This window comes from Strix uralensis, chromosome 4 (genome assembly GCF_047716275.1).
Source record: "Strix uralensis isolate ZFMK-TIS-50842 chromosome 4, bStrUra1, whole genome shotgun sequence".
Taxonomy (NCBI): Eukaryota; Metazoa; Chordata; class Aves; order Strigiformes; family Strigidae; genus Strix; species Strix uralensis.
In genome coordinates, this window is record NC_133975.1 from 126,625,299 (window position 1) to 126,769,477 (window position 144,179).

The 144,179-nt window shown below is 43.6% G+C and overlaps 1 protein-coding gene across 1 annotated transcript; it reads left to right on the forward strand.

Annotated features, from left to right (window-relative positions):
* The first annotated feature begins 39,807 nt into the window (after positions 1-39,807).
* On the forward strand, positions 39,808-111,788 carry JAG2 (jagged canonical Notch ligand 2). The gene is made up of 26 exons (XM_074869056.1): positions 39,808-40,143; positions 40,393-40,716; positions 66,602-66,656; positions 73,511-73,765; positions 74,800-74,860; positions 85,799-85,929; positions 86,313-86,432; positions 88,742-88,855; positions 89,686-89,799; positions 90,371-90,484; positions 91,036-91,082; positions 91,354-91,527; positions 93,810-93,960; positions 94,260-94,424; positions 95,006-95,119; positions 96,493-96,606; positions 96,989-97,102; positions 97,988-98,104; positions 99,068-99,095; positions 100,174-100,259; positions 102,507-102,620; positions 102,804-102,919; positions 104,577-104,822; positions 105,263-105,394; positions 106,404-106,560; positions 109,494-111,788. Exons 1-26 carry the CDS (start codon positions 39,808-39,810, stop codon positions 109,964-109,966), a joined length of 3,972 nt encoding a protein of 1,323 aa, XP_074725157.1. The 3' UTR covers positions 109,967-111,788.
* The last annotated feature ends 32,391 nt before the right edge of the window (positions 111,789-144,179 follow it).

A 144,179-nucleotide genomic window follows, 5' to 3' on the forward strand; every position in this document is an offset into this window, starting at 1 on the left:
TACATAGCAACGTTGTTTTCTCGTGAAACATGTGGTTTGGTAAGGTCCTGTTTCTGGAAAAGATCAGAGAGGGTCTCGCGGGTCGGAGCTGAGCAGGGCAGTTCAGCTTTGCAGGACAGGTGCTTGCAGGGCTGGTTTTGCCTCACTGGCTTCGTAAAGCACATCCAGAATGTGCATATAGAAGTGCAGAATTAACACAGAGCACTTACTCGTGATATAAAAATGAAGAACTTTTTTTTCCCTCAGGTACCATATTTAGATCTTTTATGTGGAATAAGAATTTTGGGGGTTTGGGGTTTGTTTTCAAGGAAAGTAGAGACTCTGTGCTGACTCCCTGGAAGAAGGTGTGGGAGGGGAGTCTGGAGCCAGGCAGGACCACTCTGCTCGCTTCGGAGGGCTCAGGACCCACCTCTGGCTGAGACTGCCACAGCACAAGGAAGCCCTCAGTGCTTGGGAAGGGGCCACGAGGCTGTAGGGACAGTAGTCTGGGGTCTCATGCAACATGCCCTACCACTACAGCAGTTTTCCAGATGCAAATATCCATCCTATACATTGCTCAAAACAAGAGCAAAGTGTTTGCCTGCAGGAAAGCAATCAAATGCAGCTTGGGTAATTTCTCAGCTCCTCTCATTTTGCCAGCAAAGATTACACCAGGCTGGGCTACAGGGATGAAACAGGGGAGTCGATGGGAGCCATCCGTGTTCCAGCACTCACTTTTTGAATGTGCTCACCTCCTCTTTACCAAATTAAAACATTTAGCTGTTGCTGTTTGGTGTACCAGTGTATTCACATATTCACAAAGATCGTGCATCGCAGCTCATAATACTGTCTTAGCTTACAATACTTCATCATTCACATTTAAAGAAATGTAAATGCCAAACAATAAAAATATTAGATAATTCTTCTAAGTCTGTGTGTGCAATAATATTCCTATTAGGCCACAGAATGCATTATCAAGCACAGAAGGACTATTGCACTAATGCCCCTTATAAAACCAGCCTGAGTTTGAGTACTCATAAAGCTGCTTATCTGTTCCTTTAGAAGCATAAGAAGACTCAAATGCCTTTCAATTATTAAAAAGGCTGAATTCTGTCTCAGTCTAAACTTGGAAGTCAGAGAAGCCACAGACCTCTCCGAGACCTCTGAAGGAAGTAAAGTCCTTTAAACCCAAGCTCAGCTTTTCAGAAAGAGCATGCGACTTCGGCAGAGATCCCTCATTTATTTGTTAGTTTGTTTGTTTGTTTGTTTATTTTCAACCAAACTTATTCCCAAGCAATTTGCATTAACATACTTTACAGGCTTGGGCTTTCCAGTGCTTCAAGGAAAGTTCCAGCCTCAAGGTCCTGGGGGATAACAGATGGACATGAAGGGAGGGACTCAACGCTCAGCCCTGTGTATGCAGGTCAGTCTGACCCCCTCCCAACATCAGGCCACCAAACAGACTTTTATAAGAGATGTTGTTTCCACCTGAAAATTTGGAGACTGGGATGCTCAGTCTCTTTATTTAGTACAACCTAACGCAGCACTGTAATCCTGAGAGGTCTCTGCATCAAAGGCAAAAATTTCACTTGTAAGCTGCTAAATCTTTGTAAATGGAGTATTTCTTTGCAGAACACCAGCCCTGGGTAAAAGCCAAGGTCCTGAAGGTTAAAGGATGGTAGGGAAATACATCAGATCTACGAGGACACTGGATATATTTTCTATTTGCAGATTTATACGTCTGTCCTGGCATGTGTTTTTTGTCACGCATACACCATGAGTGCTGTATTTGACACTTCAAATCAAGGAACAAAGGACTAAAACAGTAGAGAGGACTAAATTGAATTGAATTAATTTGTTTATCCTGCAAATCAACATCTGCTCAGACCTATTTCTTTCAACTCTGAAGTTGTCATAACGGAATAGTTTGCCTTCTGCTCAGTCTAATTATAGACACACAAGCCAAAAGCCCTTAATTTTACTCACAGCCATCAGCGGGAGCTTTGCTGCTGCACTAAGACCGGGCAGAGTTAAACCAAGCTTTGTTTAAAAGGCTCTTTTTCAGGAAGGTGTTTTCTCCAGTAAGTTACGTGTTGGTACCTATCTGAGGGGATGTTTTTACCCTGAATTCATTATATAGATGCTTTTCAGCACTGATGAAAATCAGCGCAAAAGAAGACACAGGATCCCAAAGGATTGGGTCTGCTCAAGCAGGGATGGGAGGAAAGCGTTTGGTGTCACACAGTGCTCTGTCATCATCACCCTGCAGTGGCCAAGAGGAGATGGACTTGTGCCACAGCAGAAATGAAGCACCCACCACCACCGAGGGTCTCAGAAAGGATCATAACTCCATAAAAAAACACCATGAAAGCCTTTCCTCCATCGTCATGTGGAAATGTGGCTCCTGCAGGATGGAGGTGCCCAGGCTGGGGCAACCATGGGGCTGGTGGCTCCACCAAGCTCAGCACAGACGTGCCTGCAGGTTCAGTGGCATCAGCTCGGGGAGCCTGAGCCTGGTGCAGGCTTGTCCACACACCTTCAACTGCAGCATGTATATGACCTTAGCAACCATGGTTGCATTTCTGATCATCTCAAATTACATCCTTTTCCTGCCACCCCCATGAGAAGCCCAGGTGTCCCATGCTAAAATGATAAAGGACTGTGGCTTAATCCTTTCAGGTTTCATCATTTTTTCTTGGAAATATGAAGCATCTTTGGTTCAAGAGGTCTCTGAAAGCAGAGGGAAACTTTCAGCTGCTCGCTGTCATGATGGAAATGATATAGCTTTATTTGCAACCTCAGGGCCAAACCAGGTTGGATGCAAGTAAATACAGCTCCATTGCTGTCAGAGAAGGGTCTGTGTTGACTTACACCACACAGGAAGATAGCATGACTTTTCTTTGCCTTGATTGTTTTGGCACAGCTCCTGAAGCGACGTGTCCAGCTTACAAGGAACTGTCAACACTGAACTCCAGATCTGCTGTTGAGGAAAAGGAGCACTCACAGGGTTTCCAGGACATCTGACCACAGAGCTGACCAGAAAAAGGACATGGGGATGGAAACATGCAGAGAAATTGCTCTTCCTTCCCTCCAGAGCTATACCTGTCTCTGAGCTCCCCCCTGGACATTTTTCTGGTCAGGAAAGTGTCTCCAGCATCTGTCAGTGACTGCCCCTGGTGAGGCCCTGCCCTGCGGCTCCTCAAGATATTGTCTGCCTGCCTTACCACCCTACTGCTGCTTCTGCTTATCAGCAGCCCTGGCTTGAGGCTACCCCAGTAATTCTCAGTTTCAATGCATGGCCATTATTTCCTCTGTAGAGTTGCAAAGCTGGGTAAAACAACAAGCTTTTCCCAACGTTTGATATTCACAGCTGTGGGTTGCAAACTAATTAACTCCCCTATCTAAAGTCATCTACAGCACACCAACTGGGTCTTCTTTAAGTAAGGCTTTTTTTAAAAAGAGCATCTTGTTAGTAGTATTGGGCCTCATACATTTAGGTTTTTTTCAGAGAGTCCTGGGGAGATGAAGAGTTTTTGCCTTTAAGTCACAGTCTTCAGATTTGCGTGCTTTTCTCTCCATTAGATATATACCCTGGAAAACGCAGGGTATATTACTCACTGAAAGCAATCCCTGTGCACGGGTCTGCATTAGCATACACACAGGAGGGGTCAGGATGGTTGTTTTAACTTCTCTCCATGTACCTACAGCACCTTCCTCACCTGCTGTCTCTGGATCCTCTGTCAGAGTGGTTGCCTCAAACATCCCGTGGATCTCGGCCACGGATGTGACATATTGGACCAGAGCTTACGGCAGAAGTTTAATATTGCCATTTAAATATAAAGACAACATTAAAAAAAAGCTCCTCTGAAAATTAGCCCCTCCATTCACACCAGGTAGCTCAGTTGCAGGTTCATCCTCCAGAATCCCTGGAGAGACAAAAGTCCCACAGTGAGGGCAAATGCAGGAGTGGTCCAGAGGTTCCCTGTAAAATGTGGAATAAACAGCTGGAGGGAAGTTAGTGCTGTGGTTAGTTACTGAGATGCTGCCTAGCAAATGGGCACAAAAGACCCAGGGCAAAGGGACATGGTAACCATCCTTGTTTCTCCAAACACTGGAAAATGTCTGCATTTCTCCAAGTGGTGCCTGGCTGGGCTCTTCAGTCATTTTAGGTTCTAACGAACAATGAAAAAGGGTATGAAGTAGAGCAGGAATATGCCTGGTGAAACCCTGGCCTGTGCAAGTCAATCCACTGTTTTTGATAGGGCCAGGATTTGACTCTCTGTCAGCGCACTTGTGTCTGTAATCCTGTGTAAGGAGCGTGGCAGTGGCTGGATGTAACTGCTGTGTCCCAAACATCTTCAGGACCTTCTCTGCAAGTGGCACAGGCTTTCTCCAAGCTGAAAGGTTTAGAAAATGAAGGTAACGCTTAAGCAGTATCCTCTCCCAGAGACTGAACAGGAATTTGGAGCACTTGAATAGTCCATCCCCAAAGAATCTCTTCCAGGTCTGACCCTGATCCTGGTGCATGTTGAGACAGGACTATGTGAATTCGTAATCAGTGCTGTAGACATGATTTAAGACCCTATAGTATGTATCTCACTATCACATCACAGTGCTTTGCATCAAGGAGCTCCAAGTATTGTATTTTCATGCATATAGCCTGCATCTCAGATAACTCACACCACTGTAAAAGAACTGTCCTTTGCAAATAAGCACTGAGCTAATCAGCATCCTCAGATAACCCAGGGGTCATCTCAGAGTATCAGTTATGTATGTGTAACCATGGGTGTAGCGTGGCAAGCAGCCGTCCCCTTCTTCCTCTAAGCCTCCACCATCCGTTCCTGCTCCCACCTCCTTCCCACAAGGAGACAAGTTCCCTTCTCCCTCCCTGTGTGCAGCAGATGTGAGATGGGACAACAGAGCCAACGGTGTCTCATGCTGCTCACACCTACCCTCCGGTTCAGTTTTGTTTCTACATGTAACTCCTGGTGCTGGCACTGAACGTGGACCTCTCCACGGGCTCCAAGGGACAGTCGGTGTGGTGGCAGCCTGCAGCTGCCAGGAGCTGATGTGAGGAGGGTGGAAAGATGGGGGAAAGTCACTGGTTTGGCCCTAAAACTGTGCTGAAAAACAAAATAACTAATTCTGTCTCTATTGCACACGTTGCCCTCCCAGAGGTAGCTCTAGCCAGATGATCTTTCTTGTCTTCTGATTCCCAACTCGGAGTGCAGACAGTAAAACCTCCCTGATGCAAATTTCCACTCCAGCCTACAGAAGCTTGGCAGAGGAGCTGAGCATTTACAGGGATGCTTGCTGCAGCCAAGAGACTAAAATTAGACTTTTAATGCCACAGCCAGCACCCAAGTGGTGACCTGATTTCCAGAAGTGGGGGGAAATTTCAAACCCTGGCCCATGTATGGCTTGATACTCCATAGAAGCAGCTGAGTCTGCAGCAGCTCCGAATCAGCTGCTTAAACCCTGTTTTACACCAGTCGGGCAGGTCTGCAACACAGAAGGACGCCATGCTCGTAAAATCCAACTGCCCCCTCATTAGGGGACTTACCTGCACAGTTGTTTCATCTGTGGCAAATTTATTCAACCACCTTGCCTCCTCCAAACTCTTCTCACTCACAAAAATGTCTGATCATCCCTTTCAACTTCTGCAGTTGAGCAACTTTGTACATGCATTTATTCAGCTGATGATATAACGGCATAATATATTTGCAAGCATCAGTTCATGGGCACAGAAATTTGCCAGGCTACAGGGTTTATTTAAAAGCATAAATATATTTCATGGTTTCCAAATGAGCCAGAGAAATAACTAGTTTCCCAGCCAGCAGCAGCAATGCTGCTGGGTGTACATAAGGCCAGCCAGCTTCAGCAAGACAGTGACACATAAAACCTTTTTTATAACAAAACCTGAGTGTATTAACCCCTTTGCACCTGCTGCACCTAGGGGACTGTGTTTGGTTTTGTCCAGGGTCATCAAACGAATTATATCCTCATTGCAGGATTTGTTAGAAAGGTCTTTGAAAGCAGATGGGATTGGGAAACACTCTTTTACTACACCTAATGCATTGCAAATAACAGTGAAAAAACTGACAGCAGGCTGGAATGCTGAGAAAATTGCTTTGATAAACTAAAGTGTTTAAAATAAACTTTAATGCTATTGATTTTAACCCATGTCGGGAAGCTGAAGCAAGAAGCATTCTTTCTAGAGTAAATGAGTTCAGCTGCAAGTCTCTGTAAAATTGAAAAAACAACACAGGGAGCAAGAATTAATCTGTGAAAAATTAGAGGTGAGCGAGACATCTCAGAAGAAAATAAACACAGGCTGGGCATCCCTTAAAACTTGCTCTGGTTTTATTATTTTCTTTCACAGAGGAATATGAGCATCCTAGCTAGTGCTGTGTGCTCTAGCTTGGTACGGTGTTGGATGGAGGATGCAGACAGTCGAAGCACACTGTCCCTGACAGCGCTGTCCTTTGGACAGGGGAGAGCTCATGTAACACCTGTGCCAGGCAGCACCAAAGGGCCATCACCTGTGCTGGGGATGAGCTGGGACCCTTCCAGGCAATGTGTTTTAGAAGACATCTCATTTGATTTCCATTACAAAGCCACCTCCATGTCTTTGGTAGCACCTGTATTGCCACACAGAGACAGCATCCCATGGTTCAGTCTCTGAAACTGAGCTGACACAAGCATGTTCACCACCAGGCAAAGGCAGTGGAGAAGGGCGAGACACTGTGATCACATCAAATTGTCTATTAAAGCTGTGAAACTAGAAATCAGCACTCACTGGAGCAATGTCCACAGAGAGCCACTAAGTCTCTGGCCCCCATCTCATCCCAGGCTTGGGGATATGGGATTTGTCTTTGCACTGCTACAGACTGGAAGGAACAACAGTGACAATCTCCTACGGGCAAATGTCCCCAGAGTCATCAAAATACATAGAATCATAGAATCATGGAATATCTGGAGTTGGGAGGGACCCATAAGGATCACTGAGTCCAACTCCCTGCTCCTCACAGGACCATCTAACACTAAACCATATGACTAACAGCATCGTCCAGATGCTCCTTGAACTCTGATGGGCTTGTTGCCATGACCACTTCCCTGGGGAGCCTGTTCCAGTGACCAGCTACCCCCACAGTGAAGAACCTTTTCCTAATGTCCAGTCTGAACTTCCCCTGACGCAACTTCATTCCATTCCCTCCCCTTCTGTCCTACCACTTGCATTTCTTCTGTCCATAGAGACAGGGGAGTGTTTGCAGCCCAAGGGACTAGGCACTGCCCTCCCATACCTCCTCCAGCAGAGACATCTGCTCCAGGGAAGTGGCAGCACACAGGGCAGCTGCTCCATGGATACGTGGCTGATGGATGTGCTGCACTGGCATGAACTAGTATGCCCAGAGGGTTGGGCCCATTGCACACCAGTCCTACCAAGCAGGCTGGTGGGGCAGCCAGCCCCATCCCTGGGCACTGGGATATCCCCTGTGCCAGTGGCCTGTGTCCTCTGGATCATTCCCCCTGCCCCAGAGGTTGACATGATGGAAGCTGCCAGGGCTTCTCCAACCGTTGCTGTTTCTTATCAAAGCAGCTGGTCACTTGCCTTCAGAGATGAGACCAGAACATGTTACTCTCTCCCAGGAGCTTTTCTGCTTCTCCCTCCTCCTCTGATCCCATCCCTCCTTTCTGACTGTGCAGGTCTCATTTCTGCTCAGGGATTGTGTTGGGTCCATCCATCTATGTTCGATGGTAGTCCAAGAAGAAGACACAATCTTTAAACACCCAGAGAAACACCATCAACAGCCCAGGAGAGCTGGGAAATGCTACCTTCTACCAGGCCATGTCACAGAGCTGGGCTGCGACTGGGGTCTCTGAACTGATCCTGGATTTGAGGCTTTAACGCCCCATTCTGCCCCATGTCCAAATTTCCTTGCACAGGCCCTGAACTGAGCAGAGGGTCGGATTTGTAAAGGCTGCTTGCTTCTTTTTTCTGGAAATCTCCCAGCCAGCTGCTGCCGTGGCCTCGTCTTGTTTGGCTCATGAGGTCTGATAGGCTCACGGCCTGAGATAGTACAACCTCAGGCCAAAACAACTGGTGTCATCTGCTCCCTCAGCTGTAGGAATGAACCCCCGAGGACCCGATGGTGACAGGTCTGTAGGCCCCTCTTTGGGGTCCTCCTGTCTGCAGCATCCCTTTCTGCAGAGAGGATGTTGCTGATACATGTTCTAGGTCCCTCCTTTCAAAAACGCACAAAATAAACCTGCATTTGTCTCCAGGCTTTGATAAATATTGTTATGTAAAGCAGCTGCTTAATCCCTGAGGGCTCTGTGCTCTCCCTTTGGATCAGACTCTCAGGAAGTGGAAGCAAAATAAAAACAAAATCTCCTGATGAAACATCTCAGCAGGACTCAGGGACTGGGGATCCATGATGGGAGCGCAGGACCCCCAGCTCCAGCCCCACCTTGCCATGGGCAGCTCAGTGATGTCATCCCTTTTTGTGACATGATCTGTCTCTGCTATAACTCACTCCACTTTCCTACCACACCTGAGGCTTTGCTGCTTTGCCTTTTGCGCACACCAACACAGCACCTCTGGGTATTAAATCCTAACTCAGGTCCAAGTATTTAAAAATATATATCAATATATACCATTTCTGAAAGTCAGGAATAGGCAAAGACCCTGGTGTTGGATTACAGAGATATCTGAGGTGCAAATAATAATAATAATAAAAATAAAAATAAAAATAAAAATAATAATAATAATAATAATAAAATAACCTGTTTAGGCTAATGACTGTTCCTTGGGTGGTCACTGTAGGCAGGGCCCCACGTGACAACGTTCCCCTGTCCTGCCCCGTCCCAGTGTATGCTGGTGGCCGTAGGACTACTTACATTTGGAACTGAGGAGCCAATTGTGGGCCAGAAATGGCAGAGCATGGCATAAAAAAGAGGGTGTGATTTGGCCCTGCAGATGTATTTTTAGACTTTCTATTTTGGACTACTCATCTCTAGCATAACATCTGTTGGATCATTTTATAGCTGTGATTGTTTACTGGTGACCGGCTGACACTGACACTGCAGGGATTTGATAATAGTATTTATTCTGTGTGTCTGTAGATACATGTTACTGGAAGGCAGTGTGGATGGGTGAAAGAGCTCTATTTAAACACCACGGCAAAGGGAATACATTTTTAAATCAATCATTTTCTTGCTACTTGTAGGATTGTCTAGTCTGTAAAAGACAAAAGAAGCAAACTCTAGGCTAATGTTTGCTATTCAGAGATTACCTTGAATTTGACCCTTCTGCTCAATTTACTCTGTGGAAGCTGCTGAAATGGTCATGTCCAAATGCTACAGAGTCCATTAATCCGGACTTTGCAGTTGCAACTCTGTCCAGGGACTCCATGGCTTCTGCACTGTCAGTTCCTGTGAGAGCCTTATCTGCAGGGCACATCAGACAAAGGAGAGTGAGGGGTTTTTAAATTATAAAATTGTGGTTTATTCCAACAAAAAAGGAGGAAGAGGGAGGGAGAGAGGCAGAGAGGACAAGCGGTTTCCATGAGAGGAGAATCAATCCGGGCAGAATTTCCAGCAATGCACATTTAGAGGCGGTGCGTAATGGAGATTACATTGATTTTCCTCCATTTACTGTAAGGTAACTGCGAGTGAAACTGTAACAGGAAACTTAGAAATGCTCTTCACAGAAGCTATATTTAGGCAGACACACTGACATGATACCACTGAATAAAATAAACATGCAGGAGACAACCAGTCCTGAGAGACTTTCAGCTCCATCCGCATGACATGCAGCAAGGGGAGTGTGTTATTCCCAAGCCATCTATGCGACCTTTACTGTAGAAACCTATAGAAAGCCAGCAGGCTGCTGGGCAACAACCTGGGTAAACTGGGGGCATCTCACTTAAACGCAAGGGTTTTCCCTTCCCTGCTAAACAAAACGCCTGCTAGCTGGCCGGTGCACAGCTTCTCGGGCTGCTGTTCCCTTTTATATAACAGGATAATTTATGGCTTGTTGTCAACAGAAAGAGCAACAATTTGTTTGCTGTGCAGGCTGGAAGAGATGAGATTTCTCAGAAGTCCGGGTCATTTCTCGAGTTAGGGGCCAGCTGCTTCTTTAAAGCCTCTGGCATCATCTCCCACGTGAAATTAAGCCATGCACTGGGTCCAGCCGCCTGGTCTTGGTGATGCCATCACAGTGTATGTGAGGGCCTGATTTTCCATGGGACACCCAAAGGTTTATCCAGTTGCCAGTGCTGAATTCCCTATTGCTCCTTTCCCACTGGCACGGGACACCTTTCCCAAAAGGGCAGCTCCCAAAGCCCCAGAGAAAGAGAGCAGCCCTCTGCCCTGGGGCTCTGCTGGCTTTTAGGTCCTGCTAGGGTCTTTCTAGAGCAGCCCTGGACAAGTCACTTAACTCCCCTGTAAGTGGGAGCGGTGATGCTTTCCCTCCTCATAGTCTGCACGTGACACATGCTATGTAAATATTTAGTATTTGAGCCAACTAATGCTTGCCGGAGCGGCACAAGTGAATATCAGATCTGCAAACATTACGTCCAGGAATGCAGCAGAGAACACTGTTTATTTTTATGAGCTAAGTGCACACCTTCTCCTCTTGGCTGCAAAGGCTGCTCTGTGATGGGAGAGGAAAGCAAAAATCTGAACACTGTCCTGAATATCATCTTATCCCTCCTTGCACAGCATCCACGTTGAAGTTAGCCTTGCAGGCATTAAGGATGAGATGTGAAATGACCTTCCCACTAGGCTGGAAGGCCTCAGGGTGCCACCACCATTCCCAAATAGTGAGAGAAGACAGGGAGTTTTGGCAGATAGCAGTGAAACTTTCTACCCACACTCTGAAGGAATTGGTGTTGAGGCCAAATACCCTCAGAGATGAGAACGCAAAATGAGAGGATTTTGTGGGGCTGGCAGAGTCTGCGAAGGAGAGGAGACACAGGGATCTACGCCAGCTGGTCTTTGCCATGATCTATGCTTGAGGATTCCCCCTGAGCAGCTGAGGAATAAAGATAATCCATGCAGGCAGAGGGTATATTTCAGCCCAAGAAGGTGACCCATGTAATCTACTCTTCGTTATCAAGCAAGCCTATTGTTTCCCATCTTCTGGTTTATACCAAGTGCCAAAATGATGGATTCATTTGTGGGAATCAGCCACGTGAAATCAAGCCTTTGTTTTTGCATACTTGGGGTTAAGTCACTTCTCTGTGTATTAAAGCAGGTTTTATCTATCTGCCCACCAGAAAATAAATTCACGACTCTTGACCCAGATTGATTGCCAGGTTGGGGGGGGGGGGGGGGGGCGGGGGTTGCATGAGCAACGCCTTGCTCCATTTCATGCACACACTTAACATTTGGTTACATTAATCCCACAAAACTGATTGCTAGGCCATTTTGTCTGCCAGGCAGAGGCAAAAACCCCTTATTCTGTGGTTACAGACTGCAGAACATGCTCAGTGCTGAACCCACAAGCTAAGATAAATAAGTTGCGTAGATATTTCAAACATTTGTAATGGCTCGAAATCCAACTGTTTTCAGGACAAGTTTCTGTATGAGTTTCACTTGTTACAGACAAGTGTCTGTAAGGCATCTCCGAGGCTTTTATCCTGTACATGCTCCATCTTTCAGATGACTACTGTGGTAAATCAGCACAAGACATCTACTGTAAAAATCTGCCGCACGACAATTAGATGTGTTTGCTGGTGCCACTCATGCTCGTTATATTTAGCAACAGGAGCACCAGGTGGGCCAGCCAGGGCTGACCCGCTGCAAGTGAGAGTGTGGATGATCTCACTCCCCTGCAGCCCAACAGTGTGGGAGGGGAGGAGGAGGCGGCAGGGGAGGCCAAGGCGAACAAAGGATATATGTCATTTTTCAGTTATTCTGCTGTCTTTTTTATCGTTTGGTATAGGTCACAGGGAGGCCACTGGCCAAGGCAAAGAGACATCTCTGCCACCTCTTTGGGGAACGTTTCTCCACAGCAACAGTAGCTTGATCCAAGTGGTACCCGCTCATGAGGAGCCCACATCCACTGGTGGCAGCTGGATATCTTGAGACAGGAGAAAGAGCATGGTCCAGCAGTTGGACTCCCAAGAGATGATGTGATGGGGTACAATGTTGGCGGAGGGAACTGAAGCCCAGAGAAGGGTGAAACATGCGTGAGGAGTTGCGGACACAACACAAGCCGTCGAGTGCCATCTGCTGCTATCTGGAGATCATGTTAGCTCTGCGAAGGGCACGACACTTAGGGGTCTGCCTAATATGGAAGGAAAAGCAGGAATGAGCTCAGTGGTGCTGCATCTGCTCTCCCAGGCTAAGGACGAGCAAGGAAGGGGTCTGGAGATTGTATAGATCCACTGGCTGGCTCAGCACAGCCCTGATGCCGAGCACAGCCGTGCCCCTGCATTGGGGAGGAAAGTCTTTCCCAGTGATGTTTTTCTTGCCGCCAAACATTAATAACGTGGTGTGAGGTCCTTGCAGACAGGCAACTGCTGCCCTTTCTCCTCCCGCTGCAGAGCTTTCTGAGGTGACGTTTGTCGCTTCTGCAAGGACGGCTGGTTTTCATAGAGCCCTCACTAACACCATGCAGGGCCTCCAGCAGCAGAGAGGGCAGAGCAAGGCTGGCAAATGTCTTGCAGGAGCAAAGGAGCAGCTGTAGCTCCCAAAATAGTTGGGTTGTGCTGTTTTGGTCCCAGTGGACCAAATCCAGCACCCGTGCTTGCACAACCTTTCCTTGTCTTCTCCATAAGGACAGAGCTGCTGCACCAGGATGTGACCTAGGGGCCACCAAGGGAACTTCACCACAAAGAGGGTGTGTGACACATGGTTGCCTGCTCTCCTCTCCCATAGCCCACAGCACCCCAAATCATGCCTTAACCATGGCAGGGCCTTGCCAGAAGACAGAGGACACACCTTGCAGCAGCACCACAGCCAAAATCCTCTTGCCGAAGCCTGACTTGAGGAAATGCAACCCCTTCCCTTGACTTCCTCTTTGACCTCTCCCTAAATGCAAAGCGAGGCCCAACTCTGGTGTCCATTCATTGTATCAGTGCATGGTGAGCTGTACACACAGGGCTGAGGCTGTCAAATTACTTTACTCTCAGGCAATGCAAGATCTGCAATTTTCGAACAAGTGCTCCAGTGATTATTTCATTACAGCATCATATGAGTTTGGCCCCTCCTGTCATTCCCTTAAGAAAGACTGACTTGGTTAGGAGGGCAGGTTCATTTGTCAGTGGTGTAACAGCTGCAGTTAAATCCAGTTCTCATCCCTGCCATGCAGCTGACCAATTTATTCACAGGCCTACCCTGATCGACTGGCCATGATACCATAACCTGCTCCATGCAGTGCTCAGCACTGAAACCAGTGATTTCTTTAGAAATATGGATGCATCACAGAAATTATGAGACAGTTTCAGGGTGGAAAATGCTTTGTTTTCTGATGCCAGGCTCCCCCTGTGCAGTGCAAAACCCTTTCTTCCTCATTGAGAGGTAAAGCAAACAGTAAAATTGCTTTTTTTTCACCTAGATGGGTCTTTGGATGTTGTGAGCTACTTCACAGCATCTTTTCTCTGACACAATCAGTAGCAGGACAGGTCTGGGCAGAATCTGTCCATGGCACTGGGGACAGGGGATGCCGGGGGAGCCGTGCTGGGGCTCAGTACAGAGGCGGGGGGGGAAAAAACCAGCACACGCTGTCTCTGCCAACAGCACCTGCTCGCGTGTGAGTCAACTGCAGGGCAGGAGGCTCTTGAGAAAACATAAGAAGAAAAGCAGATATTTAAGAAATTAGTCACAAACATAATGGCTTAATCAAGAGCCTGTTGGAGGCAGTTGGGCTCCGTTTCACCAGAGGCTGCTCTGACCACCTGGGCTGAGATGCAGGGGTGAGGGGTCTCGTTCAAGAGCATGGCTGACTCTTGGCATCCCTGCATCTCTCCCTGCCTCGACCCTTGCCAGTGCCAGGCAAACCCTCCCACTACGTACCTGCTCTGTGGCATCTCCACGAGCCAGCCCAGGAAACTGATTCAGCTGGAAAATAACACAGGGAAGGAGAAAAAATAAAATCACATTTCCCCCACAGCCAGATCTGATCTCTGCTGCTGTCCTCACCAGACCCCAGTACCCTCCCTCAAGCACAGCCAAGAGGATGGAGAAGAGCAGGAGCAAGTCACTGGGAAAGAGGAGTGGGAAGGGTTGCTTTGGCTGAAACTCAGCAGGGCTGGAGCTGATGAGCCCAGAGATGGGTCACTGGCCTGGGTTGGTGCATCCGGGCAGGGTGTCACACCACCCCATACAACACTGGTACCTGGCCCACCACACTGAGTCACGCAGACATCACCTTCAAGCCTTCAAAGTCTCCAAAAGAGACGATGCGGTGATGGCTTCCCCTCCCTCACACTGCCTGATGCTCCTTTAGCTGTTGCTGTTTATTATAACAGCAGGTCATATATGTATTTATAATGACAACTTGGGTATCACTACAGTACACACCAAGGGAACAGAGGGGTGAGATGCTGAAAAGTGTTTGTATGTTTATGTTGTTCACACTTGGCAACTGGTTAGGTCTTCAGTGCAAAATGGACACTGAAGGTAAAGTAAGTGCATGTCCCAAACAGGAAAATAAAGATTATTCCATGAACAAAGAAAATTCAGACTGAATCATCAGAACATATGAATTCAGAGGCTGCAAGTACCTTGTATTAATAGCTGCCTATTTAATGTCAAGTACTGACTGGAATATATCCTACTAATAGACAGGAACAGAGGGCACACTGCTATTAGTAAATTTAGTTGAAAGATTTCTGCTGAAACATTTTTCCTAGCAGAAACACTCATTTTTAAATAATTCCATAAAAGAAATCTAGGTATTCCTGAGGAAAACCAAAATGCTTCAATGCAGCTAAAACTTAATTTTGTCAAAAAATATCTCAGTTGGAAAAGGGGAGGAAGAGATAAGAAGAGGATTTTCCTAGTCCAGTCTAGCCATTAGCCACTTTGTTGCTCGATATCTTGATTTCATGACCTCTAATAAAAAGTTAAGCTACAGGACAGGGAAGAGTCCCTGCATAATAAAGTTATTTTTTCTGTCTCTACAAAATGCCTCAGTAAATGTTTGGCACGATGTAAGAAGTTCTGATAAGAGATATTGCCAATAAATTCCCAGATGCATTAGGATGTAAACATAAAAGACAAGCATTACCAAAAAAAAAAAAAAAAAAAGAGTAACAATTTATGTTAAGAGCATTCAGGATGGAAAAAGCAGTTGCTATAAACAAAGCTAGAGGATTGAATTAGATTTTTCTTTTGGTTAGCCCACCTACTTCAATCTGGTTCAGGAACTGAAGGCAGAATCTGTTTTTTTCAGTGTACATCTACCATTTGCATATCAGGTCTATGAAAATATGCTATCAAGCTTAAACTGTTACTTGTCTCTTGCCTGAACACAAACCCTTTGCACAAAGAAGTAAGACTATATGGCCACATTTTCCTTACAGTAAAACAAATGAGAGCAAGGAGGGAATAAAAGCCACCAGCAAAACCCACTCCTTCTGTTTAAAATTATAGATGTAAGCAAAGAGCCCAGGGAGCAGCCCATATTAGGCAAAGTGCACTCTTTTCTTGTAAAAAGTTTGAAGAATTGAAGGTCTGCTGTCCGCACTTACAATCGTCAGCACACTTGTGTACTGCAAATGAAAACAACAGAAGATGCGAGGATACCGGAGCTAAAGGAGGGGCTTTAAACTCCTTGCTGTAGGAACTGAGGGGTGGATGGGGTGATGAGATGTGCTAGATGGAAATCATGGGGTCGCCCCGGTTTTAGCTTGGTACCCACGGCCGGGCTGGGGTTAGCACCGCTGCTGCACCCGCTCTGCAACCAAGAGGGGACCTTTCAGACGGGCTCCCCCTGAGAAAGGGCAGCTGCGGGGAGAGCCACATCCCAGGGGCTTGTCCAGGCTGCCCAGCTCCGTGCTGCAGGTCGCAGTGTTGGCCCACGCTCAGCCCCACGGCCGATGGCGCTTGGCTTGGCAGCCCCGCAAAGAGCACCCCACGCTCCTGAAGCGCTGTCAGACAGGCTGTGTGCACCCAAGACACAACACTCTGCCTGTGATGACAAAATCAAAGCTTGTTTTAGCTCTGAGAGCCTCACCGTGCGTGACAGTGCTGGGTAACCTAGTGAGGACATCACAAGTAATCAAACCTGTTCGAAGCACGATGTAATGCTATACCTGGGTCAGGATCCCAGGTATGATTTCTGCCAGCTCTGCAGCTGAAAATGTGCTTTCTGGTATCTGGTCTCTCTCAAGCTTCAGGGATCAGATTGGTTTATGAACCTGCTTATATTAAGAGCAAACAATTTATCACTGCAGATTTTCCGTGGAGTCGCCTCGCTGTTGTTCCTCTGGTTTCACAGCTACCTGCCCGCGAGAGCTCAAACCTCAACCCACTGCTTCTGGGAGCTGTGCAGCCTGTGGTGACTCCGTGGGTACCTCTCCCTACTTCTGCCCCCAAGGCACACCTCAAGTCTGGCATTTTTAACCTTTCTTTTTATTTTTCCTGTAATTCTTCCTGCAAGGTGTCTTCAATCACAAACATTGCATAAAGGGCGCTGGTACATAACATAAGCGAGAACGGTACACTCTCTAACCTTTACATACAGTTTTCTTCTCTACGTGCCATGGCTTTTGGGTTGGTTGCACCTCAATCAATAAGGTGTGTTTTTTTCCAGATAGACTCCACATACCATACAGTATGTTTAAAATTGCTGCATCAACAAATCAAAGTAAACAACCTTCTTTCCTCTGTGAGATGATGAAAAACATAAATTATGTAATCTTTAAACAAATGGTAAAGAGTTTCCTTATTAGGCTTCAGGGTCCTGTGTGTGTATATGCCCCTTGTAAAATCCTTGTCATTCCTGGGTCTGTAGGTCTGTATAATGTTCATCACAGGTTCAACTGAGTGGTCAGCATACCATGCTTGGGCTGGGGGATTTGTCATAGACACACACACACACATCCATGCATATATATATATATATATATATATATATATTTATAAACCACAGTGAAAAAGTTAAAATTTGCTGATTCTTTTGTAGAAATTTTCTTGAGGGTGAAATCTTGCCTTGCTTTCGGTAGAAGATTTCCCCTTCCATTTCCCTTCTGTAGCATTTTCTCTGTCTCTTGGCTTGCAATGTCTCCTACATTCAGCCTCTTGCTTTACCAGCTAAGAAAGGTGCAGGCTGCGTACACGACCTTGTCTTTCCCAGCCATGTGAGCTCTAGTCCACCTCCATATCCCCCAAATGATGGACCCAGACACATCCTCACCCACTGCCCTTCCCTGCTCACCACCTTCTCCTGACAACAGCCACCAAGGCACCTGAAAACCAGGGAAGGTCTTGGTTGAAAACTGAAAAAAGACATTGAAAACACTGAATAAAAATGTATCGGCAGCTTTGCTCAGTCTCTCTGTGGCAACCTGGGCTGTAGCAGCTCTGGGTGAGCTTCCTGGGGGCAGTGGGTGGGAAGAGCCACGAGGTGCTGTGCTCGCTGCCCCAGGCTGGCAGGGCTGCCCGTAGGCAGGGGACCGGCGCAGCTCACCGCAGCCCTGTGGGAAATAACTGCCTTGAAACTGGACATCGCTGCGACCATCGGCTACCCAAGGGTGCCTCTGAGTACGAGAGTCACAGTACCGGCCTTCCCTACATACATAATTTTGCTTAAACAAATAGCATCTAGTTCATTGTACTTGTTATGGGAAATATCTCGAATAAGGCAAATAGTGAGGTTATCAGGGAGATATGTCTTATCTAAGGCAAATGGCAATTTTTAGGGGGGTCATCACTGTTGACTGATTAAACATAATCCTGATGGGATGTCTGGCATGTACTTATCCATAGAAATGCCTCACTTTTTCTGGGTAGCCTTTGAGAGCAAAAGCCTGTCCTGGTCTCTTGCCCAACTTCTATTTCCCATGCAATTACCTGTTATCTCAAAGCAAATGTACAACAAAGGAGGAGAACCAACAAGAACTTTGCAAAATGGGGTGCTGAACCACAGCTAGGCCTCCAAGGATTACAGCAACACAATAAGAAGTGTGTGTAGCCAAACGTATTCAATATCTCACCATTCTGGCAACTCTCCGTCTCCTTTCTACAGCAGCTTTTCACCCCACCATGTTGCTGTGTCTCATTTGAGATGTAACTCACATTAAAGGTAGAAAATCTTTCAAGTTACTTTAACCGAGTCAGTGAAAACCATTGAAGGATCAAGGCATGAAACTGAAATCTCTGAGGATGATCTTTTTTTCCCTCTTATTTCTCATGGACTGGTAAGGAACTGTTCACCTCTTTGAAACTATAAATGGGACTAGAAAACTAAGACTTCTTTCTCCATTGCTAACAATTGGTCTTTTCAGTAGCTGAGCAGTTTGCCAGCATGGAGGAGTCTACCAGCATGACTTCCTGAGAGACCTGGTGGCAATACCTCTTTCTGAAAGCTGGAAAAGGGAGAAACTATGAGATTAAGATCAAAATTGCCACCTTCCCAATTACTAGGAGTGCTCAGCTTGAGATTTTTCTGAATGCTCCATGTTTTATAGCATCAAGCAGACTTTGTGGATTGAACATGAAGACTTTGCACTGGCTGTGAGCAGTCAGACATCTGGAAATCTGAAGTCAAGTATTAATCCAGTGCTTGTGCCCTCCCTTCTGCAGCACAGCCAAATCAATGGATATCTCCCACCTCTCTCCTCTCTTCCCTCCCCCAGTGCCCGCATACATGCATGTTCAGCAGACCCGTGAAGGGACAGGAGAGACAAGAGAGCAGGTAATGAAATGATCATTGATGTCCAGGGACTTCACCTTGGCTCTCCACTTCACTCAGGTGCTATAAAGCATGATGGCAGTGTATCACAGTAAAATAAATGAGTGTCTCATGCTGGGCACATAGAAAATGAGGAATACACTAAAAAATTGCATCTACGTAATTTGCCACATACTTGGTACATCTTGTGTGATGGGAGGTGCAGGGGAAGAAATGCTTTATCCAGTCTGGTGTTCAAACACCTTCCTCAGACAGTCTCTTCCCCCTCATCTAACTCACCACCTGCTTTCTTCAGCAGACACTGAAAAAGCCCCCCAGAGCCCTGTGTGCTCCCAGCGAGCCCCCAGCCCCTTCTGGAGCACCAGGACTGAGAGGGTGGAGGGAGGTGGCACGCAGCATGGGGAGCAAGAGTTTCCCACCTTGTCTCACAATCAACTGAGCCTCCAGCTGGCTGAATTCACCTCATGTCCAGTAGCAAAAGAGAAGGAAATCACCTCTGTCACTGCCACTGGGCAGGGTTTTCCCCTTGTGCCCCACTTGTCTGCCCATCCCCAGGCTGTGAGAGAAACCAGGGACATGGACACCAGGTTGTTCACCATGCCATAGGAATACTGGCCACGTGGGAGATATCCCAGCTGCATGCTGAATAAAACATTGGCCAGATGGTAAGGGGTCTTGACTGAAACCAGTCTCTGAGTTTAGTTATGGAGATTGTTTTCAATTAAATGGACATTTTCTAAGGTGATGAGTAATTTGAAGGTGATTTTTGGCTTTGATGTCTTAGCACATACTGCAGTTGGCTCTTTAGATCACTGCATTTTAAAACCCCTGAGGTAAGACTATCCAAAGTTTATTCTCTGCTTACAGCACTATCAGTCTTTCATGGTGTCACATTATTTTTCTCTGATTACTCCTAATTTTACTTGTCCCTCCTGGTGAGAATCCCCTGGAGTAGCAGCCCTCTCATCTTCACCCTTGGCTTTGAAGCAGAAAGGTTCATGATCTGGAAAAGTGGGTTCTTACTGGGAGAAAAAAAGCAGCTCATGCAAGGAAAGCTAGAGATAAGCATTTAAAAAATCTTAAATACCTGCCATTTTACCTGAGTTGAGATTTTCTGCCACAGGTAATTCAACAAAGTTTAACGTAATATTAGGGACCTGCCTCTTGTTTTCACTGAAAAACCAGAATAAATCCATTCTATTCAGAGGAACTAAACCATTTTAAAAGGGATTGGAGGTCACCAGTAGGCGTATGAAATCTAGGCAAATTTACATGATGTAGGAGTCCCCAGCTTTTCAGCCACAGTGTAGCTATTAAGTGAACGATCAGCGGTTCATTATATTAGTGTTGGCACGCAGTACAAGGTAGCAGATGACTGGGTAACACATTTCAAACGATTGCTGTGAATCAGATTTAGCTCACGCTTTCATTGAGGGCTGCTCACCATTATCTCCTGCAGAGATCTTTTCAGGCGTCAGCTTCAGGGGAACGTGCACTGGAATGCCCTCTCCTTATAGATCGACAGGTGTGGAGAGAGATGGAGCAGGAGGTCAATGATCTGCACACCTATGCCCAGCAGCACCAGGCTGGGCACTGCAGAAAGCAGCCCCTGTGTGGACCAGCAAAGCTTCAAAGCCTCATGGCAGCATCTCCTACCCAGGGTGGAAACCTCTGCCTATCCCTGCACTCCCAGGACAGTTTGTGCTGGGGCAGGACCAATAAAAAGATGCTGTTTACATCTTCACTTCCCCACTTTAAATGTCAGGAGGCTTATGGAGTATATTTTGCTTTCATGCACAGTGTTCATGAGGTTCATCCCACATTTCCTGTTCTTGGTTTTGCCTGTGCATGCACTGATTGTGTGGATACTGCCTTATCTTTATCCTAGCTAAGCTTTTTTATCTGGACTCTGCTGTTTATTGCTTAATACATCCCCATATAGTGATTTGGCAGCTGAACACATGCCTTCTGAAAGGAAGGAAAGAAGTGGAAGGGCACTTACAGTAGATCTAGGGACATATTACAGTAACCAGCAGTTCGTGCCAGACACTATACAGCCAAAGCATTGAATAGGACTTTAAAACCTACCAAAATACAGAGATTTTAGGCTGATTTTTCTGTTATTTCTCTATCCCTCATTACTGGCTCAAAATGACACCTTTCAGTATTCAGTGCTGCTTTTCCACATGGGTAAAAGAAAGACCCCAAGCACAAGCACACAGGTCTCCCGTGGAGATAAAAATTTGCAGGTCTGTGCCTCCAAGCAACTCCCCGGCGGTGGTGGTGGCTGGACAAAGCGCTCTCCTGATCGCTCAGGGAGGAGGAGCAGTGCCCATGACCCAGCAGTCTGCCATGGAGAAGAACTGCTAATGGCATTTCTTATCACTTGGCAAAAGCTGTTGGTGATCGCAATTTCCATTTCCACTCATTCCCACCTCCCATTAGACCAATTTGTCTCCTGCAGCAAAGTAGAAGAATAAAATATTTGCAGCGCTGGTACACGCCATCACCTCAGTGGCTGGCAAAACCAGTTGTGCAATGCAACTTATTTAGAAAGTCATTGCCATGATTTAGAGACGTTTTGGTGTTTCCTTTGTTTTTTCCTCACTCTTCCTTCTTCATCCCTCTGTTTTTTGCCACCAGAACTGCTGTCTTCATTTCTGGCTTCCACCACAGACAGAGACACCCTCAGTTACCAGCTCTGCCTGAGCCGATACTTGCACGGCTCCTGGAGCAAGAACGCGCCCCATCTGGGTGACTGACTGGGTCACAGTTCTCCCTCCACATCCATGGGAGGACTTGGAAATAGCATAAATGTTGCTGCGTCCAGTGTGGAGGTCCAGGAACAGGGCTTACAATCCCAAACCAGGCACCTGACCTCTCCCAACTGCCTTCTGACCTGTCCCAGTTTACAGACCCTCCCTTCCCAGGAGGTGCCCTGGAGAGAAACTGAGGCCTGCTGGCAAGAAGTTTGCATTGCTTACGTGACAGATCTACATTGATGTTGTTGGGTGGTGAAGTCAGTTGTATCAGCTCAATGGATGGGATGGGATGGGATGGGATGGGATGGGATGGGATGGGATGGGATGGGATGGGATGGGATGGGATGGGATGGGATGGGATGGGATGGGGAGAATGTGGGAGCATCAGGAAAGCCTCTGAGGTCACAAGGAGTCTTATGGTGACACTGTTGTCACTTCTACTGCACTGGATGAGCCCCAGCTGTGGATCTGACCATGTACCGTGTTTTCTTTATCTCCCAAAAGCTGGGTGCAGAAGACAGCTCTCCTCATGCAGCAGCACGGCTCCTTAATTTTTTTTCACGAAGGGAGGTCAGGCAGCCAAGGATTGGGTGAGCCTGAGGTGAGCCACACTGCAGAGCTGGGGCTTGGAGCCCCTGAAAGGGCAGCAGTGTTTGGATGTGGGAGCTTCATTCAGTCTGTGGTGAAGACAGAGCCTGTTTGCAAATCTAGACTTCAGCAGGGCTCAAAAATCCCAAAGTAAAGACATCCGGTGATTTAACTAAGGCATGTCTTACTTAAGTGTTCACTAGGGAAAGAGGTTAGCTCTTAATCCTTCCTTCTCGAGCCAGAAGGGAAGAATCAGTACCCTCTGCTTTCCTTCTATTGTATAGCACCCTCTGAAAGATCGTTAGACCTTTAGTGATGTTTAGATATAACAGTGACGGGCACATCATGAGCTCCTTAGAAAAATAAATTTGCTTTGACTGTTGTAAGTTAATTGGGGATTTATTTTCTTTAAAGCCCGAAGCCCCACCTCTTTGGTGTCTGCATTGGTTTGAATAGGACTCGGAGGCCCAACGTTCAACCTGGGCTTTGAATAGGATCCCACAAAGCATTTGCTTCATTCAGACCCCAAATGCGATGGCGAGTGCCCAACGAGTGAGTCAGTGAGGTTCTGTGAATCTGTTTATCAGAGAGCAACAATCATTTGTGGAAATGTCTTTTGTAGCAACAGAAGAGTCTATTTGATGGTAGCACTGACTAATGTAAATGAGGATTAATTAATGTTTTCCTGCAGTGATGTTGGCACTGATAGCGCCTTATTCATGTAATTTAATTTCTATTGACAGGCTGCTAATGGAAATGGATAGCAATGGGTGTCTCTTCCATCAGGCACACTCTGCCACAAAAATAATTCTCCGAACTGGCAGTTGGACTCATTCGTTGCTGGAAACGTGAGGCAGTAAAAGAGGATGAGTCAGAAATGGGAAACAAAGGGACTTATTGTCTAATTCGTAGCAGTCATGTCCCAGGTATTTGAACCAGGATAAATCTGGGGGTTCGGGTCTTGTTTGGGCTCAGCTGCCCCTGAAGCCCAGTTTCAATTCAGCCCCAAATCATGGATGTGAAGCTTCACAGTGGGAAGGACAATATTAAAAGTGGGCAGGGGGATGTGCAGGCATTCCCGTAGCTCAGGACCTGGGAGGGGAGAGGCTCAGCTCCTGACCTCTGCCTCCCTTGCAGGCCAGCACTGCGGCCAGGGTAGGTATGGCAGGGTCAGGTCCTTCCCTCTCCACAGGGAAATCCTGCAGGTACAGCTGCAGAGCAGTCCCTGCTTTGAACAGGTCCCCAGGAAAGTCACTCATGTTATTCTAAAGCAGTAACCAGAAACAACTGCTGGTGTTCAGGGATGGTTTGAGTCCAGCAAAAGACTCAGGTTGGGACACCCTTATGAACTGAGAAAAATGGGCCAGTTTTCTTTTAGCGTTCAACTCCACACTGTCCACAACTACCCTCCTTATGTTTTGAAGCACAGTTGGGGAACTGCAGTTCATCAGAAATCAAGGAAGTAGGAAAGCAGAAAGAAATAATATCAGGTGAAAAAAACATACTCACTCTTACCTAGCTAATTCACGAAATCCACATACAAATTTTTTTTCTGTTTAATGTAATTAATTTTGCACATTGCTTAATTCTTGAGCAAAGATACACTTTCTAAGTGTTCTTTTGTCCATGGGAACTCATGGTGAATTTCCAAGGGACCATGATTTTATCCTGTACTGAAGAAGCCCCACAAAAGGCTGACTGAAAGGTCCTATGGGTGAGTGGGGAATTACCTCCCCATTAGAGCCCAACAGGTGCCATCACCCCTCTCCTTGCAGAACTGAATGGCAGGAAACCATCTTTCAACACCTCTGTATCTTCAAGCCCTACCAAATGTCTGACACTTGAAGAAATTTTAGCTGTTGAAGGTCTTTCATACGATCACCCTGAAATATTCAAGGCCACGTTGTAGGTCACACCCCAGCTTGTATGACAGTCAGTAAAAAAATACTTTGAAATGTGAAATCTGCCTGGTTATAATAAGTGGCAAGGCTGGAACAAGAGCAACATACCAACCTGCCATGACCAACCTGGAAACAAGAAGCAGCAGCACCTCTCTGAGAGGCAGGAACAGCCAAAGCAAGAGCCCCGTTGCCAGTAGCTGCCCCACAATTTGCTTGTCCACACATGTAAGGGCCTGCAGCTCTCCCTCTAATCTGATCACCCATTTACATGCCCACCATTAGCATTTGCTTAATCCTCATACCTTCACTGAACTCAGTTCTTGTCCTTTCAAAGGGAGAGCAATAACCTCTCCCCTCCGGGTATGCTGCTGCTGCTATCCTCATTCTCTAACCAAACTGGAGGCTCTAATTTGATGCTTCTACTGTGCTCTGCCCTGACTGTAGCAAGAGCAAGGAGAGTCTGGCACCTTGGAAAATGAAATCTTTGTCATCTAAAGTCAAGCACCCAGAACCAGAGGATACTGAAGTTGTGAGAGGCTGTGATGTCCGAGTGACTCACAGTGCTACCCCATACATCAAGGTGTGGGTTTGGGTGAGATCAGCCGTACTCAGAGCTGCGCCCTGAGTGGTGGCGGCAAAGCTGTGGTGGCCCAGCCTGCAGAAGCCTTCCCAAGATCCTGGTAGCTGAAACCATTGCTGCAGTAGCAATTTATTCCCTGCTGCCTTCTGGAGTATTTCCTTGCTGCTGTGAACAGAGAGGAGCCCAGCTGTGGGGAACACACCCCCTTGTTCCCACCATGGGCACATTCAGATGAGGAGCCAAATCCACTGGAAGTCCCCCAGGAGGGCACACACACCTGACTGGGATACAGCAGCATTCTCCATCCCTCCTCCCACTGATGCTGACACAAAAATAACTGATGATCTCGTTATCCAGGAGATGAGGAGTGGAAACAGCTCCCCAGTCTCATGCTCAGGGCACCCCTAAGGAAAGCACTCTGCATTTAAAATTAAACAGATGCTGAAAGAGTTGGGGGATCAGGAACAAGAGCACAGGACCTTCCTTTCCCTGCCATTAGGCAAGGCCGGGGTTGTATGGAGATATAATGACTCTCATCAGAGAAGCTCACATGGTTAGAGAAAACAGGCAGGTTTCCAGGTCTAAAAGCCCTTCTCTGGGTTTGAAATAGAAGCAGCAGTTCCAGTCTAGGGATATCTGAGAACAATTTTTTGAGTTTAATTTTGTTAATTAAGGTAAGTGAAAAGCAGGGTTAGCACCTGCACAGAAGAGAAGACTATTAGCAAAGTGATCAGGTTAGGAAAAAAAAGAGCAAGAATTACTGCCTAAGGAAGGGAGAGAGGTTACTTCAAGGTAAGACCTGAGAAAAATTGTTAATAAAAGCTTGTGGAGTCCTGGGCTTTTTGCAGTCAGCGGAGCTATGGAGGCTGGTTTCCAGGCTCACCTTTTCATGGAGGTATTTCTGCCCTCTTCCCTCCCTTCCTACAAGCACCTGCCTGCACAAAATCCTAAGCATCCCATCTGTGGCCAGACAGCTATTGTGCTCCCCTAAAAGGTGGTGTGGATGGGGCTTGGACCTGTCCCTTTTACAAAAATGCTCTAATTAGGTGATGGTATGCAAAGTGACTCCAGCCCACCTCCCTTCCCTGCCCTGCCTAGGGTAGGGACCTGAGCAGCAGCCCTGGCCCCTTTTAATGGGGATGCCAGGTGGGGGTTATGCAGCATGGCTTCTCTCCCCTTTTTCAGCATCTCACAGCCATGTGCTGCCTGGATTGAGCCCCTCACTGCCAACAACATCCTAAACCTGAGAGGGGCTCAGGCAAGCAGGAATTCCCACCCAGATCGCAGCTTGTAGGGGACATGTGGGAGAGTGGGCACCGCATTTGGGCGCTGGATAGAAACTGCAGCTGTGTGCCATGGGATGCTGGATTCTCTATGCTCCCAGTTTGTGCTACGGCCACGCCTGCACATGCCTCTTCTCTGGAGATTTGGCCATGCTGGGGACTCATTAGCTGATTTTATAGGGCTGCCCCAAGGCTTTGCTGCCAGGGTGCATGTGCCTGGGCAGTTTGCACCCAACGTGCAGCACCCATGGGATACCACAGCTTGGAGAGCTGGTGCTGAGGCTGAGCATCGACCTGCTCCTGCCCGAGCAGTGGTGGGTGCCCAGCAGAGGCACTGCTAAAGAGGTTGGGCAGCTCTGGGGTGGGCAGAAGAGGTTTGACCTTGGGTGCTTCCTCCTGTTTTTACCACCTATATCCTTTGTTGAACACAGTTTACAGCAGCCCCACACCAGGTTACGGCCCACTGGAAGCATGGGGTGGCACAGCAGCTGGCAGATGCCACACTGCTGGAACTGAAACAGTTGCACAGATGATGGGAGGTGTTTGGTGAAAATCACTTTTGCACTATTATGGGATTCTGCATTTTGGGCATTGACAAACATCTTAAAAACCACCTCCATACATTTGATCCTTGGGAGGCTGAGCCCTTCTATCTGCATGCTTGCTTATTTTCTGCAGGGGTACCAATAATTTCGGGTTTTTTTTTTTTTTTAGCCCCATGCATTTACTGTTGGCTAAGCTCATGAACTGATCTCCGTGAACATGGTCACTTAGATCATCTGTTGAGGAGATGTGATCGGCAGGACTCACTTTCTGCTGGATCCATCAAGACCACCTAGCAGCATCTGACGAGCATGCTTATGGATCTTCCGATAATAATACCATGTCACCCTACATCTCCAACACTCCTACCCCACGCAGGCTTTCCGTATCTGTTTCATTTACAGAACACAGTAATTATCTGTTTTACACATGAAGATACTAGCAGCAGCCCAGCATTGTTCAGCTTGCAGTGTTTCACCACAGGTTGTAGTCTACTCTTGCAGCCTGAGAGGTAAACAAACAGCCTATTTAATAAGTACCAAATTCTGTCAATGCTGGTAGTTGCTATGGTGAGAATTCCCGGCGCGGCGCTGCAGCCCTTGGTCACTCCAGGCAGACAAACGTGGGCGTTTCGGATCACAACACTCTGTTTACTGAGGTAAGTCTGAAATGCATCGGAGGGCAGGGGCGGAGGTTGCTGGAACGGGGAGCCTGCTAAGGAAACTGCCAGAAACAAACACTCACGGATGGGAAGATTGAGGAATAATCAGAAAACCAGCTCAGGTCAGCAGCACCGGATTCAGCGCTGGCTGAGAGCTGTTTGGCTTCTGTTGCGTTGGTATTTTTCAGGGCAACCCAGAGCGTGCAGGGATCCAGAGCACAAAATCCCTCAGCACAGCAGCCAGCAAAGGCACCAACGAGCAGCTGCAGATGGAGAAATATCTGCTCTTTCAGCCCTCGGGGAAGGCTGTGCAGAAGAGATGAGAAGGCTGATAGCACGTTGCTTGATCTGCCTGCTGCATCCTCGCTGCGCGAGGAAGATTGCAGGCTCCAGGGCTGTCAAACCGTCAACTTTCACTCCGTTTGACAACAAACTCACTTCACATATATGGTTACAGTTAAAGAAAATAAGAGGAGGAAAAAAAGAAAGCTGTTGGAGCAAGTAATGTCCACAGATGCTTCCTAGAAGTAGAACGTTATTTTGCGATCTGGCACCAACATTTTAGCAGCCTATAAAAGGTAAAGTTGGTACTACAGCCAGCCATTTGTACTGTACAAATAAGAGCTGTGAATATATTCTGGAAGTAATGTCAAAGAGGACCAGATGGGAAATGAGCAGCATTCATTCTAATTTAACAAAGACAGCTAACCCAGAATATGCATTAACATGTAGCATTTTTCATCTGCCTCCATTCAGAACAGATTCTCGGTATCATTTCCAAGCAAAGGAAATTGAAGGAATACTTACTCCTTGGTGAATTAGTGTTCTCTCATAATTGGAAAAGTTTGGCATCCGAAGCTAGGTGTAATATGTTTTGCCTGGAAATGTATGCAAGGACACAATACACCCACAAAACCCTGCGTTTGGGCGAGCAGCCAGCTCCGTGTGTTTTGGTCCATGCTGGATGGATCCAGGGTTTCAGAGGCCCCGGGCACGTTGCTGGCCTGCGGAGGGAGATTTCATACGGCACGGCAGGGAGGGGAGGCTGCGCCAGCCGTACAGTGGGTCTGACACAGGAGCTGGGGGGTCTCTCTCCAGACAGGGGTCAGTTTGCACATTAAAGTAACAGCAGGTCTGATTCCCTGTATGCTTGGCATACATACATCACAGGTTGTGTGCAACATAGGCTTTGGACACACGCTTTGAGGGCTAAACCCAAATTTGGAGGCTACCAACTCCTAGATGTACATTTTTAAAGTGCAAACTTATTTTTGGCTTTTCCAGGACTGCGAGTAGGGTGAGACTGTTTGAGGGGAGGGATCCCACGGTACAACAAACTGTGGGATCTCTTCATGTGAACCTCTGATCCTGTTTTTAAACAAAGCACCATTTCCACTCCCTCTCTTTTTTTCTTTCTTAAATATTTAGAAGGGATTAACTATCAAAAAAAAAAGCCACATCCTGAACATTTTTTTGTAGCATGAATTCAATCTTTTTATTCAAAATGTTTCATTACTGGAACCCCTCTCAACTTCCAAGCTCCTTTGTGTAACATTTCTCTTTTTGAAGTCCAGAACTGCCTCAGTTCCCCCAAACCCCCCATCCCGCCACATTACAAAGCCAAAATTTTATAACATTCTGCTCAGTGGAGCTCTGCATTTAAAACATACCATTAATTTATGATAGCAGTGCAACTTCAACACATGGTTAACGAACAGCTATCAGCTTCATTCCAGAGCACTCTTCCTTTGTCCAGGAGAAATGCACAGACACAACCTGTGCCAGGTCCTGGAGCTTTTTCTCTGCTGCTCAGCAGTGTTTTCTCAGTTTGACAGGCAGCCCCCGGGACAAATCCTGCCCAGTGAGTGGCCCTTCCTGAACTGAACACGGGGAGTCCTGCTGCAGAGCCTCTCTTTTAATAACAGCAGAGTGAAAGCCTGAAAACCAGTTGAGGTCAGACCAGTTCACCATCAAGTTTCTGCCTGACCTTGAAAATCTGATCAAAATGCACAGCTCGGACTGTGAATTGACACTGTACACAAAATGCTTTTTGTATGACTGAAGCATCTGGTTTAATGGATCCCTTTGGTCCCATAGCTTTTTCTACGCAGAACCACATTTGGAGCAGCTACGTGTAACTCCTGGCCAGTGATCTGTGTCTGCAGGGCACAAACCCTCTTTCCATCTCTCTCAATAATACCCTCAATACCTCCAGTTGGTATGTGAAGAAGCCCCTTTTGGAAGAGAACGGGATGTCCAGCTTTCCAGGCGAAGGCTCTGCCCTTGATCTCAGGGACAGCTGTGTGGGATACCCGGCGCACTGGGGGCAGAGCAAATCCGGCAGCAGTCCCTGGCTACGGTCTGCAGCTCTGTCCCATCAGACTCACCCAAACCCCCACTCCCCCTAGCTCTGGGATTCTGCCCTGTGGGTCCCTGCACTGCTTCCTATGGGGTCACTGCACTAACACGTATGTGCTGTGTAATTCGCCATGAATGAGATACGATGGAGCCTGCTGAAAGCAGTGGCAGCCGGTTTCACTACCTGCTTCATCACTGCTTCGTGTGCTAAGCAGGTGCAAAACTGGCTATGGGCAAGTGAAGAGAAGCACACGCTTTGAGGCTTGCTCCTTCATGGCTTTGAGAGTTTATAAAGAAATACTGCACAATGTGAGACTGCTGCTGTGTGAGTATGCTAAGGATCATCATGGCCAGGAACAAAAACGCAGGCTGGAAAAAATCTTAACCTGCAATTATGTGCAGCACAGTGCACCAAATTCTCTATGCCCCACAACCTTTTTTTCCCATGCTTTCAGCCTCTGCAAAGTAAAGGTGCAGGTTGTGTCCTATTCATTAGGGCTGGAGTAATGACTTACAATGGCTCCTGAAATCACTACCCTTGCTGGCTAGGGCAAAGAAAGCAGCATGAATCTTTATAGGCAAGAAAGACTAATAATCTCTCTCCCTTCTCCCTTCCTCTAAAATCCTCCCTCACCCCTCCTCTCCCGGAACAAACACACTTTTTAAAAGGCTTTTAAATAATCTCATGTTCCTTAACAAAATTACAGCAGCAGTTTCCTCCTTTAATAGCACTCTTCTTCTTAGTAATCTTGTTTTAGCTACAGTTTTTGATGGTGAGCGCTGGTAGATGAATCATCTGTCGCCCCTCTTGGTTCTTTTGCCTGGCTCCGGGAAGAAGGAATTCTGTTTCAGAGCAACGTCTCTTGTTCAGAAGAGGAAGCTCTCATTTATGTCTGCTTTTAACTAGGAGTGATAAAAATTTTATTTGAATGGTTAATCAGGGAATAAACAGTGGAATTGTGAATGTGACTCTGATCCAGCACAATGGATGGCATGGTCCTGGCTCTGAGTCACTTATCTCAAATGAATTGAGCTGTCTTCTGCAAGCCAGAGGTCTGCTCCTGCACATCGCCTTCTTGCAGAAAGCACTGGAAGGCACTGGCTGAAGGAAGGGTCAAAGACTGATCAAGAACCGAATGTTAACAGAGACAAAGGGCACAAGTGTTTTAGTTCAAGAGCTCTGATGTGGATGATCACTCCTCTGACAACCTCAGCTATACAGAAGCCCAGAGACAGAATTTTTTTGAAAGAAATACGACTTTATCAAAATAAAAGGGGCTGGAGGTGTCAGCAAGGGAGAAGAAAGATTGCATGAACATGCACATCAGATCAAATTATGCATCAAGCAATTCAAATAAATGTATTAGTAACTGGAAAAAATCTATAGGAATGCCATAGCTATTGGTCATCTTTTTTTTTTTTTTTTTTAAATAAAAATCAGTGTCACTGTGTAAGCACATTACTCAGCCTTTGTGCTGGTAGAGCTTGTCTTGCACATCTGCGCTGCTGAGGCTGGACTGTTACACTGGGACATCCCCGGTGTGGTGTTCAGCAGTGCCATGTACAGATCTGCATTTCCTTAGGTCTGACTGTTTTAGTTTCAAGCACATTGTGCAACAGTGGTCTCTGCGTGGCAGAGGATCCTAATAAAAATCAATCCTTCCTCCTCCAGCATTGAGTAGGTTTTTCAGGTTACCAGAATTAGTGGACAGTATCAGCTGAGGATGCTGCTGTGCAATAGCCTAATATCAGTGAGGGATGCATGATCCCTACTCCACTGATGGTGAATAGGATGCTTTCAAACAAAGATGGAATAATAGCTTTAAACACCTCGTATTTTTATTTTCTGTGATCTACCATACTATCCACCTTACTCACATTTAAGTTTAACAAGCTGTGAGCTGGTCAAGGCCAACCACATGGCTAATGTTGTGAAAGGAATAAAGAGGAATGTACTGTTATGGGGACAGACATTTTAGTAGGGCCTGTACTGATAGGACAAGAGGTAAAGGTTTTAAACTAAAGAGCGTAGATTCAGACTAGATATAAAGAAGAAATTTTTTACGATGAGGGTGGTGAAACACTGGCACAGGTTGCCCAGAGAGGTTGTAGGTAACCCCACCCTGGAAACATTCAAGGTCAGGTTGGATGGAGCTCTGAGAAACCTGCTAGTTGAAGATGTCCCTGATCATTGCAGGGGGGTTGGACTAGATGACCTTGAAAGGTCCCTTCCAACCCAAACCATTCAATGATTCTATGATTATATCTACGTACATCTGATACCTCAATCTGTTGCACCTTAACAATTCATTGCATAGATACGTGTCTGTTTTCCTCTCTACTCACTATGTTCTTTCCACAGAAGTGGATATTTTATTGCATTTTCCTGAAATCTGCCACCTCCTCTTGGCAGGACAACAGTACTTTCTGGTCAGCAACAGCTCCTGCCTGCCAAGTTGTCCACACGCAGGAGAGGGATGTCAGACCTCCCTCCTCTGACAGCAGATTATCCAAGATATCAGTGTCTTAGTCTGAATCTGGATTGGGTTTCAATTAAATAAACTTCTAACTGCATCTTGGATAATTTCCCTATGAATTTTCCATGGGAATTAGAGATCTGACATGTTGGCAGTTGGCTACATCCAGGCTGAGTTTTCTTAGCATTGGTCAGACCAGTTCATGTATGAAAGGAGGAAGAAAAAATTCCTTTCATGAATAAAGCACTAGCTATTTCAGTCAGGAGTGGCATCAGCTAGTTAAAACCCTTTTCCTGGAAATAAATGCATGGCTATGCAGGTGGTATCACCAGGAAGGTTTTGACTTGCTTGACCCTGGATGGATATTCCAAGAAAAAGAACTGTTGATCAGAGCTAGCATTCAACTCACAAAGGAGGGAGAGTATCTCTGTGCCCTGACCTGCTGAATTAATGCAACTAAGATCCGCAAAGACCGTTTCCAAAAGTGAACAGGTAAATACAAGCATCAAGTACTTGGGCAGAGGTGTATGAACTAGGGGAAATACCATTACTCGTAAGAAAATCATTGGAGGGATGCTGAAGGAGATAGTGGATCATCTGGGGAAATAATGCAAACAGCATAAGGAATAAAGAAGAAGAGATTAAAACTTGGATACATAATCAAAATAAGAACTGAATTTGTCTCTAACCAAAGCAAAGGAACCTCTTATAACATGCAAGAGGAATGCAGCTTGGGTGAGAACGGCCATGAAACAACAGAGTTCACAAGTCATAGGAAAGGAAGGAAGGAGAACAGCAAAATAAATACAATGGACTTCCAGAAACCATATTTCAAAAACCTCATAGAACTGATAATCATGAGAAACAAGTCTCAGAGAAAAGAGAATTCAGGAAAGTTGGCAGCACCTTAAAGAAACAATGGTAAGGACATCAATTCAAACAATCCCAGCAGAGAAGGGAAAGCAACTGTCGTAAGAGACGGATGATTTGCTTAAATCGTGCCCACTTCATTGACCTCTAATGCAAGAAAGAGTGCATTCAGAAAATGGAAGAGATCCACTTGCATGTGAATGTAAATGCACAGGCTGAAGTTGTAGGGAGCAAAGTTAAGATGTAAAAAGAAATACAACCAACAGAATCAACAGGACATCAAGAAAACATAAAATACATTAGCAGGGACATGAAGGCCATAAAACTACCCAACGGGGACGGACAGCTAGCAATGCATGATGTGAAGACAGTAGAAATACTTGCTTTTTCACTTCAGCTTTCAGTAAAAAGACCACTTGCATCCAAATGGTTAACACAGTTAGTGCCGTGGATGAGGGAGAAAGATCTCAGTCTAGTAAGAAGAAAGAATAACTGAAGAATACTTAGCTGGATTAAATATTCTGTGTTTAGACTGCCTGTTGAAGCAACCTCATGGCTGTTAGCACCAATCTGGGATCCAACGGAGAACCAGCAAGGTGTCAGAAGACTAGAGAAGAGAGACATAACGCCTTTTTGGAAAAGGAAGGAGATGAAGAATAAAGCACAAGCCAACCTCATTTGAATTCCCAGAGAGAACTGGAACAAATAAAGAAATGTTCTATAAACATCTGGAAGATAACAAGGAAGTGAGTAACAGCTAACACAAGTTTGTTAAATCACCCAGATATTTTTCCTATCACTAGGGCAGCAGATACGCAAGAACTAGTAAATGCAAAAAACCTTTTATTAGGGATTTTGACACTTGCATCACATTCTCATAACTAGAAAGCATGATCTAAAGCTCCAAGGATAAAAAGCTACTCAGTGGAGGGCAAACCAAACTGAAGTCAACAACATCATGCTGTTGCAAGAAAAAACAAACAAACAAAAAAAAAGAACATTAAAGCAAGCATCATGCTCTTGTGCATAGCCAGGAGTGACTTCTACCTGGTTTGTGATGTATTCCTCCCACCTCATCCAGGGTTGTTAAGGTCTTACTGGGACTCTGTGTCCAATCTGGGGTACTGGATTTTAAGAAAATTGATGGACAAGGGCAGAGAGACTACAGTAGGACCGCAAGAATGATCAAGGGCCTAGAAAATATTGTCTACAATCATATAAGACCAGAATTTTTTTTTTTTCCATTATCAAGAAGAAACATCAGAGGGAGGCACAACCATAGTCTTCAAATACATAAAGGGTAGCAGCAGAAAGGAAGGGAATATGCTGTGCTCCATGTCTGTTGCAAATAGGTCAAGAAGTGGGATCAAAGCACAGCCATAGAGCAGCATGATGGTTAACCACCAGAACAGGTTATCACAGCTATGAAATTTGTAGCTGGGGATGTTTTTAAGAAGAGGTCGGATACCTATCTGTTAAGCAAGGCACCATTTGTCCTTCCTTGTGGAACAGGATAAACTAGATAATCTCTGGATATCTCTTCTGACCTTATTTTCTATGATTCATGCACCAGGAAAATCATAGGCAGAGATTTCTTGAGGATGACTGCAATAAACCTTAAGAGCAAAGGCCAGCTATGGATAGTGGATACAGCATGGTTCAGTTAGTTTTGAGAGGCCTTCTCAGATGGGCTGTTTTCTGAAAATCCACAAAGAAGATAAGCCACCTGGAGAGCAAGAACTTCACTTTTAAGGGAGCAGATTGAGTCTCAGAAGCCAGATTATCTGAGTTGGTTTTGTAAATTATTTTTTTTTTCCAAGTGACCTGTGAACGCCTCCACCCTCACCCCAAGTTTTAACATTTTAGGCAGGGCTTTGAAACATCGGAGGTGATCAGCTAGGAGGAACTCTCAAAGCCTGTGTTCAGTAAGCTCCCTCATTTTATTAATAGTGCTGGTCTTTAGTACCAAGCTGTACAAACTGAGCCCAGCTGACTTCTTGGGCCAGACTGAGCATATGCTTCTGCTGGCAGAAGACCAGGCCCCAAAAGCAGAAAGCATGCCAGGCAGCAAAGCTGAAACGATAGGAAACCACCTTCTTTCTGCTCCGGAGCCCACAGAGACCAGCGCCAGCTCAAAGCTGGGCAACCACTGAAATAGGAAAGGGTGTGCCAAGATCTCAGCTTCTTTCCTGGCACAATTTCCATCAAGCATAACTTCACTTTCCTAGTAGTAATTGGGAAGGAAGACAGATATAAGCACTGCCTTATGCCTTCTCTACTTGATCTTCTCTTGGGCTGTAGTAGCAGCTCAATCCTAAGAGAAACCACTCCCAAGACTTATACTGGAAGATATTTAAAAACAACATCCTTGCACTTCAAGTCTGCTGTGCTTCCACGAAGAGCATGCACATGCATGTACACAGTCGTTAAAGACCTTACATGAGCCATACAAATCCAACAGGACTCTTCAGTCAAAGTCAAGGGAGAAGACACATCTTTACCCTGCCAAGTCCACAGCAAAGCTCAAAATACCTTTCTCCAGCCAAGTTCCACAAAGAAGAGAGAAAGAAAAATCCTTCTCCTCTAGTTACCCTTCTAGCTCTCTTCCTGAGCAGTGTTCTCCATTCATCTGTTAGCCCCAGCCCACAAGGCTTCTCACGGAGGAGGAAAGAGAGAAATTAATTCTTCACAGCTGGTTCTGTCCTGCAATGCCTTGCTCTCAGGACAGGCAGCTGTAGCCTTTCTGGCCAGAAAGGGAGGGTTAACTCCTACCCTGCCAAGTTTCAGATGGACAACATCCAAAATGATCTTCTTGCCTTTAACTCTCCCAAGCGGACACAATCTGGCCTGGGTAAATGAGATATATGTCCATATCCATATGCATACTGAAAAATGACATCCCTATACCTCTGCCATCTCTAAGGCAAATGGATAAACCCTGCCCTTTCCTCGCTGCTATGATCCTCCAGGGAAACTTTATGCAAATGATTTAATTAGCATACTCGCAGAGGATTTGCATACAGGCATAAACTTAGCACAAGCACACAGCCAGAGCACAAAAGCAAAAATCCTGGCCCAGAGGGCTGGGAATGAGGAGGTGCGGGATGCCGGCACTCCACCCTGCCTGAGACGGGCGGTATGCGCATCCCTCCCCTGCCAGAGGGACCGATGTTCTCTAGCCACGTCCCTTGTGCAGGATGAGTAACTCTGACTGCAACCTCAAACCCTGGTTAAAGACAAGCATGAGTTTTCTCATCCCTGTTTCCACCCCTTTTTCACGCACAGCCCCCAGTTCCCACTTGCTACCCTCAGCAGGGGTTGCTGGAGAAAGGAGAATGAGCAGCAGTCGGAGGAAGTGAGGGAGTAGCAATGGGAGGATATTTATGGGGTTTTTTTAATCTGGATCTTGACAGCTCTTGTTTGGGTGGGCAGGGGGTGAAAGAAGAGCACCTCAAAGCTTGTGCTCAGCATAGGGAAATATGTATCGGTTTCCCCTGAGCAGCAGGCAGGTGCCTGCCTGCATGGGACCACACAGACAGCCCCGCAACTCCACTCAAAGGCACAGGGACCCTTCTTGGGGGAAGGTGAGGGGAGGAGGACCCCGCAGCAGGGAAAGAAAGGTCCAGCCTCACCCACTGGGGAAAGGACGGCTGCCGGCGCAGCGTGCAGCCAGATGCAGGACGGCCGGGAAAGGCGGCGGGTTGGGTGACAGCAGGCTGGGCTGCAGGTGTGGGTGTAAGAGGAGACACGTTACACTTGGCAGCCGGGACCTCGAGCAGGCCTTGAAAAGCGCAGCTGATTGGGAATGACTTATGGAGTCAGCCGCCTCCAGCGTGCTTGCTCAGAGCGAGGGAAGCCCAGTCCTGCAGGCTGTCCTGTGGCAGGGGTCTGGAGCCTGGGAAATGCTGGAGCAAGAGGGGGGAAAACCCTGCCACTGCACCCCTGGACCCAGAAGAGTTCGGTGGCCTGTTGGAAGTGGCTGAGGCTCCCCAAGGGCTTCTCAGGACCTTTTGCTTCATCTCCCTGAACTTCACCTCCCAGAAAATGCTAGCAGGAGGCAGACCTTGTGGGAAGGAGTGACTGTGCCAGAGGCTGGACTGTCCTGCTTCAGGGCTGGTCCCACAGGGACGGTCTGATGTAGGTTGTCCAAGCTGTGAGGGATGGCTCCTCTTAGCCTTGCTCAGCATTCACCTCCAGATCTGGCTGCCGGGCTTTTTTAAAAGCTCAAAGTTCATATGTTAAGAAATATTTTTGCTACGTTTCCTGAAAACTGTCACTATCTGTGCATAACTATAATGAAAGAACTTTTCATACCTGAAGAAGAATAGAGTGAAAGTCCATGGCACATGCGAAATAATAACCACGGCGAGAACTAAGGAGTTCAGGCTGAAAACGGGGTTGCAGCACCAAGAAGAACAAAATGAAAATTTCCCTGAGCAGAGAGAATGCCTGGAAATAGCTGCACCTCTCCTCTCTGCTCCTGTGAAGTCAGGTTACAGTGAGAAAAGGCCTTTTAAAACGGCACCAGAGTTTCTGAGTACTGTAGAATATTTACAAAGGCGAAACCAAAGCACAAAAAGAGCATGCAGCGTGCTCAAGGTAACAAAGAAATTCTGTGATACAGCAGGTAACCGAGCTTGGCTCTGTAGAGACTGAGCATATGCTGTAACTACTGGATCATCTTTCTTCTGTATTACATTTGCTTAGCTTGGTGATAAAAATATATGTCTTCCTCCACAGGCATATTGACCGCATAATGCTGAATGTAGATTATGAAGTTTTATGTTTGTTTATGATGATACATGCAAACAAAATACCTGTCTTGCAAAATATTTTGGCTGCCATCCACAGCAAAATAATCGTTAGGCAGAAAGCTCGTCTAGGAAAATCCTTCCCTTCGGCCACCAGAAAAAGTAATTAAAAACTAAAATGCATTTGCCTGTCCATTTGGAAGCCAGCAAGCAGTGCAGCTGGGCAAGGGTAGGGGCCCAGCAGAGTTTCTGATTAGCAAAACGTAGCAACTTTAAAATACCTCAAACCAACATACTGGCCCTCCCTCAGCTCCCCCTGCTTTCCCTTTGCCGCCTTCTAAAGGTGATTATACCAGAGGTTATCTTAACCAAAAAAATGCTTGAATGCAGTTATGTTGGGAGGCACAGTTTCAAAGAGAGGACACATAAAATAATTAAAAGCAATATTCACCGCTCCACTTCAGAGAGCTCCTGTTTGAGCTCAGGCGGGATGAGAGGGAAAGCAGGGGATGCTTCCTGGAGAGCAAGTAAGGTGAATCAGGACAGCAGAGGGGTAGGTTCAGGACAGGGGGGAGATAGGAAACCGGAGCAGATTGTGGCGAGTGGGAGACGTGGGTGGGGAAGGAGAAGCAGGTCTGTAGGTGGGGAAGAAGGAAGGCAAGGGGAGCAGGGCGGACAAGAGGATTTTGGAGAGCGGCTAGCCAGCTGGCACACATATAGCAGCTGCTGCTGTGTCAGCCTAGGAGAGTAGCTGCAGCTGCACACTGGCCATGAATAGCAGAGGAGCAGCGTGCCGGCTGGCTGCTGGAGGGACGGGGGGCAGCCGGGGCGCTGAAAAGGCAGGGGGAGACTCTGTGAAAGGTTTTCTGCACAGGGGAACATGACAGCCCTTTGATTTTCTGAGCTGTTTGTTCTCCAATTGTCCACTCCGGTGGATGATCAGTACTAAAGAGTTAAAATGGGGAGAGGGGGGAGGGAGAGAAACAGAAGGAAAACTTTGGTCCTAAATGCGGATCCGGGCTTTGATAGCATATCCATACCATGCAGTTGTCTAGATGTATAGCTTTCATAGTTGTCAGCAGGGATCAAAATCACAGGGTGCTTAAACTAAAGGAGAAATCTCTGCTCGGTTACTCTCATAGTTGCTTGAGCCACCACTGGAGGATGACATGATCCCACCACTCGGCCATCTGCTCTGTGTACCACACATGTCACTGAGAGCACTCCATAGGCGATCCTGGGTGAGCTCCTACGTGGCTGTGCAAACCCTTTGTGCTTCTACGGGAGCGTGGGAGCACGCACCCCGTGCGCTCCTCCACACCAGTGGGTGCTCCCACCCTCTGTGTTTCTCTACAACCATGGGTGCACCCGCTCCATACACTCCTCCACAGCTGTGGGGATGTGCACCATGCGTGCTCTTCCACCGCTGTGGGTGATCCCACCCTGTGTTCTCCTCCACAGCTATATTTGCATGCACCGTGTGTGCTCCTACATGGCTGTGAGCACACCCGACCAGCACAATCCTCCATCACTGTTGAGTGCATACATGGTGTGTATTCCTCCACAACTGTGGGGGACCCGACCCTGTGCACTTCACAGCTGTGGGGGATCTCACCCCGAGCACTCCCCCCTCCACAGCTGTGGGGGATCTCACCCCGAGCACTCCCCCCTCCACAGCTGTGGGGGATCTCACCCCGAGCACTCCCCCCTCCACAGCTGTGGGTGCATGAACTATACATGCTCCTACATTGTTGGGGTGCTCCCACCTAAGCACTTCTCCGTGACTGTGTGTACCTGCACCATACGTGCTCTTGCACACCTGTACACACACACACCCCTCCCCCGCAGTTCTCCACGGGCGTGGGTGCATGTCCCCCACCCGCTCCTTCACGGCCAGGAGGGCACCCACCCTGCGCGCTCCTCCGGGGCAGCGCCTGCACACACACACAGGCGCGCGCGCACACCCCCCCCCAAACTTACACGCGGCTGTGGGGGCTCCCACCCCACTCGTGCTTCCCCCCGGGGCTGGCGGAACCCCCACTGCTGGCGGGGTAGAGTAAGGCAGGGCGGGTGCTACTACCCGCCGCCCTTTAAGAGCAGCGGCGGGAGCGGCGCTGGCCCCACCCGCCGGCCGCGGGGCCGGGCCGTCCCCCTCATTAATATGAAGGCAGCGGCCGCGGCGGCGAATGGGTAATGAAGCTGTCACTCCGGCACCTACTTGTTGGGTGTCCGCGGAGCCGAGGCGCACAGAGGGCGAGCGGAGCCCGCGGGAGGGGAGCGGCGGCAGCGGAGCGCTCCGGGCGGCCCCACCGGCAGCCCATGCCCTGCGCCCCCCGGCGCGCTGCGGGCGGCTCCCCCGCCGCCCATGCCGGGAGCGGCCGCCGGTCCGTGGCCGGTGGGCTCGGCGGGCTCCTCTGAGGCGGCGGCGCGGAGCAGCAGGCATGAGGGGCGCCGGGCGGCGGAGCCGGGCCCCCCGCGCCGCCGCGCTCGGCCTGGCGCTGCTCCTCGCCTCCTGCGTGCAGGTAGGGGGGCGCGGGGGGCTCCGCTCCCGGCCGCGCGTCTCCCTTCTCCCCGCTCCGTTGCCACCTTGCGCGTATCCTATTTATATATATATATATATATATATATATATATGCCGCCGCGGCGGGGTTAAGCCCGCACCCGGCGAAAGTTGGAGGGGGGGGACCGGGGAGCGCCCCGCCGCAGCCCCGCGCTGCCCCCCCCGGCCGCGGTAGTAACGAGGCTGTCTCCCCTTTGATTTTTATTTTTAGGTGTCCCGGTCCACGGGCTATTTCGAGCTGCAGCTTAACTCGGTGCGGAATGTAAACGGCGAGTTGTTCAATGGGGAATGCTGCGATGGCATGAAAAGCCCCCAGAACCTGGACTGTACCCGGGACGAGTGCGACACTTACGTGAAAGTCTGCCTCAAGGAATATCAGGCCAAGATCACTCCGGTCGGACCCTGCAACTACGGATTCGGATCTACCCCCGTTCTCGGTGGAAATATTTTCTATTTGAACAGCAACAAATACTCCCATCAAGGCAGAACCCCCGAGACGGGCAGGATTGTTATTCCCTTTCAGTTTGCGTGGCCGGTAGGTTGATGATCGTGCTGTTGTTATCGCTCTGGTTTTGTTGTTTTCCCCCCCCGCTCCCGCCGCCTCCTCCCGTCGGTTCTGCCGCGGCTGCCCGCTCCCCCGTTAGACAGCCGGGCTTGCTGCCGGTGCTGCCCGGGCGGGGCCGGCCGCCTCCCGGGGCTGCGGGGCACGGCCGGGGAAAGGGGGTGCGGGGGGTGGGCGCAGCCCTGGCGCTGCGGGGGCCGCGGCAGCCTCGCCGGGGGCTGCCGGTGGGGACGGCCCGGGGGGTGCCGGCGCCGGGGAGCGGCTGGGGGCTGACCGCGTGACGGGCTCCCGTGCAGGCTGGAGGCGCGGCTCGCGGCGGCTTGTGGGCGAAAAATTATTTTTTTTAAAAAAAAGATAAATAATAATGGAACCCCACACACACACACACACACCCTGCAAACCGAAGCCCGACGGCGGGCGCAGCGCGCCCCGGGGCCGCGGAGCCCCCGCGGTTCGACGCAGCGCGGGGCTGCCCCCGGCAGGGGGCGCTGCCGGGCGGCGCGGGCGCAGGTGGGGGGGGCGCGGCGCGGGGCGCGTGCCGCGGCTCGCGAAGGGCGCGAGCTGCCGCCCCGCCTGGGGCGCGGGCGGGGCCGCTCGGCGGCGGCGGCGCGCGCGGGGCGGGGGGGGGGGGAGCGGAGGGGCGGGAGGAGCCGCCGCCGGTGGGCGTGAGGGCGGGGGCCGCGGCGGGGCCTCCCGGGTCCCGGGCGCAGCCTGGCTCCACACCTGCGCAGGGGGAGCGCGGCGCTCGCCGCCTCCCGGGTGGCGGCGGGAGTCTGGAGCTGTGACCCACCCCACACCGCCCCACAGCCCCCCGCTCCCAGGCGCACGGGTCGGGAGGGAGCGGAGCGCCCGAAGCGGAGCCGCGCTCCGACCCTGTCAGAAACCGGCTCCGCGCCTCGGCTGTGCGGCGGCGGGAGCTGTGGGCGTGCGAGACCCTGGCGCTGCCCCCCTCCCTTTCTGCCCTTCCCGCCGGATCTCGGGGGTCTCCGTGACTCGCCCCCAGTCCGTCACCTCAGCCCCCACCTCCCGAGGGGGCACAGCCAGGGGGGCTGCGGGCCGGCGCTCGTCCCCGTCCTTGGGCTTGGGGTGCTGGGTGCGGAGAGGGGCCGGGACTGGGGAGCGGCGGGCGGGAGGAGAGGCCGGGCTCGCTGCCCGGCTGCAGGCAGGTAGGATCCTGCAGCGACTTTCACAGCTGTTGCTCTCGGCCCTTCCAAGTGGGCCACGGGGTGGAAGCGGGCGAGTTGCGAGGCGCTGAGGAATGGGGATGGTGCCGTGCCCGAGCTGGGCAGGGAGATGAGTATCGGAAGCCCCGGTACCTGCGGGTCGCGTTTGGCACCGGGCGTCAATCAGACGAAATGGCCCTTACCGACCTCCCCAGACACGTAGCTTGCAGGATCTTTGTTACTTAGAAAGCTGCTGCTGGGAATGGTCAGGGACAAAACTGCTCGCTTGAATTTTGTGCTAAAGGAAACCAGTTCGCATAAATCTCTTTAACTTTCTGTGCTGCCAGGGGCCTCCCAACCTGATGTTCATGTACTTAAAATTTAAGAACTGACTCCTATTTGAATGTAGGGGTTTTTCAGGAGTTAGAGTGCTAAAAAAATGGTACAACCGATAAATTTCTCTGCGCAGAGGCATTTACATTCTGGTTGCCAAGTTAGGGTGTTTTGCCTTTATTGGTCCTGTGGCCTGTTGAACGGAGAAGGGTTCCTATTAACAGGTATACCAATACCATAAAAACGGGGTGGTTGGAACCCTTCTCTTAAGCTATAAGATCAAAGGGAAAATTAAGGTTCCTTCTCTTCTTTATTGACCATTTAATGAAATCATAAACTCTTCAGCAGGAGATTTCAGTAACATTAGCACCTCAAACTTTATATGTTATCTGCACGAGGAAGTAAAGGTAACTTAACTCACACTTTTATTTTGCCAGTTTCTAGTATTGCTACTTGAAACAAGAGGAGAGTTTGATAATCCTTACAATGCAGGTCCCTAAGCCCAGCCTTCTTTGGTTTTTCTCTGTTGGAATAAGCACATTCTTACCTTGCAGCTGCCGGATATTGTTCTATGCTCATCCAGTACTAAGAAAGGCTTGTTTGACCTACCTCTTGCAGGTAAATTACCACAGTGTCTCTAGCATACAGCCCTGCTGCTGTTTCTTGTATCATTGCCTCCAGCATTTTAAAGGACTTGAAATATTTGGTCTTTCTTTCCGCTGTTTTTTGCAGCTGTTGCAAAGCAGCCTGTAATTTATTTAAATGGTGCCACTGCAGTTTAGTGGGTGGCTGGCTGATTTTTTGAAGGTTTACCCAATCTTCTCCCTGCCCACCCTTGATTCTAAAAATAAGCTGTGTGGAGTAGTTGTACTTTTAAAAACAGTCCCTGTATTGCAGTCCGTGGATGCACTTACGGAAAGAAGTCCCTCCTGTATGTTACATCTTGAGCTCTGGACGTTCAGTCTCTTGATGGGGAATGCAGCATCTTTGTCACGTCTATACATAAGCTGTGTAGACTCTGCAAGGAGAGGCTTAATTGTAATGCTAGTTTAACGCAAGGGGCGTTTTTTGAAGTAGATTGAGTTCCTGGGTTAGGTTTCAACTCCCTGGTGTAATTTCAAAATTATTCTCAAATAATATTCTCTCCCTACTCAAGTTTGGAAATGAGAAACAACAGTGTGGACATAGTCTTTTCATATGACTTTTTTTTTTTTGCTATGCAACAGTAATGAAATTAATGTTCCTTCATTGAATATTCTGGGAAGGGACAAGACTAAAGAGAATCAGAAATTGCGTCCTTCACTTATGAAACAAATTTGCCTTGGTGCTGGCAATGAGTGAAGGACTTATTTCAGTAGTTCTAGATTGGTTTTTTTGAAGACTGAGGAATCAAACCCTAATGAAAACCAGCATTGGTATATGTGGACTTCTTACTGAACCTCATCTGAATGACAACTCCCTCACTTAAGGAGACTAACGTATTAATGTATAAATTGCTCGAGGGAGGTTTTCTTGAGCTAGCAGTAGCTGTAAGGCAAGTAGTATCTTGAAAGGTGTGGTTTTGCCTTGGTTTTGTTACGCTGATTTTTAGTTTGATTTTTTTTAAGTTTTACTTGGTAAAACTTTACTCTAAAATTTGGACAAGCGTCTCTTCTGTAAAGCTGCAGTACCAGAGTTCAGTGGCTTCCACTGTTCGATACAGTGTCAGTTATCCAGTTTATTCCTATTTCCTGTCTTTTTTTGAATATCGTTGGTGTGATCTCTGATTTGCAAGAGGAGCTTGGGATATTTCCAGAAAGTTCTTAAAATTGCTACCTTGGGATACATCATCCACAGCAATCTGGCAGTGGGAGAGGCTGAGGAACAGCTAGAACAATACAGCTGTCTTCTTCACCCACCTACCTCACATTTTTTCTTTGCCTCCTGCTGTAAAACTTGAAGCTTAATGCTCATTTGAAATTGTTAACAAACAAATGATGCAATTAAAATTAATGTGCAACTTTAAAACAAAAAAGATGGATGAATTCAAGTAGCTTTGAAGAATCTATTCTGATCACTTACATGAGCATTTTTTTTTCTAGCACAAAGCTGTTTGTTCAGACACTGAAGCTTCAGAACTACTTTGCACAGCAGTATTTATTGATAACAGTTTGGTTATTGGCAGAATTTTAGATTTGGGTTTAATTGAAGGCTGCTTCTGAAGATGATGTTTTAAAGTTACAGGCATTCTGCTGAATGGGCTATGTGGAACCATTTTTCATACTCCTTTGAAAGATGGCATGAAATGGAGTTGTGTGTGTGTGTGGTTTTTCCCTCCACCCTGTTCCTTCCCTCAGGGAATTCACAGCTTTTCCTGCACCATAAATATTGGTATGGCATCCATTACTTCAGTTAATTAGTCATATAGAGGAATTGTTCTGACTAGTTGTGGATGTTGAAATCATGTATTACAGTATGCATTGTTATCTCCCCTCAGCCCCTCTGGTTTTGAGCTTCTAGTGTGACTGACAGTCAGTGCACTATATGTATAAGTACAGTATACTCTGAACTCCACAGGTGAACTTCAGAGTTCAGGGCCTTGGAGATAAGTAGCACATACAAGCGATTTCACTTCTCTTTTTCCTTGGTGCTTGGCTAGGATTGTGGGTACCTATGTGAAGAAGAGGTAGTAGAGGTTCAGGCAGCCCTCACAACTTACTTGGGTAAAGGGTGCCTTCACCACTAGAATATGGGCAACTAATTTATTGTTTTTATAAGCACTGATCTTAAGTTTTTTCCTATTTAGAGTGTGATTGTAGCACCTCTCGATTTCTGAAGTACTGTTAACTTTCAGGTAGATAAAAATGTGTGAAAGTATATAAATCTAATATTGAGGCTCTGTGTGAGTTTCATCCATATGCAGTCCACATGTGAGTCTCATCCAAATGCCTGGAAGGGTTCAGTCTTGATTTAAAACATACACAGGAGTATGAACCATCAAATATATAAAGCTGTTGAGAGGATAACTTGGCTGCAGCAGTAAATGTTGAATTTCTTAGAAAGCAACCTCTCCCATCCCCTGCCAAAGCCTGAGCAGGAATACTTGACCTTATAGCTTTTATTACTTAATGGGTACAGTGTTCTGTTTGGCACTTTCAGATGTTGTCTACTTCATTATAGGATCCTGCATCAAGCTGTCTCAATCGTTCTAATTTGAAAAAAAGAAGGTGGTTAGGCCCTGGAAGGCATCTAGCCTTGAAGTGCATTATCTGGGATCCTTGGTGCCTGTAGGGAACTAGATAGCCTGACTGTAGGAAATGTTCTTGTCTATTTTTGTTTGGCTGGTAGATCTACAATTGGTCTACCTTCTGTCTTAACACAGCCATCACTACTCTCTGATCAGGATCTTGAGGCTTTGTAATGAAAACATCCTGGATTAGATTACTCCGTGCTCCCTGATAGACTAAACATGCATCCTGTCAGCTTGAATGACAACCCATCGTGGCAGATAAGCAGGTTAAAGTTAGGCCATTTAGCACTGGAAAAGGTTCTTGTACACAGCTGTACCCAAGGAAGAGTATGTACGCTCTTCTCATGAGAAGATCAGAGTTTCACAAATGAAGCATCCTCAAGTGATACACAGCAAGCTTTACCTCTAAATAGTTGTTCTTTGCTCCATCGAAACTCCCTTTAAAAAAAAAATGCATGCAAACACGCAGCCCCAAGCAAGACCTGAGGGCAAGGAATAAGAAGTGAAAGCAGGACCTTGTGCCAAAATGTAAAATTCACTTGGTATAGTTATGGGTTATAATGTACACACCTTGTTAGCAGAGGAAGTCAGCATGGAAAAAGTATTGTAGCTGATAGCCATATATTGATGACCTACATAAATGTTTGATGTCTTACTTGCCAGCAGCCTAACTTTCTTTCCCAGGTGGAAGGCTCTGCTGATAGCACAAAGCTTCCTTTTTAATACTTGACCAGTTTTCCTTCCCTGCCCTGAGCTTGCTGCTTGCTTACTAACTCTGCTTGATTGGCTTGTCAGTAGACTCCAGGGATGCTGGGGTAACTGGCATGCCGAACTGTTTCTTATTTTGACAAAACACCTGCAGTCCTTGTACTCACAAAGCCTTTCCCTGCCTGTTGCAATTCGTGGACAGATTTACTGTGCATCAGAACACATGGATCCACGTTTCCTCAGTCTTGGGGAAGGAGATGAGGGAATCGTATGCTTTCACCTGCTCAGTACTGTATTTGTCTTCAAACTTTTTTGATCAGAAGTGAAAGGTTGAGGTTGGGGAATGGTTTATTATATAAATGATATCCCTTCAGTTTCAAGTTACACAGATGCAAAGAGTAGCTTTCAGGTTTTGTTATACTGTTTCCTAAAAGAAGATAATCTGTTGATGTTTTAGAGACTGACTTTAGCAATGCTGGGTAGTGACAACTCCAGTTGATTTCAATAGCAGCTGCAGGTGTCACCTCTAAAAAAGAATCAAGGCCTTAATGGTGAGCACTTCAGAACCACTCTTTGAAAAAGGGATTTATTACTGGCATGCTGTGTGTGCCAGCAACTATTTGCAGCTTGCCCAGAATAGAAAGCCTAAAGACTTAAGTTTCATGTAACTATAGAAAATCCATCTTCTAATTTTAAGCAGAAATTTTCTTTGGACTCTTAATCTTTCATACCTTGATGTCACTAAGTCTAGAATTTCTTATGTTTTTGAAATAAACATGCCTCAGAGGACAGTATTCTGCTAACTATTTAAGCTTTTATACCTTAAAGTTCTGGGGGGTTTTTGAATGTCACAGAGATGGTCAGATAGTAAAGAACACTTCTATTTATACTCCTTGAAAGCTTCCTTAAATAAACACTTGCTTATTTATTAGAAACACTGAGGCTGAACTCAAAACTTGCAGACAAATAACCTTACCTCCCAGACACTGAGAGTGGTATGCTTAGACACCTCTTGTCAGCTTTCTAATCTTTATTCCAGAAGGTACTCCAGCCAGCCTATCAGTGAAATGCTACACTCCCAGCCACACAGCTGGTGCAGGCATTAAATCTTTGACTGAAAATGGAATAGGTATTAAAGTAGTCAGGATTACTCTTACACTAGAGGATGTGAGCTGAAGAAGAGGGTGAGGTAGAAACAGAGCGTGTTCGTTTCACCACAGTGTGATGGAGGCTTCGTAGTGCTGTCTTTGTGCTGTTTGAAGATGTTTCAAACACTTGTTTTCTCAAAAAAAAAAGTCTGCATATGAAAGGTCTGCTAAAGACATGACTACTCGTAGCTTTAATCTTAAACAATCAGGTTTGTCTTTAGCATAGTTGGTTGGGGTAAAACCATAATTGGTTGTGTTTATATCAGACTTGTGATGTTTGGCCTAATTGGGCCGTGTTCCCACTGGATTGTAGACTTTGAGCGATCCTCTGAAGTTCAAGGAAATCTGTTGGTGTAGCTGTTGAGAAGCTTTGTGTTGTAAAAGCTACCTTCTGTGTTTGATGCTACTGCTTGTATTCCTTGCGCAAGCCCAGCTCGCTTTGAGTTACTATGAGTTCACTGTTTGTCAGCACAAAAGCTGCAAAAAATTAAGCTTCTGTCAGACCATAAATGATGTGAAACAACTGCATTTTCTGGATGTAAAAAACGCCAGAAATGGCTTAGTACATTTTTAATCTGTTTGTCATTAATCAGTTGCCACAAAGTTTTTCTTGTATGAGAAGGATTGTATTTGAGACAGATGTGCAAGGTAAATGATGATTTATTTATTTTTGTAACTTTTAAAATTACTTTTGTGCTATCCCTGTGGGCCAGTGGCTGGCTGGCCCTTCTTATGAGCAACGCCATCAAGTCACTGTGTCAGTTAGATGAGTGGAATTCATCCTTTCTGTGTAGTCTGACTCCTTCAGTTGTTTTTCCTGTAGGTGTTGCTTTGTGCGAGTGTTGGCTCTGAAATACATGCTATGAACATACTTTAGAAACGACTTTATTAAGTTCATAAAACAGCTATGATTGCATTGTATACTTAGTCATCTGCAGAAGCTTTAAATTACTGTGTGCCTGAAAGCTTCCCTCCCTCTTCTGAAAACAAGGCCGATGTTTTGTCAACTCTGTGTGGGTCCTATTTGCATTGCTCTAGTTCAGAGCTGCTCAGCCTGCTGAAGAGACTAAAAAGCAAGGGTCGCTTTCCTGCTAGCACATAATTTTCTTCACCATTAGTCCTCTCCCATGCTAGCTGGTAGTAATCCTCTGATCTGGAAGAAGCTTGGGAGCAGCAATTTGGAAGGAGAGAGGCTACTTCAAGAAGCGAGGAATAAGGGTATACTGGCATTGCTTCTGGCTCCTTAATGCTTGGCCAGATGCATACCCAAAGGATAGTTGTTATTGTTCCTTGGCAGTAACTCCACCATCCTCTTCCTCATCAGCACTCTGATAGGCCTTTGGGCTTCCTGCTAGAAAGCTTCTCTGGCTTCTGGTTAGTGCGTGTCTAAAATCGGTGGGGTTTTGGCCAGAGACAACCACTGACAGTACTGTTGGTGGCTTTTGAGCTGCATGTCCAGCTGTCACGTGAGCAGGAGGTGGATGTGTAGCCTGACTGCTTTCCCCTGCCCCCAGGGCTGGGGAATGAACCACTATGGATGGCGAAGACCATCTGTGCTAGGTCGTGTTGGGCACCTGCTGAACTTCTGCCTCCTGTGGGGCGGTGGGACCCTTTTAGAGCTGCTGCCTTCTCTGCTGTACACCCAGGGAGACCTGTTGGGAGGGAGGCAGCTGCAGAGAGCTGTGTGACATCTCTTGTGTAGATCATCTTGAGTTGGGGAGGAGTGGCCATCTCTGATTTAACTATAGACTTTCGGTGCCTTTGTGTACTGTATGGGGAAAAATACTCTATAAAATTTAATCTTTAAGACTGCTGTCTTAAGTGGAGACTATCATATTGATATTATAGATGAGCAATGAAGCTAGACTAGGACTGAACAGATGAGTTTATTTTTCAATTAATCAGATTCCTTTGGCTTTTTTTGGACTGATGGCCAGAGTTTTGATGAAAGATACTTGCTTTTAGAAATCCAACCATAGTAGGTATGTTTCAGCATCACCAAACATTTAAATACTATCCATCTCTGACATAAATGCTTGCTATTTTCCCTGAAGTGTCTCTACTGCTGCTTTTGTTAAGCATTTTTCTTGCAATTATATCTGGAAAATGTTTTACTGTTGTAAAATCTTGTTAAGAGTTGGGCTGTAACCTATGCTCATTTATTAAACTTTATTCCCAACATCATTTTTTAAGAGTTGTAGTTAGCCTTTATTTTGTATAAGAAGGAAGAAATTTAAAGATTTATTAATTGCTGTTTCAGATACTAAAGTATAAAAAGCATATTTGATGTGAAGATCTTCTGATAGCAAGTGCTAAGAGACAACTCTCAGCTGAAACATGTAGTAAGCATGGATTTTTATCTGTGATTGAAATGACTGTTCCTCAATAGCAGTTAGAATGCTATATTAGATGTAAGGGGCAAGGCATTTCAAGGCTAAATGACAATCTTAGTCTTACTTGATTAGAGCTTGCAGAGGTTGCTAAGAAACAGCCTAATAGTCCTTGAGTAACCAATTATATGCCCCTTGGACAGATGCACAGGTGCTCATTCTCTGAAGTGTTTTTTTTTTTTAAATCTGAGATAAGACTGAAGTATTAGTACATAAACTGCAATCTGTTTACATCCTGCTTCGGGCTTGACAGTCCTGATTATCTATATATATATATCTATCTTGTTCCCAGCAGGATGTGTTCTGATGTTTTTTGTTCAGTACATTACTGTTTGGTTATTATTAAATTGTTCCTGCAGTGCCTCTTCTGCTTCCAGATAGTCCAGTAGGTCTCTAGTCTCTCCTATGCTTTCTAGTACTCTGAACTTATCAGCTTAAGTAATTTTAAGCATCTAACATTCAAAATGGGTAAATTTTACATTTCTGGACTTTCAGTGAGTAGTCAATATTGATGCCATATCCTGCAATTGGTCGAAAATGCTAGTTTCAGGTAGAGCTAGCTTTCCTTACTCCTTCTGAAGCAGTTCTGTACATGCAAAGTGTAGTGAAATATTGTATGAGCTGGCAGTTAACCTAAAACATCAAATAGGATTCTTTCAGTCTTCTCCCCCCCGCCCCCCCCCCCCCCAATATGTATAATTCTGTTTATAGCATTGTAAAGTTGAAATGTCTACCTTAAAACACAATCGACACTTTTAATGTTAAAGGTCTGGGGTTCCAGCTGGAGAACTTAAGTTCTAATTAGGGAGCATGTTCATACTTGGAAGGCTTGACTGACATGTGCTTTAAGCAGTAAGTTGAGAAACACGTAAATAGCTTAATTATTGATCTACTCTAGTCAAGACTGAGGTAGAATTTTTTTGGGGTGTGCAATTTTTGGTACCGTTTACTATTCTTCCTGTTGATTAAGGACAACTTTAGTAGCACTGGTCTGGTAACCTGTGCTGCTGCTTAATGGATTCTAGTGGCAGTTCCTTTCTTTTACACTGTAAAACTTTTTTTTGGAGTGCTTTTGGTAGTTCTAATTCTCTTTTATGTTACAATAACATGATTTTCCTTATGTCACAGCATGGAGTTTTTACTGTAATTGACTGCATGTAATCAGCAAAGTCTAGAAGTCAGACCATGTTTACTTGGACTATTAAGAGCAAGTATAACCATCTGCTGCCCCTTGCTAATGACTTTTTTGTACACAACAATGAGCTGATAGCACCTCCTGTGTTGGTTATAAACTGTTGTTTATGTATAGGCCCGAAATGTTTTATTGTTGTATTTGGCTGTTGGAGAACTTTGTAGAACAGAGTATTGTTTCCATGATTCATCCACACAGACCAGTGCTTTATTCTGTCAGAAAGTGAGGAAGGGAAGGAAGTAGAGAAACTGAAATATTTAGACTTGCATACGCACTTAAGATGTTGGTTGTCAAATACTTAGTGCTCCTGCAGTGCCTTCTGATGCTTGCTGTTACACAACCCTGAAGCTATCACAGTTCGGTTTATGGCTTGTAGTCACTTCACATCTCCTCCTCTTTAAGAGGTGAAGGCTAAAATTGTTGCTCAAATCTAGGTGGTGGCAATTCCTTAGACGTTACTTTCCAGAATTCAGATCCCCTTTTTCTAACGCCGCGTGTCCTGGACTTAAACTGTGGACTGTCAGAATGTAATTGTCACAGGGCTTAGACAGAAGAACAAACTTTGCGTATCAACAGATCTTCTCAAGCGGTTCATATCTACTCCTAGATCACCACAAATGTAAGGTAAATAAAATGAGCTCTAGCTGGCAGGATAACATAGTCTTGAGTTGTGGCAGCTTGCTATCAGTGATAATTTGTCCCTAAGCCCTTAGGATGGATTTTCAAGATTCGGTAGTCTGTAACACTTCAGCTTGCTAAGGAATCTGGAGAAGACAGAACAGAAGAGTCAGTGGCAAATGAAGTACTAAAGAACTGGAAAAGTATTCAGCAGTACACATTCCTGGGTTATGAGTCTAGCTTTGGACTAGCAAAATTAGTCTCCAGGTTTTTTTAATGTTAGCTTAGTTTCCGTGGCTTCATTCTGTTCTCCATTGATACTCATCCTCATGAGGAGAGCTGTAACATTGGTAGGCACCAGAGATGTAACTAGGGGTCTATGACGAAACAAAATTAAAGACTTGCTGAGATAGTCTTCCTTTCATAGCTTCCAGATCAATGTCAATGGGAGGAGAAAGGAAAAAAAAAATAGAGAAGCACTATTAATTCACTTGCTTAGAGTAAATTTACAGGGCAAGTGCCTGCTTTCAGAGGTAGTTCCATGTACTTTGCTACACTTGTTACAAAGTTTTCCTTCCAAAGATGTGCTTTGTGGGTTTTGCCTGATTTGTAATAATATAAAGCTATTTCAGATCCCCTCCAGTTTACATTCATCTGAAAGATATTATTTGATATTAAAGTTCTGCGGCTCCTTTGTTATGGTGGGATTGATCAAGTCTTGGTTGTCATATATTCAAATAGGTTCCTTGGAATTGTAGGCTACATATACTGTTGTATGCTGTGTTTGTTTACTTGCTGCTGTAAGCACTTCATTTTTAATAGTAATTAAATATGGTGTAATGGCTGGTGCTGCAAACATGTGATAAAGTTTTGCTGTAGTCACTAAGTACTGTTCAGAAGATTTAGTCCTGCTGCTGGAATATGATACAAGCGTTTATTTCAGGAACATCTTTATAAACTTAGCTTTTTCACAATTAAACACTGGTACTGCCATGTATATTTAACTAAGTGTGCATGTCTGTGTGTAGAATCCCTGTTTAATCCTTTATTCAAGTTCTTTGCATGTGTTGATGTACATGAAAGAACTTGCACCATCTCCTTAGAGTGGTGACTCTTATTTTTCTGCTCGACTTATTTCTGTAAATTTATGGAGAACAGCAAGACGTGGATATAGCTTTGGTTGTCTGCAGTGTCCTGGTTCAGAGAGCTGAGGAAGTTGTAAGGGGAATGTGAGCAGTTATCTAGGAAGTTGAAATACGGTGTTTTCTTTCTGTTTGTTTCTCTGCCAGCCTCTCTAGCATGTGCAGAAATTCAAAACTGAGCTGGTGTTCAGTTTGGGGCTGAAATGAAGGATAGTTTAAGTGATTTATACACCTTTTCTGTATTAATGACATTTCTGTTACTAGCCATGAGGAAATCTATAATCTACTTGATAAATCAGTTTGAACTTCATGTTTGCCCAAGAGACTGAAATTGTCATGCAACTCATGTAGCAATAAAACCTAGCCATTTGTGTTCGTTACAGTGGAAGGGTCTGTGATGATACCTGTGCTCAGAGCCAACGGCGTTGGAGGAAAATGATGCATCTTGTTTGGAGCTATACAAATGTTTGACCAGTGAGCTGCTGCTGTCACTGTGGGCCAGCGAAGCCTTTGCCTCGTGTGTCCTCTTTCAATTGTGACTGATGCTGCCCAACCAGCTCTAGAGTTGCTTCTGGGTAGGACTGAGAGAGTTGAAAAGGATTTAGAAAAGCAGTTCCCTAATCTCTGTGCTCCCTTAGGAACAGTGGCTGAGTATGGGCCTCTCCTCTTCCTAGGGTAAGACATCTAGGCTCATTAGCTTGAATTGGTTTTGTGGGCATTTGCTTTTTCAAAAACAAAGGGAAAGACTGCAGTGCTATCAACAGCTAACATTATTTAAAAGGGTTAAGATTAAAACCCTACACGCTATTCCTGGGACTTTTGCATACGTAGAACTTGGGGGCATATCTATTTTTTTTTTTCTGTATTTGGCTACCTTCTTAGTATGCATATTTCCAATACAAAAGAGAGTGCATGCAGGTGTTCTGTGTTTAGAACAATAATTAAAGTATGCTATTACATAGTTAGCTTAATTCCCTCTTGACTTCAAGTTGAAATTATAATGATGCATGGCTTGAAGTGCCCAGAGGACACTAATATCCATGCCACATGGAGTGTGGAGGGGAGGGGAAGAGCAGTATTAATTACTAGTTCATCTTTGAATTCTAAATATTAGCATAAAAGAAGTCTTGCACTAACCATTAATGGGTCTTCATGGTTGTTACATGCACTTCAAAAGAGACAATCTAGCTACACTTTCATTAATGCAACAAGAAAGTGTATGTATAATGGACTTAATTTATCTTGGCCTTCTTCCAAAACTTTAAGAAAAGAATAGGAGGTGGATACTTGGTTAATATCAAGTTTGTCTGAAACAGTTCAAAGGTGGTAACGAGCCTGAAAGCTTCTGCTTAAATCTAATAAAATGATGTTAAGATGGTACCCAACTGTCTGCATGGTATTGTACTTGTACATGTCTCTTCCTAAAAGGCTTTTTTTCTCTGTTCTCTAATTTCATCAATACTTTCTTCTGTTCTTTGCTATTGGATTAACTCAGTGGGTTCCTGGAAGCTGCTAGTGCTAGCTCCAGCTGTGGCAGAGAGGACTGTATCTTAATAGCTGTGAAGTCATGAAAGTATCTAAATATGTAAATAGCTTGTTTATTTCCTTTTATGTAATGATGAAGCAAAATGTCTATTGAAACTTAATCCTCTGACCCTCCATCTAAAGCAGTGTTTTCTGGCAGGTTTCTGACTCTTTTCCTTTCCACTGAAGTTGGATACTAGCAGAGAAACATCTGCTGTAATGGCTACATTTTTCTCTTGTATAGAACTTGTGATTGAATCTCAACATCTAATCTCAATTAAATATCAACACCTTGTGTTCTCCCTTCATAGGATGGAAGGGAAGGCTGCTATCTGAGGTTCTAGCAGGTTTGCAGGGTTGATGCATGTGGGGTTAACTTCATTTTCCTTCCTGCTGCTTCTGCTCTAGAGCTGTCAGAAAGAGAAATGAAACCTGGGGAGGTTATACCAGGTTCTCCTGTTTGAGAGACGGGTACAATACAAACTGTGGCACTTGTTTGACTACCCTTAGGTAAACTAGTAGGATGTTGTCTCCTCTTCTTGTGTGGTTGTAGTATAGCATACCAAATTCTATTGCTTTGGTAGCTGTTATATTTAGAATAGCTTTGTTTTGATAATTGGCTTGCTCTTCTACTACCTGATTTCTTCTGAGGTATAGAAGGAGAGCTTGCTGATGCTATTTTATATCCCAATTTGCTTTTCAAAAAACCTAATTGGAACAGCCACATAAATACCTATATCAAAGGGTATTTAAAGATCGGTTAACTTTTAATCAGGTTGTGTAAAGGTGTAGTGTATATAATGTTAGGTAAATTAACTAGCAGAGGGGAGCTGTGGCAGTAGGAAGGATGATTAATGCTTCTTCCGAGCACTGGTATTTGCTGGGTGCATTAGCTCTTTCATGTTCTGCACTCATGAGTTCCGACCAGCTATTTGAAACAAAGCTAAGTGACCAGCAGGATGTTTTCAGGTGGATTTTACTTTGTGTACATATCATCCTTCTTTATAGTGTTGGTTCTTCCACAGTGGTCATGTATGAACAGAGCGTTGCAGGGCTCAGGCAACTGTGGAAGAGCCGGTGGCTGGGAGAAGCTGTCCTTTGAGGCCTGTTTTCCACAGCCTAAGGCTTTCTGTGGGATGTGAGGCCTCTGTCCAGCAGAGCTAAGGATCACCTCTAAGATGCAGGCAAAAATCTACCATGCTTTTTGCAGATTGGAATGTGTGTGGTGGGATGGGCTTCCTTTACGTAGAAGAAAAGCAGTTTTACTGAGCTGTTGAGGGTGTCGAGTTTCTGGAAATCTTTTCCCATGACTTGCTAGAGACCTGGAGGAGAAGGTCTTCTGTGGGTACTGACCAAAATGTTTAAGGCATTTTTTCCCTACTCAACAGTGTGCAAAAGTTCAAATCAAAAAGTTTACCTGAGATAGCTTTACCTCTATAAGTATGGCTCCAGAAGGCCTGTCATGTCTTAATTCCTGCTTCCACACCCCTTTCCCTTCTGGTCTAAAATGTGTTTCCTGATGTCACTGAGAAGTCTGATCTCTGCTCAAATTCTGAATCTGTGTTGTCTGAGCCCTGGGCTGAGCCTGTAGCAACTGCCAGGTACATAGCTACTGAGGGAGATCCAAAGGGCTCAGCGGATGTATCTGTTTCCCTTTATCAGGAGTACTCTAGGTATCCATGCAGAGTATCTAGGAGCATCTTCTGGAAATCTAGGCAACTAATCTGGCTTGCTCTGAACAGACTTGGTTTTCTTTCTGCAGTTTGTCTGGGATCTTCAGTAATGATGGGTATTCCTTACAATATTGAAGGTGGGTTTTATGGATAGCAGTGTTGCATTTGAGGTGGTTCAGTCATTAGGGAAACTTCTGCAATAAGTCTGCAAATTTTTTTATTCCCTTCCAGCTTTAAAGTTCTAACACTTCTTTCTTGTTAGCTGGTATTTCCAGACTGTCACAGATGCTCTTGCCTTCCCAGCTTTTGTGCCAGTCATGTTAACCAAAGCTTCACCCTTTCTATTCTACTCTTCCCCTAATTTGTCCTGGAGAGTATAGGAGATGTTTTGAAAGCTGTTTTGTTCCTTCTTAGAGAGACTGGTTCCTGAGTGACTGAGAGGTCCAGCTTTTAATGGGGGAGGCATTTCTTGCTTGCTCTTCAGCTAGTGTGGAAGAACATGTCTGTCTGGCACTCTGATACTTGGCTCAGCAACATATATAGACAGTGCAGAATCACTTTCTTAGTGGAGTAAGAGTAACTAGGAATAGCACCAGCCTTCATCTATGTTACATAGAAGCCAGTAAGGATTGGTTTTGACTACTGGAAATAGAATAGCTAAAGTCTGGAGAGGAATTGCCTTGTTATTTCAGACTCCTTTCTGTGTAAACCTCAGTTTAGTCTTCCCCAAGACACATACTGGTTTTCTTATAGTTAAACCAGGATTTTTATCACAAATATGCCGACAAATTTTTGTGTGAAAAATTGCTGTAAAATCAGTAAGCTTAGTATTTCACTTGACACTTGTCAATCTTCAGCTAGTTAATAAATGATAAAAACTTGCACTATATTTGCATTTCTCTTATCTTGCCTTGGATGATAGTGTGTTCTGCTTTGTGTCACCTGACTTAATCACTCTTAAAAGACTGTCTGGATTACCTTTTCCTCAGGGGAAGTTTCAGAAGCCTACAGTCCTCTAAACCTTTATTCCAAATAGTAAGATCTCTCAGGTAATGGCTCTAGCTCAGCTTGTCTTTTTCTAATTAGCATTTGTTGCATCTACTGTAGTAGGTATGCAGCTTGCTATGCATGTATTGCGTACATGGTTTGGTGGGTTTTGCAATTATTTTATTTCATGTGACATTTCAGTATTGGAGAAAGCAAAATCTTGATTAGATTTTTCAATTATGACTTCTGTCATGGCTTTCAAAGAGGAGTTCTGAGGTATAATTATAAATCTAATTTAGAATTGTTTTTTGTTCCTTCTGGCTTCCCTCTTTTTCTCCTCCAACATTTCCTTGGTCACAATTTTGATTACCCCAGGATAGACACTAATGGTTTAGGCAGGTAGGCAAGATTCTAAAGTGTAATTTATTTTTTTTTGTACTTTCTTGTTTTAATGTCAGCCATCAGAAAAAGTGGAATACTTGCTTCAGAACAGCACCCATACTGAAACCAGAGTTCAGGGAACATAAGAAAATGTTCATGGAAGGCTAAGGGCAAGAATATAGGAAATTTCTTTTTCTTCTCCCAAGCTTTGTTTTCAACCTGGGAACTTCCTGAACTAGTTGTGATTGGTCTCTCTCCTAAGTATTTCTGCCAGTCTGCCCTTGGACCCACAAAGCACTTAAAACCACTTCGCCCTTAGGCAACCTGTATAACATTTTGCCGAGCTTTGCATGAAGTGCCATCTTATCTTACTACTTTTCTTTTGTATGTGGTTCCTGTTAGCTTAATTTGATGCCCTTTAGTTTTTGTCAAGAACAAGAAAATGGATGATTTATTCCTAACCATCCCTAGGGCCTTTTGTAGCATTGCAGACTTCTGTTGCATACTCCTGTTGTCTGTCTTCCAGGCTGAAGAGTTTTGACCAACACTTTCACTCCTTTCATGGAAGTAACTTGATTCTTTGTTCCTTCTTGTTGCTTTTCTCTGGACCTTTGATTTCTAACATCCCTCTATTGCGAGATGCTACTCTTCCTGTCTCTTGGGAGAGGGAGAACAGGAGAACCACACTACTTCCCTCCACCTTCAGTTATAGAATCACACAGTGGCATAACACTGAATGTCTCTTCCTCTGATTTTCCCCCTGTCCTCTAAGCTCCCCTTCTAGCCACTGTGCACTTTCCAACTGACTTCTGAATATTCAGTAGTCAAGACATGGATGAGAGTGTGAAGCAGATCTCTTACTGTGATCTGATCAAAGAGCTTCTGTTAAGCTTGTGAAGGGCACTCGCTTGACTAGAAACAAGATGGCTTCGGTGGATTGAAGGAGTAGCTGTTTATGGAACTGCCAAGTCACAAGACACATTTTGTGAAACCTTGTTTATCAATAAAAATTGGCGCAGAAGAATAAAGTCACAGGTGTCATTAACTCAGGGTTATAGGAGGCTCCCTGAAAACTAGCTTACATTCAGCAAGGTTGGAAGTTTAAATGACAAGACTTGAAATACTGTACGCCCATTATGACAATTGGTACAAACAATTCTTAGAAGATACTGTGGAAAGAGAAAGAAATCGTTGATAAGATTAAGCTGTATATATGTTAGCCTAAGAACTGGTTTAAAGGCCTCCTAGAATGCCAGTCTTCTAGTCACTAGAATAAAATTGTAGTTACAGATCATTAATCATAATGATTAAATTTTTTTCATGAGCATTATGCTTCCTCGTCCAGTTGCCAAAAAAAATTAAATCTATGTCACCCTTGATGTATTGATTATTTTTATAAACCCATACTTTTGTTGAGACCTGTGGTACACAGAGGTGCCCAGAGATGGCACAGGCAGAAGACATTTGCAGTAAAAGAGCAGTGTTTCAACAAAACCGGTAAATGTGGTAGCCAATAGCATGGATTGGTATTAAACATCAATATTTTAATTTCTTGCTGGAAAATCTCAAAGGTAAGTTATCACAGGAGCCCTTGTACCTGAGTAGCTAAGTCTTCACTGATGCATTTTTTTGGGTTTAGTTCTGGAAGTATAAGGGAAATAAATGATTTGGAAGTCAATCCTGTGGTGTTTGTTTAAATTTAAGTGACCACAGTTGGCAGCTTGGCTTTCAGATTTGGAACTTAATCTCCCTGAGTACAGCAGAGATGTGTGTGTGCTGGAATTGGGGGAGGGGGGATAGAATAGGTTGGGGATGAATAGCAGATAGCTATAAAAAGCGGAGGCAGGAATTACTTCTGTTCCACAGGACTAGCATTGCTGCTATGTGTGTAATGGTGAAAGGCACTGCTTTAAAATGGGGATGGGCTCTTCTAGAACCATTAGTGTCCTGTGAGCTGAGAGTAGCTAGCAGATCAGCTTTTCTTCAGATGAAGTCCTGAGATGACGACTGCCTGGTCAGATGTCCTGCAGCTTTTCTAGGTAAGAAGCTAATGCCTTGCTTCTGGCACTGTGAAAACGGTGAGGTGCATGTTTCCAATTTCTTCAAGGATGCTGCTCCTCTGTCTGCAGCAGCTGCCTGACAGGGTGCTATCAAAGGTCAGGGGCAGTACTGAGGTATTGCAAACAAATACTGTCTCTCAAAACTTGTCATTTGTCACAAGGTTGAATTGGATGAGATTTGCTTTGAGTTTCTATCTAGGTTGCTAAGTTATGAGAAGCTTGTGGAGTCTTTCTTCCAACGGTTTAGCCTCTCATATGTAGATGGATCTCCAGAGGGCTTTCTCTTTGCTTTGTATGTGGTCTGAGGTGACAGCGTTAATATTCTTCCTTGAGGAGCTTTAGTTGGAGACATGGCATTTTGGCCTCCTGTGAGCTACCTGAAAATGGTTCATTGATTCTACAGGCATTAGCTAAAGCTAGTTTGTGACTTCAGATGATTTTTAGAACTCCACAGCTAAAATGGGACATGTTGTCCCATGATATATCAAGACCCCCTCATAGCAAGAAGCTGCTGTTGCAGTCTGCCATTGCAGCAGGATCGGAGTATCTTCAACCTTCAAGATCTTTCTACAGATATATTCTCTGGTAAGGTATGTCATGATCTAGTAGTTTGATCACCTTGGAGAGAAACACATTATACTCCTGTTTCACAAAGCACTAGGCACTGCCAAGTAGATGTTGTAATACTCCTTTGAGTTCCTCCTTGAAGTTGTTTTATCTTTTAGATGCGTGCAGCTGGTTGTTGGTAGGATTCTTCCACCTAGTTGCTGGGTAATTTTCTTTAACTGAAGATGAGTCTCTACCTGGGTGTTAAATTTGATATATTAACTCCAAGACTGACTCTACCTGTTGTTTTTATTTGTGCTCCTTTTGCAATGAAATGAGTCTTAATAGTCTAGACATCTAGATTTCCCCCTGCCACCCCCATATGTGGACACACATACACACCCCTCCAGTTTTGACTTTGCTTAGTTTGGGGGAGGAGTGGAATGAAGTGTTCAAACTCATGTAGGCGGAGATACCAGCCTGTTGGCTATTAACCATGGCAAAAAATACCCCCTCTCTCCCCTGGTTTTGCAGACTTCCTAAAGATTTTTCAGGTGGGGCTAATTCATAAAGAGTTCCTGTCACACAACAGTAGGACTCCAAAGTTTGTAAACATCATCCTGCTTTTGTGACTGGGCCAAGAGGAGTATAACTGCTGTAATTGCTCCCAAATAGAAAGCTTCAGCTTGCTCAACAGCTTTCTGCTATCTGCTGCCGATGTTTGCAGTACTCTAACCTGGCCATCCACAGCACTCCTAACAAAATGGGATTGTTTGGCCCTGGTTTCCAAAGGGAAGGCTTTTGTTTGGGACTTGCCAGTGGTGCTTACTTCTGAAATGAAAAATGAGGGTTTAGAGGATGGGCATCTTTATGATTTTGAGTGGTGGAATGGCCTCTACGTTCAGCAGACAAGTTCTTGCATGCGAGTGTGGCCAAAATATCCTTCAAGTTTCAAAAAACAGTGCCCCCCGACCCCTGAAATGGGGAACGTTATTCCTTCAGTTAAGGTCACCATTACAGCTTTGTAATGTCTGCTTCTAAAAGATGAACTTGCAGGCTTGTTCCATCTGTCTGCCCTTAAACCTGTGTTGAAGATGACTCTTGTACCTTCTCAGAATCTTTCTTCATTTCTTCCTTACTCCCTTTGCACTTCTGAGTTATTCATGAGGAAGTTGTAAGAACTTGCTGCAGAGCTCCTGGGGAAGGAAATGGAATATGTGTGCCTTGAAGTCAGCTTTTTCCATGGCAAGCAGGCTGCTTGGGGGAGGGGGAGAGGTGCTGAAAGGAGGAGGGGGGGGAGCCCTCAGACCTGTGCTTGCCTCGCTTGTCTAGAAGTTTCTTAGGAAAGCAAGGATGAGAGTTAACTGTGCTGATCAAGACTTAATGGACTTGGTTGCAAGAAATATTGGTGATGACTTATTATGGAAGCTATAAAAATTAGATTAGTAATAGGAATAGTGATATGTCGCTGTTGTTTGACCTGTTTTAACAGTTGAAATGTTCAAATACAAATATTGCCTGACCTTGATTGACGTTTGAAAGGAAACTACTGACTGGTGATGAGACCCTGCGTTAACTGTGTGACTGGAACAGGAAGATAAGGTGGGCTCTGGATTTATTTAGGAGCCACAATTTTTTTTATTTCATAGCTGATTCCTGATTTCTCACAAGGTTTTTCCCTGTGGAAACTCCAGTCCTTTTATCCACACAAAAATGATAATTCTTTGTTAGAATAAAAGTGTTTTAATACACAATAGCATGTTATTGATGCAGAAAATGTCAAGTATCGATTTCAGCTCAACCTTCACTTTTTGCATTTTTCAGACTTTGAGTTGGAGAATGTAAGTTCTATACCTGACTGAAAGTGCTGTCAGCAGATTGATCATCTTTCTTGGGATGAAAAGTCTGACATGTCTGGTTTGCCAAAAAAACCCCACCTTTTGAATGTTGATTTGCAAATATCAAGGTAATAGTAATAGTTCATGAAAAGTCAATGCCAAACCAATATTACAGGTCTTGTTTCCCCCCTCCCCAGAAAGGAGGTCGCTGGGATAGTATGGGGAGTGTTTTGTTTACTGTAAACAGGGGAATAATGCTTTGAAGTTGCTTTTGTCAACATGAATCGTAAGAAAAAACACGACTGAAGCAGCATCACCAGGATAAACAGGCTTAATTTGTATCTTTCCAAACTGCTTGGCATATCTATTTGGTTAACTCCCACGAAATGGTTCTTTCGTAAAGCTGAGCTCTTCTGCAGAAGTGTGCTCATGCCTTCCTTAACATCTTCTGGGTTTTGATTTGATGAGCACAAATGCCTTGTGTTTAATTCTTTCAGGAAGATAAACCTAGACACCAAAGTCAGTAGAATCCAGGGTATTTTCAGTGCTGTATGTTCACCCCCATCCCCTCTGCCTCCAATCTGTGCCACGGTCACTTTTAAAATATTTTCTAAATAGTTTGCTAGTACTAGTTGAAGTGAACAACAGATACTAGTTTTTCTTACACATAAAGAACAGACTGGAATGTGCATGTCCTGCTGTTGTGAGGTGCTAGTCATATCAGCCTACAGCAAGAGTTGTGTGTCAGAAAAGAAGCGGGTGTGGTGGTGTGTGTATATGCATAAAAGACTCATGAATTTGGAGCATTCTTAGGATACTTGTTAGAAAACTATAGAATTTTATTGTTAAATTTATGCAGGAACTTGAACATATATATATATCGGTAGTCTCTGTGGAGAACTTCTTACCTTAAATAGCTTTTAAGCTAGTGTATTCTTATTAAAGATAAATAAAAGAGCAAATACACTGCTGGATGATTTGAGGGGTTTAAAGATTTTTTTTGGTGTGGGTAGACCTTAGAGTCTGGACAAGAGCTAAATTAATGCAAGTTTTGTAATTGTTTTCTGTAAGCACAATTTAGGAAAGATGTTGTCTGGTGTAAGTATCTGTGCTACAGAAGAGTTACTTGCAGCTGGTGCTAGCAGAATGTGCTGGGTAGTCTGTGTTAAGACTTTCTGTCGAGGGGTACAGACATGACTAATGCAAGCCAGTGGTAGAGCTTTTATAAAATGAGTATGTCCATTATGTAAGCTAAAAATATTACTGAGAATTTATATCCATTAGTGTTTTTCAGCCTACAGCTTTTACTCTGGTTATTGGGCAGGGTTACAGTATGGGTGAGTGTATGGATATTAAAAGTTCCATTTAATAATAAATATTTTTCATAGTCAAACATGTTTCGGATAGTTGAGCAATAACTGGAAAGCTTTCAGTGCAGCATACCATGGACGTATTCAGTAACATGGATGCTTCTTTGTAAGTTTTCAGCTATTGTTTTAGTAATGTGCAAAATCAAAAAGAATTTAAGCAGATCTAGTGCAAGACTGGATACTTGTTGTGGTGGGGGAGAGGGTTTTTTTTGAACCAGTAGACTAATGATCCGTTTCCTGTTTTGAGGTTTAGTAATTTTAACATGATCCATCGCGTAGAGGAATTCCTCTTTAAAGTTACTGACTAGCTGGAGGTGAGGAGGAGATGACAAGTTGGGTTGGTAACCTTAACTGTCTTCCCTAGAGGTAGAATAGCCACAAAAATCAGTTTCTCTTCTGGTTACGTTTTTACTGTGTCTGTTAGGGGTTTTTGAAGGCTGACTGTGTAACCGTCAGTAGAAAGCAGGAAGTTGCACAACTGAGAACTGTCCCAGCTGAAACTGATCTTCCAGTAAATACGTGTTTGTCCATCAATACTGTTTACTGTCATTTGAGTAACATCTCTGATCTCCTGCAAGTGTGACTACAAGTCTTCCTAAAATGTTACACTCCACATGCTTGCTCGTGTAAATGGCCCAGTGCTAGCCTGTTAGCCCATAAGTAGACATGGGGAAACTGAGGCTATGGGATGCCAGTAAGTGAAAGGATTGAATAGTCTGGGTCTTGTCTTTGTTGTGTATGTTCTTGAAGCTTTTTATAGATGGGCTTAGAGTTCTTGATGGTCACCAGTGGGAGGACAGTAAAAGCAAATGCTTGAGCCCAGGCGTGTGCAACCTGGAGCTTGTGGAGCCACGTCCTTGCCCTGCCTGCCACCAGGAGGCAGCACGAGCTGTGTGGGCTGCAGAGGTCAGTTATTTGGCCAGAAATTCAGTTGTTCCACATCTTGGAAGAAGCGCTGTGCGCCAGAGTCATAGTTGCATAGGAATATTTTTCAACTCCAGAGTCTCTGCCAGCTTAGATGGTCAGGTTTGCCACTGGGGCTATGGACTTCTTATTGTAAACATTTTCTAAAATTGGTAAAAAGCCTCTCTATCCTGTTTACAACTTCCAGCATGAGCATGCTGGAACAGTGCATTGTGTGAAACTCTCTTTACCCGCAAAAATTCCCAAGCATCCTAGGCAAAGATATGAATCTGCTTTCAAGTGGAATGCCGGGAAGGCATAGTTGACCGGTCTGTTTCTCAAGGCAGCAAGTCCAGCTTAATTTTTTTTTTTTTCCTGCCTTAGCCAGTGTGGGCAGTGAGATGCAACAGCCAATTTGCAGTAGGAAAGACCAGCAGTTGCATAAGATGAGTAAGCAGACATCTGGAAGCACTTGAGCACTATTTTTTTTACTTCTAATACAAATCAATAGAACACAGGAAAACTGAGGGATATGTTAGAAGATCAGTTGTTAAAAGCAAGGGAGGTGGATAACGGAGTCTTGGATCATGCACCGATTTGCAGAATTCTGCTTAGGTTAACACTTAATTTTGATGCAAAATCAGAGGAGACTTGCAATTGCCAGAAGATAGCATTAGGACAATACTGTATAGTACTTATTTTCTGATACTATTCACTCTAAATTTATCTTTCAGGTAACAGTTTAGGAGAAGGGTGGCAGGTAGTGTTTTCAGAATACAGTAGGACCCTATCCTTCTTCCCTAAATGCTGAGATTGGGGTGAGGGGGGGAGAGCATGGAGTTGGAGGGTGAAGCTACTGAAATGCTCCACTAACATTTCTTTTCAAAAAAATTGTGGAGTTGTGAGTTGTGCTGTGTTGTCATACCTCAGAAGCAGAAGTCTTTACTTTCTCAGCTATCTTGTATCGGTTGTCCTTTCCAAAGGCAGTTCAAGCTCAAGTATGCCTCTGTCCAGTGTAGTCACTGCTGAGCCTTCCTTTTTCCCCTCCTTCCTTGAGTGTAATCTGTTTACCACTAAACCTTTATCTGTTTCAATGATGGAAAGTTGTCTTCCCTAGTTTATGTCTGTCTTCTGTACTTTCAGCTTCAGACGTTTTTCAGAGGCATAGTTTGTGATTTATATGTTAATGTAACTAAGGAATAGAAAATTACACAGTTAAGTGCATTTCTGAATAGACTGATCGCTTGCTGTAGTCATGAAGGACCTCAGGAAAACAGCCCTTCTGCTTAGGGTGCTGCACTGATCTTTCTTCTTGTTGCTGCTGTTCTAAAATGGGGAGATTTCAGTGTTGTCAACCCTCCTTGGTGAGGAGGCGAGGGGCATACAAAGCACGAGCTGTCTCAAAGTAAAAATGTACATCCCTTGATGTAACAGTCCTAAGCACACCAGGAACGTTAGCTGAATTCTTACATAAGCCTCTTCCTAAAGCGGTGCTCTTAATTTTTGGCTGAATGTCCCCAGGTCCATATGAATTCATAGATCATTAGCCTGTGAATTCTGCAAATGTTAAGGCTTGGCTCCCCACTGTATTTAACGAGCTTCAGTTTTTGGTGTGGCTTGCCTCAAAGCACAGAGATGGATACGTGAGGGTTTTAGGATAGTGGTGCAATAACCCCTTCTGTTCTTGGAGGTTTTTGCCTTGATTTTGAATGTATGTGAGACTCTGTGTTGGACAAGTTGGAAACTATCAAAGCTGAAGGGTTTGACAGCTACTCGTTAAACTCAAAACAGGTAAATGTTACATGTATGTGTAAGGTAACTTTTTACTAAATAAGTTTAGTATTTGAATATCAACATCTATCTTACATATATGGTCATAAAAGCAAGAAAAATGCCTGAAGCCTTGCTGTAGTGAAGTAAAGCCTTCATGTTTCTTCAAAATTATTTTAAACTGAAATCATGCTTTTCCTCTTTCCTCAGGGGAAAGTATACTACCAAGTGTGCTTCCTTCAACAATTATGTTTCTGCTGTTTCTTTTGCAGGTCCATTTTTCACACTACCCCTTTCATGAGCAAGAAATCTAAATTCTTGATAGACGCAGGGGGGATTTCTGTGTGTTTCTGTCTTGTAGAAAATCATACCTAAGGAAGAAAACGTATCTGTGATATAGACTGATCTTCTGTGAGCTTCCTAAAAGATGTCTCTGATTTTATTTCTTTTTTTTTTTTTTTGGTCTTCAGTTCCTGAAGTCTTAATATCCTAGCTGTTTCCCAACCTTCAGAACCCCTCATTTCATTCAAACCTTTTAGGGCTACTGCTGAAAAGGATTTCTGTGGCTATGCAAAGCTGAGAATTAGATGCAGTGGGAGGAGAATAATAATAATAATTCAGTCCTTGGTGTGTGTGTGTGGGGGGATGTTTTTGTTTTGCTGTTAGCATGGTTTGTCCCACAATTTTTAATGCTGTTGTATTTCATGCTTTTGAGAAGATGCCTTCAAGGGCTTTCACATGACAGCAGCGAAGTGAAATTTTTAACTGCTTTCAGTTGGCTTTCTTGCAGCAACAAGACCTGCTTATTCCAAATCACTGGTTTTGTCTGGTGTGTAACAGTAGTTTTTTATTGCTATCTAACTGGTGTCTTGTTTCTTTTCAGAGATCGTTCACATTAATAATAGAAGCATGGGATTGGGATAATGATACGAAAGCTGGTGAGTATTTGTGTAAAACTTGCAATTTTCACTTACTCTGTGCTCTATGTACACAGACAGGGGAGGGAGGGGAAATGGTATGCTGCTGCGATTAGCCATCCCCTCCAAATCAGTCTGGATGCAAGCCTGCTATCTAAGTAAAGGGCATGTACAAATCCAAGCAGTGAATGTTGGGTTAAGAACTGTGAAAAATTATTACTGATCGGGAAAATGGACAATGGTAGGTGAATGTTGTAATGACTGACTCTTAATAATTAGCTTTAAAAAATGTTTAAAAATCATGGTAGGCCCTTTTTTTAAAAGGAAAATCGTCTATGCTGTAGAGTTGCACTTTAAATTCTCCTCAGTCTACCAGTAACCAGGTTGTGCAATATTTTTCATGATTAGATAAACAAATAAGCATTCTTGCTCCTCATAAAGAAACCACGCTTGGTGCTTTTGATGAAAGTATTCTAATTCATGGTACGATTCCTTCTCTGTTTCTCAAGTACTCTTACGTTTCTGGTCTGTAAATGCTAACGCTCAATATCAGAGCAGGGCTATTGATCTGAAGGAAAAACAAGATTATTTTATAAATACTTCAAAATCCTATGAAGATGCTGGTTGCCATATTGTTGCTAAAGTAGGACTCCAGTTTGACTCTGCTCTTTGGTAATGGTTTACAAACCTGTCTTAAAACAATCAATGCATTTGGCTACAAGTGTTAAGTGAACTTCAGACTTTCATTGTGTTTAATGATGGACTATTTAATCTTGGCTGGGATCAATACAGAGGAAGATAAGTGTTTGGACATTAAGATGGCTAACGTTTCTGTCCCAAATCATCATCAGTTGCTAATTACATTCTAGTTCCATTCTCTGCTGCTTTACTGACCATCCTTATCAAGATGCATCAAGCATAAAAAAATTGGCAAAGCTCAATTGGTGTTAAGGCTATGTTAGAGTTTCAGGGTCCTCTTCCTTGAAGACTGGGATCGGTTCCACTTGCATTTTCATTCCAGACTTTCCTAACTTAGAGATTTTCCTAACATACTCTGTCTCCGGTAATAGACAAAGTAATGATGAGTTTGTAGTTTGTTCCTGAGCCTTCCCTCTGTTAGAATTAAGCTTCTTTTGTCTTGTTTAACAGCTTCTTCAAACTTTTCTAATAGGCATGTTTTCTTTAGATCTCTGGTAATTCATGTTGCTGCAACCCTTCAGTTGGTCCACAGCCTTCTTGAATGGCAATTCCCAAAGTTGGACATAGTATTCAAAATGAGATCTTGTGTGCTGAGCAGAGTAAGCCTGAATCTTGAATAAGTTTAGATATCCTCCACAGCCACAGATAGGAGGCGTCCTCTTGAATGCTTTATTCAAAAAGTATTACATGGAGTTAATTCTTTTAAATAGTTTCCAGCTTGGGAATAATTTACCTAGGGGCAGATAGTATAGCAAATATTGGAATATTAATGCCCTAGTTCTAGATGGCAGATCAACTCATGTGATGGTGTAGAAAGGGGTGAACATGAAGAACCTATCCTACAAAAAAGATCCATATGCATTTAAGTGCTGAATTTTAATTTTTAATAAGCTACTTAATGAATAATGGTCTTGTACTTTGCTATATTTATGTCTTAGAATCTGCAGAACCACCTTGCAAACCTGTAGATTTAAAACACAGGTTTCTTTTATGCTCCATAAGGAGACAGTCTATATAAGCTTGTGTTCAGTCTTTCTTATTTTTTTTTTATTTTAACATGCTCTAACAAATCTGTTTACTTTCATTGATAATTTTTTTTTTTCCTGAACTTCAGGCCAACAGGATACATAGTCTTCTGGAGGCCCAGTGGGGCCATCTCCTTAATTTAAGAGTTTCCATGAACTAACAGAGTCTGTATAAGTGTCAGATTACAGTTTAGCTGTCATGAGAAACTGCTAATGGAAGGTGAACTTCCCTTTAATATAGGCTGCCAGAGAGGTGCTGTTGAGTTGTATTGCATCTGAATCCTAGAAGGTTTGTCCTGTGAATTTAGGAAGGCTTTCTTGGCCTATAATTTGGCAGAAGACTAGCTAAACACTTGCCTTGGTTAAATGTTTAATGTTTCAGTAGTCTGTTTACCAATTCCATGATAGAGACCTATTACTTTGCCATGCTGCAGTTTAGACTTGCATAGTAGATTCCCAGGAAGAATTCCTTAATGCTGAAGGCTTTGCTTTCTCTTTTTTTTTTAAATGGTCATAGGTCTTTGGGGTTTTTTAGTGGTCTTGACAGGGTGTCCTCTGGTAGGTTTTGCCTTGTGAATCTGTCAAGATGCAAAGACATTTCCCTTGAATTTCTGCAAGGACTACTAAACTGCCAAACAGGGACAGATCGGTACAAATTCATATGCAAGAGAATAGGAAAGGGAATATAGCAACTCTTCCAGAGAAAAGACAAACAATACCTGCATCCTGGGGGGGTGAAGAGAATATCTGTGGAAAGCTGAACTCCCTATCGTATCCTGAACACTGAGCTGATTTCTGGATCAGGTTACATGTGTCTTCTGTTGCTACTGTAAGAAAGATTAATCAAAGTAATTGCCAGAGTCTGTTTATAAGCTGATTAATTAGTTCCAAAGTCAGGTTTTGCTTTCCTTTAATGGAGATGAGTAAGGCTGAAAGTTAAGTGCAGGTCCTGTGTTCCAGCTTGGACTTTCAAGTGGGTATTTAAAAAAAACAAAACACAACCAAAAAACCCCTCCAGATAAAACAACAAACAAAAAAACCCCCAAAACCTGGCATGAGGGGTTTCCAGTGAACAACTTGAAGGTTTTGGAACAGTTGTCATTCTTTCCTCCATCTGTGTCCTGGCATCCTGTATTCATCCTTTCACCCATCGAAAGCAAGGCAAGGGTGGTCAGAGCACACCTGGGAAGTACTTCTGAAGAACAAGTCTGCTAGGGCAAATGTTTCCCCAGTACTTACCTCAGACTACAAACTGAGAGGCTTTCAGATCCTGATTCCTCAACTACTCCAGTGCTTTTTTCTTTCCCTGTGCAATAGGGTTGTCTCTGAGGGAAGCTTGTGGCAGTATAGTGTTACCACTTGTTTGCTTTGGGAGGGTGGAGGAGGGGGGAGAGGAAACTGCCTTAGATACAAAGTCACTCTAAAGGGCCTGTTCTTTGTCATCTGTCACAGCAGTTCTTGCTACTTTCCAGGTAAGTCATTTGACTTGGCACACTCCTGGTTGTATAGCAGAGGTCTTGGCAACGCCTAACCCAGCGCTGCCGTTGTGAAGCAAGCTGGCATCTTCATGTGTCAAGTAATTTTCCATTTGACTGTGTCTACTGTGGGGATGCAGCGGTTGCCTTCCTCTTTCGTGTCAGTCTGTAGAAGACTAATCTGTCCTCACAGCTTTTTGTAATGATTGCTTGAAAAATGCTGAAGAGACTATTCTTCCTGAGATGGGACCTCCTGTTCCTTTGGGCACAAAGTTCATATGCTACCATGTGTGTGTTTCCTTGCAAACAACCACCAGCATCACCTTTTGTATTGCCCTGTGAGTGGCTTGTTGGAAATGTCTGACCTCTGCTAAAAGTTAGGGTGTTGATGAGCAGTGTTCTTATTTGAGTGTAATCACAACTTCTGATTGCACAGTTAGTTAGATACTCTTCAGATAAGGATTCCTCTTCCAAAAATCAGATGCTTTGGGAACATTAATTAAAGAACCACCTTTTAGCCATCATCTCCTTTTATGCAAATGTCTGTGCCACTATCTGCTTTTCTAGAGAGGCTTGTAGAAAACGTCTTGGTAATCAAGAAAAAGAAGCCTTATTGCTTCCGAGGTGTGTGTGTGTGTGGGAGGTTCAAGTAGTGTATGCTGCTTTTTTGACCAATAAGCAGACAAATTCAGTTATGCAACTTACTGCCTTTACTGACGGCTAAACGTAACGTGTGTGAGTTCCTAAGGTGAAGTTTAATGGTAAACCAGATGCAGGGAGCAAATGTTTCATCAAAATAGTTAAATGTGAGAGACTGAGTATCTTCAGAAACACTTTGGTGTTGTGTGGGAGGAAGGAGGAACCTTGATAAACACGTTCCTCCCTGCGATTATGGATCTCTTTGGAAGATGCACATTCTCTTCGGGATCACTTTTAAATTTGAAGTAAAGCAGAATTTTCATACTTTTTCTGGTACTTAAAAATTTAGTATTAGAAACAAAATGGCTTGGAGCTGATTTCCTGATGCCTTTTGTGGTTCAGGATAAATTATTTGGCTTGCTTTAGGTTGCTAAGCCCTACTTTTACTGATAAAAGCTAGAGGAAAAGCTCTTAAGATTCAGAATACATTCTTTTTCAGAAGAGTTTGTGAAGATAAAGTTTGAGTGTTCAAAAAAAACCAAAACCAACCCCACAGAAACAAACACTGTTGGGTTATTTCCCCTGTTCTCGACCCCAGGCATCAAGAGTACTGTTCTGCATAGGTATATTTGCAATAGCTGTAATGCTTGTTCCAGTTGTTTAACTGGGTCTGATGAATCTGCATTAGCCTGAAGATGCTTGATAAGAGTTTTATTATATAAGTCACTCCTTTCATCTCAGGACCTGTTCTTCAGTCCCTCTGCACTTTGAGGAAACGCTTTTATAGCAGTGGCTGTTGCAGCTGGTTTTAATGAACCTGTGTTGTTTATAGCTGGAAAATAGCTCTATAATGCATATTTACTGTTTGTTCAAATTCCTTGACCATCCAATGATTCAGCATTTTTCCTTTATAGTTTTTCAGATCAATAGTCATTAGAGAAGAATAAGATTATAAAAGGATGCTGAATCTAATCATGAAGCTTTTAATAGTGACTTGTGGTATGATATCCTGTCCAGTCAAAAACAAAATGCAGCCAGCCTTTTCTAGCTTTCAGGTTTCTTGTCCACTCTGCTACTGATCATGTGCTGCTGGATGACAGAGTTCACATATAGGAATTAGGGAGTTAAAGAACAGGGATAGACTTCAGTGTGTCTTGTCTAGCCATAAAATGTTTTATGCAGACTAGTCTAGACAAGCATGAATTGTAGCCTATAAATGGCAATACCACTTTTGATATTAAAGCAGAGGGATAGCTTGAGTTCTTAATAATTAGAGAACCTTTCAATGCTTAATTAAAATAGCTTTTTAAGTTCAATATTCGTCAAGAAGAAAGATTTTTATGGTAGAAGCAAGCTTGAAAAAAGAAGATAACAAAATGCATTGCAGAGCCCACTACTTCTGTAGCTTTCCTTTTCCTTTAATGTTGGAGTCACTGAAAATTGTCTCTTGAGTCCTTTTACATGCTGAGGGGGAAGTACAGCTTTGGTAGCAGATACACAGGATACCTCTAAGCTGTCAGTGACCTCTTAGGTGAGAAACAGTCACTCTGTTGGTTTTATTTTCTAAACAAATAAATTAATGGGTTCTAGAAAGCAAGTAGGTGAAATGCATTTGCTGAAAATGATAGTTTAGTATTGCTTGCTACCAGCTTGGCATGTTTTATATTATTAATAATCTGAAGTTTAGACTTTTATTTTGCTACCATTACGGCCTCTTGCTGGTTGCAGGTTTTTGGTTCTTCATTTCTTTTAACATGTTTTTTAAAGAATCTGTATTTAAAGAAAATGGACGCTGAAGCTCTGAGTTGGCAATATTATAGCTATTTCATAAATGATATGAAATTCATGTATACAAGTGGAGCTTCTGTACCTTTTTCTTGTCCTTAAATAGTGCTTGGAGTTCCAGCTGCAGTTTGCAGAGTCACCTAGAAAAACTCTTTACAGTAGGATGTTACTAAATTTGAATAGTGAAAACTTTTGAAAACTCCTTTCACTAGGGTTACTCACAGTCTACCCGCACTCTTACTGTGCTTTGCTTATTCTTAACATTTACTGAAGCAATTTGTATAATTTCATTGTACTGACTATAATTGTGTCTCATCTTCTAATACTGAAGCTTCTATACCAAGAATAAAATAGATAAAAATACAAAATGGATATTCATAAAAATGACAATACTTTGTGTTGGCAGTTCTGTAATCTTATATCCTAGAATCCTCTTGTCCCATGTGATAGATAATACTTAGTGCACATTTTGTTTCAGTCAATGGAAGCTGACAGCAGCAGTGCTGCTGTTGTCTGTGAGGACAAGGCAGGATGCTTATAGAGTGTATTACAACACTGATCACAATTATCACTAGTTCCACTAGGGATAAGGATAAGGAGGAATCAGAGTTGAGAATGGCCCCTTGACAATCCTGGGTTCACTTGTATATTTCCTTTCAAAATGTCAAATATTAGCTACACAGTGTTCTGTGAAATGCTTGTTAAAGATGCTTTGCCTTTACTATAGAGAGAATGATAAAATGAAAGCAAGCTATTTTATGTACATAATGCAATCCTACCACAGCATTTACTATTGCTTAGTAATTTTGCAGCAAATTGAATATCCTATGTGTTTTGCTTTATTTTTAAAATTAAACTTGCACCAGAGAACTTTAGTATCTCAGCTACTAGGTTATGCAGATTTTACAGTTTTATAAGAACAAAAAGGAGGCAAAAAGAGCCTCAGATCAAGATAAAGCTGCTAGTTGTCAGTGTGCGGGTGTGGTATGTTTGGCTGCCTTGAAAAATAAGCTATTTCCTATGGATTATGTTCCAGGGTTTTTTAATATTTCCTTTGGGACACTTTTTAAAATTGGCCTTCCTGTAATGAACTTTGCAAGGCAAAGGAAAATTCAGTTATACTGTAGATCTTTATCATCTTAACATTTTCTTTACTAGGTTTTCTCTTAACCAGTTGAATACTTTTGATTTTAATTTATATGTTCTTGTGTGCTGTCAAACTTATCTGTTGAATTTACTTTTTTTTAAAAAGGTGAAGACTTGTTAATAGAGCGAGTGACACATGCTGGTATGATCAACCCAGAAGATCGATGGAAGACACTACAATTTAACGGTCCTGTTGCTCATTTTGAAGTACAAATAAGAGTGAAGTGTGATGAAAATTACTACAGTGCTCTGTGCAATAAATTTTGTGGCCCTCGAGATGACTTTGTTGGTCACTACACGTGTGATCAAAATGGAAACAAAGCCTGCATGGAAGGTTGGATGGGAGAAGAATGTAAACAAGGTAGTATTGTTTGCTTCGTTTTAGGTTAGCTCTAGTGTATATATAATAGGTATAAACTGCAGTAGGTATTTCTGTTGTGTCAGTGTTGTAGCATGCTAATTTTAACCCATACAGACTTTCTCTTTTGAATACAAATCTTTGAAAAAAAAAAAAGTCCTCTGTGAAGAGTAGAGCCCAGTGCAGGATACAGTGTTGCTTGTGATGTGTGCTATGGGGGCTATACAATAAATTTAGGATTTGAAATAGCAAAATATGTTTTTACTAATTGACTTCATTCAGTGGTGGTGTTACTTCGAAGCAAAATGATGTATTACATCTGTTAATGTAAGATTTTATTGAACAGTGATGATATCAGTAATACTGTAGACTCTAATCCTGTAAAAATGCCCTCGTAACACTATTTTTGCAAATTAAAAAGTTTTAAGTGTAATGTATGCAGAGCTGAAAGCTTTTTGATAGCTCTTAATGTGAACAGAAATTCAAGTGTAGTCATCCTTTTTAATGTACCACTCAATCAAATCTCTGCATTTTGCCTTCAGTCTCAGTGAGTAATTAGTGCTAAAATTACTTGACATAATCTACTTTCTGTTGAGGGCTTCTTGTTTTTGTTTTCTGTTCCTTGTCAGTAAAAAGCTTATTAATGACAGAGACGACCATTTTTAGGGCTTACTCAAGGTCATGTGTATCTTTTGAAGCTTAGGATTTCCAGCATAATACTAGTCTAATACCAGGTTTAAAAAATAACTGTATTTGATAAATATTTCAGTGCTGACACTCTTGCTGCAAACCTATCTGGTAGCAACTTTTTCAAGGAGTTACCTTATTTTTTTTATAAAGAGTTGTAATGGGGTTGTGTTTTGTGAAATAGCTAGCTGGAAGCAACAGCTTTTGGAACACGGCAAAAGACAGTGTACTTTGCACAAACAACAAATAGGCTCAATGACAGAAAACCTAGCTGAACAGTTCCAGATTGCTGCTGTACTAATGCATACCCAGCTGCCCTGACTGATGGCTAAATCTTCTTCTGTTTACAGCTGTGTGTAAACAAGGATGTAATTTGCTCCATGGGGGTTGCAGTACACCTGGGGAATGCAAGTAAGTCTGCATGCTTGAGTATATTTTTTGAGTACTGATCTTACTAGCAGTTCCCATGTATGTTGCTACTTTAAAATGGAAAAAAAAAATCTATACGAGAACATAGATGGAATAGATCTGAAGTAGATTTCACATGTGTAAGAACTGCATATACTTCATACTCTTTTGCAATCCTATTCTGGTTTTTGTGCATATAGGACTGAACAGATCTGCTTCATGTAATCCAAAACCGTGCCTTTATCAAATGAGAATATTTTCTTTTTTTTCCCTTCTCAAAATCCTTAGGAGCTTTGATTTCTATGTACTATTTGTTCCCCTCAAATAAAAAAGAGAACTTGCTCTTTGACAGTGACAACTAGGAAATGCTCGTGGTCCTAGAACACTCAATATATATATTTGATCACCAAAATATAGTAAACCTGTCTTTTCCAAGAAAAAAGGTTTCTTTGGTAGTAATGGAGATACAGTAGCAACCCCAACCTAAACTTTCTACTCCAGGTAATTGTTTGGTCCCTAAATACGAGAGAACAGAGTATGAAATGTTCCCTAAACTTTGTGATGAAGCTTAAGTAGACTCTGTGATAGCAAGAGGAGCTGATTGTTTCCTTGTAACAATCCAACCTAGTAGGTCAAGGGGAAATGGGTGTTATTTTTACACTGGCTGTTGAACAAATGGGACAGGTTTACTTGCAAGTTTGGGATCCTGTGTAAATTCTTGAATCTATTTGTGGTCAGAGTTGTATGCATCATTGTAAGAGTAGATTTGTGCAGTGGTTCCTTTGTAAGCTGTATTGAATCTGCTTGCTTGGAGTGATGTGAAACTGAACTGTCTGCCAGAACCCCTGAGTGTTGACAAATACTATTTGTGGCAAGCTGTGATAGTTTAAGGCAATTCGGCTACATCCTCCTACTAGTAACTACTGCAGCCATCACAGAAGTGGCAGAAATAAGATGCAGGTTACTTAGCTTTGGGCTTAGAGCTAAACTGGGGTTGAAGTGCCAGTTTGTGATCTGTGAGAGCTGATACGCAAACAAGTTCCATCCTGCTGGAGAGCCTGCAGTTTCTGACAGTGGGGTATGGCAGATAACAAAGTTAAGTTTTAAATCATTGCACCACAGACTGGTTTCTTACTGCCCTGAAACTTCCATCAGATACGGCTGACTTGTAGAAGATTTGGCATGTTGTAACACTCAAATGTGACTGAAAACTAAATTCCAGTATATGAAGTGCAGTGCTTCAGTGCATGTGCAGTTTGACTTCTACAGAGCTATAAAACTTCCCTTAAAAGATTTTTTTTTTCAAGGGAGATGTTTAAACATGGCTTCCTTTTTGTAAGAAAGAATATTTCTATTTAATGTTATTTGTGATCTTTTCATATCATTAAAAATTTTGCTTATGATTTCAAGTATTGTGTGCCCATGCTGCTGTTGGTGATTTTTTTAGGTTGCAAGTAGAGATTGTGGTTGAGAGCTGGGCTGGTATCACTTCTGCCTGATTAAGTACTCCTTCCCTCGAGCCTTCCAAGAACACATTTTTCCCCTTGAGAACCTACTCTAATGAACTTTGATTCATGTAAGGGTTTCTGGAGTCCTGTAGGTATCAAAGGAGTGTCTTAGGGGCCTGTGAATGTTTGCTTTGTGAATGCAAAGAGCCTTTGAATAAAGGTGAAAAAGTGACAGGTTTAAGCAAATGCAAAACAGTACCCTTTTTTTGGGGGGGGGGGGGGGGGGGCGGTAGGGGGGGGATGTAGGGTGTGGGTAGGAGGGGGTGGTGCTGTTTCCTTCTTAGCTTTCATTTCTCTGTGATAGCAGCTGTTTCTGGGAAGACAAAAGTTGGAGAGGAGGAGGAGGGTTTAAAGGGAATACAAAACCCTTGAAGATGGGGGGGCTGGGTGGCTATGGTACTTTTTTTAAGGTATGTCAATAGGTAGTCTCGTATGAGCGAAGCCTTTCCCTACAGCATGTCACTGATGTGAAGAAGCATCTAGTGTTGCAAGTCTAGGTACCCCCTTCTAACCTGCACAGCTAAACAAAGCTCACAAAAATACCACTGAGTCTGTTGAAGGACTCTGACCAGAAATGTCACTATTTTCTTGGATGGATTCTCTCATCTGAAAGAAAGTACTGGGGGAAGGAATAAGGGACTTAATGTTTCAGATGGGTTGTATGCCATCTGCCTTGTTTCTTAATGCCTGTCTGCTGAAGCGATAGATCTGTGATCAGCAGCAGGTTGAAGGAAAACAATGGCCTTTCTGTCTCTGGCTCCACTCTTATTTGCAGTATTGCAGAAGGTTCTTGGCTACCTCTTTAAATGTGATTTGGGAGCTTGAGCTTGTTCACACAGGGATCTTTAGCTTGTTCTGTAATAGTTATTAGGCTATATTAGAAACTTTGCTTTTAACCCAAATGGATAATATTTTCTGTAAAAAAAAAAAAAAAAAAAAAACAAACCCAAAAAAACCAAAAAAAAGATGCTGAACTAAAAATAAGAAAGGCTTACAGACATGACCTTTATCTTAGGCAGTACAAAGGAAGCTGTTATTTAAAAGAAACTGCTGTGTTTGGTGCTATTGAATTATAATCTAGATTCCTTCGTCCTAGTTTTTGGACAGTTGCCACTGTCATTTAACAGGTGAAAACAATGTCCTTTTTTTAATTCAGAAAATGAAAATGTGAGAAAAACATGGGTGAGAGATGTATGGAAATCTACTGGTGCCAATAGCTACTTGGTTGCCAAAATCTGAAGTGGCATTTATAAATAGAAATAGTTGGAAAACGGTTTCCATCTTCAACTTGCATGAACATGCAGGTTACTTAAGCAATGGCTCTGAGGCTTCAGACGAACTCATAGAAAGGATCTACCCTCCATGCTTCGATGTTCCAATGTAATTTAGAGCTGTTCTTGGATTAAATGTTATACCAGAAACATATCTTAAAAGTAGCTGACTGCAGACTGTTAATAAAGGATATGCCATTAGCTGTAACTGTACATCATCTGTTGGGCAAGCTCATGTACCCATTGTTTTGAGGAAGTTACGGTGTTGTGAAGTTTGCCATTTCTTTTGTTGACCTTTCATCAAAGAAATGGAAAATAAGTAGGGGATGACCTGATGTCTCAAAATGACCTGATGTAGGAAACAATTTTGTGGTATGGCCGGGTCCAGGTGGTAGGTTTTTGTCATTGTGGAGGCAGTTAAGGAAAAATAAAAAATTTACTGAATAATAGCAAAATTACAGCCTCGAGGAAAGCAAAAGCAACTTAGCTGAATTTTGCAAAGATCGGAAATTGCAATTATCTTAAAATAAAAAACAAACCCAACCTTTATCCATATCTAGACTCAAAGTGTTTGGCCACCGTAATTTTTTTTTTAGCCTGCAGTGGCAGACCAAATGATCCTGTTGGTTGACTTCACCAGCCCAGAGCAGTAGGAAGGATTGTCAAAGAAGCAACATTGCCAAGCCATGTTAATTGGTGCTTTTTGTATGTTTTTGCATCACCTGAAGAACTTTGTTAAATTCTGTTCAACTGTCTAAAGAATGAAGTTTGATCTTATAACTGGCTTAGGCTCAATCACCTTATGAAATTATCAAAGTTGAATGTACAGAAACCACAAGTGACGGTCTGCTTCCTTGAGTAAAACTGCTGACTTGAGTATGTTTGGTACCACTCATAAACTGTCAGTAGGCTTAGCGGCTTAATCTTTCACTTGTGATCTGGAGTGGTATGGGTTTGTTGGAAGTCCAGATATGTGTCGTATCTGGCCTACGTTGTCATATTCCTGCCAGGATGATGGTATTTTCAGAAATCTTTCTACTTTTCCTGTTGCCTTTGAATGTTTAAATTTCTCTTCCAAAGCAAAACAAAGGGGTCAAATCCCTAACACTGCTCAGCTTGTGTTCAGCTTCTGGAGCTATGGTAGGACCTAGGTTATGTCCTGGGAAATGCAAGTCTTACTTCACACAACTGTGATACCAAAATTTCTTTAGAACATGTAGACTAACTGAAATGAATTACAAATGGGATTGTTAATAGTACTCTAAGGAGAATTCATGCAAGGTGAACAAAGCAAGCAAAGAAGTTTTTAAAACTTCTAAAGTAAATTGTTTAATCTGTGTGTTTCGAACTGTCTTATTCTAGAATTACTTTTGAACTATGTGACATAACTTTGGTTTTACAGTGTTGGTGATTTTGTTTGTTTAATCGTGTATCTTATGTTTGTCCTGTTGAAACAGGTTTCTCAAACTTCCTGTCTGGTGCCATGCCTTTTGTAGTCCTTGTATTTCACTTCAGCCCTGCTAGGGAGGCTGATTTCTTGCATCCAGCAGTGCCTGCAGATGCTCTAGGCCTCTCCCAAGTGGTTTTGCTCCCTTAATCTGTCACTATAAGGGCCAGAACCTGCTCAACTGTTACTCAATACTTCCTTTAGAGAGATGCAGGAACAAAAGCTTGAGTTGCAAAATGAGCTGCAACTACCTGGAGTGCTGGGGGTGTAGTGGTGTTCTAGAGATCCTTTGTTAAAGGCTTGCATAGTCTTCCTAACCTTTTCAGTAGGAGGCATACCAATATCACTGATGTTTTGCTTGTGCTTTCATGACGGTTGGGTGGATAACTTGGATAATCAGCCTTGGGGAACTCTGCCTAAACTTAAAAAAAGGCAGCTGGATTCTTGTAAACTCATTCTTGGGTACAAGGAGATCTAGTGAGGCATCTCAAAACAGGTAGTTATTGAAAGATACTAGAGGACTAACAAAAGATGATAGAGGACTGAAAACAGAAGGAAATACTTTCTCCCCACTTTTGGAAGCAGGCAGTGTAAGAGATGGGGAACTTCCATACTATCTAGTTATACAGATCAACTAGCCCTAAATGATACAACTTCTTTCCACAGTTGTTCCAGAATGGAATTGTGAGATCTCATAAGCTGCTCTGAACAGTAAACTAGGAAGAAATCTTGTTTGAGCAGTGTGCTAGCTGCTGTGGCACTGACCCTTTCAATTCCTACAGTCTTGGACTAGCTGTGGCCCCTAAAGAGCGTAGGGCTATTGTTTGGGTCTGCAGGGGGATGCACTTGGTATGGGTACCTGGACATCATCTTCTGTCTCCTCTTTGATGCAAGATACTGTATCACAGCTTCAAGTTTCAAAGAACTTGTAAAATTATTACAAACTGTGAAATTGCTGTGTGTCTCATAAGTTCTCTTTCCTGTTATCATAACCAGTATGCTTTTATTATTGGTTTTTATGTCCAACTAGTAAGCCTTCTGGGATTGTTGGCAAGTATTTCACAAGTAGACAGAAAAGAATCCCATGTTTGTTTCTTTTATTGGTCAAGGAACTGAGGCACACTCTGCAGTCACTTCCTTGGGTGGTTAGTGGGTAGGAAGGCACAGAATATATGCTGAAGGTGGATGCTGCTTCCACGGGAATGTGAATGGGATTTACAGGAAGTAAAAATATGTAGTGCTTTAACTTGTGTCTACAATAGTAGGCAGTGCAGACAAATTAGAACAGTAGATCAAAGCAGCGTTGAAGCCAATATCCATACTAAAAACACTTCAGTCTTTTTTAACTTTAGACTAGCTCTAGTCTGTTCTTGTGGACTGAATGCCTGTTTGTAGCTGGAACACACTTAGGTGTGCTCCTGGCATACATTGCCTTAATGTTACCTTAGTTTAACCTAAAAGGAATCCAATTCCTTTGTTCCAAAACAGTTCTGTGATGTGAACCAACACACCATCAACAGGAATGATCAGGCAGTTCGTTTAAAAAGCGTGCTCCTGGTGTGAACTAATGCAAATATAGACGCACCCTTTGAGCCACTTATTACAAGTTAACTGAGGAACGTTTCCTCATATGTTCTGGCTAAGCAATTCTGAACCATCCCCTCTATCAGCTCCTTCACAAAACTAAATGAAGTACTGGAGTGAGAATGTTAGCTCTCAATAACTTCCTTTAATAAAGGAGAAGAAAGTTTGTAGGGAAAGGTTTGTATCTCGGTCTAAGAATGCTGAGGGTGAGAGGAAAAGATGACAAGCTTTCAGGTAGTTATATGGGTTCATTAACGAGCATCTTTTCCTTCCCTATTCACAAAACTATCACGCCTATTTCAAAGGTAGGAAGGTGGAGAAAGCATTTCTGTGACAAATCTTAGTGAGTACCATACTAGCCATGACATTGAATCCGGATGCTCAGAATTGTAGGATCTAACAGCTAGACCATATTGCTGCCTGCTATGCAACAACTAGTCTCTTAAAAGATTAAACAGACTTTCTTATAGTTATTTTAAGTAAATAACTAATATAAAGCTATTGTTCTGTTCTATGCAGCACCATCCTGTTCACGTCATTAGAAAATTTAGTGGTTTTCCATTTAAGAGGGTTATTTCTTCCCCACCCCTGAATGATGCATTTTGCTTCTGCTCTTAATGTCACTGTTTTGCTTCATTTTCCTGTGTCGAGTGTTTTGGCCACAGCTTCCACTTGAAATATGAGTGGGAGAAGCTCCCTCCAAAAAGCTTGCTTGAAAAATGGTGTGTCACAGTGATCTTTACTTTGACCTTTGTAGGATGTGCAATATACCAGTAAGATGTAACCTGTGGTAATTAAAGGCTTATACCACACTGCCTGCATCCTCACTAGGATTTTTTTAAAATTTATTTTTAGGCTCCATATTCTGGCCTTGACTTCAGAAGTAGTTTAGTTTTGATTTCCTTCACATTGTTGGTTTAGGTGTATTTATGCATTAAGTGCTGACAAAGCTATGTAGCTAGGTGTGGAACAGAATTTATTGAAGTATCCTCTCACTCTTGTGTATTACGAGCCTTTTCATAAGGTTCACTAGAGTAGATTAGGGATTGGATGAGACCTGCAACATGAAGTTTCTTAGCTGAACTTCCTCCACAGAAAGTTCAGGGCTTTCAAATAATCAGAAGTGATTGAACCAGGAGAATAAACCATCTGTGAAGATCGTATGAAACAGCTGAGTTAAGGTGCTCTCAGTGGTCCACTTCACTAACTTTTTGCTGTGTAACAGGTGTCTTTCTTTTGGATAATCATGCAAGGTGCTGAGGGACCATGGTTTACAGACCGTTGTGATTTGGGTACATCTCTTTGCCTTTCTAATCACTTCCATAACTGCTATTGTAGGATTTATCATAAAATTATGGAGCTTGGAAAGAACCTCTAGGGTCATCTAGTCCCACCTCCTGCCCAAAGGAATTCTAGTCAGACCAGATTGCTCAGGGTCTTATCCTCACAAATAATGTATCTGTTTACATAGAGCAACATGGGATCTTTTGAACACCTTGTTTTGATTTGGAAATGCTCAATTTCAACCTAGCTTTCACTAACTAATTATAACACAAACATCCTCAGAGGAAAGCAAAGATTGGTATCAGCTTTTTCCTTAATTATAACTTCCAGAAGAACATAGGGAAAGCATAGTTCTGTAGAAAAATCTCTATTTTTATTGAACCTGGATCAGTTTAGCTTTTTTAATACCCCCAGGAAAAGCAAAAACCCCAAACACATTCTTTCTCCTTTCCCACTTGCCCATGCTCCTGCCTCAGAGTACAATATGTATCTTTGAACTGTGCGTAGTCATGGGTGCTTCTGTAGAAATACTTGATACTAAATTTAAACTCATTGAGATTTATTGTAGAAAGACCTTCTTCCTTATCCTGGAGTTTTGCTGTTTGAAACCCCACTGTCTTATTGTAATCAAGTATATGCTATGAGTTGAATTATTGTGGCTTTATCTACTTGTCGATGACAACAGTATTTTTCCTGCACAGTTGCAGTTTCTCTAATCTCAAGACTGAAATGTTATCTAGAAGCTTTGCTAATGTTAACTGCTGCCGCCTCCCCTTCCTCCAGCCTTGTATTTAAATTCTCATTTTCTGTTGCTACCAGACTCTCATCTAAGGAAAATGGAAGCTGTGAAGCATGTCTGTCAGGAACTTTTCTGCAAGTTCTTGGTTTCAAGAAAACTAGCAATTGTTCTTCAATTCCTATGGCACTCTTTCTGTGTTAATCCTGACCTGAAGGGATGCTTTGGTCTGGGAGCAGATGCCTGTATTTCAACCTTCCATCAGGAAGTTACTAAACTGTAACAATCTATTTATGGTAACTTCTTTTGTACTGCTAATAACCCAGCAAGGGCTAAGATTAAGCCATCTCTGATTTTGTTTTGCATGTGTTTGGTTATAAAGACGAGTTAGAGCCAATGAAGTCAGCAGAGGGGAAGGACAAAGGAAGTAGAATCTTGATTCCAATAAGAATTTTCTTTGTCCGTTGAACAATGGGAATCCTTATGAATCCCTAAATTTGGCTTTCTTATTTAGTCAGATGTGAAAAACTTAGGATTGCAGAACTCCCAACAAAGTATCCTCAACTAGGGAAGGGGCCGGGAAGAAGTAACTTTAGCCCACCATTAAGTTAATCATTTTGGCTTTTACACAAGTGGTCGTTACTTGAAAAGGAATTCTGGTTTGCTTGTTTGGGGTTTTTTTGGGGTGGGTTTTTTTTTTTTTTAGATGATGTTGCTTTTATAGTTGTACTTTCTGGGCTTCTCATAGTGGATCATTAACCTTTTTTCATCCTTGTGTTTTGTCTTGATATTTTTCTCAAATGACAACATGCCCATTTCTGAATTGACTTCACTTTATCGATCACATCTTGCTCTAGGGGTGAGCTGAGATCCGTGTAAACATTATCTTTTTAGAAGGAAGTGGATTTAAAGCTGCTTTAGCACCTGCTAATGTAGGATGCGACCAGACTTCCTGTTGAAGAGGAAATCCTAATTTACTCTTCCTTGTAAACTGAAGGCTGATCAGCTTACCACATAGTAACCTTTTGACTTGTAAACACTGTGTTCCTTTGGTCTGCTTTAAGCTTCTAGAAATTATTTCCCCTGGGCTTGGTGGTAACTTTACTAGTAAACTTTGTGTTGAATATAATGAAAAAGCAGCAACCCTTTTCTGATGAACTAATTTTATTGCAGTCAAGCATACCTACAAACTCAAGTAGGTGCTTAAGATGCCTTCAAGTTCTAAGAAGGTGACTGTATTTTTCTTTGCACTCTTAATCACCAGTGCAGTGTTGAACAAAGAAACTTGTTATCCATTGGGTATAGAAAACAAATTGAGTTATTGTGATTATTTGCTTTGTGATGCAGACTTTCAACCCTTGAAAATGCTTGTTATGTGTGGGTGGGAAGTTGGCTCTGGCTACGGTAGTCATGGTGAATCACAGGCAGTAGTGCCAGGTTTGGCATGGATGGAGATTTGGGTTGGGGCCAGTAAAGTGAGTTAGTGTGCTTTTTTTTTTTATTGTTTATTACCAGCCCTGAAGAGATTTTTCTGTCCTTGAGGAGGAAGGAAGAGATCAAATTTAGCAGGAGCAGTATTTGTTTCCTCTTACTGCTAATACAGCAAAAGAAAGCTGCTTCTGAAATACGTATGTTCTCTAGGCTTCTGACAGCCTTGCTTAGATGAGCGATTGGAGACCTCTGGACTAGGTACAGAGCTGAGGCCCTCCTTAGGGATCTCACAGCTGTGAGGTTTTGAAGGAGCAGATACCGGGACAAAGATCTCAAAGTAGTTCTAGAACTATATATAAAAAAGTCTTGAAAAGATCTGCATCTAGATTCCTTCTGCCTATGTAAATAGTAGGAATTTAAATAATATGCTGCCAACATAAGCAGTTCTGTTCCTCTGGGGATTGATACAGCTTATTGAAATGGTGGAAGTGGATTGATTCACAAGAGACCAAGACTCCTTGTCTATATTTCTTGTCTCTTGTCTGCTCTCACCATACCCCAAAGACTTAATTTATTTTCTGTTATTTTATGGTATTCAAAGTGTAGTGATAATAGAATGGTTGTTAAATCTATAAAAGTACAGTTTCCTTTCTAATGCTTTTGTCCCCCAGGCATTGGGACTCCCCTGGCATGCATGTGCCCAACTCCCATTCACTGTGGTTTTATGCATCTCTTTGTGGCTAGTATGGCTCTTAAATCGTTTATAAGAAATACTCTTAAAATAACAGGCAGAACACTTTTTTGTTGTCCCAAAAGAGCAGGCTTACTATTTCTTTTTGATTAAAATGTGAAATATATGGTGGTGGGTTTTTTTAAAAAAAAAAAAAGCATTAGCCTATGTCCTTTTTCTTTACGTTCAGACTTTTAACAGTTTTCCTGTAGCATAAATAGTTCCTCTTGTTAGCAGAATTCTGTTACAGATAACATAAGGATACTGGTCTCTGAAGAAATCTTGTGACAAGATTTCAACTCTGCTTAAAACAAATTATTAATGTTTTTCTTTCTATTCTCTCTCTTCTCCAAAGACCACTTTTTTCATAATGTCACTAGAGTACACTGAGGATATAATAGAATAAATCTGTAAAAAGGGCTCTCTTGAAAAACTAAGTCTTGAGAAAATTGACAAGACAGCTTCCTCTGGCTGCCCTGGTCTTTCAAGACTAGCACTCTAGAGCAAACCACTAGTATCTTGAAATCTATCTTCATAGAGAGAAAAAAAGCTATGGTGCTTGGTGCAATAAGCCAGCAGTCTCCTTTTTGAAAAGTAATTTCAACTTTTTTTATATCAATCACAATTTTTATCTTAGTGTGAGATGATTATGTGAAGATAGAACTTCTTGTGAAGGAACAACTAATTTGTGTACAGTTCTCATAATGCATAGTGCTTGGTGTCGGTTTTTGCCATGGTATGTAATACGGTTGAGCAAGATGAGATCCAGTAAGGATGTTCAACAGGACTAGTATGTCCCTTCTAAACAGGAGAAATAAAGCTTTGTTATCTGTTGCACATTGAACATTGACCTTGTTCTTGAGAACGGTAAGTGTAGTGTTCTAAATACCTGTAATGCTGATAATTAAGCATCATGTTGCTAACTTTTAACATGTGAACTTACATCTTAGGTGTCATTATGGTTGGCAAGGACAGTTCTGTGATGAGTGTGTCCGCTACCCAGGCTGTGCTCATGGGAGCTGTAATGAACCATGGCAGTGTAATTGTGAAACCAACTGGGGTGGCCTGCTCTGTAACAAAGGTACTTAACATTAATGTACAGAACAAATAAGTAAAATTGCATGATTAACTGATAACTCATTAACCATTATTTTTCTGCTAGTGTGCAACTACCTGAGAATTTCTGTGCCTAATTCTTTTATGGCAGATGGTGCATAAACATCGTAAGGGTAGGAAGTTTAAGACAAAGTTTTGGAATGGTCCTGACTCTTCTAACTCATGCAGTTGTCTCTTGCTCATCCTTCCCTGTTCTGTGGATAGTTACCAGATGACAGGCTAGCTAGTGGAATATGGGGATGATGTGGGTGAATGCTATTCAAGCCAGAAAAGGCATCTGTATGTCTGACTAGGGATTAAAATGGTGAGATTTGTGTTCCCTGTTGATTGACGCTTTTCTCTGTCCAGATCTGAATTACTGTGGAAATCACCATCCCTGCGTGAACGGTGGAACCTGCATGAACACTGAACCAGATGAATATCGCTGTGCTTGCCCAGATGGCTACTCTGGAAAGAACTGCGAAATTGGTACTTCTGAATATTGCATGTATCTTCAGAAGTCTGAAACTGTTTTAGGCATGACTGTGTTCTAGTTATGCAGGTGGCATTTTTGTAATGCTCGCTGTTGCTTTTTTGTTTGTAGAGGAGCTGTTTTCTCCTTTGCAAAAGCTAGATTGGTTTCTGAGAGGGGAGGTGTGTGAAGAGTGATGGTGTGCCACTTATCCTTTCAACTTGATTGTTACTTTGTGTGACAGTGAGGGTGTGCCAGCTCTGTCTCTCCTGTCTCATGCCTCAGGCTGGCTATTCAGAAAACCACTGAGGACAGCAGAAGTGCTGCAATGGTTTCCCTTGGAGTTAGATAAGACTGAGAATATTTCTTCCCTTTGATATATTCACTTCCCTAGTCCAAACATGCAATTGGGCTACAGTCTCATGGAAATGGGTTACAGGTGTGCCTTTCCTTGCTACCCATTTTCTTGTCTTCTGGCTTGCTTGCAAACATGCATCTTGTGCAAGCCTGGGGACTAAGGAAAGTAGTAGTGATGGATGCTTCAGTTTTAACTGTGGTGTGGTGTTTTGGTCCAAGTTTTAGCTGCCTGAATGTGGTGACTATCCTTTTTGATCAACTGAAACTTGATTTTTAGAATCATCTTTTAATACATTTGGATTAATAATGCAGATGTTAACTATGATGGAAATGTGTTCCATCCCTCTTACAGAGTCACCTTGAGCAGTCTAAACAAAAAGTTGTCTTCCCGGTTCCCACTGGCAAAATGGAGGAAAGCACTTAAACCATATTTCTGATGAAGTATGACTAGAGTCTAATAGATCTGTGTTTATCCTACGTGAAAAACTGCTTCCTATCTCAACCACAGTACAAAGATAGTGTATTGCTTTTTTCACTTATAACTGTGTATGTGTTACACAAAGACCAAAATTTTCATATACTGGAGATTATTCTGGTATTTGGAGACTTTTCCTGATTATTCTGTCTCTGGAGATAAAGGGGCAAGTGTGCAATTTCTATTTTTTTCCTATTTTGCTTTAAAGATTTGATGTTCGGAGAAAAATGAAAGTTTTTGTTTCAACCTTTTCACATGTAGTATTCAGTTGGGTGTTCTGCAGTGACTTTCTTTGCCATGCTGGATTGTTAAAACCTTTTTTAAGGTTTTAACCTTAATGTGATATTCCCAGTCTCCTCACTTTTGAATTTTGCTATTCCTTAATAGCTTTAGGCATAGATGAAAAGAACCTTTTTTTTTCTTTCACTTAACTGTTTGGCCTTAAGTTCAGCAGGTTTTCACATTTATCAGGATGCAGATCTTCCCTGAACTTCTATAAAGTGCTATGTGGTATGAATGATACTATCAAAACTTGAATTTTGCTTCAGTTGGTAGAATGTGATGCAAAGTTGTGGCTAAAATGGATACAATCTTGTCTTAACTTGCCCTGAAAGTTGTGGAGAAGTACCTTGGCCCTTCCAATGAGGAGGCAGGGATAAAGGGAGCCATACATTTGATGAGTTATATACTGATTATTAGCAGTAGTTTGGTATATGAGCTGCTTTAGGTACTAGTACCCAACATCACAGACAACGTAAATTCAGTTTGCAGAGTAGATAACATCCCTGAAAGAAAGATTCTGAAATACACATGCTAGCAACAGTTAGAAAGTCTTGCCTAGTAAGGGGATTGCTTTCTTTATTCCAAAAGCTTCCTTGGCTTCTGAGAGGAAAAATATCAAAAGTGATGGCACACAACTTGTCCCTCCTCAACTTGATTGTTGCTTAGTGCAGCTTCTGCAAGTGTTACAGCCCTACATGGAGTGACAACAAGCAAGTACTGCCTATAATAGCAAGTGGCTCTCTTCTTTGTTGTTTCCAAGGAACAGTATTAGAATGAAGCTCAGCAGACCTTTGATACTTTACCACCACTGTTCAGACCTCTGCATACAGCATATCTGTTTTGTCTCACTAAAGGAAAAAAAAAAAGTAGTGCTGGAGCACTCCGGAGGTGGAAGTGTGTGGCTGGAAGCACTAGGCTAATGGAAAACTTCTTGAGCTCCTGGGATAATGAGGTAGTGACCTGCCTACCTTTAGGCTTTCCAGTCAGTAAATATGAAGGATGATGCACCTTCAGTAAAATCCTTCTTCAGTCTCCTACTGGGAATCTTACTCTCTGCAGCTGGGAGAGGAAGGCTTCAAACTTCTGTATGGGTACCCTGCCACTGCTCATGCTTTTGGTCACTTTTACACAGAAATTGCATTCTGACTAAGTTCTCCTTAATTGGTACTGGAAGAGCATTTAACAAGAATTTCTTTTCCTCTTTCTTCCCAGCGGAGCATGCTTGTGTATCTAATCCCTGTGCTAATGGTGGAATTTGTCATGAAATTTCATCAGGCTTCAAGTGTCACTGCCCATCGGGGTGGAGTGGACCAACATGTGCTATTGGTGGGTATGCGTTTACTGATGACAGACCTCTTAGGTTGGAAGGGTTGATATGGTTTACTTGATAATATGTGCTGTGGGTATGGAATTTGGTGGTAGTCTTCTACCTTACCTGTCCTTTAACAGTTATGCATTGGGAGACTCTGAAAAGAGTAATGGTACTGTGCAACCAGCAGTATCTATTTGATGCAGTTGAGATCTACAGGTTATCAAAAGCATAGCTGGACCACATGCAAAGAAATGCTCTGTTGCCAAAGCTTCTTGTAGGACAGCTTCTGAATCTTTAGCCAGTCTAAAGCAAAATAAAGAATAGAATTGTTTTAAGAAATATAAGTGTGAACATGGAAGGCTCTGCCCTTCTTAAAGTAGTAGAAGAGTAAATTACTCACTTAGAAGTTTGCTTTGGAAGACAGGGGAGTAGTTGAAATGTATTGTGCACCCGTGTAACTGGTTTGCATGTTGCTGGTGATGTGGAACACAGATATTTTTTTTTATCCATTTTTCAACTATCCTCAAAAAAACCCAATAAAACCACTGGCTAAACTTGTGTCATGATCTAGGAACATGACTTGCAATGAATGTGTTCATCATTAGCAGATTAACTGAATCATCTTGCTGTTTGCTGACAAAATTTCAGAGTTCCTCTCTCTGCTATCTCAAAGATGTGAGAAAAGCCTAAGTAAAAATTAGGTTAGAGTTATTAGACTGTTCCTAATCTTGTTTGTGCATTCTCCTCCTTCATCTCAAAATAACTTTTAAAAAAAGGCAAACAAAAAAAACAGGTTAAGCCAAGTTTTAAACCATGTAATGGAAGGCACACTTTGACTTTCCAGATATTGATGAATGCGCATCTAACCCTTGTGCTCAAGGAGGGACCTGTATTGATGGTGTTAATGCATTTGAGTGTATATGTCCACAGCAGTGGATTGGAGCAACATGTCAGCTTGGTAAGTAATTAACTTCTCAAGTTTTGAAGACTGCTATAGATTATTCCTAAATAATGAATAATTCTGTGTGTGTTTCTGACATGGTTTTTATCGAAGAAAACATTGAAGATGTGTGTTGCTATTGGTATCTTAGCTCTCCTTTAGTAGATCTTCAAGCCAGAAGTTTCAAATGAACCTGTAACTATTTAAGCCCCAACTTAAGCTTGTGTATAATGGTTCTTCTAGAATACCCCATAACTTTTCTGTTTCAAAATACAGCATTGGTGATGGTAGCTGCTTCTTCATGGTGGCAGAACAGTGACTATAAGCTTATGGAGGCAAGGAAGGGATTTTCCCTGACTAACATATTACCTTTTTGAGTTTTGGCAAAGGAAAATGTAAGATAACATGCATGTGCTGCTATAGACAAGTGTGCAATAAAAACCTGTGGTATGTAAATGGTATTAGGGCCCTACCAATGTATAATACAAGCTTCTGATGCTTGGATTGCATGGAAACTTTGCTTGGTGCTGTGGTAATCTGTTTCTGGGTTTGTTCTTTATTCTCTTCTTTCTTTTATCTTCTTTCACAGATGCTAATGAGTGTGAGGGGAAACCCTGTGTTAATGCTTACTCTTGCAAAAATCTCATTGGTGGATATTACTGTGACTGCATTCCAGGATGGACAGGAGTAAATTGTCATATCAGTTAGTATTTCTTTAGTATGTATGTTGACCATAGGATGCTTTATTCTTTACAAAAGGTTTTATGATGAATGATAGTACACGTACTTGTACAAGAAAAAATACCCATTGTCAGGATTTTTCTAACTTCCAGCAGTGTAAACTGAAAATACTGTTTGAAAATTCATTTAGAGATGTAACTGGTATTAAAATGAGCTTAGGTATACACTTACATAACTCTAATAAATCTCTCCCTACTCACTCATCCCTGATTCTGAATGATATAATGTACTGATTCAATTTAAAATACTTTGTAGCTAAAATGTTAGCTATGAAATTAGCTGACATCATCTGATTTAACTTCTATTACACTGTAATAGGAATGTGGAATATGTAACTTTATATTACGTATTTTTAAAAATAAGACTCTCTTAAGACATCAAGCATCCTTGCTTTCCATTGAAACACCTAAAAAAAGCCTTTCTGAAAATTGTTATCCATTTTTATGCTAGACCTGTACTTTACAGGTTAGTCTTTTAGTATAAGTTCTAATGCCTTGCATATTTTATCCATAGATATTAATGACTGTCATGGACAATGTCAACATGGAGGGACTTGTAAGGTAACTCTTGTTTATTACATGCCATGTTGAAAATAAATCTTGTTCTGGCTAGTTACAAATTCTGTAGGTTAGAATTATGGGTTGGTTAAACGAGGTTAATGTTAAAAGCGTAGTGTTGCAGACTCTTGCACCATTTCACAAAATAATTTTGTGGTGCTACTGCTGTTCACAAATCCAGAATGTAGAAATAACTTGAATTCTTGTGTGTAAGTTTTATCAATAAGCAAATCTTTCTACTTTTGCTTTTTCCCCACCTCCCCCCTCTGTGAAGGATGAAGTGAATGGTTACCATTGCTTATGCCCTCGTGGTTTCACAGGAAAAAACTGTGAGACAGAAACAAATGAGTGTGAAAGCAGTCCATGCCAAAACGGAGGCCGTTGCAAAGACCTGGTGAATGGATTCAGTTGCCTGTGTTCACAGGGCTTCTCAGGAGTCTTCTGTGAGGTGAGGGCAGTGGTGACATTACTGCAATACTTTTCATGGATTGAATTCTGGAAAGAAACATATCTCTGGGTTTAAATGGGAGTAGCCCAAGACTAAAGTACTACTAACATAGCTGTTACTTGATACTCTGAATAAGCAAATTTGTTGTGCAGTGCTGTCATAGTAGCTGTAACACTTGAATTTGCAACCTGATAAACTGCAAGTTGTTGCACATAGGTGTTGGCTCTCCTAAATGTTTTAAGTCTGCAAGTATTCCTTAAGCTGGAAACATTTTTCTTCGCAATTTTGTCCTTTTGTCACACTAGAACGTTTTAGGTCTTCATCCTAATAACTCTGAAGTACGTAGAATTGAATTACCTTTCAGGTAATCCTAGTGCTGTTGGTAGGAGTATCCACATAGTTAAAGGCAGGCAGATATGCAAGTATTAGCTCTCAGAACTTTTCTGCTTGAGATCATTTTAGGAACATGTAGTTCTAGTGCTTTAAGGATTAAGATCTGAAATCACTAAGCTAGTGATACTTCATATAGTACTTCATGATAACGAAGATTTTCCTCCTTCTAGGGAGGACATTAGACTTTTTACTGTAAAATTATATTGCCCTAAGGTATGTACTTTCTGGCTTTTGCTGATAGCCAAGTTCATGTGTTATGGTTAGCAAGACAGCATCAACTGGAGGCACTGGGTTAGAATTTTGTTGGATTTGCTCCAGAATTTTTCATGGAGAACATTGGAGTGATCTCTTCTAAATGCCGAAGTAATTTCATTCTGTATTATTTGCATTGTTAAAGAAACAATGCCCTCCTTTTATTCAAAATTAAAGAGTTGCAGATACTGACCAGTTTAATAAAACTGATGCAGTACCTAATAGCTCATGTACCATTTCTACATAAGGATCATAACTTGAGTGCTCTACTCTTGGCTGATTCATACTGTACTGTGTAATTAAAGTTTCAGCAAATCTGTTTGAATAATAGGGGGGAGTTGGCTGCTTGCCTTGTGTGTTGCAGGAAATATCTACCATTGATTCCAGATGCTACAAGTACCAGCTACTGAACTTGCATTGGGAAGGGGAAATTTACACTAATGGAAGGAAACAAATGGAGACATCTGATAGAGGAGATCTGAGAATCTTTCTCAGACCTTAGCTGGTTTTTGTAGCTTGCTTTGAATGTTCCATATGAGAGCATGAAATAACTTGCTGAAAATCCCTCTATTGCAGCTGGAATTGTATGTGCTCCTGTGAATTAGATACTTAACACTATTTGTGTTCTGTTTTGGTTAGCTTTGAATTTTTCTCCTATTTAGCTACAGAACTACTAAAAATAGTGATCAAATCCACTATCAGACTTAATTTTATGTCCGTAAGATTGAGAAAGCTATCTTTCTCACAAGAAAGATGTGAAGAGGGAAAAATTCACTTGAGGGGAAGAAAGCAATCCTTAAGAAAAAGATACTGTGATGTAACAATATCCCTTTTGAGGCTGCTTTGTGGATTTTGAGGCCAGTTTAGGGCATCACCAATCATATGTAGAAGAAGCAGAATTGCTTTGCTACAGCAATTTGTCTGTTAAAGGTTATATTATGAGAGCTAGGTTTGAATCTTTCTGAACCAGATGGTAAGAAGTGTTCAAAATGTACCTAGTATTTCTGTGTATAAGTTGATGTGGGGATAGTAGGAATAAGGCCCTGAGCAGCTTGGGCTAACTAGACCTGCTTTGAGCAGGAGGTTGGGAGTAGCTGACCTGTAGAGTCCCTTCCAAGCTATGTGGTTCTATAATTCTGTATGACAAATTGACAAATTCTATATGTCAATTGAGATGGGAAGAGAAGTTGCTCTAGAGAATAGGATTTTTTTTAAGTGTATTTTAAGTGTCTTGCAGACACAAAGTTGACAAGTGCATTGGTATTTAACTTGCATTATAGCACTTAGTATGCGGATGTGAAGGACAGAGAAGTGACTTACAATGATCCAGAACAGTCACAATAAGATGTCTCTTAATGGCTTGTTCTTTGCTAAGTTATTGCAAATGTGCTTATTCAGCCTCCCGCAAAGGAATATCTTTTTGGCAGTATCAGAAATACTGTGTATTAGGATTGACTAAAGTAACCTGAAGTTTCTCTCTGTGTTGCGGGATGGAATGCAATATATATGATTCATAAACCTTCCTAAAACTTGAGGTTCTTTGTACATTAGCTTTATTTGTGTCTTTGGCAACACAGATAATGCTGCTTACTCCTGGGAAATGAAGCAGCTGCTGCTAACTATGGTCTCTCTCACAGATGGATATTGATTTCTGTGAACCTAACCCTTGCCAGAATGGGGCTAAATGCTATGATCTGGGAGGAGATTATTACTGTGCCTGCCCTGATGACTATGATGGAAAGAATTGTTCTCATCTCAAGGACCACTGCAAGAACAATTCTTGTAAAGGTACCTGCTGTTGTCCAGAAACTTGTCTTAATGTATTAGTGGTACGTTAAAAAAGAAAGTATTTCTGGGAAAAGCAGAATGCAGAAACACTTTTTTATTGTACTCACTTGGACTGTTAAATAGTGAGGCAGTGAGAAGAAATGCTTGTAACAGTCCTTATTTATAGAGAGGTAGAGGGTAACTTACAGTTAATGTAACTTTTAAATTGTGATCAGTCTGAATTTTTGGATAACTTTTTTAAAACTAAAAAACTGACTGGTGATGCAGATTTAGTCTGATGATATACTTCTCATTCTTAGTAATAGACAGCTGTACAATAGAAGTCTTCACTAATGCTACCCAAGAAGGAATCCGTTTCATTTCATCTAATGTTTGTGGGCCTCATGGACGGTGTATTAGTCAGCCAGGAGGGAATTTTACTTGTGCCTGTGAGAGAGGTTTTACTGGAATATACTGTCATGAAAGTAAGTATGAGTTTTGTTGCTCTAGAACTTTCTTAAAGTTTTTGTTATAAAGTTTTACAACATAAAACATACGGATGTTAATAAAGTTGCATAGAGCACTGTTTCAGGTGTACTGCTTGAAATCCAGTTTCTTCTGGTAACAGTTGTCTTTCACAAAGGAAGTGTGAACTGTTACAAAGAAAACTCATTTTAGTCTAACTTCAATGTGAATGTGTCTATATCCACTACCCTTGTGTACAGTCTTATAAGAAGCCATGGATTTCTCCAACATGGGAATGATAAAGAAGGGACACACACATTTGACAGCACAGCTTAGGAGCATGTGTATTGCTGTTCCAGATAATTTTTTTGAACACCTGGATATTTTTGCCAGGTAAACGTAATGCTCTGGTTTAACTTGCTACATAAGAGAGAAGATGTCAAGAAACCTTACCAGGATTGAAAACAGGCGTTTGAGCTGTTCTTATGTATGAACAAATGGAGTATAACTTTGTGCTGCTTTTCCTAGAGACACAGTGTAGATCACTCCTCTAGGTAGATGAAGACAGCCTTGAGCAATAATTGTTGACTTTTTGTCATAGATATCAATGATTGTCTTGGGAAACCTTGCAAGAATGGTGGGACATGCATCGATGAAGTTGATTCATTTAGATGTTTCTGCTCAAGTGGCTGGGAAGGAGAATTGTGTGACACAAGTGAGTACTGCTAAGCATTGCAGGGTCAAATATTACAGCTTTGCTCTAACAGTGAAGGTTGGTATGTGGTTAATAATAATGGGGTAGTTTCTCTGTTCTATAATTACAGTCTACCAAGTGTTGTTTGCAAAAGTATTTTCAAGAATATATTTGGGTAGCAGCTCTAAAAGGCTCAGTTCTTTTAATAGGACCATAATCTGATTCTTTGGTATAATACAGGATATGTCAGGAAGGGACAATGTCTTCTCCTGAGGAGAGGCAAAAATGAATATACCCTGTCAGGGGGTCCACTCATTATGTTACTTCTATTGCTATAAGCATATGTACTTCTTAGCACTTACTGTACATAAAAGTTTATCCCTTACCCAATCTACTCATACACAGCAGTTTCCAAACTTGAAAAGCTTTCTAGCTTTAGGCCAGTGCAGGCTATAATGTGCTTTAACCTTATTGAAGGAATTTATAAATTTAATATCGGTTCCTTTAGTAAGTGAACTGCTGAAGCCTGACTTCTTACTCAGTGAATATCATGAGTCAGTGTTTTGTATTCTGGGTTCAGCGGGAGCAAGCCTTTACTCTTGCTGCCCTGGCTTGAGACATGTTGGACCTTAGTTGACAAAGAAGTGTACTAGGCCAGTTCATGGTTAAGTTACCTCAGAAGAAACTGCAGTTTGTTTGGTTTTTTCTACTCTGAATGAAGCCTCTTCTAAAATGTGACAGCAAGGACTTGCTGAGACTTATTACAGGACATGCACCAATTGAGATGTGAAATAAAGAGTAAAAAGCTTTTGGCAGCTACCACTGTCAACAGAGCTTTTTGTGTGGTCTAGATGAAGTTCAGTCTGGAATAATTATGTTCTACCTGTTAAAACATTTGTTTTAATCAAGTGAAAAGAACTTTCTCCAGAATTCATTTATGCGTATGTTATGTGTACACACGCACACACGTATATAAACAGTTAAGCCATCTAATGTCTTTAACTCTCTGATTTTTGAGACCTAAAGCGGGAGAGGGACCCTTAACCAACTCATGTGAGTGTCCTGGATTGAGGCTTCTTTTTCAGGACATTGGTGTCTACTAGAAAGTTTCTTCTGAAGTTCAGAATACAGCTGTTTGCTGGAAAAATGAAACTATTTTGGTGTTCTACTTAAAAGCCATACTGTATGATACCTTTCTCTTAAGCTGTCAAATTCTTTCATAATTCTTGTTCTCTATTAAATCAGAGTTTCTTCCTTACTTATATAAAGATAACCCCATAACAATTAGGAATGCTGTCTTGTACACAATTTATTTCCTTTATAAAGAAGTATTTTATACTTTCTCATGGCCTTGGCTAGGCTAGATCATCTAATTTGAATAACTCTTTTTCTAGATTTCAATGACTGTTCTCCTAACCCATGTCACAACGGTGGCCGATGCATTGATTTGGTAAATGACTTCTATTGTGAGTGTAAGAATGACTGGAAAGGCAAAACTTGCCATTCACGTAAGTGTTCCTTACTTTGATCTTTAGTTTACCCAATGATTTGTTTTCTTTCTTCTCATGAGACTACAGTTCCTGAAATTTAAAATAAAACAATTGCAGTGAAATAATAGGCATATTCTCATTACCTCTCCCAGTTTCCCAGCAACAAAACGGAACATTTGAAAAATGTATTCCTTCACGTAGTGAAATAGTGTTGTAAGAGATGCCCTTAGATTCCACTCTTTTGGTTGTTTACTGGAATACAGCAAGTGGAACTATGCGTTTCCAGTACTGTTGCATTTAAATATGAAGTCTGTAAAAGTAATTTTGTGATTAAAAAGTACCTGATCTTAAAATTCAGCAAGACCAATGGAAATTAAAACTGGTTTATTGTGATGTATAGGTGAATACCAATGTGATGCGAATACTTGTAGCAATGGTGGAACATGCTATGACGATGGAGATACATTCCGCTGTTCGTGTCCTCCAGAGTGGATAGGAAGTACTTGCAACACTGGTAAGCTTTTAAAATGATCTACAGATAAAGCCAGAAGCGGAGACTTAACTGTTTACTCAATAGACACACTGTTCTAGCTGGCTAGTTCAAAACTGTTCCAGTTGTCTGGTGACTGAAGTTCAGAGTAATTTCTTCCACTGACCTGACATGATATTGATTTTTAGGAAGCTGTTCTCTACAGGGTGCTTACATGGTCTTTTTAGTAGCTTCTCCTAAGCAGATTTGGAACACTTGGACTTAGGTCTTGACTTCTCTTTTAGTCATTAAGAGGTTTTGTTGGGGACTTACTCCCCAACTTTGCTTGAAGGTTAATAATGTAAATAAGTTTATGACTGAGAGGTGTATGAGCAGACATACTGAGGGAAAAATGAATTGGTGGTTCTTAGGGGATTTACAGGGTTGCAGCCTACTGTAGGGAACTACTTTTGATCTCTTTGGGAACTGACTGTAGTCTCCATGGTACATTTTTCTGAATATGAAACTTTTTGGTCCTAATAAAAGTTGGATGAAGGTAACTTAGTATAGTTTTTCTACTTTTTAGGTACAATTGCAGCATTTAATCAAAATCTGAACTTTAAATACTAGTATTTTATTATGAAATACACCTCACGACCTGGGTAACTCACTGCCAAAGTAGGAATTTGGCAGTATTTGAAGGATGGTTACACAGATGGGGGAAAAAATAGGTATCATCTTATAAAAAAACTTCATGGTTCAATCAAACAGTTGAATTGGGATGATGTGACTGATTTGGGAGTCTTTTGACCTTCTTGTAGGTCTTGCACTGTTGACTTAAATGCTGTTCAGGATTGTGATATTGATATATCCAGATGATAGATACCATTTGGTTTCAGTGCTGAATAGAGACCTTTTGTGTTTTCAAAGCTAAAAACAGCAGCTGTATTCCAAACCCTTGCATGAATGGTGGAACATGCGTTGGCAGTGGAGATTCCTTTTCTTGCATCTGTAAAGAAGGATGGGAAGGACGTACATGCACACAGAGTAAGGCTTTTCTCCTTTCTTCCCCTGCATTCCGTTGGGATATTGGGAGTGTCTGGCACAGAGCTGTTAACTGAAACAAGGCAAGTTTACAGAGTTCATGTGCCAAAATATCTGAATCATTCAGGGTGGGAGGTAAGTAAAGAAGATGATGCTCGAGTAATGAATGAAGAGCTTGTCATGCTTCTTGCACCTAGTCTCTGCCAAAATAAGACTTTCAGCCTTCTGTAGCAATACAGTTTTCAGGAACACGTGCAGAGCAAAAAAAAATCCTTGCAGAAACACTAATTTTAATAATGAAAAGTATGTGGAGAGGCAGACAGTAGTGTACATTCAGTCATTTTCTTTGAGTATAGCAGTTAACTACTTTGACATACCAATACAATGAATTGGTTAGGTGGAGTAAAGCCTGCAACTTTATTTTTTTTTTCCCCAAGTCATAACGGGGTGGGGGGAAAAGTATTGATGGTGCCCTAATTAGCTGTTTTAAAGCTGACGGTGCTAGCATAAATGCTAACAAATAATGAGGAGCTGTTTTATAATGGGAAAGATTTGTTTAAGAAATCTGGCTAGTTACACATACACATATGAAGCAGCAAAGTAGTAGTAATCCTTTAGAAAGCTTTTAGAGCCTGGTTGAATTATCCACTACCAATGCAACCGATGCCCTGTTTTATTTCTGTTATGTTGCCATCATGCTGCATATCAGTCTGTGCTGTTGATACATCAAAGAGCACTGAAGCTGTAAAATTTTGCATTTGTCAGTCTACTCATAAAATTTAAGGTATTTCATGGGACTTCTAGGTCTAACCGAACTTCCTTTGCAAGTGTAGAAGAAAACGTTCAATTCTGCATTATCTTTCTTTGCTTCCCTTATCAAATACAGTGTCTCTTGAACGATAATTCTGTACATTAGAAAATAAATACGCCACTAGTTACACTAGTCTGCATTCTTCTTTTTTATAGACACCAATGACTGCAACCCTCATCCATGGTAAGTATGCAAACTCCAGTTCTGTACCTATTGTGAAAATAAAAGTGAGCACAGTAAGATGAATTTCCATTCCAGATTAGAACTAATTCTACCCTAAAATAATTGAAGCCAGCCTCCGTAAAAATCTTAAAAGAATCTTTTGCCATGCCTTATCTATTCCTTGATGGCAACAAAGACCACAAACTAATCCTGAGTTGATTCATATATGAACAGCTAAAAGTATTTTAGTGTAGTCTTCATGCCAGGACTGACTAGTAAATTACTGTGATACGAAATGAATCAGACTTGGTAAGATTTCAGGCATCTATGGTTGAGTTTTAGAATAAAAATGAGAAATCAAAACCTGTTAGTTTACAATAAATAATTTTAGATACTATAAAAATGTCCTGTTAGATCAAATACTAGGTATAAACATGCTTTAAAAACAAAATTAGTTTTATGGAAGATACAATGGGAATATTTTAAATCTACAGGTTGATATTTGTAGTTGAAGGGGGAAAATACTGGTATGTGGTTGAAGCAAAGCATCTACCTTATCTTTCTCTGTTGTTCGTTCTGATGCAATAACCAGTACTTCTTGTATTAAAAAAAAAAAAAAAAAAAAAAAACAAAAAACAAAAAAAAACCAAAACACCTCGCAAAAGCTTGGGCTTTCTTGGTATTCACTTTACAGTGCTGCTTTATCTCCTTGAGTTCTGTTGATACACTTTCCCACACATGCACACGCTTTTGTAGGATGTTGCTGTTTTAACAGGTGACTTACTAAGCAGTATTGTTTAACTAATATTATGCTTTCTCAGATGGGAATAGATCATCCCCCTCGAGCAGCAGAAGGTTTAATTAACAAAGCTTTACTTAGAGACCAGTGAAACAGTGTAGATGGCTTAAGTAGACTTGTATTATGATTTAGCAGGGACTTTTTAATTCTGCATTGTTGAATACCAAGAAAGTACTATAAATAGGGACAACAGAAACTTGCATTTGAACATGCTGCATATGAGGCCTATGGTTTTTGCTCATTTTAAGTGAATCTACCCTGAGAACACTTGGTGTAATTATAGGTTTACTATTTTTACAGTTACAACGGAGGCATCTGTGTTGATGGTGTGAATTGGTTTCGATGTGAATGTGCGCCTGGGTTTGCTGGTCCTGACTGCAGAATTAGTAAGTACCTGCATGGGTAAAGACCTGAAAGGTTGTACCATCCTGATGCACAGATCAGAAAGAACACCCTGTGGCACCCTTTTTGCATTAGGTTAGCTGAATTCCAAATAATGAAGCAGAAACCATCTTGTCAGTCAGCCAGGTACTGATACCTTGTAAATAATGGCGACTTATGTCCCTTGCTTCATTTCATTAAATGGAACTGAAATGAGTTGGCTTAAATTATACTCAAAGACTTGCTTGCTGGATTTTGTCAGACGTTTCTGAATGTTCTGGAGTGCTGGATTCATTGAAGTTTAAGTTTTAAGTGTTTTTCTTGATAAGCAACTTATTAAAGATGACGTGTATCACTAGGTGTTTCATTTAACATTAGAAACCGATATCCACTGAGAAATCGCAAATGAAAAAAAAACATCAGGAGTGTAGTGCTGGCATGTGAGTAACATGGATAAGTTATGATGAAGGTCTTCAAAAGGTATAAAACAAACCTGTTGCACTGCAATTATCCTTAAAGATAGAAACTGAAAAGAAGGGGGAACAAAAGACCCTAAAACTGCATTGAAGTGTTGTGGAAGAGTCCTTTTTTTTCTTCTTTAAATGGAATATTGCTATTTTGACTTGCATGTGATAGATACCTTAATTTTAATTTATTTCTACATTTTTGGAAGATCAGACTTTGAGTCTTCTGTAGCCTCAAGGCTGTTGGGCTCGGTCCTTCTACTCCATCACTGTGGTGGTGTGCTTTCAAGTTGAGATTTTATCCTCATTCTGGCAAATAGTGAATGAGCCAACACCTGTAGTCAGAGGGTGACTGTAGCACTTCTGGTAACATCTGCTTGGTGATCTCTGGATATAGAACCAGGAATAGCAGATAATTATGTATCTAGATCCAGACACACAGTGAGGGATATTGAATTCTTCTTTTCCAGACAAGAAATGCAGAGAGGACTACTTATAGTCAAAGGCAAATACTGTGCGTTTAGACTGCAGACTTTTTTCTTGCTTAGACTGATATAGACCAAAGGAATAGCTCTGACAAAATGCCTTTTATGGCTGATACCAGAAACAGAGTTAGCAGTCACTTTTTTCAGCATACAGAGACTGGAGAATCTTAAACCAAGATAGCTTGAATAGAGGAGGAAAGAGTAGTTAAACCCTGTAGTAGTTTAGATACTTCTGTATTTGCATAAAACTTCATCTTGGAGCACTTCTGAAGGAAGCTAGAATAAAACCAAAAGCCCTTCTGTATCCATTTGGTATTTTCCATTTCCTACATGGGTAGCAGTCTCACTACTACCATTTCTCACGTTCATTTTCTAAGTCCAGTCCTTCAAACACAGAAGATGAGCTGATTCTGTGCATCAGTCAAGAACTGGTGTTTAAACAGTGTTCTGAGGGGTTGGAGTGGGCATTCATTTTCAGTGGAAGGAAACCTTTTGAAAGATGCTTTGGAAGAGAATGGTTATTGTTGAAAATGAAGCAGTTGGTGCCTGTGGCTCACAACTTGACAGGGTGGTTCCTGTTGCCTCTGTTGGTAGACTGTTGCATAAATTAGTATTGGTCACTTCCCCAGGATAACAACACATTGCTGTGCATCTGAATGGACTATGCTTCCCTGCCTTTCTCAGTAGATTTCTATGGCTAAGCCTCTGAATCTTTGAAGGTTGTTTTTTTTTAAGAGGCTTTTGTGCTAAGTGTGTATCTACTAAATCAATCTACTCACTATTTCAAGGTTATTAAGAAAAGTAACATCAAATGTCTGTTACAAACTAAACTGTTACTCTTCCTTATGGTGAATTGTACTGCAGTAAGTCACTTTTTTCGAGCACTGTTGACCCAATTCATTGTTCAGCTCTTGCACTGTGATATAACTTCCTGAAAGCATGTGCTTTTCTAGGAAGCCTAAATGTCTGAGACTAGTGCCAGAACAGGATGTGGGACTTCTGTTCTATAGCTGAATGTGGAGAAGATATTAGCAACTTCAGCTGTCCAACACCTCTGCTCTGTGAAATGAGTCAGCATATGACTGCTTCTTTGATCACCAGAACTTCAATTAGGGTGTAATTATGAGAAATCTGTTAGAGGTTACTGCTGAAATAGTAGAACTATCCAAGTAGGAGATTAATTCTGAAGCCAGACTGTCCTTTGCTTGTTAAGAAAGCGGGTATTGTCAGATTACATCTCATTAAATGTTTAATTACAATGTTCTATGTCCTTGCCATTGAGTTTTACCTATTTTCTACCTAGATATTGACGAATGCCAGTCTTCTCCTTGTGGATATGGTGCCACTTGTATAGATGAAATAAACGGATACCGATGCAGTTGTCCCCCTGGAAGAATTGGTCCTAGGTGCCAAGAAGGTATTCCTATATCTGCTATCAACCTTTACCCAAAAACCAGTAGGGTACAGTGTAACCAGTATAGAGTTTATACACAGTAGTCTGATGTGTAAGGAACAGTAACTAGTATTTTTTTTTATTTAAATTTGTATAGCTTCAGTAACTCAGAGGTGTGAAGTGTCTGAGTGTGCTTTTTTCCCTTAGTGATTGGAATTGGAAAGCCTTGCTGGCTTAAAGGAATCACCTTTCCCCATGGCAGCAGGTGGGATCAAGAATGCAACAACTGCCACTGTTTGGATGGCCGTATTGACTGCACCAAGGTAAAGCATTTTGACCTATTTTCTTAAATCCTTCGGGCTGAAACAAAGTTACTGTTCATGAAAAAGTCTTTTTTTCTGTCTAGACTCTTGCATAGGTCTCCCCCAAACTGCCTTTGTTTAAAACAAAAAATAAGAGAGAAAAATAAAATGTCTAATGTCTTCCTGTGAAAATACTTAATTTCTTTATAATCATAAGCTACTGCCTGGCTCTCTACCTGCTAGAACAAGCTCTCTAGAAGCAGACAGACACTTTTTGCAGAAAAGGAAATATGAACTGGAATGGGATAATGACCCTTGAAAGGATAAATAAACCACTCTGCCAAAGCTTTGCAAACACTGTTTTAGAGCTCCTAATTTTGTGAAACATTAGTTCCAAGGTAAAGGACACGTAGGAAGAAAAGTTTCTTCAGTGGGTAGTAATCGCCTTTTTGTATTGTTCTACAGTAGGTTTATGAACTGACAAATTACAACCTTTGTATATTTATTATGGACTGTATCCTGGTGGTTGTGACTTAGAAAAAATAAGACTAGCCTAAATGCAGTTTGAACATGTTAGTATATGTGCTCCAAGCCTTTCAGCCCTCCTGAGAGCATTTCTCAGTGGATTTGTGGTATCTGTGCAGCTTTACATCCCAGCTGGAGAGAGACAAGATCAGTGCTGCTTCCAAGTTGTTGGGCTAGGTGGGTGGCTCCAGATGAGCACTAATAGCACTCACAAGTTTGCCTCACACAGCAGTCTCCCACGTTTCACTAGATGCACCAGTTTAAAAACCTCCAGGTTTTATTAATCTGTCTGCCTTAATCTTACTTTGTTTAGCTAGGTATGCACTATAGGCAAAGAACTAAATCTGGCACTTAGTCATTTAGAAATGCTATTTTAGTCCCTTTATGGTGGTGTGATTTCAAGTCTGAGATGTCTTCTGAAGATAACAGTATGTGAAGGTAACTAGAATCTCAGAAATGGTGGTGCAATAAACGCAACTTAACCATATATGGTGTTTGGTTCTTTCATGTGTAACGGAACAAATATGCTTTCTTCCTGACAATTGTGCTTTAAGAAATCCATGAAGTTCCTAAACTAATAGCTTTGTAGTATTAAAGAGAATCTTAAAGTTTGCATCATGAAATGGAGCTGTGTTTGGAAGCTTGCAGCACCTCAATAACTTTGGGGTACCAGCATACTGTTTTCTTTTGGGAGTGGTTAAAGTGATGGTGCTTATCACCAGTGTGCATCAGCTCTTAACATCTTCATCATTCTGTGTCAAGGATCTTGATACAAATTTTGAAAATAAATTAACCCTTGCGGGAGGTGTTTCTCTTTCTAGATTATAGAAGCCTAGATGACTAGTTTAAAATAAATGCTTGAACTTCTGTATAACTCAGTTATGTGGGACAAATCCATAAGTCTCTAAGAAGGTGTGCCCAGTCACTGCTGTCGTGGGTCATCTTTGCACAGTTTTTACTCTTTTGTCTGTACAAAGTGTCCTTGTTTTGTGGAAGAGCAACTCTGTCTGCTACTAGGACTACATCACTATCAAAATACGGATTTTTTTTTCAGTCAGTAGTAGATCATGACCATCTTACATGAATTGCTTATTTTGATCTGATGCGTAAGAGCAATTAACTGTAACAGTACTTTGTTCTTTTTAATTTCTAGGTGTGGTGTGGGAAAAAACCTTGTCTGTTACACAAACATTGGGATAATTCAAATAACCAGTGTCCCATGGGTCAAGAATGCCAGGAGAAGTACATGAAATGTTTTCAGCCACCATGCACGGACTGGGGAGAATGCAGTGCCTCTGAACCTCTGCCTGCCAATATCAAGTGTCTACCTAATTCTGGATACTTGGACAACGACTGTGCTAGGATTACTTTAATTTTTAACGGAGACAAAGTCCCCCAGGTGAGAACAGAATTAATAATGAAGTATGGCAATATATGTAGGGATGTATTCCATGTCAAGGCATGGATGATTAATGTTTCCAATATGACTCCTTGTGGTCATAAACTTGCAAAATTTATTATTAGACTCCTCAATTGCTATTAATTGTGCTTTGTCTGAAGGGTGAGGCAAAATTAGGGTTTGTACTGAATATTTTGTTTTCTTTTTTAAAATCTCAAAGAACTACTTTCTTACATTTCAAGATGGGGCTCAGACCATACTAGGATTGTTATGCAAGCTTAGTTTCTCACCTTTCATTACAAAACCCTGTTTTTCACTTTTTTGCCCTTTCTTGTTGCCCTCATCAGGTCTCAGTAACTGCAAAAACTCTGAAGATGTTTAGTTTTATGTACTATTTCTTACTTGAACTAAAGTCATACGATCTCCCTTGTTTCAAACAGGGCACTACAACTGAAAATATCTGTTCTGAAATTCGGTATTTACCAGCTACTAGGACTGTTTCTAGGGACAGAACTCTGATAATATTATGCGATCTGTCTTACTCCACAGAGAATGCAGTGGAAGTTGCTATTGTAAGTATGAGATTTATATTAATATGTATAGGAAAACGTTTTCTCATTTGAGCTGGGAAAGAGGTTGTTTAAGCTTGTTTCACTTCAATGCAGGTACTGCAATCTGGGGCTTAGTCTGACTGCAAAGCAATTTTGTGATCTCACAATTTCCTGTAATGCTAGATAGCTGAAACTGCAGGGTTCACTAATGACAGAAGGCTACTGCAACCCCCTGATACATTACTCTAAAGACTAATTCAGCCCAAATTAGTGAACAGGTGTCTACCTGTTCTGTCAGAAACCTTGGGCTATTGACCTTCTCAGTAAGGAGATGCAGTTGCAGGTGGCTGAATGGGATCCTGTGAAGAAGTTTCTGCTGTGCATTTAGAGTGTGGCTGCTTCAGGATGTTCATTAAGTACATAAGTGCTAAGTGGGAAGTGGAAGAAGCTGCAAGTTGAGTAGGTGAAAGTAACTGTTGCCCTACTGAGCTACTGACTTGCTTTAGTCATTTATAGCCCAATCACTCTAATGCTTATGTATTGCTTAGTTTCAAAGAAAGACTTAATTTTCATAGTAGAGTGTTTATCCAAGCAGAAGCTGGACTGTCTGTCTCTACCAGTACTGTAAAGAACGTGCTGAGCCATGATGCGGGAAACAAAGTATATGGTATAAATAGAACAGACTGTTATTAGTCCGAGCTTCTATCTAGATAATCCACATGACTTGAAGTGCTCCAAACTATGACTAAGTTTAGCTCAGCAGTGTAACTAACATGGAAGTCAGTTGTCTTTTATTTGAAGTATGCTAGATTAGCAAGTAGGTGTGTTCCCCTCCAAGTCTTGACACTGCATCTGCAGTTTGGATAGAGCCAGCCATGCTGTTGCTGTAGTAAACTTCTGGGGTACTGTTTGTAACTACATCAGGTAAATTCAACCTAGTGAACTCAATTAAGATGTAGCTGGATTAGAAAAGTAGATATCCACAGTTAGGTGATTGCAGTAACTTTTTTTTTCCTTTCACTCCCTTTAGTCTTTTGTCCCCCATCGAGATGAACAAGATAATAGTCTCATACAGAATGCTGCTAATACAATAGTAAATGCAATCACTAAGCGGCAAAACAGCACTGTTATGTTGGCAGTAACTGAAGTCAAAGTGGAGACCATTGTTGTTGGGAATTCATCGTCAGGTAAGGTTCCTAATGCATACATCGTCTGTTTTTAGCATTTTCTGTTCCCCTGCTGTCAGTCTTTTCTTATCTATCTTTGCATGTTGGGGAAAATTATAGATCGGGTTGTTTCTTTAATTGCTATTACTAACTGAAGAGAAAGTGGTTTTAAAATCAAGATTCTATGCTTGTGTGTTAGTTTAAATTTAACCTCATCCCTAGTGTAATATCCCCACCTACCCTTGCCACTGTTTTGGCTCTGACTTCTAAACCCGTTCTCCAGTCTAAGCATACCTTCCACAAGATCAGGAGTTCTTCTCATGTGCTGTTCAAATCCTTTCCAATTCTCCTACATTAACCTTAACCCAACCTCAGCCCTTGACACTGCTGCAGTATAGAAACTGAGGCTGTGAGGTAATGAAAATATGGGGAGAGGGAAGACACATAGTGTGATACCAAGTCTCTTCTGAAGTGCTTATGTATTATTTGTGTTAACAAGAGTCAAAGATGTCTAGTATCTTCCAGTATGTGGCCATGATAACATAAAACTTTGCTCTCTCTTTCAACACATGTTTCTCACTAGTGCACAGCTGGCTTAAAATTTAATGTTTGTTCCTCTTAATGAGGATATGGTGTGATTGGAGAGACCTTTATCTCTGAAAACTGGCTCTTTAAGAACTATGCCAAAATAAACAGTTGAAGACTTTGCATGCCTTTGTTCCTGCCTGGGGGAGGCAGGAGATGGTCCTCGTGGAAGACCCCTGGTAGGCTCCAGTTCAACTAAACCCCATAGTGGAAATCTTACAATGGTAGGAGACTCTCCCAACTTTTTCCTAGAACTCCGCAACATAATCTTCTGGAAGATCTTCCACCCATAGTCTAAACAATTAGTAAATTGCCTGGTTCCACTTCCCTTGCACTTCCCTTCTAGGGAATGCCTTTCATCTGTTAAAGCCTTGGCAAATGTACTGTTTCCTCAGCTCCCCTGAAGGAGCGTACCAGCGTTGTTCATGTCTTGAACAGAAATTGCGTAGATGATAAAGAATCGAGCTGAGATTCTGGCATACCTCAGCCTCTCTTTCTTCTGATTGTGTGTTAAATGTTAGGGCAAAAGGAATGGGGATTACTTTGCCTCCCACCTCAGTCAGATTCAAAGATTTTCCTAAGAAAGTGGGTAGACTCTGACCTCCTTGCAGCTAGAGGATGGTTGCCAGACTTCTCATTTTAATATGGATGCCAAGTATTGACCAGTGGTCCCTAGTTCTTTAAGTGGAGCTGTTATGAAGTAAACTGTAACCTGGACTCTCATGCTCTTTGATTTGGTTTGTTTTATTGTTGCCCTTTAATTAGGTGAGGTAGGTGGAAACCTATCACAAAATGTTGCGTAAAGACCTGTGTCTGTGTGGAGAATCTCATTTCTGTGGGACGCTCAAGTGTCTAGATGGAGATGGTAATTTAGACACTTCCTTAATTTTCTCTAGCTTTAAGAGAAAATATTCTGAATTTACAATCTGTATACAGACAGTTTGCTGTTTAAGAACCTTTTATTAAGTAAACTTAGATCCACAGTCATATGACAAAATAATAAATCTGATAGCAGTGAGAATGCAAGCTTTGTACTCTAATCTTGGAGAAGCTGCTATGAAGAGCTTTTTTTCCTTGCAGTGTTTCCCCCCATTCATGGTTTAGTATTAGACTGCTTATGAAAAATGAGAGAATAGCAGTTACTCCAAAGAGTACAATCCTTCCCCAGACTGCTACAATGCAGTTTTTAGATCCCTTGAGGCCAACCATGTTAGCAGTTTATTCTTCCCCCTTTACCAGAAGGTAAAGAATGTGTCATACTCCACATAAGAATATGTTCAGAAGACGCTTCAGTGTTAGAATGAATGACCATGGTTGAAGCAGTGGTTGGTTTTTGTACAGCCATTTGCAGGTTATTCTGTGAGCGGTTGCCTTAAAGCTGCAGAGGGAATTTACATTTGGATCAGAGGTTAGAGTGGCAGGTTGACAGCATTTGTCTGCAGAGCTTTTGAGCAATCCTGCTGTCTACAAAAGCAAAGCACCTCATGTCTTATTGCCTCTTAACCATGCGTGAACTCTTGCTTATCAAGAAGAGTAGAAGAATGTTGTTGTTCTATCCTAGCAGTAAAGCCCTTGGGGGGGGCGGGGGGAAGTCCAAACACACATACATTTTCAGGAATGATTTCCTAGAGAAATAATCTGGGTCTGTGTGGCTGGGAGAGCACTAGTGGGGTTTGTGATTGGGAATGCAGAGAAAAGCAGTTGCCTCAACTCCTTTTGTTTATTCATTGAGCAGTGAAGGCTTATCTCTAGTGACAATATTCTCGTGTTCTACTCTGAATTAAAACTGGAGCATCCTAAAGAGTATATGATTGATTTGGTTGCATAGCTCTAACCTGAATGTTTTTTGAGATAGTTGATAGATAAATGGCTGTGGACTTTGATGGTAAAGGACTCTTCTTTCTGACAGTAAGCACAGGACACATTTCTGATTCAAGTACTAGTACTTCTAGAGCAACTTAGAGGCATAGTAATCTTTATAGTCGGCCTCCTACAAGGATAGATTTTTTTTTTCTTAAGAGTTATTACTAAGGTTTTCTGGGCCAACTTATCTTAAGTGCTTGAGAAAGAGATGCTGCTTATGTAACCACTTTGTTGGAGGGGAAAAAAAACATCTAAAATGTAGCATTTTCCACCCCATCATTAAACAGGGAAAACTCTAGTTTAAAGTAGTAAAGAGCATTTCTAGATGGACTAGTGCATTCAGACAGTTATCATTGTGCTGTAATGACATCTTATTTCCTTTCTTCTAAAAATCATTCTAGGGCTAACGTGCGGTTATTTATGGATACTTCTCTTGCAGATGTCCAGTGCTACATACCTAGTTCTGTTAACTCAAGACTTTGTGTTTTTTTTCATTTGCCCCCTAGATTATTTGGTTCCAATTCTTTGTGCGGTATTTAGCATTGTTTGGCTGACTTGTATAATCATCTGCGTGTGGTGGACTCGGAAGAGAAGAAAAGAGAGAGAGAGAAGTCGTCCTCCCAGAGAAGAGGGTGCCAATAACCAGTGGGCGCCTTTAAATCCCATAAGAAATCCTATAGACAGATCTTACAGTAACAAAGACATTCGTTATGAATGCAAAAATTTCATATCTCCTCAAAAAAGAACTTGTGATGCAGTAGAGGAGTATGTAGAGTATGAGGAAGAGGAGGATGAAGAGGAGGAAAGAGATGAGGAAATGGACAAATTCCTCTCTCACAAACTTGCAAAGCCTTTGCCGACAAAGGCATCTGACACATCAGAGAGCAGTCCAGTAAAGAAATCCCATCAAATAGGCAAAATGGACAACAGATCTGTAAAAAATGTGAATGCATCAAACTTTGAAGGCAGTAGAGACTAACCTGTATTTGGAATGTAGGCAGACTGCACCTACGCTTACTGGGGAGGTGAAAAATTGACATCTCCGCTTTGCATCAAGGACTAAAAGTATCTGGAGTCAAATGTTCATAGTTTCTTTATTTTGCGTAAAAAAAAAATAAATAAAAATAAATAAAATTTATTTTGTTTCTTTAGCCTTGTATAAATTATTCAATGACTGTCAGATGAAAAAATGAGTAATCTTTGATAGTTGCTATTTTTGTAAAGTTTACTTATAATACACTCGCTGTGTGGCAGAGGAGAGGTTGTATTTTCAATATGTGTAAAGTTTATTACAAAAGACTGTACACTGTTTACAGAATGTATTTCTTTTTATTACTTGCTCTAATTTAATGGTGGCTTTAAAACCTCCTGGTTGAGGAAATTGTGTGAACTTTAAACTGCTTTCTTGACTTTGAATCTCTATTAATGGCAGCTCACTGCACTTGTTACGTTAGTAGCTTCTGTAAGATTTTTTCCAAATTTGCCTTACACACTTTGTAATAGGAACAAAAAAAATTATAGAGATCTTTCAACTGTGGTTTAAAAGTGGCCTTTTTATTTCTGTTTAATTACTTTAGAATTGCAGTATTGAAGCATGTGACAAGTGCCTTGAGATTAAACTTTTTCTATAGCAACTGTCAAAGACTGCCATATCAATATAGTAAAATTGTGAGAACTCTAGGTTCCCCAACTGACACAGTTTATTTTCTAATAGTGAAAGTGCTTTTTTGTAAATATGTACATATTAAATGAATCACTCTGTATATTTGATTTAATAACTTAAATATTTTGGTCTTTTTTTTACATGTCATTCCTTTTAATTTATGTTGCAGAAAAGGAGGTTTTATGGCAGTTTATAAGACTTTTTTTGGTATTATGTCCAAGATTAGAAAATGATGTTAATACAATCAATGTTAGGAATCTGTTGGTCATTTGTATTTACATAGGAACATAACCACTTATGTGTAAATAGATTCAAAAATGTTTGTTTATCCCCATGTTCAGCCCATCTCAAGAACACTAACGGGTGCATCTACTGTACAGTACCAACATAGCAAGGCATTGTTTTTTTCTTTTGTGAATATGTTAATTACATGTGGTATTACTTTTTTGCGTTTAAATACAGGCCTAATGAAGGGAACAATATTTTCCTCAATCTTGTTTCTGTTGTGCTTTATTCATCTTTCGCTCTAAAGAAAAAAAGATTGGCAAGCTCAGAAGATGGGAGTACCTCATTAGAAATGGTTATTTGTAATGGAAGGCTTATGCGTTGTTTTTTTTAAAGGCTTTATTATTGCTATTAACTGGGCAAACTATAAGTTTATTTTAATTACTGAAGAAGCATAACACTACATACACCTAGTTACCCCACCAGTGAGAGGAACGGATGTTTGAGTATAAACTCTGGCCCATGAACAATGTCAACATGAATGTTTCGAAACCAGTTATTTTATACAGGAACACAGGATTTGCTTTGCAGGATCTTCTGTTTTAGTACTTTTTTTTTTTTGACATGTTCTTAAAAAAAATCTTTCAGAGAAGAAACTATTTATTAAAGCATTTTATAATGATGTTTGTTGTAACTTTTTTACTTGTGCTAAATATTCAAAACTTATTTTGATAACCTGGTTAGGAGTTAGTTTAGAAAAGGGTACTATCCTTCTCATGTTCCCCAGTATAATCCTGAGTATTTAAACCAAAAACACTTTTTTTTCTGCTACTCTTGTAACTTTTTGTACTGTAATGCTGCTGTCTTCCATAATCTAATAAAATGATTCCCTCATTGTGTGTAAGATACTTCAGATTGTGTTTGCTTTCTAAGTGCTTGGAGTTCTGATGTGATGAGGCTGAACACAGGAGGAGTGAAAGTCCTGATTTAATACACAGTACTTCCTGTAAGATGAGCTTACAGCCTGCATCCAAGTGCCGATACTTCCTGAGCCAACTTGGCAGCGTTGCCCTCTGCCCACTTGCTGCACCACTAACGGTTTGCGTAGGAGCTGGTATCCCACATGTGGCCTAGAGACAGACATCTTCAGGACCTAAACCAGGACTCTCCCCGTGCTGCCTCTTTGCAAAGTACAGAGGCTGTTTTCAGCTGACAGTTACTGACCGTGTGTACGATGCGCTGGATTTAAAATTACTCCCAGCTGCTGAGCAGAGGCTTGTCTAAGCAGTGTCATTTTCCTTTCTTGGGTGATAGGAGGGCTGTTGAGCATGCAGGGGCTTGAGGTATTCTTGCCAAATCGAGTTGGATTTTTAAGTAATGCCTTTCTCCTCTCTTCTGCAGCCATTCAGACTTTTTACTTATGCTCCAATTTCAGTTTAGTAGGTCTGTGCCTGTTTCTTAATGGTGACTTGAAGGGCTTTTATATAGAATATTTTCTGTAGTAAAAGGTGAACCCTTATGTAAGACAATATGGAGTACAAGAGTTGAATTTTTCCTAGTAGCTATCAACCTCTGAAGCAGAATTCTAGATCCTAGCAGAGTTTTTACTTCAGTCATCATACAGTTAGTTGTTATTTTCCTTGGAGTATTGGCTTGTCTTTATCTTGATACATGAGAGTTGTTTTGAAGTTGGTTCTCAAAATCAAATTCTGTTGTTATCTTTGATTTCCACTTTTCAAATATCTGTCTCCTGCCCTTGAAGAAAGGCTGATGGGGCAGGGGAAATCCAAAGCTGAGATAAGGAAACCAACATAATTTTAGAAAGTCATCATTGGAAAAAAAACTCCACAGTGCCTTGGGCATATTTAGTGGCTGGCATGAGTTCCTCAGAAAGAGTGGGAGCAATGCTGTAACCATTCAGGACAGTTCCAGGTTAGAAAAATGTCTTTTTGTAAGGTGTGCTGTTCTCTGAGCCTGCAGTATTTGTGAGTACCTGCTGCAGAGGGCAATTTTTGATACCCACGATGTACTTAAAATAGCTGAGAGATTGCGCCTTGTTGGAGGTTTTACATGAATACAAATAAATGTAGTGGGTGTGGTGGCTGAAGGCAAAAGGAGAAATAATGGATTTTTATATCCATATAGCACAGGGCTGTTGCTGTTCTGTTGTGCAGCGGTGAGCTGGCTCACTGCTCCTGAAGGTGCTAGTTCTGCTGCGTCATGTTACTGAAACAGTTTATGAAGTAACGGGGTCACAACAGTGGCGGTCACCTGCTGTTCTGAGCAGAGGGTCAGAGCGTTCCCCCATGGCTGATACTGTCTCCAGGACTTGTTCCCCTGTGGATGTATGAAACCATCATGGACAAGCGTTCAACTTGGTTTTGGCAGGCAAACAGCACTACCAAGAGTTATTTTACGCCGCCTTCATGTGATGACCAAGGGTGAGCTACGTAGACTGAGATGTGTGAAACAAGATGGATGAAGAGGAGGATGGACAAAAAGTAAACTTTTTGACTTGGATGGTTTAACCTTGATCTGTTTTATACAGATTTTATTTCTGTGCTGCTCTTAAATTAATTGCATGTCATCTCTACTTGCTCCACATCACCTTATTCAGTAATTTTGTTTCCTTTTGACTTATTTTGGCATGAAATGTTGAATTCATACATCTCAACTTCTTGCTGGTGCCTGTGTGCTAAGCATTATGTTCCTTCCAGAATCATATCTATTACATGAACTACGTAAGGAGGAAAACCATTAAGTGGACTCTTCCTTGAGCTTTTTCTAAGCAGTTAGTAGTTCCAGGTTAATTTTGCTTCTCTGATGCTCTCTTCAAGATCTGATGCTAACCTGAAACACTTGGTGAGCTTGATTCTTTTGGCCATTTGCTGTTGTCTCGTTTGTTCTCCAGCAGACCATATAATTAGTTCTTTTGAGGTCACACTCTGCTTGGATGGAAAGTTAGTTCATATAGCAAAGTAACTCACTGCTGTCCTGTAGTTTTTCAAGAACAACCTAAAAGTTGAAAGGCATTTTAGTCACTGCCTTGGAAGCTGCAGAGGACACTAGTTGCAATGCTAGTTGTGAGGTAGCTTGGGCAATAAGGGGTTGGGGTAGCATGGAATTAACTTGCACAGGAATTAGCATTGGTTCAGTTCAGTCGCGCGTGTGGTGTATCTTTCTCATGGTGCTGATGGGCTGCCATAGTCCTTTGGATGCAACAGAGAAAGGATGAGCCTGTAGAGGAGTTCAAGTAGCTCATGAACTGTCCTAGGCAGTCAGCATCCCTTCTGTTAGACAGTCTAGCTGTGACCTTTGGGGGATTGTTGTGAGCAAGGAGGGTAGAGTGTGGCTGTGCTTTTTCTCCTTTCTCAATGGTAAAGTAGGTGTTTGAGTTGCTCGTAGTGGGAATCCTGCACTCTCTTTGGAAAAATTGTGTGAATCTCAGACTTGCTCCGTTCATTACTGCAAAGTCCCTAACTAGCCTCTTGTTCTAATTTCATCACAGATGGTGGAATAAAGAATGGGATTATAAAACAGTAAAGGAACAGAATGTCCCCTTGGGAATGAGATATGACTAAATCCTTCCCATGATCATCCCTTTTACAGCACCATTCTCATGCACACAATGTTTCTATACGGGTGTGTGGAACTTTTTGCTCTTGCTCTGTATGCAAGTGATTTCTTTCAGCATGCCAGGGTCTTAGCCTAAGTGAAAAATCTCTCTTCAAACACTGGATTATAAATATCTGCTTGCAATCAAATGTTTATAAATTAATGTCATAGCTAATATTCTTAAAGAGGATGTCTTTTTATTTTTCTGCAAGCATCACTAAGTTTTCGTGGTCCATTGGGTCACCTTTTTCCTTTCAAAAGCCAGTAAAATCTGGGTGGTTTATATGATTCTCCTTTCCACACAGTATATACTACTTCTGGAGCAAGAAGAAACAGACATTGTACAGGGTGGTGTCTGTATTCATAGCACCAAGTCAGTCTTACAAATGAGCTAGACAGGGACCCAACTCCCTTGCCTCAAAGTTAATGATCCAGGTTATTTGCAGAGAATCAGCATGATTTGCACAAGGCATGTAATTTACCAAAGACTGAACAATGCTGTCTTGATGATTCTTGCAGCCAATAACAAGTCCTGTAATTCATACCTATAACCTGTTCCTGCATCTATGCAGGTGGAGCTCATCCTTCTCAAAGGGTATTTTGCAATGCCTTTATGAAAGGAGTATGTAAATCTACTAGCTTGGGTGAAAAATGACCAGGTCTTTAGAAACTCAGAGGAGGAACTTTAGTTTATTTCTTTCCCTGGCAACAAAGCTGCTACAATTTTTTCTAAATGGGCAAAAATATCATAGAAACCTTAAATAGGCACCATTTAGGAGGCATTATGCTTTTGTTCATATTAATGATGCTACATCCATATTATTCTTTATTAACCCCAGAGACACAAAGAACGTGTGCTTTTCTGAAAACCAAACTAAGAGGTCTTTTTTTTTTCAGTGGTGGGTAAGGCAGAAGGATCACTTTGCAGGTGTAAATGTGACAGTCCTGTAAAGATGCAAGACCACAAACAGGGAGTCACGGTTTTCTGGATTACGGGTTCCAAGAGAGACTATCGCTTTCAAATGTTCTGTCAAAAAACCCCCACAAAACTAACCAAATGCAAATCCTTCAGTCCTGTTTGGTAGGGAAAGACTTGTTAACCCGTAGATCTTTCTCAGCTGCTCTCCTATCTTTTCTCCCGCCCATCTGAAGGAGGCTCAGGTTGGAGGGGACTTCTCCCTGCGGCAGATTTGCCGTGCCGATAGGCTACATATGAAAGAAGGTTGAGCAGGGAGCTGTGGAGCAGGTTTGGAAACTGCTGTGGCAGCGGCACACGTAAGGTCCTTTGAAGGCTTGGCCATCTGCCTGGAGGCATAACTCTGGGCATAACCCCACCTATTAATTAACAAAGCCCTACCTGTGGGTGGAAGTTGATTCAGCCAACAGCCATGCTGGTGCAGATCAAAGGTCCATCTAGTCTAGTATCCTGTGTCCTGTAGTGTCCACTGGAAGATGTTTAGAGAAAGCGCAAGAAAGCAGCAAATTGCAGTGTGAGCCCTTCTCATACCCATTCAGCTTCTGTCGATCAGTGGTTTAGGGGCTTCCTGAGCCAGACATGTTTGATACACACCTCTTTTCCATGGCGTCATATCACCCCTTTTATGCTTTAGACGTCTACAACGTCCTGTGGCAATGAGTTCCACAACTACACCATGAATTGGGTGGACAGGTGCTTCCTTCTGTTTGTTGTGAACCTGTTCCTTGATAAGGTGATGTGAATACAGCAACCAGTTGTTCTCTCTCCGCTATCTCCACAACTTTGGGATTTACAGTGCAGACACCCCTCTCTCCCTAAATCTTGGCTTTCAGAGAGTCCCAGTCTCTTCTGTCTCCACTTGCAGAGATGCTGTTCCACATCTCCAGCTGTTTTTCCTGTATGAGCTCTGTGCCCTTCCAAATTATTCTCTGCCACTACTGAGTTGGGATGACCAAACTGAACAGCATCTGATGCGTGGGCACCCCACACAGACCAGCACTGTTCTCCACTTTGTTCAGCTCCTTTCTTGACACTCCCTGGTGGGCTGGTTACTTTTTGGCCCCTGCAGGTTTCAAGACTGGTGAGGGAATGGAGGGAACAGAGACGGCTGTTTCATGCCTTGGCTCTGCATGTGCCTGGTTCCTGTTAGAGCGAGGGTGAAAAGCTGTCTGCATCCCGCTGCTCTGAGTGCTGGGCTCCCTGGAGAAGCACGTCTAAGAACTGCTGCAGACAGCTCGCTGTTTCGGGAGCAAAGGAAATACCCTGGCAGGGCTTTTCTAGGTCCTGGTACCTGCCAGTGCTGGAAAAAGCCAACAACATAACCAACTCCATTCAGAAATGGCTCGTAATTACAGTTTTGTGTATTTAGGAGCTGTAGTTTTATATAAAATGACATCATTTATAAATAGTCTATGATAGGGGTTGGGGAGAGGGGGCTTGTCCCTCCTTTGGTACCCTTGTTAGATGCAGTCCCAGAACCTGTCATCTCTCTGTGGATTAGAAATTCACGGACAGTTTGTATCCGTTTCTCCTTTTGCCACGTGGCTTATCTAACTCTTCCCTCTTTGGTGGTCGCTTCACTGATGTGTGTCTACGTGACTGGACTACACTCCAAAATCCTCTGTGCGTTACTTATAAGGAGGTGTTACGGGATGTGAGAAAGGGCCATTCGGTGCTGAACGTCCAAGTTAGCCTGCACAGATGTGCAAGCCAGCTCTTGCTCTGGCCAGGGTGACATCCCTGATCTGGCCTGCCTTCCGTGGGGCTGGAAGTCCCTGGGTGGGGCTGGCCCTGCTGCAGGGCACCGAAGGTTCAACTGCTGCAGCATTTTCTAATCTCCACTTCCCAAAAGCAAATGGAAATGGTGAGTGCAGCAGCTTCTCAACAGGAGGCAAAATAAGACATTGCTGGAGCTGAGCACCTGGACAAGTTAAAAGATGAGTGTGGATCAGCAGGGTCTCCTCTCTACTTCTCTCCCCCCTCCATTTTCTTTTTCTAAAATAAAATGTCAGCCAAAAAAAAAAAAAGATAAAAAAGTAAGTAACAAAGAACTCTGCTCTCTTATGAGAGCCTTGAGCATGCACTGGGAAGCACAAGGGTGCTGCCTTGCCTCCCTGGACCCCAGTGGGCTGCTGGGGGCTGCCTGGATGCAAACCTCAGCCTGGCGAGGGTCCCTGGAGTAGTGGCATGGGGACAACCCTCACACACGGCCCTGAGACACCACGGACATGGCAGGTCAGCAGGGAGGTGTTCTGACAGCCTGCTGACATCACTTTCAGTACAGATAAACCAGTAAGGTTATCTCAAGTGCAGCAATATCCTCTAAAAAAGTGAGTAGGAGAACCTACTTTGCACTGTGTCACCATGGATAAAAACGTGTTAATGAGCAGCGGTGGTGGGAGCGGAGACCCAGCACCTTCTACGGGCATCAATCATGTGGCAGCAGCCTGGGTGCACAGGACCTGCAGTGAAATGCAGCGGAGGGACTACATGGCCGACATTTTCCAGCCTGGGTGTTTAAATTTTGCTCTATATTTAGTGCCCTAAATGAGTGCTTTGATTTGCAGAGTGTTTCCAAGCACCTGCTGCTTCCATTGACTCTGGTGGTCTATATGGGTCCCAGCAATCCTCAGGGTTAAGCTGCTCTATCTACATGCCTAAATTTGGTACTTGGGTTGGGAGCTGCGGGTGCTATATTCTGCTTGGGTTTGTGTTTCTCCTGCTGTGGGGTATGGTGCTAAACTGGGGTTTGTGGGCAAAGGGTTTTCAAAACAAGGGCGGCTTTGAATTGCCAGTTTCTGGTTAGCTCATCTGAGTGATTAATCATTTATTGGAGCAGAGAGCAATTAAAACTTGTGGAAATAAAAACTGAATTAAGGCAGACTACTTTTTCCTATCAGCAGATGCCTGATGCACGCACAGCTCGGCCGCTGCAGTCCATCTCTCTTGCAACGGGAGTGTTTTTCATGGCCTGTCCCCTGCAGACCCGGTGGAAATGCTGAGCTCTAATGCTGAATGCAACCATCCTGTTGTCAAAACCTCCAGCTGGCTGCGGCAGCTCGACAGGGCACCGCTGCCAGCAGAGCCGGCACTTGCCTTTTAAGGAGCCCTGGTCTGGAACCGGACATAAACACTTTTCCCTTTCATGCTTCTTTCCAGGGCAGGTAATTTATGTATCTAGGTAAGCGCTGGCAACGATGTCCATGTTTCTGTCCCTTTGTAATATCCTGTTGTTGCTTTCCAGAGAAAAATACCAGGAGACGTTCAAGGTTACTTCCTTAGCATGCTCTGTGTGTTTTCAGCCTGATTGCATCTGCGTTGCTTAGACATTTCCTGACATGCTGTATCTCCCCTGCTCTTGCATCACAGGGCGAGCATTAATTTTGCATGCTTTACTGCAACAGACCTTTCTTTCCCGACCACGGCCCCAACTATCTTTCAGAGGCTTGCTTCCAGCCACGTTCCCTCCTTTCTGCTACTCCCACTCTCCCAGATTGCTCCTCAGATACTTCTTCACGGTGCTCGATAGACGTTTGATGTTGAGGCAAGTCTTTACCCAGAGCAGGAGATGAAGAGTGAACATAGCAAGGATCAGATGCCCACAGGGGCACTGGAAGGGGCCCTCAACTCTCTTACTTCAAGACAAATGACATCTCTCAAAGGTGGTTTTAAAAAGTGACTCTCATCGCAGGCTGACTGCTCCGAGGCTGCCTCCAGACATTGCTTGGGTTCTCTGCAGCACCTGGAGGAGATGGAGCAGCCCCAGGATCCTTTCGTGGTTGGACTAGATGATCTTCAAGGTCCTTTCCAACCTAGATGATTCTGTGATTCTGTGTGCCTGGTCCGCTGACCCGACACGGCTCCCTCTGCTCATCCAGACCCTGAGAAGTGCGAGTCCAGGTTTGCTGTTCCTCATTGCTCCAGGATGCTTCTGCTTTGAAATTCATTAAGGAGATTAGAGCCCGTACCCATCTCCACTCCCAGGCCTGGTCTACAGCAGCACGGTCCAAACCCCAGCACAAAGCCTGTGTTGCGCGTGATGCTGCAGATGAAAGCTGTTGTTTGTTTACAAGCTTTCTTCAATTAGAACTCATTTGCTGCTCACACACTATATTTAAAAGCTCATGTTTAAATCAGCGCTGCTGATTTAGGAGTGCCTGTTTTGTTTTCTTTCCTAGATACATACAATAATTCTTCCACCTGTTAAAAATCTGTTGCTAATATTTGCTGTCAGGTTTCTTTTTCTTTTTTTTTTTTCTTTTCTGCCAGGATAGCCAGAGGCCTGCAAGTGTTTATTTAACTGTAGCTGTTTATTTCTCATAAATTTCCCAGTCTGCAAATCCATTTGTGATCAGGCAGCTTTGTGATCAAGCTGGATTTGATCAAAACTGACAGAAAGTTTCGGTTTGGGCATTTTGGCGGCCCAGGATCTCTTCAGAACCGCTCTCTCGGTGAGGCTTTCCAACACATGGACCCAGAAGTATGGAGGGGATAAGCTCATGTCCCAGTGCCACTTTGTAGACTGGTGTCCTGGCTGGTGCCAAGGGTCCTGGGCGGTGGTACAGCGGCAGGAGCTCTGCCCCATGGGGTGCTTCCCTGAGCCCCCTCCAGCCTCGGGGGACCGCTCCAAGCAGAGCCACTGCGCCCTCCCAACGGGGCCTAGATGACCTTTTAGCCTTAATTGTTGCAGGTCAGCTAAGTGGGGAAAAATCTGATTGGATTTTTTTGTGGTTTCTCAAGGTTATTGTTTTTACAATTTTCCTGTCATTTTCTTTCTATTCTGTTTATTCTTCATTATGCCTTTTTGTTAATTCATTACAAACTGTCACCTGATGTTTATGTGTACATTTTTCAGAAAATCAAATCAATCAGATCAAATTTACCCATGGGAGAATAACTTTAGCTTTCCAAGAAAAGTTTGGTTGAGATTCCAAAGCCCTTTCTATAAAAATTGTCCTGTGTTTGTGTGCACTGATTTCATTTCACCTTTCCATGAGTGAAACTTGTGAGAGCTTCTTAGCCAATTTTCAGTGTAAACTTAGGAAACTTGGGGTAATCCCAGGATGAGATGACAAACCTCCTTGCCTTACAGGTGAATTGATCCATCAGACTTCCAGGGAAGGGGAGCACACCCAAGATTTGACACCTATGGCTTTGGGTTTCATCAGTCATTTCTCTCAGCTAAACCTGTCCTGCCACAGTCTTGTAGAATTTTCCATTTTAATATTTTTCTGTCCACCTACTGAATTTTTATGACATTGAATGTTTGCAAAGACCAAGATGTGTTTTCCAATGAGCTATGAACTGGGATGCTGACAGAAATGTTGCCACGTAGGTATCTGGTTGGGACATGGCATTTCTTTCTTCCGTGCCCCTGCACCTTCCCTGTATTTCATGCTTTAGCCAAGGGCCAAGTGCTGACCCCCATTTCCCACTTCCACACTGTGAAAGTCAGCAGAATTATTCTGGATTTTCTGCAGTGTGCATGAAAAAATTTTTTTGTTCCTTTCATAATTTTTAGAACAACTCAAATGACTTTGAGGATGCAGTCAGGAAACATAATCTTGAGTAAGATAGAAACAAGAAAGTCAAGTCCTTGTTGTATCTTCCATGCTATTTCCATCGCCAATGTATTTCCTCTCTCAAATTGCTTCTCTCCAGAGTCACACTCTGCCAGAGATAACTAGGTGGCGGTGAGTGAAGAAAGGAACGGTATTGTCTACAGCTTTGAACCATGAATAGCCCTTGGAAAAACAGCAGCACAGAGAGATACAAGTTCACGTTGATAAAGTGGGTTGCCAAGTGACAGAAGACTTGATCCTGTTTCACCGAAGCTGGCAGTGAACTCCCACGGACGTCACTTTTATCGCTGCTCCCAGCCCATCTTGGGAACCGTCCACCAGCCTGGGCAGAGCATGGGCAGAGCGTGTCTGTGAGGATATCTGTAGGGATGAGGCTGGCTTTGCTGGTTGAGCATCCTTCTGCTGCAGCTGCTGGAGCCAGGGTAACGTGCTTTGCGTTGCTGAAGGAGTGAGCTGACATGCATACACATATATATATCATATTTATGTATATTAGGGCCTCATTAGCCAACAGTTTGTAAGCAAAAGCCCCAGCAGATAGTGTCTGCTGCCATTGACTGGTCGCCACTGATGAAGACTGAGGTCCTCAGTCCTCCATTGGTATTGCCACTCATCCTCAATTCTGGCTCCATCAGCAAAATCCACCCCTGACTGTGTCAGTCCAAACCCTGGTACGCTCCTTGGATGGCTCAATGGGCCAATCCCATGCGAAGGGCTCACCTCCCCAGCCCTCCACCAGACCTTCCACTGTACCTTCACCGGGTGATGGAAGGGGACAAAGCAATTTAAGGCCATTTTGATCACTGCCTGCTTCCCTACTACCTTTTTCTGCCTGCTCAGCGCACATGACATGAGACGTTGGGCAGCCCTGCAGCACAGTTGCCTACCGCTGTCACCAAGACCATTTGTCAAAGCCCTGCGTAATGTCAGCCGACAAAGGGAAACCGTTTTATTTTGGTGCCTCTGAGGGGGCTAGATGAATAGCTGAACTGCAGCAGTCTAATGGATTTTGGAGGGGGGGGAAGTGGGATGGGACATGGCAACAATTTGCTGGGAGGCGTGTGGGGAAATGTTGTTGCAGCGATGAGGAGCGGGAGATGGAGTAACAATGGCTCCGGTTTACATTGTGCTGCACCGGCGCTGTGATCTGCTGCCAAGATCAACCCGGGAGAGAGGAACTTGAAAATAACACGAATAGTGTGGCAAGAGAGATACCCTACAGCATATCCTGCTCCCTTGGACTTTGCCTTTGAGTCAGGAGTGAAATATTGGAGCTATTGTGGTGAAGTGAGACTTAAAAATTGAAGGAAAAATTGCTGCTTTTTTTTTTTTTTTTTCTCCAAGGGGACATTAATTGTTTTCAAGTTGTGCTACTTCTAGTTTCAGTTAAGAAGGAAAACACTTCAAGGCATTGAAAGGGCTAGAAAACATGTCACTCATCAGCTGTGGTGTGAGGGCTGCCCCTTATCTCCATTGCCATAGCGATGCTGCTGCTCTGGTTACTCTCCCTGATGGGTTTCATGCTGTTCCTCGTTTTACCCTCCATGCTGGAGATCCCTTCATAGGAGGCCTGGTTAATACCACAAGTCTTACAAAAAACGAGTGCCCAAGCTCAGCTTTGGGCTTGGGGTAGCGTTTCTGGTTACCCATGTGCGTGTCTTGCAGGGGATCACAGGGCTGGTGCCAGGGGTTTCTGCGCAGGAGGTGAAGCTGTCTTCCAGGCAAAAGCCAGAAACCGCCCTCTGTCTTGCAAGAGCAACATACTGGAACCAGACTGGGTTTGGGGAGTTACAGGGCTTATATTTCTTATAGTGTTTTAACCCATTTGTTTTTGTTATTGCTGGGATCAGTGGGTTAGGGCTAGTGCAGTTGGCTGGTAAAACTTAGGGGTTTCTGGGTGTTCCGAGAATTGTATTTACATGAATGTGGGATGAAGCAGACCATCACAGATCTGGTCACAGCAATGTAGATGCTGTTTATCTGACATCTTCAGAAACAGCATGGCCCTCTGTGTTAGGCTGCTTTCCAGGTGCTGCAGGACATTGCCAATGTTGGACCTCTTAGAGGTGCCTTTCTGGGTGTAAAAAACCCTCCCTCTCTGTCTCTGAGCTTCCTTGGGAGTGGAGAAGTCAGTCTGGGATGCCAGCGCCACCGCTACCCTGGGACAGCTGTGGACGGCTTCCAGCCACCCTCCCAGCGGGTGGCCCCCCATCCCAGACCTGCTGCCACCCTTCGATGAGTGACTGCTGCCACACAGGGACAGGGCGGCTCCCCTACAAGGAGAACACTGCACTGGTCTGTATAAATATAGCACATGACATTTATGTCTGAGTTTACCAAATTCAGCCCTTTCCCACCGGTAAACTGTGAGAACCAGCAGGGTTGTAGCTTTTATGGGCAGAAGTAGTTGCTAAATCTGGATTTACCCAGATCACTGAGCTCAATTGGTCGAGCTCAGTAGCTTGTTTCACTAAAGCTCACATTGCTCTGAAGACATTGGGAGATGGAGTGCCTCTTTGTCCCAGTAACTGGTCACCATCGTTGTTCAGTCGTGTGCTTTCCTTCTGGTTCAAATATGTTTGTCCTTAACTCTCAAACCACCTATACCTTTCATAATGTTAACGATCCCGGTGAATATTTTCACCCCTTCGAAGCATGTATATCAGGCTGTCTCTCAGTCCCCTTTGCTAAAATTGAGGAGAGACCCAGCTTCTTAAGAGGCTGCCTCTAAGGTCTGCCCTCCTCTCCTGTCCTCGTACTGCTGCTATGCCTCTTATGTCCATCATGGATAATATATATCCCTGGCAATCAGCACTGGAAACCCAGTCTTCCAGTTTCCAAAGCTGAGGACGTTTCATTTTTCCTCAGGCTCTGGAAAGGGCCTGTGAACAAACCAGGTTCTTTGGGATGAGTTTAACTGGAGGCCCCCCTATGTCTTTGATCCTCCTGTCAACAGGTTCTGGGAAAGCACCTCTGTGGGAGATGACCACCACTGGACACGGAGCTGATGGTTTCTGCAGGACGGCGAGGGTCACAGCTGCACCTTGCCCAAGTGCACGGCTCCTCCAGAAGCTCAGAGAAGCCACCTTGCAACAGCTCATTTCTGCAGCAGATGGAACCAGCAGAAGGAAGTGAATAAAGAGCAAACAATGAATTTTAAAAGATGGAAAACCAGCCTCCTATCAAAGCCTGACAAAATACCCAAGTGCTGTTCAGAGATGGCATGACTTGATAAAGATGATGAAAACACAACATGGGGGCAGAGAAACAACTCAGGGGCTGGTACTGCAGTGGACATGGGGTTTGGCATCCCAGACAACATCCCTGACCAGCCGGGACAGGTCTGATGATAGTGCTGTGGGGAACAATCAGCGGTGTTTTGAGTCCATCATGTGCTCAAGGAGGGCTGTTAACTCAAATACTGAAAGAGGAGCAGGCTCAAGTCATTAGCATAGGGGCTTTTCAAATGACCTTAGAAAGAAAAAGGAGAAAAACACCAACAGCACCCAAATGTTGGAGGAAAAATGCCACCATCTAAAATCTAGACTATTCATGTCAGGTTACAGCAATGCTTTGAGGCCCCAAAGCTGTGAGAGAAGGCTGGCGTGAGGAAGTTCAGGATGTAGGACCTTGACTGACAGAGCTACTCACTGGAGAAAGAGGTTTCCTTTCCACAGCATGTTTTTTAGCTCAGCACCCAAAGGAAGCCTCCCATGCACCCTTCCCTCTGCAATCAACCTGTGGTGTGCAGAGCGGACAGCCAGTTCCTCCTTTCCTCCATCCCAAGGCAAAGCCCAAGAGCTGCGCTTACCTCACTGTGTCTTTGGCTTTGCCCCAGGTGGAGAAGACCCAGGAGCACCTGTGCTTTCACCTGTGGGAGAAAAGCCCACTTGCTCCCTGGCCAGCTAGTGCCTGGCCTGGTACCATTAGGACAGAAAACTCAAAGGTCAAAGGGCTCCTGGGACCTCAGTCTGGGCCCAGGTTTTGGCAACACATGGTCTCGCATCCAGTTTTGGAGGTAAGAAACCAGGGAAATGGCACATTGGATCTGTACCATGGGCCACACTTCTCGAATTGTCCTTCTGTCCACAGGAATCACTTGCAGCTGCATCTCCTTCCCCAAGCTGCGTTTAGTTCATTACAGACCAGAAATGTACCGCAGAGCCTGCATACCCCGTTAGGACTCACTTGATATTAGCCTGTTTGGCTTTGCTCACTTCACAGAACAGTGACACGTTAATGTCCTGGAGTAATGATGTGTCAATGTCCCAGAGCAGTGACATGGTAACATTCTGAAGCACTGACGGGCTAGTGTCTTGGAGCAGTGACATGCTAAAGTCCTGGAGCTAGCTGTAACCAAACCCTCACTGGAGCCATGGTAATACTTATTTTATGAGAGGACCATCAAACTCATGCCTTGTCAATTTTGGCACAGTGGGACTTCATAAAAACGTGCCAGGACTGCCTGACAAACTAAGCTCATTGCATTATTATTTTATTCTTTCTCTCTTTTCATTCTTCCATGTGTGTCCCAAGCAGCTCAGTTCACCCCCATTTCTATCCCCCGGCCACAATTACTGATCCCCACTGAATGGTCCTTCCTGTTACAGAAAATTCTCTCAATGCAGATCCTCTGCAGTTTTACCCGGTTCATCAGGGGACAGAAACATGTGCCACAGTCTGCATTTCCCATCAGAATGCACCTGAAATTCTGACAACAGCAAAAAAACCCCCAACAAAACTCCCCACCTACAACCCGCCAAGAAAAACCCAAGCCTGTAATCAATGGTTCCAAGGAATTCACAGGGACCTCACTCACGTTCACCAAAAAAATTCCTTGCTGGGAATTATTAGCTTGGTTCAAAGTAAGTGTTTTCTTGCCCTCTATGTGGTGTTGCGTCTCAGATGACAATTTAAGAATCATTTGCCCACAGCTGGCTGACTCCAGAGTTGGGCAATTTACCATTTTATCCACCGATCCACACAATGTCACTAAAAGGGGTCATAGCCTGGGGTCTGTTTGGTTACCAAATAGTTTCTCCTTTAAAATATGAAGTTTTTGCACAGGAATACGCAAACCTTTCTACTACCCTGTTGTAAATCATTCAGTCCTCAGAAGAAGGAACATTTAATATTTGGTGCTTTTAATATGGACATGAGACCAAGCAGCCTTCTCCTGCAGAACTAATAGAATGCCACAGAGCAGCCTATGGCTTACAAACACGAGAAACCTGTCTTCCTTATGACGAATAAATAAGACCCATCGGAGGCAGAGGAGTGCAGCGATTCAGCAAATGCTCCAGCAATGGCCTAGGTGGGATTAATCAGCTCTCGTGTTGGAGATGATGTGTGCGGTCGTCTCAAAAACCAAGTTCATGGCAGCGGCTTCTCCACACCTCTGTCTGAGTCAGCTACAATTTTGAAACCTCGAGGTGCCAAATTTCCCAAGTGACCTCAAGGTGGTTTCCCAAATGGGGAGTCAAGTGTGGAGGGTTTGGAACCCACACATCTGCAATGGGACCGGGACACCATCCGGCTGTGAATCTCCTGTCAAGGAAGCAAGCCAAAGGGCTCTTTGGGCAGGATCTCACCGGAGAGGGAGAATGTCATACGAGAGGAAAATGTGCAAAAAACTTACTGCATAAGTCCAGTTTAGTGCAACTTCTTTCTTCTGCCTTCCCCCCATGTATCCAGAAGCTGAGTTACTTGATGGAGAGTCAATGAGACTTTCTGAGAGCACCTGCTTGGTTTCTACCTATACACACAGACACTCCCAGTCTTGCTCCTTAGGTCTGGGCTTGTGTCTGGGTCTGGAGCCAGCCATGGGGGAGGGATGCCCAGCCTGCCTTGGACTGCAGAGCATGCCCAGCAGCCCAGCTCAGCACTGCTGGTGTGGCACCAGCCCCTGGCATGGGCCGCAGCCGTGCAGCATCGCTTTCCACAAACGTTGTGGTGTGCATCCACCATGTCCACAGAAGCCCTCAAATTTTGGTGGTGCAGGTGAGAGAACCTGTTTGGCAAGTGCTCCACAGCCCAGGAATTTGGGTCCCCTCTAATCTGATCTCCACTGCGTGCCCGCACTGGTCCTGCGGCTGTTAGCCCCTCTGCAGAGTCTCCTCCCTTGCAACTGTGTCACCATGCCAGGCAGTCTGCAGCGGGGCTTCCCGATGACCCTTTGACATCTCTGGGAGTGGAATCACGCCAAGAACAGCTGAAGAAAAGCACCTCTGCATATTCTGCTTTTCAGTATTTTTTCCTCCCCACCGCAGCGTGTCATGAAGCTGGATATCCCTTGGGGTACATCTCCAGCCGTCTCCTGTTTCCATTTCTGCCTGCAGCTCCCCAGGGACTGCAGCCAGGTTGTCTCCTTTCAAAGGGCAGCAAGAAGTAGCATGAATACAGTCACAAATCTACAGCACAGCCCTCCTGAGCTGGAGCACAGGCCACAAATGGCATTGGGCATTATTTGGACCAAAATCGGAAAAGGTCCTTTCTGTGTTGCCTGCAGCACCCCGCTCACCAGGGGATGCTAACAGGGTCACTACACCCCGCTGCCTTTCATGCTCCTCATAGATATTCCTCAAGAAATTTTCTCTGCAATCATTTTGATGCTAAGTGGATATCGATGTATTTGCACCAGGGGCAAGATCCCCTGTGCTCTGTGTTTGGATACTTGCAGCTTTTTGATTTAAGAACGCCCATGTTTGGAGGTGGTTGATGGGGATTTTTTTCTCGCAGGCTTTCCCATTCCCCACAGCCCGTAAGTGGCTTCCTGCCAGCTCTGCAGCTCCTCACCCCTCTGCCTGGCAGCGGCCCTGGCGATGACACATTTCACAGGTCTGCAGGGAAAACAAGTAAAGCTACGCGGGATAAGAATTTCCTTGGGGGGCAGGGGGGGTGTTTATATGATTTTTAAACTTATCTGAATTTGAAATATTGGTTCCAAACCAAAATGTAATAAAAAAAAGTTTGAAATATCCTTCCAGAGGCACAAGTGGGACTTCAGATGTCAAAAGAACATTCTCCATCAATACAATCAATGCTCCTCTTTCCCGGCTCAGTCTTTTCTGAACTGCACTGCTGTTTGTAATAGAATATGCATTAAAAATTAATGAAAATTCATTTAAAAAAAAAAAAAAAGAAAGAAAAAAGGAAAGAGATGCTTGGAAAGGCCGAGAGAATATCTTGACCTTGGCAAGAAAGTGCCAGTGTAACTTCTTGCAAAGTCACTTTTGGTTGAAAGCTCTATGTTCCCACAGAAAGCTTCAATTTTTTTTATGAAACTGAACTTTCTTTTTCTTTCCTTTTCTTTTTCATTTTTTTTTTTTTTTCCCTGACAGGAAAGGACTCAACCTGAATATTTGCAGGCAGCTGTCTAAATAAGCTATGTCAAAAATGTCTTCTTGTGACACTGAAGAATGAGCAAAAGTATTTTTGGTCACTGAAGTGGATGTACTTAATATCACACATTTTCCATCTACACTTTTCCCAGCGTATTTCCCAAAGCTGCTGGGCAGCACATGCCTCTGCTCAGGAATTTCATCCTGGGGGTTTTGCTCCCCATTTTGGGCCCATCTGAACCTCCTGCTGCCATTTCATCCCATTCCCTCTTGTCTGATCCAACATGAGCCAACTGCTTCTTCCCTCTTTTTTGGCAGCCTGATAACCTCTTCAGGGATTGCAGCCATTTGTTCACAAAGTGTGTATTGGTGCCCGCAGGCAAATTTTAAGTCCCTAAATCCCCTCTTAGATGCATCAGTGGTGCATTGAATCTGGTTCAACAGTCTCTTAAGCAACAGACCCTCCATAAAGAGCCAGGGGATGGACACATCCCTTTCTTTCCGCTGCAGTTTGCCCTCCAGGATGAATAGGAGCATCCCAGCTTGCAGCTGATTATTTTTTTAACACTTGGAGACGTCTGCCTGGGAAAGTAGCTGCCTCCCCAGGATCCACATGCATTTGTGCATCAGACATAAGTAAATGGAGGGCAATTTTCCAGAAAAGTTGCTGGCCATGTGTGTGACAGCTAGATATTGCAGGGAGGCCCTGATGGAGCAGGGAGAGAGGCTGCGTCCCATAAATGGCCTTTCCCAGAGGAGGAGGAGGAGGGGGAGGGCGGCGAGGAAGATGGGTGGGGGAAACCAGTGCAATCACAGTGCCCTTTCTCCTGCAGAGAGGAAAGGCAAACACCATTCTCAAACGAAGCTGCGAGCATGGGAAAATCTTTCATTTGTTTCCAAAGATATGGCAGATCCAGTGGCTGAGTGACCCAAGCCCTGCAATTTTCTCCCTGTCCCTGTGCAAACACCTTGTCTCTTGTTCGCCACATCCCCCTGTGGCTTGACCACGATTGCAGGGCTCCATGGTGGCTTTCCCTGCCTACACGACTTGTGCTCGCACACAATGCGACAAAGGAACCTTGTAAAACCAGGAGCGAGAACAGTGTTTGGCCCTCCAACCCCTGACCCTCCAACAATTTAGTTAATGATTCTGGTTATCAGATATACTGGCTCAGCAGTGCATCCATCACTGGGCTGACAGGAATTCAATCCTATAAGGGGAGAGAATGTGCAAACACATTCAATCCTGGCCCAGTCAGCCCCCAGCATGCCTCTCCCCCTAAATCCAAGAACAAACAGAGTTTCCATCGGGGGAAGATCTGCTGTGATTTATTGTAAAATAATATACAAGAAGGGCCTGTAGATGCTGGCAATGCCTCACATGCAGGACAAATCCATGAGATGCTGCTTAGCTGCTAATGCTCCTTGCAGTATATTGGGAGAAAAGCAAACAAGTGATGGTGCTTTACTTTCCATGACAGTCTTTGCCCATTCCTCTGCAATATTTTAATTGCACTGGGTTCAATCCTGCAGCCTGAAACTGAAGTCAGCAGCTTTCTTTGCTGAACCTAAGGCTTACACCTTGCATCTGTACTGTTTCAATGTCCCAGATCTGCACTAAAGCCTCTTGTGCCATTTGTTTTCATGCCCTGCCCAGGACACGGTGACCTCCCCTGTCCTGCCCAGTTCCTCCACCCCCTTGCATAGATTATTCTGCAATAAATCACAGCAGTCTTCACACGATGGAAAAGCTCTGTTCTTGCATTTGGAGGAGGTCAGTAAAGATGCTGTCAGCCACAGCAGCCCCAGGGGCACTAAAGTGAGGAAGAGAGAATTGGTGCTGCGACAGCAACAGCCCAACGTCAATTTACCCACACTTGGACCCAACCCAAAGCTCCTCAGGGCTTGAAACCACTGACCAACCCCTGTATTTTTGGATATCACAGTATTTTCATGGTGAGCAAGGTCTGATACAAAATGCTGAAATACGGTTGCTAAGCTCACCAGCATTTTTAGCAGGCTTGGAAAAATCTGGAGACACTTCCTCTGAACAGGCAGTGCAGAAGCGAGCCTGAACCCAGAGTCTCTAAAGACCAGTCCCTTCTTCTGCTCAAATTCCATCAGAAATCCCCACTCCTGTTTCATTTTCTTGCCTCATCGTGTCACACGTATGTGGGGTGTGTGGCAGGGAGGCACAGGGCATCTCTCAGGGTGTGAATTTTCATCCTTCCAGCTCCTCCATATGGGAGAAATCCCTCCAGAGGAGAGGTCCAGTGGAACCACCATCGAACCCCGGCTGTCCAGGAGCACCAGGAGACAACCGACTGCAGAGCAGGGCATGCATTAACCAGCCCAGCATGCATTTGTTTTGCATAGCAATTATTTCAAATAATGCCAGGGTTAATTAGCTGCTCCTGGTTGCTGCTGCCTGAAACAGGCCACCCTCTGTGCGAGGGGCTGCAGCGCATAGCGGACTTGGCACCTGCCTTTGCTCTTGATCAAAAACTGGGCAGGCAGTGCCAGCTGGGCTTTGGAGGGGTGGCAAACACCGTGCTGAAGTTTATATCTTGTTTTGGACCCCTCAAGCTGCCCAAAACCTTGGCTTAGCCTTCTCAAAGCTCACTCATAAGCAGATAACACAAGGACAGGAAAGCTGGCTGTAGCAGGGATAAGGCAGCACAAGCACCTCCTGGCTGATGGGTGCTCTCTAAAGTGGCCGATGCCAAGCCACTTCCTGGGGGCCCTGATGTTCCCTGTACAGGCTCATGGGTAGCTGAAACCCCCTTCACTGGGTTTACAACATGGCCAGGTGTAGTGTCTGTGCACAGCACTGCTTGCAAGGGAGAGGCTGGCCCCAGCCTCAGAGCAGTGGCCAGCCAGGGGGGAAAGCTGCAATGAATGCACAGGTTTCCCCCTTCACTCTTTCCCATCCCTCCACACTTTTCTGGGGTCCCCACAGAAGCTGAAGGTGGCTGTGAGCGCAGGGAGGATAGCCTGAGTGATTTCTGGGCAGCGCTGCTGCGCTGGAGTCTCTGGTCCCACGCTGGCAGCCTTCGTGCTGGCCGGATCTCAGAGGGACCGCTGCGTCAGCAAAGCCACGCTGTAGCACTGCATGATAAGAGCAGATAAGAGAGTTCTTGCTGTGATTATGGCATGACCAAACAAGTTTCCTGATCCTGTACCTACGCCTGCCGCTCCTTGAGACAATACTGTTATCCCTGGCGGGAATGTGCAGGCAAGCAGGAGCAAACCAGAGTCTCAAGCCCTGATGCCCTGTGGCAAATAAATGTCACTATGTACCCTTGTCCCATGCAAAGGGCTGGCTCAGGGGCTTGGGGCAGGGAGATTTCCCAAGGAAATGTCCTGGCAGGCCAGAGCATCCTCACTGCATCAGGCTTGGAAGGGGCATGGAGAGAAGATTTCAAAGGTACAGTGAAAAGAGAACAAGATGTGAACCAATGCTGAAAATATGACAAAAAGCAGCTAAGAGTGCAGAGAAACAGCCTCTCTTTGCCTAGCTGCAATTTGCAGTTGGATGCTATAGGGGAGCCGAGGCTCACAGCAGTTCTTCACCCCACCAGCTCTTCCCAGCTCCACCATGGATGCCGTGACTGCTCCAGTGTGGCAGTCCAGCACGCCCTGAGCTACCCTCAAACCACCATGGCCTCACCACCTTGTCCAGCAGAAATGTGCATGCAGAAGCTCTCTGCAGCTTTGCCTGTGTGGTCTGGGCTTTGTTGACTTGGCTACAAGAGAAGAGCCTGGCTGGCAAAATGGCTCAAGCCTTTTGGGTGCAGTTCCTGCTGTCTCAGGACAAACAAGGCTGAGGAACTCTCGGCGATGTTTTTTTGTGGGACTGCATTCGCATGGGCACTGAGCTGAAAAAATGCTCATGCTCAACACTAGGCACATCGTTGCCAGGCTGCTATTGGTATTTTAGGGTAGACCACATGCTGACCCATGGCAGGAGACTTTTCTGAATTGGGACCTCACCCACAGGGTTTTGGCTGCCTGATTTCCCTAGCCATTGAGGGATTATCACTTACCTTTTAAGTGAGCTAAGGGCTTTCTGGTGTTTTATAGTTTGCTTAGCTGCTGTCCCAGCAGCAGACCAAAGCAGAGTTCCAGATCCACTCATGACTGCACCTCTCCAGTCTCTTCTATACAGTTACCTGAAGGAAACACACCTGATTTTAGAAGCAGGCATGTTGCACCACTATTGTCTATTCAAGTCCTTCTGTAAGCATATAGACACTTACCATGTGATTCTTACCGTTTATACAGTAGTGAAGTCATCGGGGTTATGCCAGTGGAAAACAAGGGCAAATGCAGCCTGAGCAAGGCCCATACCTGTGTGACTTGGTGTACAGCTGAAAGTGGTTTCTGAACCTCTTGTTTTTGCAAGCTCAGTGGGTCTGTGCTCATTTAATTTTAGTGCCCAACCTGCAGTCTGGACAAACAGCATAACGTCATGCCAGGGTGTGCATTCACCATGTACAGTCAGTACAAAGGAGCAAATAACGGCCCGTTAGACCACGGTATTTAGCAAAGCCCACAAGAAAGAGCTTTCCAGCTATCTCAGAGGGCTCATTTGCATCGAGAGAGCCAGTTTGCTTCTCTGAACGCTTCCTGGCCTGCCTGAACATTGCCACCCCAACGGCTCTCAAGAAACATTTTAATAGGTACCACTGGATAAAACTTTGCAGCTGCAAATCAGAAAGGTGACCAGAAAAATTACTCTGAAGTTCTTGTTTTCCCTATTAAGAGTTAATTTGCATAAATACAGGGGGATCACCAGGAGGTTTGGTGTTCTTCAAGCTCGTTTCTGCAAAGGACCCAGGAGGCAGAAACGATCTCTTCCCCTCCCAAGCAAAGTGCTCTGGTAAATACCTCTGCAGTTGTCCTGAGGTGCAATGGTTGAACATAGGCTTTTTCATGAATCTCCATGGGGCACTCAGTCCTGTGAAGACCTGCTGGGTGAGCTACCTCCTTTCATCCTAAGAGTCAGGTCGATGGTTGTGGTAGACCATCTCCTGGTGTTTTGCCTCTTGGGAACTTCATCTTGGAGATGGGCTGGGAGGTCAGAAGAAAAGAAAATCATGGGTGTCATTTGGCCAGCTCAGACCCAGGAGATGAGAAGGTGTGTGGAAATAAAACTTATTAATGATATACTCAGATGGTGGTAGTGATTTCTACTTTACTAAGGAACCACCTACTGTGTCTCCTGATCTCTACCACCGCTCAGCAGATAGGCAACTGTAGTGTCAGAAGAATAGCAATGATAATTTATCATGATTAAAGGTGAAATAGGTCTCTCTAGTTGTAATTAGGCACTCTCTAAAAGGAAAAAACTATAGCTAAGCCTTGCAGGCATATTTACTTGACCACAGTAGGCCTTCATCAGAACATCCAGTACTAATATACTATCACTAATGATGACAACCAACAGTTTCTTCTCCCCATGAATTACAATTACACATTCTCACTTGGCTGGAGAGCTGGATCTTTCACAGGGAAAATTTTTCACTCATACAGGACAAGAAATATTAGCAATACCAACAAGTTGTTCTTTCCTACATTTTTTTTTTTTGACTGTCTGTTTTTCACCACTAATTTGTTTCAAATTATTTCCAACATTATTAGATTGGTATGAATGATCACACACCACTTCTCTCTTTCACAAGTCCCTGTGTGTCTTTAGATGCTCCACATTTTTACAGTTAGCCCAAAGGCAATACTCGATCTCTTAAACCAGCCATCACAAGAGGGTTTGCCAATCTTTATTTCACCTCCAAACACTTTTTCAGTATAGCATTTAACATCTGAGCTATGTGTTCCTCTCACCTCAAGTTCACCTTTACAAATGTTCCTTCTCTAACAAGCATATTTTAAGGACCACTGCCCTGATGTCCTATGCTACCTCCTACATTTAACATAACAAATTGCTCCATAAAGATCATAGAAGGCTGAAGCAGTTTTGGAGGAAGATTGCCTACCTCAATGTAATCCAGTGGTCTGGAGGTGGCTATTACTCATGTGTAGTAGCGATACCATAACAGAGCCTCCAAAAGCAATGCACCTTAGGAGACTCTGTGAAGCAAAGGTAACAGCATGAGCTCTTCTCACAGCTGGAGATGAAATGTGTTAAGAGGCACTAGTGTGAAGGGAGCCACAGAATTATTTCAGCTAGACCCCAAAACAGGTGAAATGACCCAAGAAGGAGGAATTAAGAAAGTCTGAAACTGTCTGAAGGAGAAAATCATAGCAACCTCAGCAGTCTCTGACAGGCAACACTGATGTCCTGAGCTGCTGTGATGGATGGGAAGGTATTTCATTATCTGGGCTGAAACCACTTCCCCAGCTCTGGGGAAGCCCAGCGCCTCTGTGAATCATATCCTGAAGTGCACAGCCCAGAGCTCAGCGGTGTCTGCTGCCGGATCCCTCTGGCTGGCTGGCTGGCTGGAGTGCTCCCGCCGGAGGACAGAGGGCTGGTACTGCCTAGGGAAAGCTCAGCAATACCCAGCATGGCAGCCGGCACCTAGTCCAACCTCACTGTCCCTGCTAACATAATTCCTTCTGAAGATTTGTCTCCCTGTATCTGCAAGACAGTCTCCAGGCACAGCAGGGCTGCTCTGGGGCACTGCTCCATCACTCATCCATCCCCTGAGGGATGAAAACATGAGTCTCTCTCCCAGTGCCAAAGTTGTCTTCTACTGTGATGCAGAGCCTGCATCTCAGGTTTACTCTCAGAAGTAAACCTGCTCTCAAGATGCATGGATGCTAATGTTAGGCCTCTTCTAGTAAACCTCCTCTTTTATTTCTATCTTCCCCACCATCCCCAAAATTGTTATTTGGCCAAAAATCTGCTTAATTAAAATTTAAAAAAAAATAATAAATGTGTCAGTGAGCTCAGGAAACACTTTGATTTCTTTGAAATATCCTGGCTAATGACAGCTCTCCAGGCCCCAAGGTGCACACCCTAGACCAGAAGGTGCTAGCAGTGTCCAAGGTGGGGTCTGAGACTTTGTTCTTCCCCTTGTATAACGTGCTGGCTCCTGCCCAGATGCCCAGAAATGAGCTGCCCATTTTGGGCAGCCTCTCATCCATGGGGCAGGAGGAGATTGCATTCAATTGCTCTGTCCTGTCAGGCTGACAGATTGTGCCTTGGAACTGCACATGTATATTTACCACTCAATCAAAGAGCAAGTTGCTGCCTAGACTGAGGCTGGGGACTGCATCTTTCAGATTCAGGTGCCTGTCCTGCAGAAGAACTGGAGGGGAGCCAGCACTGGACCCATAGCTTGTTTTACCCCACACCCTATTTTCATGTCTTGCAGAGAGCTCAGACTGAGTTCTGAGAGCAGACTGAGATTTCTGAGCCCCCAACATCCCCAGCCATGGCTCCAGCCCTAGCTCCAACTGCAGCGCAGTGTTCCACCTCTCTACTCTGATGATTTTGCTGCATCCTGCTAAGTACCTGCCTTTCTAACACATTCTTGATTAACAAATCTCTGCAGCCACATCCTACTGTCATTCACAGTCACTTTAGTCCACTGAAACCTGCTGGCAGCTCATCACAGGTTTCAGCCAGGCAGCTGGATCTGACCTTCAGAAATCAGGGCATTGCAATCCGTAGGTTTCATTGCCCATAAAATGGAGCTAAATGCCATGCAGTTTTTCTTGGAGTCTTCTCTTGGCTTAGAGGTCCTGCTCCCGCCTGCCATGGAGCCTGTCCTGCACAGCGGTCCCCTCCTTCCCGCCTGGATGGGACACGGCACACTGGAATCTCATTCATGCATCTGCTGTTGCACCGCTGCTGCCAATCCAGCCCAGGCTTTAGGAGAGAACATGATCACTTCGCAGGGCACTGGTGGAGTCACTGCACAAGCAGAGAAGACCATCTAATCCTCGCATTCCTGCAGGAAAGAAAGCCCTCAGTGAGCTAAACATAAATGGCCAACAGCGTGTGTTATTTTTAAGTCCAAAAGCCTGAAGGCAAAGTTTAAAGGCGAGTCTAATGGCATTTTTTTCATGAGCTGTCTTAAGTCCCCTTGTCTCTTGGCTGGATTGCGTCAGCCAGCAGTGACATATTTTGGTGCGGGAGATGTCTCTGTCCCCGTTCTCAAGGCGCTTTAAGCCTCTGTACGCGGCTGGAGAGGGCAAACTGAGACACGGAGCAAATGCTGGCTTCCATCTACATATCTTGTCATCCAGGATTGACAGAGACCATGAAGTGGCCTCATGAAGGGATAAAGTCAAACGATACGCCTGCCCGATATTTTGCGTTATACCCTGCCTCTCCTCCCCGGAGCCAAGGGGAGGCTCGCCATGCCCCGTGGTGATGTCCCTGCTCACCAGATGTCCATCACTGACCACCGGCAAGAGGCCCCGGGCAGCCCCGCTGCACCGCACCACCTTGTCCCTGCCATCCCGAGCGGGAGCTGAGGATGTGAAAGCCCGGCAGGGATGTCCTTCCCCTCCCTGCTCTGCTGGCCGTGGATTGCTGGGGCTGCACCAGCCCTCCCAAGTGCCTGGGAGCATCCTGACTCCTGCTCCTGCACGCTCTGGTCCCACAGCCGCCAGAGCACCCCGCGTGTCCCAGCCGAGACAAAAATCAATGACTTCACAGTACAGATATATCTAAGACCCATATTTAGCTGCTTTGTCTCTGTGTGGGACAGTGTTAGGAGAATAAATGAGGATTGCAAATGCAGAAGGAGGAACACAGCATGTGCCCTCCTAGGAGCCCTGGCTCGGCAGCCCCTGGCTTGGGACCAGCCGAGGGCATGCACCCAGTGCGCCCAGGCACTGCAACTGGCTCTCACTGTGCTTACTGTGCCGTAACTGAGCATCCCGGGTACACGCTGATATTGTATGGCATTAGGTAACAGGTGCCTGTTTAATACTTTCCCCATTGGAAGCAACTGTAGAGGCAGTGGAATGGTCCCCAAAACTCCACAGTATCTACCACACTGATGTTTTCAGATTCTAGCAATCATTTCTGACAGCAATGCCATTTTTGTGACACTGCTCCAGCCAGATCTGTTGTAACTGCAAAATATAATCAGCTTTGAATTTTGCGATGTTTCATACTCTAAAATTAAGATGAATCTTTTTGTTACAGTACAGACAGCTATTGCTGAAACAAGTAGCCATTCAATCTGGGATGAAATCCGGAAGGTAGGTGGGGTTTTTTTTGGAAGGCAAGATGACTCCTGGTGACGAAGAAGGACAGGTCTTTCCCCATATAGAATGGATTGGGGCCGGCGTTGGAAACCATCAAGCCACAATACTGATGAATGTGAGAGGTGATGGGAGGCAGCCTCAGGGCTGAGGGCTGAGTATGGATTTCAGCCCATCTTTCAGGATGGCCTCACCTGTATACACACCAACACAGGCTCACACTTGATCCTGAAATCCCGAAATCCCTGGGCACCCTGCTGCTCCCATCCATGCTTCTCAGTATAAAGAAGATACAGAGACATATGACACAGAAAACCACCACTGATGCTTTGTTTTCTGAACACAAACCTGTTCCAATGAGCTGTCTTTTTTTGTTCTTTTTTTACTTTGGCTATGATATCTTCTCAGTTGCTCTTCAGTGACCTCATGTGCTTTTTTGCTCTTCCTAATCCAGGTTTTTCAGTCCCATCTTTCTATCACCTGAAGGCTCTAGCTCTCACAGACAACAAAGATAAGGGAAGTAAGATATATATCCCTCTATCCATCAGACCAGCTTCCAAAATTCCCTTTCCTCCTCTGCTGTACCTGGCTGGTACCTATGGGGCATCTGGCACAAATGGGACTGATCTGAAAGCAAAGTCCCCTGCATGAACAGAGAAGTGCCTGATTGTATGGGCCAGTCCCCACACCTCTAGAAGTGGGTATCTAGAAGCAGCAGTGGCTTGGGGGCAGCAGCACAATGTTCATATAGAAGCCCTTCAGCTTGTAACCATGGCCTCATACCTGCTGGGTGAGGTGGTCTGGGCAGACCCCAGTATCTGGGCACCTTCTTCAGACTGCCTTGGAACAGAGGACATTTGACTTGGTGCAGAGAAAAAAAAAGGCGAGGAAACACCAGCACATCAGTTTGAGGATAGAGGCGAGGGGACCTTGTTTCTGAATTTTTTAATTAATTGGCTCATGACAGTGAAAAAAAAAAAAATCAGTTTAAAGAAGCCAAACTGATTTTATTATCTATAGGATTATGATTGTGCTGCCTTCCCAGTCAGAGGAAAGGATCTCATCTTCAACAGTTTAATTAAAATAGTGACTTCTACCATCTCTCCTTCCCCCCAGCCCTCACCATAGGTCCTCCCTCTCCCATGCCGGTGACTGTGCTGGGATATGCCCCCGATAATCTTCTGCTATCCTGAGGGCCTGAGAGGCAGGAGGGCCATGGAAAGAATCCCAGCGTTTCCATCTGTCGAATTCCCGAGCGGCAGAAACCTGACCCCGCACGGAGCGGGTACTCGCTGCATTATTGCGGCTGTGGCAGAGCAAGCAGCCTGTGCTCCTTGTCATGCATTATTAAGCGAGCTCAGAGAGGGAAAGACACCAACGAGAGGGTGAGTGAACCTGAAAAGTGGAAAAGTCAAATCTATTCCCGTAATAGAAAAAAATTAAAAAATAAATCCAAACCTGAGCAGCCTCAGTAGCCGATGCAGCAGCTGCTTTCATGGGCAGAGCTGACCGGGTGTGAGACAGAGACATGACAGCCATGCTGATGGTTTGCTGCAATAGCGTGGGGTTTTTCCATGATTTTAACAACTTCCTAGAAAGGGAAGGAGCCTGTGTGAAAAATGAGGCAGTAAATGTTAAAGCCTGCAATGCACTTGTTCCTGTCTTAATTTGCTCAGGGCTGAGGGATTGGGAATACTTTGCCGTTGCACGAGATGCCCCAGAACCAAGCCCCACGGAAGTTTTCTGGCACCTGAGGCTGGGGGACACCATGGCTGGTGCAAATAAGCACAGCTTTGGCTCCCTAGGGAGGACATCCCCTTGGTCCTGAAGCACATTTGGTAGTGGTGGCAAGGGCCCCTGCCCCATGCCAGGCCCTGCCATGGGCACAGCACTCCTAAGCCATCAGCCAAGACCACACTGGGACCCACATTTAGCTATGCAGGTGCATCCCTGCAGCCGTACTCTCAGCCAAACTGCTGCACTGTGAAACTGCACAGCACAAAATACAGAGGAAGAGCATGGGTGCAGGGTTTGTCCTCTGGGACTCCATCACACCTGGAGGTGGATGGGATTTGATGGGGGTGGGGAAGGGGGACCCCAGAAGTCATCTGCCTCTGCCCAGCTGATCACCATCACAGCAACAGCAGGAGGGTTTCAACCAGTAAACAACACTGAGCTCACCTGAGGGGAAAGGTCACCCACCAGTGGAGGTCCTGGATCAGAGATGTAAACTTGACCAGGTATGCAATCCCTTCCCACTTTTTTCCTGAGCTTGTTTAGAGATGCTTTTATGGATGTTTTTGCCAATTTTCCAGCCCAGTGGCAACTATTCCTTATATAGAAAAACAAGAGCATAGAGGAACTTAATGTGTTTCTAGCTGCTTTTAATCAAATTTAATAACTTTGGCAAAGAAGCAGAATCAGCCCAACTAATTCTTCAGGAACCCAGAGCCGTAACTTGAAAGGCTGTCTCAAGCAGAGCAAAAATGGCCACTCCTGTTATTTGCAGAAGATGCAAAATTGCAAAGGGCCAAGTATTGCAAAACCCCAGGCTCTGCAAAAGGTGATTTATAGTTACCTGCAAAGACGTGACTAAGGAGCTCAGGAATCTCAAGCTGAACAACGGTCCATTGATAAGCCCCAAGACACTGCAGGCCAAACTCTTGGCTACCCCCCAGCTGACCTCTGGCAGTGTCCTGGGCTTGCCCGAAAGGCAAATGTGTGCAGGTGAGAGGCAGCTGGGAGCACAGGAGGGCTCTGGTGCAGGCCAGGGGCTCTGCACACTGGGGATGGTTTGCTTTTGTCAGCAGAGGATGGACCAAATCCCTCGCTGGAGGCAAGCGGCTTCATCGCTGTCAAGGGGCTGAGGGTCAGACCTCTGGTAATAGAGGTTTTTTTCAGGGATGTTTTCTTTCCACTTGTGCTCCTGGAAATGCAGAGGCACACAAACAGAAAAGAACAAATCAATAAGCATTTATGAGCCTTGGAAAAGCTTTCTTCTCAGGTAAAATCTTAGTTGTGCTCTTTATGTGACTGGGATTATGCTGCCCTCTCCCCCACAGGCAAGCAGAAATAAACAGAAATACTTTCCAAATTCAGGAAGGACACCCTCCCCTCCTGTCTCTTTTGCCCAGTATTAGTATAATTTTTTCCAGACAGCCCAAATCGCTCTCTCCAAATACATGTAAACTCCTGATCATGCTTGGTTTGCTGCATCATAGCCTGGCATACAGGCGACCAGTCTTCCTGGCCATGGATATGTCCCTGACCAACAGCTTATTTCCCTGAGTGCCAAAACACTCCTTTGGTCCCCTGAGCTCCGCTTTTGCTGCCTCTGGAGTCAGAGGCAAAACTTCCCCTGGCTCCAGCAGGAGCAGGAGCACGTTTCGTCCAGCAAATCCACGCGTATCGCCATATGTTGCTTTCTCTCCCTGTTCTGTTTTCCTTTCGGCCCTATCTGCTTCATCAAAGAAAGGGAACTGTTCACGGCAGCCACGCGGGGTGTTTGCACAAAGGCAGTAATTCAAGCCCCGGCGCGAGCTGTTTTGGCAGTGTAGCCTAGGCACCGCTTGTTGTTTCAGCTGACCTCTTCGGCGGCGCCTGCCCTGGCCTCCTCGCTGGATGCAGGTGGCTCTCACGCCAGCCTTTCCCCCACGGTGCATTTTTTAAAACCATTTTCTTGTGACTTGCTTGTAGACGAAGCAGCTTGTGCTTAGCAGGACACCCGAAGGTCCTCCCACAGACAGTTTGCACCCTGAGTTATTTTTAAGACCCTGTGGGGCCAAGAGCTGCTGAGCAAAGGTGGGAAACTGATAACAACACTAAAAACGGGTGCTGCCAGGGATTTAGCTGGTGCGGGTCTTTGCTTGGGCAGGAGAGCCACACGCTGCTCTCCATCCTGCTGCGCATGAGCGTGCACCCATCACGCTCACGAGACCCAGCTGTCAGTGCCTCCACCATCTCACACTGAGGACAGGCATTGCAATTCAAAGGAAACCATGACTTTCTTTCATGTCTTTGTAGGTGAATCCTCGCATGGAGGGAGGCACCCAAGCCCTTCTGCTCACACAAGCCTTCTGCTCATCCTTTGAAATGGCCTGGGATGGTGCTTTCTGGCCCTTCCTGTGTAGAGACTTTATTCCAAAGGTGCTGCCACCATCCAAGGTCTTTGTAGTGAGTTTATTGGCCCCCGACGGGTTTGGAGAAAGTGCAGGGTGAAATTCCCTTTCGCTGCACGCCTCAGTTCAGTTTCTCCCCACTGCGAGAAATTCCAGGATGGAGAACAGTCAGATCAAAAAGAGACAATCCCAGCTGAAACATGCACGATTTGCATATTCCATTAAAAAAAATCAAAGGGGAGGGTGTGTAAAATATTTGCGCCCTGGAGCATATACAATGTATGCCCCAACAAGATGCTCCATGTAGGGCTTATACTTATTTACTCTGATGCCTAATAACAAAAAAAGAAAAAAAAGAAATAGAGGCTGTTGTAATTTTCACATCCCAAAGGATTCTGGCTCATCTGATACGCAGACCATCTCCTTGAAAGAAGCACAGATACCCCTAAAAAGCTTGGGCTGACTTTTGGCAAATTGCTTACTTTTGAAGGTCAAACTAAATACATTCCTTGTGCAGTGGGAGGTCCCTCATTGATAGAAATCTTTATTGCTCTGGTTGTGCCGTTTCATTTAACATTTGATAGGCCCCAAACACAGGGGAGGTGAGTGGAGGATACGTGTGCTTTTCTCTGCCAAATTTTAAAATGGCACTGTGAAAAGTCACAATGGCAAAGCTGAGTTTGTTTTAGGCTGAGAAAAGCAAGGGTTGTGACTTTAATTCTGTTGCTGGCTCTGCCGCCAGCCAGCTGGATGACAGTGACAAGGTCACCACTCTGTGCCACTGTTTCTCCATCTGTAAAAAAATGTTATTGATCTCTTTTTGGGGTATCTTGAGATCGACTGGGGGAAAAAGAACTGCCTGAACTGTACACCATTATTGTTAGCATTAATATTCTTATTGCCTTTTATTACAACACTGGTGTCTGTAAACACAGCAGTGTTAATAGCCCATGTTGCACCACCCTGGTGTTGGAGCACAAGCACACCCTTCTGCAAAAGCAGGGTGATCCTATTTGCATGGGGTGATATGACCTGTGCAGCTTATCCTGAGTCTAATGACTGTGTTCTTTCTACTACTGTTTCCAGCTTCAAAGTCTGCGCTGATCTGTGCTGCCTTCCAGCAGGAGACAAAAAATAAAAGACAAACTGGTCTGTGATCCCTGTGGAGCAGTGGGTCGCAGCACTGCTCCGCTGACCCCCATCTCCAAAGCCTTTCTTCCAGCAGCGGGTCCGGTTCGCACACCCGCAGGGATGCAGCGAAGGCTGCAGGGCAGCACGCGGAGAGGAGGGAGGGGGGAAGACGATGGGCGCGTGTCCAGGTGGGAAAACACCACTGTCAAGAGCAGAGCATCTCCTCCCACCCACGGCTGCCCCAGCCCTTCCCCAGGCAGGGGCACAGCCCTTGCGTGTCCCCTGTAGAGCTGCGGGCTGGAGGAGACACTCTGCTCCTCTTCCCCGCAGGGGTGTTCTCATGGGTATAGCCCTCCTGTGCCAACACCCCACACTCCCCCGAAAGCCCAACCTGCCGTGTGCCTCATCCCACGGTCCCACGGCCGCCGTGCCTCGCTCCAGCCATCCTCCCCCTCGAAGGGGCCAGGTGCAGCGGCTGTGCGTGGTAATGCCCTAAGAAAGACGCCGTCTTCCTCCAATTGAGTTTTCCTGGCTGTTGGCACACCACAGCAGTGCTGTATTGATTTGCTTAAAGGCAATGGTCGAGTCCCTCATAATTTATTGAAAACCAGCCTGGTGGTTTTTGCTGACTCCCACGCCTTATGCGGCTCACATTAATAGTGATTGGGTGCCAGCAACAAGTCGGTTTTGAGAATATAATCCCTCTCACAGAGCATCTTCCAAGAAAAAAGTAATACACAGAAAGAATGCACCTCAAGACATCAAGCGTTTTAGCGCTGGTTTGTTTGCTTTTTCCCAACAGCCTGCCTTTAAGGTACATTGTTTCTGGCATCAGGTTTCCTCACGTAGAGACCATTTAAGTACTTAAGGTGCTCTCTATGTACTCAGCCAAATGTTTTGCCAAGAAACCTAGAATTTCTTTGCTTTAAAGGCATAAAGTCTTCCATCTGAGTCTTAATTATAGGGTTGAATACACAATGAAACTGCAGCTAAGCCCCTACATGTATGGAATGTAACACCACTTCGCTGCGCCTCACCTGAAAGACAACTTGTAAAAAAGCCACAGATGAGTAATAAACTGGAAGGACACTAATAAGAAAAGAGAAAAGATTTTAAAAAAAATCCCTCCAGTAAATAATTAGCTATTTTCTGATTATGCTGCTCCTGATAAAGACAAAGAGCTCTGTCAGGAAGTGAGTCCATCTGAGAACCTACTTCCAGAAAGTGTGGTTTTAGTGGTCTAGACCATCCGCTCATGGCCAGGGAAAGGGTGGGTCTGAACTCATCTGCATTCGAACTGCTCCGACATGGGCACCGAAGCTCTCCTGAATTGTGCTCCTGGGTGGGGTGTCCCAGGGG

Bases quoted from the DNA above. Each gene is read 5' to 3' on its own strand.
- JAG2 (XM_074869056.1), top strand. From the start codon at position 39,808: ATGGGTAATGAAGCTGTCACTCCGGCACCTACTTGTTGGGTGTCCGCG. The intron at 91,083-91,353 runs GTAACTCTTGTT...CCCTCTGTGAAG, and splicing joins AACATGGAGGGACTTGTAAG to GATGAAGTGAATGGTTACCA. The intron at 102,920-104,576 runs GTAAAGCATTTT...TTTAATTTCTAG, and splicing joins GCCGTATTGACTGCACCAAG to GTGTGGTGTGGGAAAAAACC.